The following is a 133,664-nucleotide window of genomic DNA, read 5'->3' as shown; positions in this document are numbered from 1 at the left end:
GGGTAGTGGTGATGGGAGATTTTAATTTTCCCAAAATTGACTGGGATACATTTAGCGTCAGAGGTTCGGATGGAGTAGAATTTGTAAGAAGTGTCCAGGAGAGTTTTCTAGATCAGTATGTCAATAGTTCTATGAGGGAAGGGGCCATATTGGACCTGGTACTGGGGAACAAGCTAGGACAAGTGGTAGAAGTTGCGGTGGGGGATTCCTTTGGGAACAGTGACCACAATTCTGTAAGTTTTAGAATACTCATCGATAAAGAAGAGAGTCGTCCTCAGGGAAGAGTATTAAACTGGGCCAAAGCCAATTATAACAAAATTAGGCAGGAGCTGGGAAATGTGGATTGGACACAGGTATTGGAAGAGAAGTCCACATTTGAGATGTGGGAGGCTTTCAAAGACAGGTTAACGGTAGTGCAGGATAGGCTTGTCCTGTTGAAAGCAAAGGACAGGAAGGGCAAGATTTGTGAACCGTGGATGACAGGAGAAATTGTACGACTAGACAAGAGGAAAAGGGAAGCGTACATAAGGTCTAGGCAGCTAACAACACAACGGTCCCTGGAGAAATATTGGAAGAGTAGGACAAGTCTTAAACAAGGAATCAAGTGGGCGAAAAGGGGTCATGAAATAGCTTTAGCAAGCAGAATTAAGGAAAATCCCAAAGCATTTTATTCTTATATAAGAGGCAAGCAGGTAACTAGAAATGATTGGTCCACTAAAAGATAATGAAGGAAAGCTGTGCACCGAACATGAGAGAATGGGTGAGATTCTGAATAATTATTTTGCATCAGTGTTCACTGAGGACAAGAACATGATGAATGTTGAGATTAGAGATAGAAGTTTGATTAGTCTGGATCATGTGGCATAAGTAGAGAAGAGGGTATTAAGGAGGGAAATCCCCAGGACCAGATGGGATCTATCCCAGGATGCTGAGGGAGGTGAGAGAGGAAATAGCTGGGGCCCTGACAGATATCTTTGTGGCATCCTTAAACACCGGTGAGGTGCTGGAGGACTGGAGGGTAGCTTATGTACAAGAAGGGTAGTAGGGATATTCCAGGTAACTACAGACCAGTGAGCCTGACATCGGTGGTGGAGAAGTTGCTGGAGAGGGTACTGAGGGATAGGATCTATTTATATTTAGAAAAGGATGAACTTCTTTTCATGATTTTGTAAACCGTAATAGGCAACATGGTTTTGTGCGGGGGAGATCATGCCTTACCAACTTAATAGAATTCTTCGAGGAAGTGACCAAGTGGATAGATGAAGGAAGGGCGGTTGCTGTCATACACATGGACTTTAGTAAAGTGCTTGATAAGGTTCCCCATGGTAGACTAATGGAGGAAGTGAAGTCACATGGTGTGCAGGGTGTTCTAGCTAGGTGGATATAGAACTAGTTGAGCAACAGGAAACAGAGAGTAGGAGTTGAAGGGAGTTTCTTGAAATGGAGAAAGGTGACCAGTTCTGTTCCACAGGGGTCAGTACTGGGCCACTGTTGTTTGTGATACACGTAAATGATCTAGAAGAGGCACTGTTGGTATGATCAGCAAGTTTGCAGATGACACAAAGATTGGTGGAGTAGCAGAAAGCATAAGGGACTGTCAGAGAATACAGGATAATATAGATAGACTGGAGAGTTGGATGGAAAGGATGGTTTTCAATCCAGACAAATGTGAGGTGATGCATTTAGGAAAGACTAATTCTACAGTGAATTATACAATGAATTGAAGAGCCTTGGGAAAAGTTGATGGGCAGAGAGATCTGGGAGTGCAGGTCCATTGTACCCTGAAGTTTGATGCAAGAAGGCATATAGTATGCTTGCCTTCATTGGATGGGGTATTGCGTATAAGAGGTGGCAAGTCATGTTAAAATTGTACAAGACATTGGTTCAGCCGCATTTAGAATAATGTGTACAGTTCTGGTCGCCACATTACCAAAAGGATGTGGACACTTTGGAGAGGGTGCAGAGAAGGTTTACGAGGATGTTGCTTGGTATGGAAGGTGCTAGCTATGAAGAGACGTTAAGTAGGTTAGGTTTATTTTCATTAGAAAAAAGGAGATTGAGGGAGGGACCTGATTACGGTTTACAAAATCATGAAGGATATAGACAGGGTGGATAGAGACAAGCTTTTTCCCAGGGTGAAGGATTCAATAACCAGAGGTCATGTTTTGAAGGTGAGAGGTGGAAAGTTTAAGGGGGATACATGCGGCAAGTACTTCACACAGAGGGTGGTGGGCGTTTGGAATGCGTTGCCAGCAGACGTGGTAGAGGCAAGCATGGTAGATTCATTTAAGATGTGTCTGGACAGATGCATGAGTAGGTGGGGAGCAGAGGGTTACAAATGCTTAGGAATTGATCGACAGATTTAGACAGTACATTAGGATCGGCTCAGGCTTGGAGGGCCGAAGGGCCTGTTCCTGGGCTGTAAATATTTTTTTGCAAAGGGTCAGTTAGACTCAAAACATCAGCTATTTTCACTCCTTACAGATGCTCCCAGACCTGCTGAGAATTTCCAGCATTTTCTCTTTTGGTTTCAGATTCCAGCATCCGCAGTAATTTGCTTTCATCCAGTGTAAATTTTCTTTGTTCTTTGTTCTATGACTTTTAGGGGAGGAAATTGCCATCTTTACCTGGTCTGGTCTCCATGTTTCTCCAGGCCCAAAGCAATGTGGTGGAATCTTAACTGCTCTTTGCACCATTAGGGATGGGCAATAAACACTGGCCTAGACAACAACACCCTCATCCCACAAATAAATAAAAAATGATAAAATTTAACAAATTGGAACAGGAAAGATGGGCCAAAATGCATTCTTCTGTACTGTAACATGACATTGATTACTCCTTGAGGTCCTGTGGAATGTAAATTGTGAAATTTATATGGAATAATTCTGTTCAGAAAGTGTGGAGCTGGAAAAACACAGCCAGTCAGGCAGCATCCGAGGAGGAGGAGAGTCGATGTTTCCATCATAAGCTCTTCCTCAACACCATCAGTCCTTTTCCAGCACCACACTTTTTCACACTGATCTCCAGCATCTGCAGTCCTCACTTTCGCCCAGAATAATTTTGTTTTGGAGCAAGAAAGTGGTTGTTTTTTCTGAGTCTCTGAACTTCCCAGTATTTCTGTAATTGTGGTGATTTCTTAAAAGGACACGTTGCAAAGCTGGGCTGTAGAATAGATGGGTTTTGTGCACTAATAAATGTTCATTAATGTTATGTCTCAAAGTCAAACAAAGTTAAACTTTTTGAAAGAGATTCACTTAACTTCCCACATTTCTAGCTGTTCTGTTTAAGCTGAATTTCTAAGGCAACAAAGGTGATCAACCTTATCCCAAACTGTAATCTCAGCATTTCAAGCAAACTATGTCAGTGATATTGCTCACATACAGGTGGAAACCTGTTCTCTTGTTTTGAAGATATTGTAAAAGGAGTTGAAGCATTTTATATGAAATGGGAAGATGAAGCTGATCAGCTAGGCCATCATTACCATGGAGCTGCAGCAAAAACAGTTAGCTGTCAATCTTAATTCTCAGACCAGGTAGGTAGACTCTGATTGGTCAGGGTGTCACCATGGGGATACAGCAGCGTTTGTTGTCTCCATGATGCCTTTCTCATCAAAGAAGTACAATGTCTGTAAATATTCCTTTTGCTGACATGAACCAGGGTCCTGTGTAATTATATTTGTTGCTTCTAACTCATGCAGAGACACATCCAGCTGTTGATCTTAAATTGGTTTCCAGTTTAACTCTTGGCATAGTTCAGATTATTGAATAAATGATTTCCAAAGCAGATTCACTTCTAATGAAGTTTACAAGCACGGGCTGGTTGAGCACGGGCAGCTTGCCGCCAGCAGAGAATAGTCAAATGGACATGTTTTTTGACACGGTCTGCCAGTTGTCAGGATGTAGGGCCGACATATCCGGCATCCCACCAGCACCAAAACCCATGCAATGTCATTCATTTGTGACTCACCTGTTGGCCTTGTGTGTAAAGGTGGTAACCTGCCTAATGATGGAGATGATAGAATTTGTTCTCATGGTTCGCTGCACCCACCAAGTATGGGTTACCCGAGAGACACAAAATTGCTATCCCTTTTCCGTCCTATCATATCTGTGACAGAGTTTGCACAACCTGAATTGGCTGAATGCTTTGTGAAACTATAATAATCATGTCTAAATGTGTTTTCCATATGCACAGTGAAGGATTCCTTAACATTCACGAAGACTATATCAGAGCTACATTCTGAAAGTGATAGCATGCCCATGTGCTCTTTCAACATCGCCACCTTATTTATCAGTATACAGATCAAATAAGCCATTGAAATCTAGACATATCACTTGTGCCTGATTCAGTGTTCAACAAACATCATCTCTTTTTCCCTTTCTGGTGGCACAGTAGCTTCGTGGTGAGCACTGCTGCCTCACAGGGCCAGAGACCTGGGTTTAATTCCAGCCTTGGGTAACTGGGTGTGGATATTCTCCCCGTGTCTGCATGAGTTTCCTTCCACAATCCAAAGATGTGCAGGTTCGGTGAATTGGTCAGGCTAAATTGCCCATAGTGCTATGGGATGTGTAGATTAGTCTGGGATAAATGTAGAGTAATTGGAGAATGGGTCTGGGTGGCTCAGTCTTTGGAGGGTTAGTGTGGACTTTTTTGGGCTGAAGGGCCTGTTTCCACATTGTAGGGATTCAATGAAATACATGAACTTAGTACCTTGTGTAGTTGACTTCCAATAGCAACGTGTTTGCATAAATAGATGGTGTTACCATGGGATATTCTCAAGGATAAACTCTTCCTAACATCTTTATTGGTAACCATGCAAAACACATCTTTAATGTCATGAAACCCAACCTCTATCTGCTTTCATATATTCAACATGTAGATGACATGTTTGCGAAATTTGAATCTGCATTAAAGAGTTTCTTTATATAATTCGATGATTGCCACCTGATGCTAAAATTTACCACTGAAATGGAGTATCCTTTCCTTGATTTCATTGAGAAATCAGCCAATTGGTTTTAAATTCCGATTACTGAAAGCCTACATTCACTGGTCAGCATACATGTTAGGATTCCTACGGTCCCCCAAGATCAACTTGTGGGGACCTTCATGAATATCACCATCCTCTCACTGTGTGGCCTTAATGCTGAGATAGGGCCTATCAAAACTAGTTCTTGTGATAACAGATTCCCAGATGAAATAATCACTCATTGTACATCATTAAAAACCCATGAAAGGGCCTGTAGCCACCACTTTGACACTGTGCAGTGCCTTATCTCATTCATTATCTGGGAAGGGAAATGTTATAGAATCATAGAGTCATTGAGTCCTGCAGCATAAAGACAGCACCTTCGGCCCATAATGGTCTAGGATGACCAGAAAATATCATCCACATTAACCTAATTTCCTTGCAATTGGCCCATATCCTTCTAAACCTTTGCTCTCCAGGTATTTGTCCAAATACCTTTCAAATGTTGTTAGTGTACCCACCTCAAACACTTCTACTGATCACTTATTCCATATCCGTACTACCCTCTGTGTAAAAGCGTTTCCCCTCAGGTCCCCTTTTATTCTTTCCTCTCAAACCTTAAACTGATGCCGTCTACTCCACGATTCCCCATCCCTGGGATAAAGACTGAGTTAATTTACTTTATCCATGCCTCTCATGATCTTACACACTTCTATAAGATCCCCTCAGTCTCCTGCACTCGAAAGAAAACAGCCCTCATTTGTCCGTCTCCCCATAACTCCATCCCCTGAGTCCTGGCAACATCTTTGTAATTTTCCTTTGCACTCTTTCCAGTTTAATACCATCATTCCTATAGCAAGGTGATCAAAATTGAACACAATATTCCAAGTATGGCCTCACTAACGTCCTGTACAAGTGCAAAATAACTTCCCAACTTCTCTACTCAATGCCCTGACTAATGAAGGCCAGTGTGCCAAAGGCCTTCTTCATTGCCATCTCGAACTGTGACTCCGCTTTCAAAGAATCATGCACCTGAACTTCATGATCCTTCTGTTCCACTACAATCCTTAAGGCCCTACTATTCACCATGAAACTCTGACCTTGATTTGTACTTTGTCAAAATGCAAGACCTCACACTTATCTGTGTTAAACTCCATTTGCCATTTCTTGGCCCACTTCCCCAGCTGATCGAGGTCCTGCTGCAGTTTTTGATAACCATCCTCAATGTCTACGATACTGACTATCTTAGCATCATCTGCAAACTTACTAATCATGCTTTATACATTCTCATCCAAGTCATTGATATAAATAGCAAATGGCAATGGGCGGAACACTGATTCCTGAGGCACTCCACAGGCCTCCAGCCTGACAAGCTTCCTTCCACTATTACCCTCTGCTTCCTATCATCAAGCCAATTGAGTATAAAATTTGACAGATCCCTCTGGATTCCTTGTGATCTAACCTCCAGAGCAGCCTACCATGTGGAACCTTACCAAAGATCTTAGTGAAATCCATACAGACAATGTTGACCACCCTGCTAGCATCAACCTTCCTGGTCACTTTATCAAAGATCTCTAACAGATTTCTAAGGCATATTCTCCTATACATGAAGCCATTCTGACTATTCCTAATCAAACCCTATCTTTCCAAAAGCCTCTCAGGATCTTCTCAAGTACCTTACCTACCACAGATGTTTGGCTTACAGGTCTATAGTTCCAAGGTTTCTCTTTGCAGGCGTTCATGAATAAGGGCAGAACATTCATTACCCCCAGTCTTCCAGGACCTCACCTGTGGCTAACGATAATGGAAACCTATCAGCCAGGGCTCCCGCAATTTCTTCTCTAGCCTCTTGTAGGAAAGTGTTTCAAACATTTGAGTAACAGGGTGAATGTCGCCATCTCACACCAACACCACCCAGTAAATCAATGAGTGGTTTTCTCATTAAAATAATGCTGCCTCCCCACTGCTGGCTACCACCAATGGGAGGTGTGAATAAGGTATTAGTTGAGCATTAATCTTCCAAGGATCCCAATTTCTGGTGGGCAGGAAGAGTGTCCACAGACCGCCCACATTGAAATTTATCTCATGGAGGTGGGAAGTTGTCAGGGACTTCACCTGCTAATCTCCTGCATCATGAATACTCACTGTCCCACAGACTATATACTTCTGTCCCCAAATCCAAACAAATCCAATGACAAATCAAAGGAATCGTCTTTATTCAGAGAGTGGTCAGGACTTTCCTTCATTGAGGGCACTGAAGTCACTGTAATAGGGGAGGTTAAGGACAATCAGTGGTTGCAGGAGAGTGGATGGAGATTGATACATATCTGATGTGATATGTCATTCTTACCTTTGTACATTGTTCACGTTGCTGTTTGAAACTGGTCATTGATACAACAGATTGTTTGCTGGGATGCACCTGCCCCTTCGCCTTCTTTGCTCGCTTCTCTATTATTTGGGGCGGCACGGTGGCACAGTGGTTAGCACTGCTGCCTCGCAGCGCCAGAGACCCGGGTTCAATTCCCGACTCAGGCGACTGACTGTGTGGAGTTTGCACGTTCTCCCCGTGTCTGCGTGGGTTTCCTCCGGGGGCTCCGGTTTCCTCCCACAGTCCAAAGATGTGCAAGTCAGGTGAATTGGCCATGCTAAATTGCCCGTAGTGTTAGGTAAAGGGGTAAATGTAGGGGTATGGGTGGGTTACGCTTCGGCGGGTTGGTGTGGACTTGTTGGGCCGAAGGGCCTGTTTCCACACTGTAAGTAATCTAATCTAATCTAATCTAATCCTTTAAGTAATATGGAAATTCAGGGTGAGAAAAACAAAGTTTTATGTTGAACAAAAGTTTCGCTACCTACAAGTCATAATGTTCTCAGTTATTTTACTGCAGTGTTATCAAAACCTAAAAGTACAGAGGAGAACATTTAACCTTTCATGCTTTGAAACAGCAGACATGCTGAGTCCCACATCTCCAGTTTAAAGCTGCAAGTTTCTTATCCTCAATGAACTCTCTGACTGTCTTCAATTTATTTCTGGAACCAGGTTCCATCACCTTTTCCAGTCAAATAATCATAGCTCCTGAGTACTCTCAGAATAAGAAACACTCCTCCTCATCTGTCATCTTAGTGACATACCAATGATGTTGAACTTCTGGTTATCCACTTCCGAGATTCCTCACATTGAGAATAACTTCCATTGTGTTGAGTGGTACTATCACTGTGTTAAGTAGAACAGACTTCAAACAGGACTAGCATCTAAAGACTGGGCATCCATAAGGCACTGTGGGCCATCAACAGCAGCAGAATTGTACTCCAGCACAATCTGTAACCCCATGGTCTGGCATATCCCCCACTCAATCATTTCATTCATGAAGTTGTCGATAAGAAAAATCTTGTGGGACTGTAGGAATCCTAACATGTACGCTGACCAGTGAATAGGAGTTGAGAAATAATTTGGCTGATTTCTCAAAGAATACATCAAGGAAAGGGTACTCCATTTCAGTGGTACATTTCAGCATAAGATGGAAATTATAAAGCATTATAAAGAAATTCTTTAATGCAGATTCAAATATCACAAACATTTCATCTACATGTTGGAAATATGCAAGGGATAGAAGCTAATTATCATGTCATTAAAGATGTATTATGCATGGTTACTGACAAACCATACTTGGATGCAATGAAGTGTGAGAACAAATTCTATCATATACATCATTCGGGAGGTTACCACCTTTACATAAGTCTAACAAATGATTCACAAATGAATAACATGACACGTGGTTTGCTGCTAGTGGGATGCCAGATATGTAGGCCCTACATCCTGATGACTGGTGGACCATGTCAGAAAAAATGTCCACTTGACCATTCTCTGCTGGCAGCAAGTTGCCTGTGCTCAACCAGCCTCTAATGTAAACCTCATTAGAAGTGATTCTGCTTTGGAAATCATTTATTAAATAATCTGAACTAAGCTAAGTATTAAACTGGAAACCAATTCAAGATCAACAGCTGGGATGACAGAGTGCATGAGCTAGAGGCAAAAAATATAATTATGCAGGACCCTGGTTCATGTTGGCAAAAGGAATGTTTACAGACATCGCACTTCTTTGATGAGCAAGGCATTACTGAGAGAACCAAACCCTGCCGCATCCCCTGACCAATCAGAGTCCACCTACCTGGTCTGAGAATTAAGATTGACAGCTAACTGTTTTTGTTGCATCTCCATGGTAATGATGAGCTAGCCAATCAGCATTATCTGTCCATTCTGTGTAAAAAGCTTCAACACCCTTTGCAATGTTTTCAAAAGTATGGAACAGATTTCTACCTGTGTGAGAGCAACATTGCTGACACAGTTTGTTTGAAATGCTGGGATTACAGTTTGGGATAAGGTTGATCACCTTTGTTGCATCAGAGTTTCATCATAAACAGAGGGGTTAGAAATTTGGTGAGTTGGGTGAATCTCTTTCTAATAATTTAAATTTGTTTGACTTTAAGACATAACAGTTCAGATTTAACAGACATTCACTAGTGCACAAAACCCATCCACTCTACAGCCCAGTTTTGAAAGCTGTCCTTTAAAGAAATCACCACAATTACAGAAATACTGACAAGGTAGTTGTTAAGTTCAAATACACAAAGAAAACAACCAGTTTCTTATTCAACAACAAAATTATTCCTAAATTCCACACTTTACACGACACAGGACCTCAAGTAATAATCACTGTAGTGTTACAGTGCAGAAGGAGGCATTTTGGCCCATTGTTTCTGTTACAACTTGTTAAATATTACCTTTTTTTATTCATTTGTGGGATGAATGCTAGGCCAGCATTTATTGTCCATCGCTAATGGCCCAAAGAGCAGTTAAGAGTCTGTCACGTTGCTGTGGGTTTGGAGAAACATGGAGGCCAGACCAGGTAAAGATGCCAGTTTGCTTTCGTGAAAGATATTAGTGAACACGTGGTTTTATCCAACAATCAGCAATGGATTCATGGCCATCTTTCCTCTCATACTTACAGATTTTGCTAGAATTCAAATTCCACCATCTGCCATGGTAGGATTTGAAACTGGGTCGAGAGTGTGGTGCTGGAAAAGTACAGCAGGTCAGGCAGAATCTGAGGAGCAGTAGAATCAATGTTTCAGGCAAAGGCCCTTCATCACGAACGAGGCTGTGAGCCAAGGGGGTGGTGAGATAAAATTGGGATAAAACTGAGATAAAATTTTAAATTCAGTCCTCAACACATTACCTGGGTCTCTGGATTAACAATCCAGCAATAACATCACTTGGCCATCACCTGGCTTGCATTATTAGATTGTAGTGAATAGCATTTACTGTCTATATTGGTGTGAACAGCAGTCCCTGTGTATGTCATAGCGAGCATTAATCACTATGTATGCTGTGCTACGCAGCAATTTCTGAGGATAGGAAACAAAACCGATGTCCACAAAGAATAGCAGTCCTTGCCAGTATTATAGAGAATAACAGTTCTTGAGCGAATTGTGAACAAATTAGTTTCTGTGTATTTCCAGAGAACAGGTGTTCCTCTGTATAATTACAGAGAAAGCTGTCACTGTGTTTATTACTGAGAACAGCAATAACTCCATAAAACAGCAAATATATTTTCAACTGAATATCTGACTGTGTATATGAAACAGAACGGCAGACCCTATATTCATTACAGAGAACAGTCATTTCTATGTTTCTTACAGAGAACAGCTGTCCTGGTGTAAATTGCAGAGGACAGCTGTCCTGGGAATGATGGAGAGAATAGCAATTTCTGGCAATAAAGTAGAGAACAGCAGTGCTTGTCTGCTTTGCTTAGATCTGCAGTCCCTATCTATACAATAGAGAAGAACAGTTTCTTTCTATATTGTAGTGATTAGCAGTACCCGTGTATACCAATCCCTGTGAATAGTACACCGAACAGCAGTCTCTGCATACCTGAACAGCAATCCCTGTGTAGATTACAAAGAATGGCAGTTCCAGTATATATTAAAAAGGATAGCAGTTCCAGTGCATATTGCAGACAACAGTAGTTCCTGTGTATATTACAGACATAAGCAGCCTCTGTGCATAATTAGGAGACCAGCAGTCCCTGTGAATGTTATTGAACACAGAAGTCTCCCTGTAAATGGGAGTGAACATCACGCTGAACCTATGAATTCTAGTTCTGGACTCCCCCACCCCAGGGAAAAGACCTTGTCTATTTATCCTATCCATAATTTGGAGGTGCCGGTGTTGGACTGGCATGGACAAAGTTAAAAATCACACAACACCAGGTTTATTTGAAAGCACTAACTTTCAAGGCACTGCCTCTTCATCAGGTGGTCAATTTTATAAACCTCTATAAGGTCACCCCTCAGCCTCTGACGCTCCAGAGAAAACAAACCCCAACCTATTCAGCCTCTTTCTCTTGCTCAAATCCTCCAACCCTGGCAACTTCCTTGTAAATCTTTTCTGAACCCTTTCAAGTTTCACAAAATCCTACCAATAGGAGGGAGATCAGTATTGCGTGCAATATTCCAAAACTGGCCTAACCAATGTCCTGTACAGCCGCAATATGACCTCCCAACTCTTATATTCAATGCTCTGACCAATAAAGGAAAATATGCCAAACACCACCTTCACTATCCTTGTCTATCTGTGATTCTACTTTCAAGGAGCTATGAACCTCCACTTCAAGGTCTCTTTGTTCAGCAACACTCCCCAGGACCTTACTATTAAGTGTATAAGTCCTGCTCTGATTTGCTTTCCCAAAATGCAGCACTTTGCATTTATCAAATGAAACTCTATCTGCCACTCCTCAGCCCATTGGCCCATCTCATCAAGATCTCATTGTACTCTGAGGTATATCCTTCGCTGTCCCACCTCCAATTTTGGTATCATCTGCAAACTTACTAACTCTTCCTTTTGTGTTCACATCCAAATCATTTATATAAATAACAAATTTTTGCAAAGATCAAGAGTTTGTCATTAGTTGGAACCCAAGGAGATGGCTAAGATACTAAATGAATACCAATCGTCAGTGTAGAGAACGTAATGGAATCCAGAGAATGTATGAAATAAACTTGCAAGTTTTAAAGGCACTTCACATTACAGAAGAAACCATTCAGGAGGTCTTAGAGAATATCCAGGTTGATAAAGCTCCAGGACCTGATCTAATGCTTCCTAGAACCTTGTGGGGAATAAGGGAGCAAATGTAGGCCCCTTCCAGAAAGATTTGCATCATCTGTAACTGTGGGAGATGTGCCTGATAACTGTTGTACATTTAGAGTCATAGTGATGTACAACATGGAAACAAACCCTTCGCTCCAACCCGTCCATGCCGACTCGATATCCCAACCCAATCTAGTCCCACCTGCCATATCCCTCCAAACCCTTCCTATTCATATACCCATCCAAATGCCTCTTAAATTTTGCAATTGTTCTACCCTTCACCACTTTCTCTGGCAGCTCATTCCATACATCTACCACCCTCTGTGTGAAAAGGTTGCCCCTTAGGTCCCTTTTATATCTTTCCCCTCTCACCTTAAACCTATGCCCTCTAGTTCTGGGCTTCCTCCACCCCAGGGAAAAGACTTTGTCTATTTATCCTATCCATGCTCCTCATAATTTTGTAAACCTCCATAAGGTTTACAGCCTCCGACGCTCCAGGGAAAACAGCCCCAGCCTATTCAACCTTTCCCTGTAGCTCAAATCCTCCAACTCAGGCAACATCCTTGTAAATCTTTTCTAAACCCTTTCAAGTTTCACAACATCTTTCCAATAGGAAGGAGACCAGATTTGCACGCAATATTTCAACAGTGGTCTAACCAATGTCCTGTACAGCTGCAACATGACCTCCCAACTCCTGTACTCAATACTTTTGACCAATAAAGGAAAGCATACCAAATGCCTTCTTCACTATCCTATCTACCTGCGACTCCACTTTCAAGGAGCGATGAACCAGCACTCCAAGGTCTCTTTGTTCAGCAACACTCCCGATGACCTTTCCATTAAGTGTATAAGTCCTGCTCAGGTTTGCTTTCCCAAAATGCAGCACCTCGCATTTATCTGAATTAAACTCCATCTGCCACCTCTCAGCCCATTGGTCCATCTGGTCAAGATCCCATTGTAATCTGAAGTAACCCTCTTCGCTGTCCATTACACTCCCAAATTTGGTGTCATATGCAAACTTATGCTCACATGCAAATCATTTATATAAATGATGAAAAGTAGAGGGCCCAGCACCGATCCTTGTGGCACTCCACTGCTCACAGGCCTCCAGTCTGAAAAACCTTTGAGCCAGTTCTGTATCTAAATGGCGAGTTCTCCCTAAATGGTGAGATCTAACCTTGCTAATCAGTCTCCCACGGGGAACCTTACTCAAATCCATACAGATCACATCTACCACTCTGCCCTCAGCAATCCTCTTGATGATTTGTATAAGAAAGATTGTGAGGAGAAATTGTGGGATGATGGATCTGAGAGTCTGACTTCGGTTGCGGGTATATTGTTGGATGTGATTATAAAAGATAAGATTTATGGACATTTAGAGAGACAACATTGAGGAGGGATAGTCAGCATGGTTTTGGATGAGGAAAATCATGTCTCACAAACTTGATGAAGTTTTTTGAGGAGGTTACCAAAAAGGCTGATGACGGCAGAGCAATGGACCCTGTTTATTCGGATTTTAGCAAAGCCTTTGATTTTTTTTTTTATATCTCTTGGTTCTATATTTTATTAAACAAATTACAAACAACAGTTTACAAAAAACATTTACAGCTGTACACAAGAGACAGCAATTTTACAAGGGAGAGGAGCAGCAAAGCTAGGCCCCAAACCCTACCGTTCAACCATTTTACAGGGAGAGGAGGACAAACCTCAAATCCCAGTTCAACATATGACAAGACAGTGACAATGACATTTGTACATTAGACAATACCGTTACATACAAAAGTGCAGACAATACAGACCCAGCAAGCCCCCGCCCCTCCCACCTTCCGACCACTCTAAGGCAGCCCGCCCCTACCCACCTTCCGGTTCTCGGTCCGCCCTGACACACCTTTCGACCACCTCTAGGACAGCCCGCCCAGGGTGACAGCAGTCAGGACGGCCTTCCCCTGGTTATATATATATATATATATTTTTTTAATCTTGTTTTTTTTCCCCCTGGTTATTTTTTTTTTTATATATTTTATTAAACAAAGTACAAAACAGTTTACAAAAAACATTGACAGCTGTACACAAAAGACAGCAGTTTTACAAGGGAGAGGAGCAGCAAAGCTAGGCCCCAAACCCTACCGTTCAACCATTTTTTTTTTTTTTCTTTTTTATTTTTTCTTTTTATTTAACCCCCACACTACCACCTAAGTGCGGTAGTGCTTATTTTATCCCCAGCACCCATGGTGTGTGTGTGCAGGTGTGAGACACAGTGAAAGACACAAAGTGCACCAATCTTTTATTCAATTTCCACCACCAGGAAGATAGGAAAACACCCGGGTGGCCAGTGACAAACACTGCCCTTCGCATCAAAGGGCAGTGCTGTGTGATCAAAACAGTGAAGGGGTGGGTAGGGACTAAATCAAAATAGAGTTGGAGGGAGAAATGATGCACTCCACTCCCTGCGGCGCCCACCTCTCCCTGAACAACTCCAGGGTGTTGGTGGACACCGCATGCTCCTTCTCCAAGGACACCCGGGCTCTAACATAACCGCGGAAGAGGGGCAGGCAGTCGGCCCTATCAACCATTTTATTTTTTTTTTTTTTTTTCTTTTTTTTTCTTATTTCCACCGCCAGGAAGATAGGAAAACACCCGGGTGGCCAGTGACAAGCACTGCCCTTCACATCAAAGGGCAGTGCTGTGTGATCAAAACAGTGAAGGGGAGGGTAGGGACTAAATCAAAATAGAGTTGGAGGGAGAAATGATGCACTCCACTCCCTGCGGCGCCCACCTCTCCCTGAACAACTCCAGGGTGTTGGTGGACACCGCGTGCTCCTTCTCCAAGGACACCCGGGCTCTAACATAACCGCGGAAGAGGGGCAGGCAGTCGGCCCTATCAACCATTTTACAGGGAGAGCAAAGCCTTTGATAATGGTAGAACAATCAGCAAATTTAGATCACATGGGATTCAGGTTGAGCTTGCCAATTGGATACATAATTGGATTACCAGCAGGAGACAGGGAGTAATGGTGGAGGGTTGATTTTTGGACTAAAGGCCTGTGACCAGCAGGGATTGGTGCTGAGTCCTCTTTTGTTTGTCTTTTATATAAATGATTTGGATGAGAATACACTTGGTAACTTTATGAGTGACACCGGGATTGGTGGCACAATAGGCAGTGAAGGAAACTTTCCAAGATTAGAACAGGATCATGATCAAATGGACCAATGGCAGATGGGGTTCAATCTGGATAAATGAGAGGTATTGCATTTCGGTACAACAACAAGGGTAGGGCTTGTACAATTAATGGTTAGGCTATGTGTAGTATTGTAGTGCAGAGGGACCCAGGATTGCATGGACACAATACTTTAAAGTTTGTGTCACCCAGACAGGCTAGTGAAAAAGGCATTTGACACGCTTGTCTTCACTGCTCAGTCTTTGAGTCTAGAAATTGGGGTGTTATGTGGAGATTGTACAGAACACGGATGAGGCATCTTCTGGAATACTGTGTCCATTTCTGGGTGTCCAGTTATCAGAAGGATATTATCAAGCTGGAGATAGTTCAGAAGAGAATTGATGAGAATGTTTGTGGGGATGGAAGTTTTGAGTTATAAACAAAAGACTGGATCGGTGGAGACCTTTTTCACTGGAGTTGAGGAGTTTGAGAGGTGATAAGGTAGCAGTTTATAAAATAAGGAGAGATGGGGATAGAGTTGATGGTAGTTGTCTTTTCCCCAAGATGGGGAACTTCAAGATGAAGGGGCACACTTTTCAGGTGAGAGGAGAGAGATTTTAAAAAAAGACAGAAGGAAATTTTTTGACACAGAAGGTGGTTCATGTCTGGAAGGAATTTCCTGAGGAAGTGGTCGATGTGGGTACAATACAACATTTCAAGGACATCTGGACAGATGCGTGAATAGGAAAGGTTTGCAGGGCGATGGGTCAGCAGCAGCCGAGTGAGAATAGTTTAGTTTGGGATTATGTTTGGCATGGACTGGTTGGACTGAAGTGTCTGTTTCTCTTCAGTTGGGTTCATCTGTTGGGTTTTCGGATAGCTCAAGTTATTCTATATTCTGTTGTTTTTTACTTGCTTCATTCAGTAGTCTTACAAATAAATTCTGTTTTGTTTAAAACTACGTGGTTTGACCAACTGCATCTCTCCTGGAATATTTGCATTATACCTGCTGAACAAAACGATCAAAGTTAGGTCCTGGGCTACTTTCCTGAAATGTTTTGAGGGTGTCTGGCCTGGTCCATACCACAGCGGGGGAAAAATAATTAATCTGGGTTCCATGCTTCCATGTTCCCAGCTTTCTCTCCCTCATTTCTCCTTCAATCCCAATCTCTCCCATTCCCAATATCTTCCTCAGAATTCCTAAAGTGTGGAATCAGACCCTTCAGCCCAACAAGTCCACACCAACGCTCCAAAGAGTAACTCACCTGGACCCATTCCCCATTACTCTACACTTACCTCTGACTAATACACCTAACCTGCACATCCCTGAACATTATCAGCAATTTAGTATGGCCAATTCATCTGACCTGGACATCTTTGGATTGTGGGAGGAAACACTGGCAAACACAGGGAGCATGTGCAAACTCCACACAGACAGTCGCTCAAGGCTGAAATCGAATCCAGGTCCCTGGTGCAAAGTGGCAACAGTGCTAACCACTGAGCCTCTGTCCTGTCCCTTCTGTCCAGCTTCCCATGTAGACTCCCTTCCTAGAACTGAATACAAATTTTAATCCCAAGAAACGTAATACTGCTCTTTTTGTCAATGGTTTGGGAAATTCCCCAATTACCTTTGTTTTTGCATCACATGGGGCCATTTCTCTGTGTTCAAGAGTATGGCTGTAATGGAAAATTATCCATTTACTGTGAAATTTGAAAGAAAATGCTTTTCTCAAATTTAATGCTGTGCAGAGCTTTGTAAACAATACTTTGATGAAGTTTGCAGCCTGCTTGTATCTGTTTGAATTTTGTAAACATTCAACTCACCTTTGCGATAGTCAAACTTAGCAAAAGCTGAAGCACTGTTATGTTCAAGGCCAGGGGATGAGAGAATAACAATTTGAGTTTTCCCAGTCTTTGCCCTTGAGAGCGTAATAAGGAACAGGATAAGGCAAGTATCTGATTAGTGCTCAGGTACCCGTTACATTGAGGCATCTAGCTGAATGTACAGAGGTCAATTCTGACGAATTTAAATAAATTTCCTTTCTTTGCTCTTGCTAACAGTTCAGTCAAGTCGATTTAATTTCCACGATAGGAGCTAGCATTGTTAGTGATTGGGGAGGATGGTGGACAGGGAGTTAGCATTGTTAGTGATTGGGGAGGATGGTGGACAGGGAGTTAGCATTGTTAGTGATTGGGGAGGATGGTGGACAGGGAGTTAGTATTGTTAGTGATTGGGGAGGATGGTGGACAGGGAGTTAGCATTGTTAGTGATTGGGGAGGATGGTGGACAGGGAGTTAGTATTGTTAGTGATTGGGGAGGATGGTGGACACGAAGTTGGTATTGTTAGTGATTGGGAAGGCTGGTGTACAGGGAGTTAGCATTGTTAGTGATCAAGGAGGCTGGAGTACAGGAAGTTGGTATTGTTAGTGATTGGGGAGGCTGGTGGATAGGGAGTTAGTATTGTTAGTAACTGGGGTGGCTGTAGTACTGTGAGTTAGCATTGTTTGTGATTGGGGAATCTGGTGTACAGGGAGTTAGCATTGTGGGAAATAAGAAATGTAGTTTTCTGCAGGCGATATAGAAATGTAGTTGTTGTAAGTGCTAGTGAAATGTAACTTCTGTAGATGGGGGCGACATTATACAAACGGTCACGGAATCCTTGTAGCATGTAGTATAGTTAAGGCTAAAGACTTTAATGAATATAGAGGGTCTTTTAAAGTAAATTTTAAAGAAATAGTTTTAAGCTGGGAAATAACTATGAAGTGTTGTAGCAAGAGTATTTCAATATGATAAGAATAACAAGTACAGGAATGTAGACATCCAGGCACGACTTGATACAAAGATAAGGAAATTGAAAAACGATTGAGGTAACCGACTTGTGAGAGGACCAATGAGAAAGAGGAGGCGTGATTCAGCAACTCCCAAACCAGACAAATAAAGGCTACATGCTCTTTTACAGCGCACTTTTTCCGGACCATCAAAGTGTCCAAACTTGCAAGTTTGTAATAAATTTCCCTTGTTTCCAAGGCTTTGTCTCCAGCTGATTTTGATGTGAGTTCTGTTAGTGATTGGGGAGGCTGGTGTACAGGGAGTTAGCATTGTTAGTGTCTGAGGAGTGTTGGGGCAAAGTTAACATTATTTGTCTGGAAGCCATTTTCCTGATTTGGCTGAGAGTTCCATTTTGTGTCTCCAGCCAGAACTTTGCTGGTTATGCATTCCTTACGATGAGGTAATGTGGAAGGTTGTCCTTATCAACCTTCTCAAGGTAGTACCTCCTCCGTTTGCTGAATGATCAGCGCAGGCTGTAGAACTAGTCAAGCTGACATAGCCTTTCCAATTAGTCCTCCTTCCGGCTCTAGTTATTACCTCTTCACGGTCATTCAGCCAATTAGGGATATCTCTGCTCAGTGTTAGCAATCTGTGTAACCACAGCAGGTGGTGATACCGTTCGATCTGTCCACTTGTAGAATGCCGAATAGTGCTTTAGTTTTGAACTTTGTGACTAACCTCTAATTTTGTACCAACTTGTATGCATGCCAAACCGTGAAATTAATGATCAGCTCCTAGCTGTTTTCTCTATATAATCCTGTAGTATCCTGATGTACTTCGGGTAACACCAAGCCACAGTTAGGATATATCGTGTCATAAACTAATCAGTTCGCAAGGTCCGAGTCTGAGAGTTTTCTTCAACAGACCACTATAACATAGAACATGACAGTGCAGTACAGGCCCTTTATGGAACCACTCGTTAGACTCAGAACATAGAACATTATAGCGCATGAAAGGCCGTCTTTGGAACCCTCGGCTATTAAAGGAAGCTGTACTACTAAATATATAACATTACAGTGCAATACATGTCCTTTATAGAACCACTTGTCTAAATAAAGAAAGTCAGACTCACAGGACCTAGTAAATCACAGCACAGTGCAATCCCTTTGTGGAACCACTCAGCTAATAATGGACGTTAGATATATAGAATAAAGAAAATTACAGTGCAGTACAGGCCCTATAAAGAACCACTTGGATAATAATAGACGCTAGGCTCATAGAAAATAACCGGGTGCTCCAGTTTCCTCCAACAGTCCAAAGATGTGCAGGTTAGGTGAATCGGCCATGCCAAATTGCCTATCGTGTTAGGTGCATTAGTCAGAGGGAAATGGGTCTGGGTGGGTTACTCTTCGGAGGGTCGGTATGGACTGGTTGGGTCGAAGGGCCTGTAGGGAATCTAATCTAATCTAATCTAATCTAATTACATCGTAATGGAACCGCTCATGGAACCGCTCGGCTAATAACGGAAGTTAAACTAATACAACATTAGTTTATTAGTTACGATGTAGTACAAGCCCTTTATGGAAATGCTTGGTTAATAAAGGATGTTAGATTAATACAACAAGTAACACTCATACAGCATAGAACATTGCAGCGCAGTTCAGGCCCTTTATAGAACCACTCGGCTAACAAAGAATGTTAGACACATAGGATATATTACATTACAGTGCAATACAGTGCCTTTATAGAACCGCTCGGCTAATGAAGAAAGTTTGACTCATAGGATATAGTATATCACATCACAGTACAGCCCTTTGTGGAACCACTCGGCTGATAAAGGAAGTTAGTCTTATAGAACATAGAACATTACAGCGCAGTACAGGAGCTTTATGGCACCGCTCGGCTAATACTGGACATTAGACTTATAGAACAGAGAGGAGAAAGTGAGGTCTGCAGATGCTGGAGATCAGAGCTGAAAATGTGTTGCTGGAAAAGCGCAGCAGGTCAGGCAGCTTCTTCAGGAATAAGGAAAGTTTGTCCAGCAGGCTAAGATAAAAGGTAGGGAGGAGGGACTTGGGGGAGGGGTGTCGGAAATGCGATAGGTGGAAAGAGGTCAAGGTGAGGGTGATAGGTCAGACTGGGGTGGGGGCGGAGAAGTCAGGAAGAAGATTGCAGGTTCGGAAGGCGGTGCTGAGTTCGATGGATTTGACTGAGACAAGGTAGGGGGAGGGGAAATGAGCAAACTGGTGAAATCCGAGTTCATCCCTTGTGGTTGGAGGGTTCCTAGGCGGAAGATGAGGCGCTCTTCCTCCAACCGTCGTGTTATTGTGGTCTGGCGATGGAGGAGTCCAAAGACCTGCATATCCTTGGTGGAGTGGGAGGGGGAGTTGAAGTGTTGAGCCACAGGGTGGTTGGGTTGGTTGGTCCGGGTGTCCCAGAGGTGTTCTCTGAAATGCTCCGCAAGTAGGCGGCCTGTCTCCCCAATATAGAGGAGGCCACATCGGGTGCAGAGGATGCAATAGATGATGTGTGTGGAGGTGCAGGTGAATCTGTGGCGGATATGGAAGTTTCCTTTGGGGCCTTGGAGGGAGGTGAGGGGGGAGGTGTGGGCGCAAGTCTTGCACCTCCTGCGGTTGCAGGGGAAGGTGCCGGGAGTGGAGTTTGGGTTGGTGGGGGGTGTGGATCTGAGAAGGGAGTTACGGAGGGAGTGGTCTATATGGAATGCCGATAGGGGAGGGGAGGGAAATATATCCTTGGTGGTGGGGTCCATTTGGAGGTGGCAGAAATAACAGCGGATGATGCGCTGTACATGGAGATTGGTGGGGTGGTAGGTGAGGACCAGTGGGGTTCTGTCCTGGTGGCGGTTGGAGGGGCGGGGCTCAAGGGCGGAGGAGTGGGAAGTGGAAGAGATGCGGTGGAGGGCATCGTCGACCACGTCGGGAGGGAAATTGCGGTCCTTGAAGAAGGAGGCCATCTGGGTTGTACGTTTTTGGAACTGGTCCTCCTGGGAGCAGATGCGGCAGAGATGAAGGAATTGGGAGAATGGGATGGCGTTTTTACATGGGGCAGGGTGGGAGGAGGTGTAGTCCAGGTAGCTGTGGGAGTCGGTCGGTTTGTAGTAGATGTCCGTGTTGATTCGGTCGCCTGAGATAGAAATAGAAAGGTCGAGGAAGGGTAGGGAGGAGTCCGAGACTGTCCAGGTGAATTTGAGGTCGGGGTGGAAGGTGTTGGTGAAGTGGATGAACTGTTCAACCTCTTCGTGGGAGCACGAGGTAGCGCCGATACAGTCATCGATGTAGCATTAGAACCAGAGAGCATTACAGCACAATAAATGCCCTATATGGAACCATATGGCTAATAATTGACATTAGACCCATAGAACATTTACTCAGCGAGTCGTGATCTTTACTCAGCGAGTCGTGAGTTCATGGAATGCCCTGCCAGTAGCAGTGGTGGACTCTCCCTCATTATGGGCATTTAAGCGGGCATTGGATAGGCATATGGAGGATAGTGGGCTAGTGTAGGTTAGGTGGGCTTGGATCGGCGCAACATCGAGGGCCGAAGGGCCTGTACTGCACTGTATTCTTCTATGTTCTATGTTAACATAGAAAATTACAGTGCAGTACAAGCCATTTATGGAACCACTTCGCTAATAATGGACATTAGACTCACAGAACATAGAGAATTACAGCGCAGTGCAGGCCCTTCGTGAAACCAGTAGACTCATAGAACGTAGAGCATTACAGCTCAGTCCATGCTCTTTCTGGAACCACTCAGCTAATAAAGGAAGTAATACTAATACAACATCGAACATTACAGCTCAGTACAGGTCCTTTATGGAACCGCTCGGCTAATAAAGAATGTTAGACTCATAGGACATTTGACATTACAGTGCAATACAGTCTATTTATGGAACCGCCCGGCTATTAAAGCAAATTAGACAACTTGGACATGATAGCGCAGTACAGCCCCTTTATAGGACCGCTCAGCTAACAAATGCAGTTAGAACTAATACAACGTAGAGCATGACAGCGCAGCACAGACCCTTAATGAATTGCTCGGCGAATACAGAAATTCACACTCAGAGAACATTAAGAACATTACAGCGCAGTACAGGCCCTTTATGGAACCGCTCGGCTATTAATGAAAGTTAGACAAATACAACATTGAACATGATAGCGCAGTGCATATATTCCATGGAACCGCTCGACTAATAAAATAAGTTAGACTCATAGAACATTAAGAACATTACAGCGCTGTACAAGCCCTTTATGGAAACGCTCGGCTAATAATGAAGTTAGATTAATACAACATAGAACATTACAGCGCAGTACAGGCCCTTTATGGTAACGCTCGGTGTATAAAGGATGTTAGACTCATAGAACACAGAGCATTGCAACGCAGTACAGGCCCTTTATGGAAACGCTCAGCTAATAACTTACGTTAGACTCATGCAACATAGAACATTGCAGCACAATACAGGTCCTTTATGGAACCGTTCGGCTAATAAAGAATGTTAGAGTCATAGGACATATTACATTATTGTGCAGTCACAGCCCTTCAAGGAACCGCTTGGCTAATAAAGAAAGTTAGACAAATACAACATAGAACATGACAGCGCAGTACAGGCCCTTCATGGAACGGCTCGGCTGATAAAGGAGATGAAATGAATACAACATTGAACAAACACAGTGCAGTACAGGTCCTTTGTGGAACCATTCGGCTAATACCGGACGTTAGTCTAATACAACATAGAACATTACAGCGCAGTACTTGGCTCCTTATGTAATCGCTGGACTAATAAAGAAAGTTAGACTCAGAACATAGAACATTACTGAGCAGTACAGGCCCTTTATGTGAACCGCTTGCTTGATACAACAGAAAACATTGGAGGGCAGCAAAGGGCCTTTATGGAGCGTTCGGCTAATAAAGGAAGTTAGGAAAACAGAGTATGACAGTGCAGTACAGGACGTTTATGGAACCGCTCAAATTACAAATAAAGTTACATTCACAGAACATGAAATATCACAGCGCAGTAGAGGGCCTTTATGGAACCACTTGGCTAATAAAGAAAGTTACGCTCACAGAACAGAGAACTTTAAAGCACAGTACAGGGCCTTTATGGGTAATACAGGAACTTAGACTCATAGAAAATTACAGCGCAGCGCAGACCCTTTGAGGAACCACTCGGCGAATGAAAGATAGTTAGACTAACACAACAAAGATTACAGCACAGTACAGGCCTTTCTGGAACCGCTCGGCGAATAAAGAAAGCTAGCGTAATACAACATTGAACATTACAGTGCAGTGCAGGCCGTTTACGGAACTGCTCAGATAATAAGGGAAGTTAGACTAATATAACCAAGAACATGACACTGCAGTACAGGCCCTTTATAGAACCACTCAGGTAATAAAAAAAGTTGGACTAATAAAACATAGAACCGCTTGGCTGATAAAGAATGTTAGACCTATACAACAAAGAACAGTACAGGCCCTTTATGTAACCGCTCGGCTAATAAAGGAAGTTTGACTAATACAACATAGAACATGACAGCGCAGTGCAGGTCCTTTATCGAACTGTTCGGACAATAAATGAAGTTAGACCAATACAACATAAAAGATTATAGCGCAGTGCTGGCCCTTTATGAAACCGCTCAGCCAATAAAGGAAGTTAGACTCAAACAACATGGAACATTACAGCGCAATACAGGCCCTTTATGGAACCGCTCGGCTAATAAAGGAATTATGACTAATACAACATAGAACATTACAGTTCAGTACAGGCCCATTATGGAATCGCTCGGCTGTTAATGTATGTTAGACGAATTCAAAATTGAACATTAAGCACAGTATAGACCCTTTATGGAATCACTCGGCTAATAAACAACGTTAGACTAATACAAAATAGAACATTACAGCACAATACAGGCCCTTTGTGGAACCGCTCGGCTAATATAAGGTGGTAGTCTCAGAGAACATAGATAATTACAATGTACTACAGGCCCTCTGTGGAACCGCTTGGCTTATACAGGAAGTTAGACTAATACAACATGGAGCATTAAAGCATATTCCAGGACCTTTATGGAAATGATTGGCTAATAAAGGAAGTAAGACTCATAACAACATACATTACAGCGCAGTACAGGACTTTATGGAAATGCTTGGCTAATAAAGGAAGTTAGACTAATGCAACACAGGACATCACAACGCAGTACAGGCTGCGTTTATGGAACCGCTTGGCTAATAAAGGAAGTTAGACTAATACAACATCGAAAATTACAGTGCAGTAATGGAACTGCTCAACTAATACAGGAAGTTAGGCTCAGAGAACATCACAGCTCAGCACAGGTGTTTTATGGAACAGCTCGGCTAATAAAAGACGTTAGACTAAATCAACATAGAACATTACAGCTAAGTACACGCCCTTTATGGAACTGCTCGGCTAATAGAGGATGTTAGACTCAGACAACATTACACTACATTACAGTGCAGTACAAGCCCTTTAAGGAACCGCTTGGCTAATAAAAGAAGTTAGTCTCATAGAACATGGAACATTACAGCGCACTACAGGCCCTTTATGGAACCGCTTGGCTAAAAAAGGTTACACACAAAGAACATAGCACATTACAGTGCAGTACCGACCCTTAATGGAACTGCTCGGCTAATAGAGGAAATTAGAAAAATACAACATAGAACATCACAGTGCAGCAGAGGCTGTTTATGGAACCGCTCGGCGAATCAAAAAATAATTGTGTGTCTAAGTTCCTTTATTAGCGGGCGGTTCCATAAAGGGCCTGTTCTGCGCTGTAGTCTTCTATGTTGTATTGGTCTAATGTCTAGTATTAGCCAAATGGTTCCATAAAGGTCCCGCACTGTGCTGTATTGCTGTGCGTTCTATGCCGCTAACTTCTTTTATTAGCCGAGTGGTTCCGTAGAGGTCATTTATGGCACTGTAACGTGCTGTGTTCTACGAGTCAAAGTTCATTTATTAGCCGAGTGATTCCATGAAGTAATGTAACGTTATACATCACTTTATCTAACGTTAGATAACTTCCTTTATAATCCAAGCGGCCCCATAAACAGCCTGTACTGTGCTGTCATGTTCTGTGTTGTATGAGCCTAACTTCTTTTATCAGCCGAGCGGTTCCATAAAGGGCCTATACTGCGCTGTCATCTTCTATGTTCTATGACTCTAACTCCCTTTATTAGCCGAGCGGTTCCATAAGGCGCCGATACTGCGCTGTAATGCAACATATAACGTTACATAACTTTATGGAATCGCTCAGCTAACAAATGAACTTTGACTCGCAAAACAAAGCACATTACCGCACTGTAAATGACTTTTACGGAACCGCTGGGCTCATAAAGGAAGTTAGACTAATCATACAAAGTTCATTTATTAGCTGAGCGATTCCATAAAGTTATGTAACGTTCTATGTTGTATTAGTCTAACTTCTTTTATCAGCTGAGCGGTTCCATAAAGGGCCTGTACTGCGCTGTAGAGCCCCATCTTCAATGAGTCTAACTTCCTTTATTAGGCGAGCGGTTCCATAGACGGCCTGTACAGCGCTGTAATATTCTATGTTATATTTGTCGAACTTCCGATATTAGCCAAGGGGTTCCATAAAGGGCCTGTATTGTGCTGTAATGTTCCTTGTTCTATGAGTCTTACTTCCTTTATTACCAATCATTTCCATAAAGGTCCTGTACTGAGCTGTAATGTTCTATGACATATTAGTTAAACTTCCTTTATTAGCCAAGCCGTTCCATGATGGGCCTTTACTGCACGCTGTAATGTTCCATGTTCTATCAGTCTAACTTGCTTTATTTGCCAAGCATTTCCATAAAGGTTCTGTACTACGCTGTAATGTTCTATGTTGTATTGGTCTCGTGTTCATTATTAGCCGAGCGGTTCCATAATGTGCCTGTACTGTGCTGTAATGCCCCATGTTGAATGAGTCTAACTTCCACTATCGCCGTAATGTTCTATGTTGTATGAGTTTAACGTCCAAAATTAGACGAGCAGTTGCGTATAGGGCCTGTACTGAACTGTAATGCTCTATGCTCTATCAGTCTAGCTTCCTTTATTAGCCAAGCATTTCCATAAAGGTCCTGTACTGCGCTGTAATGTATGTTGTTATGAGTCTTACTTCCTTTATTAGCCAATCATTTCCATAAAGGTGCTCAATGTTGTATTACTCTAACTTCCTGTATAAGCCAAGCAGTTCCACAGAGGGCCTGTACTACACTGTAATAATCTATGTTCTCTGAGACTACCATTCTTTATTAGCCGAGTAGTTCCACAAAGGGCCTGTACTGCGTTGTAATGTTCTATTTTGTATTAGTCTAACGTTTTTTATTAGTCAAGCGGTTCCATAAAGGGCCTGTACCGCGCTTAATGTTCTATTTTGAATTCATCTAACTTACATTAACAGCCGAGCGGTTCCATAATGGGCCTGTACCGAACTGTAATGTTGTATTAGTCATAATTCCTTTATTAGCCAAGCAGTTCCATAAAGGGCCTGTGCTGCGCTGTAATGTTCCTTGTTGTATTCGTCAAACTTCCTTTATTAGCCGAGGAGTTCCTCAAAGTGCCTGTACTGCATTGTGATGTCCTGTGTTGTATTAGTCTAACTTCATTTATTAGCCAAGCAGTTGCATAAAGAGCCTGTCCTGCACAGTAATGTCCCATGTTGTATTAGTCTAGAGTCATAGAGATGTACAGCACGGAAACAGACCCTTCGGTCCAACCCATCCATGCCGACCAGATATCCAAATCCAATCTAGTCCCACCTGCCAGCACCCGGCCCATATCCCTCCAAACCCTTCCTATTCATATACCCATCCAAATGCCTCTTAAATTAGCACTGTAATGTTCTAAGTTCTATGAGTCTAACTTCCTTTATTAGTCGAGCTTTTCCATAATGGTCCTGAACTGCGCTGTAATGTTCACTTTTGTTTTTGTCCAATGTCCGGTATTAGACATGCGGTTCCATATAGGGCCGATACTGCGCTGTAATGTTCTATGTTGGTTTAGTCTTGTGTTTATTATTAGCTGAGCAGTTCCATATTGGGCCTGTCCTGCACTGTCATGTTCTGTATTGTGTTAAGCTAGTGTCCATTATTAGCCGAGCGGTTCCATAAAGGGCCTGTAATGCCCTTCTTATGCCCGAAACGTCGATTCTCCTGTTCCTTGGATGCTGCCTGACCTGCTGCGTTTTTCCAGCAACACATTTTCATCCCTTCCTATTCATATACCCATCCAAATGCCTCTTAAGTGTTGCAATTGTACCAGCCTCCACCACTTCCTCTGGCAGCTCATTCCATACATGTACCACCCTCTGCGTGAATACGTTACCCCTCAGGTCTCTTTTATATCTTTCCCCTCTCACCCTAAACCTATACTTTCTAGTTCTGGACTCCCCGACACTAGGGAAAAGGCTTTGCCTATTTACCATATCCATGCCCCTCATAATTTTGTAAACCTCTAAAAGGTCACCCTTCAGCCTCCGACGCTCCAGGGAAAACAGCCCCAGTCTGTTTAGCCTCTCCCAAAGCTCAAATCCTCGTAAATCTTTTCTGAACCCTTTCAAATTTCACAACAGCTTTGCGATAGGAAGGAGACCAGAATTGCACGCAATATTCCAACAGTGGCCTAACCAATGTCCTGTACAGCCGCAACATGACCTCCCAATTCCTGTACTCAATACTCTGACTAATAAAGGAAAGCATACCTTCACTACCCAATCTACCAGTGACTCCACTTTCAAGGAGCTATGAACCTGCACTCAAGGTCTCTTTGTTCAGCAACACTCCCTAGGATTTTTTTAGATTAGATTACATTACAGTGTGGAAACAGGCCCTTCGGCCCAACAAGTCCACACCGACCCGCTGAAGCGCAACCCACCCATACCCCTACATTTACCCCTTACCTAACACTACGGGCAATTTAGTATGACCAATTCACCTGACCTGCACATCTTTGGACTGTGGGAGGAAACCGGAGCACCCGGAGGAAACCCACGCAGACACGAGGAGAACGTGTAAACTCCACACAGTCAGTCGCCTGAGGTGGGAATTGAACCCGGATCTCTGGCACTGTGAGGCAGCAGTGCTAGCCACTGTGCCACCGTACCGCCGTGCTTACCATTAAGTGTATAAGTCCTGCTAAAGTTTGCTTTCCCAAAATGCAGCACGATGCATTTATCTGAATTAAACTCCATCTGCCATTTCTCAGCCCATTTGGCCCATCTGGTCAAGATCCTGTTGTAGTCTGAGGTAACCTTCTCCGCTGTCCACTACACCTCCAATTTTGGTGTGAGCTGCAAACTTCCTAACTGTACAGCTTATGCTCACATCTAAATCATTTATGTAAATGACAAAAAGTAGTGGACCCAGCATCGATCCTTGTGGCACTCCACTGGTCACAGGACTTCAGTCTGAAAAACAACCCTCCACCACCACCCTCTGTCTTCTACCTTTGAGTCAGTTCTGTATCCAAATGGCTAGTTCTCCCTGTATTCCATGAGATCTAACCTTGCTAATCAGTCTCCCATGAGGAACCTTGTCGAACGCCTTACTGAAGTCCATATAGATCACATCTACTGCTCTGCCCTCATCTATCCTCTTTGTTACTTCTTCAGAAAACTCAGTCGAGTTTGTTGGACATGATTTCCCATGCAGAAAGCCATGTTGACTATCCCTAATCAGTCCTTGCCTTTCCAAATACATGTACATCCTGTCCCACAGAATTCCCTCCAACAACTTGCCCACCACTGAGGTCAGACTCAACGGTTTATAGTTCACTGGTTTGTCTTTACCGCCCTTCTTAAACAGAGGCACCGCGTTTCCAACGCCCAGTCTTCTGGCACCTCACCTGTGACTATCGATGATACAAGTGTCTCAGCAAGAGGCCCAGCAATCACTTCTCGAGCTTCCCACAGAGCTCTCGGGTACACCTGATCATGTCCTGGGAATTTATCCACTTTTCCTCTTTTCAAGACATCCAGCACTTCCTCCTCTGTAATCTGGAAATTTTGCAAGATGTCACCATCTATTTTCCTATAGTCTCTATCTTCCATACCTTTTTCCACAGTAAATACTGATGCAAAATATTCATTTAGTATCTACCCCATTTTCTGCGGCTCCACACAAAGGCCACCTTGCTGATCTTTTGAGGGGTTCTACTCTTTCCCTCGTTACCCTTTTGTCCTTAATATATTTGTAAAAGCCCTTTGGATTCTCCTTAATTCTATTTACCAAAGCTATCTCATGTCCTCTTTTTGCCCTCCTGATTTCCCTCTTAAGTATACTCCTTCCTTTACACTCTTCTAAGGATTCACTCGATCCATCCTGTCTATACCTGATATATGCTTCCTGCTCTTTCTTAACCAAACCCTCAATTTCTTTCATCATCCAGCATTTCCTATACCTACCAGCCTTCCCTTTCACCCTGACAGGATCATACTGTCTCTGGATTCTTGTTATCTCATTTCTGAAGGCCTCCCATTTTCCAGCCATCCCTTTACCTGCGAACATCTGCCTCCAATCAGCTTTCGAAAGTTCTTGCCTAATACCATCAAAATTGGCCTTTCTCCAAGTTAGAACTTCAACTTTTAGATCTGGTCTATCCTTCTCCATCGCTATTTTAAAATGAATAGAATTATGGTTGCTGGTCCCAAAGTGCTTCCCCACTAACACCTCAGCCACCTGCCCTGCCTTATTTCCCAAGAGTAGGTCAAGTTTTGCACCTTCTCTAGTAGGTACATCCACATACTGTATCAGTATGTGATTGTACGCACTTAAGAAATTCCTCTCCATCTAAACCTTTAACACTATGGCAGTCCCAGTCAATGTTTGGAAAGTTAAAATCCCCTACCATAACCACCCTATTATTCTTACAGATAGCTGAGATGTCCTTACAAGTTTGTTTCTCAATTTCCCTCTGACTATTGGGGGGGTCTATAATACAATCCCAATAAGGTGATCATCCTTTCTTATTTCTCAGTTCCACCCAAATAACTTCCCTGGATGTATTTCCAGGAATATCCTCCCTCAGCACAGCTGTAATGCTATCCCTTATCAAAAATGCCGCTCCCCCTCCTCTCTTGCCTCCTTTTCTATCCTTCCTGTGGTATTTGTATCCTGGAACATTAAGCTGCCAGTCCTGCCCATCCCTGAGCCATGTTTCTGTATTGCTATGATATCCAAGTCCCATGTTCCTAACCATGTCCCGAGTTCAGCTGCCTTCCCTGTTAGACCCCTTGCATTTAAATAAATGCAGTTTAATTTATTAGTCCTACCTTGTCCCTGCCTACCCTGACTGTTTGACTCACTTCTGTTTTCAGCTGTACCGGTCTCAGATTGATCTCTTTCCTCACTATCTTCCTAGGTCCCACCACCCCCCCCCCCCCCCCCCCCCCCCCCCCTCCATCTTACTACTTTAAATCCTCCCAAGCAGTTCTAGCAAGTTTCCCTTCCAATTTTGGTGCAATCCGTCCTTCTTGTACAGGTCACTTCTACCCCAAAAGAGATTCCAATGATCCAAAAATGTGAATCCTTCTCCCATACACCAGCTCCTCAGCCATGCATTCATCTGCTCTATCCTCCTATTCCTGCCATCACTAGCTCGTAGCACTGGGAGTAATCCAGATATTACTACCCTTGAGGACCTCATTTTTAAATTTCTGCTTAATTCTCTGTAATCTCCCTTCAGAATCTCAACCTTTCCCCTTCCTATATCGTTGGTACCAATGTGGACAATGACCTCCTGCTGGCCCCTCTCCCCCGTGAGAACATTCTGCACCCTCTCTGAGACATCCTTGATCCTGGCACCAGGGAAACAACACACCATTCAGCTTTTTCTCTGCTGGCCACAGAAACATCTGTCTGTACCTCGGACTAGAGAGTCCCCTAACACAATTGATCTCTTGGAAGCTGACGTACCCTTGGTTGCATTACAGGCAGTCTCAATACCAGAAACTTGGCTGTTCATGCTCCATTCCCCTAAGAATCCATCATCCCCTACATTTTCCAAAACAGCATACCTGTTTGAAATGGGTATATCCACAAAAGACTCCTGCCCTAGGTGCCTACCTCTCTTACCTTTCCTGGAGTTAACCCATCTATGTAACTATATCTGAAACTTCCCTCCCTTTCCAGAACTGCCATCCATCACATACTGTTGCTGTTGCAAATTCCTCATCGCTTCTAACTGTCTCTCCAACCGATCCATTCAATCTGATAGGATTCACATCCAACAGCATTTATGGCAGATATAATCCGCAGTAACCCTTAAACTCTCTTTAAACTCCCACATCTCACAAGAAGTACATATCATTGCAAAGGCCATTTTTGCTCCTTTACAATCTACAGACCCAGAAAATAACATTGTCTTATTCCTCTACAAAACACTGCACCAGGTTAAATTAATAGTTATGACTTATATTTTAAGTTCAATCAAGAGACTTATCTCCAAAAATATATAATCAAGAAAAAACCCACTGTACTCACTACCACAGCCTTTCTATTGGACAGACTTAAAACAACATTAACTTATCTGATTCTGTGTTGTGAACTTCACCAAACAGGTTCCTCCTCTAAGTTTAGTTGTGAAATTCACTGTTTGTTAATTTTCCCAGGAGCACTCCGATGTCCAGTGACACATGAATTCAAAAACAGTAAAGGCAGTAACTGTGCAGGTTCTCTCTCTCTCTCTTGCCTGCACTGTCCTCACCATGTGCTTCCTTTGTCTGCTCTTCTCCCTTTTAAAACTGCTGTTGTTTTGACTTTTTTTTTCCCAAATTTCCAAGCCAATGCAACAGTATATAAAACATTAATTGCTGCTCCTGGAATTCGAGGAAATCGCCTCCAGCACCTAAAGTACCTCAAAAAAAGGAGCAGCTGTTACAGTCAGAATTTTTCCCATCCTCCATCTTGGACTACCCAGAACCCTCCAATCATTTCCATTAAGGTCCCGTACTGTGCTTTAATATTGTATTAGTCTAACGTCCGGCATTAGCCAAGCAAATGCATAAAGGGGCTGTCCTGTGCTGTAATGTTCTATGTTGTGTCAGTCTAGTGTCCATTCTTAGCTGAACAGTTCCATATTGCGCTGTAATGGCCCATGTTCTATGAGTCTAACTTCCATTATCAAGCAAGCAGTACCATATAGGGCCTATACTGTGCTGTAATGTTCTATGTTCTATGAGTCTAACTTCCTGTATTAGCTGAGCGGATCCATAAAGGGCCTGTACTACACTGTAATGTTCTATGTTGTATGAGTCTTACTTCCTTTATTAGCCAATTATTTACATAAAGGGCCTGTACTGCGCTGTAATGTTCTATGTTGTGCGAGTCTTACTTCCTTTATTAGCCAATCATTTACATAAAGGGCCTGTACTGCGCTGTAATGTTCTATTTTGTATTAGTCTAACTTCCTTTAACAGCCAAGCAGTTGAATAAAGGACCTGTCCTGCACTGTAATGATCTATTTTGTATTAGTCTAGTGTCCATTATTAGCCGAGCGCTTCCATAAAGGGCCTGTACTGCGCAGTAATGCTCCATGTTCTATGAGTCTAACTTCCTGTATTAGCTGAGCGAATCCATAAAGTACCTGTCCTGCGCTGTAATGCTCCATTTTCTATCAGTCTAACTTCCATTATCAAACAAGCGTTTCCATATAGGGTGTGTCCTTCATTGTAATGTTCTATTGTGTATTAGTCTAACTTCTGGTATTAGCTAAGTGGTTCCATAAAGGGCCTGCACTGCACTGTAATGCCCCATTCTATGAGTCTAACTTCCATTATCAAGCAAGCGGTTCCATAAAATGCCTGTACTGCGCTGTCATGCTCCATGTTCTATGAGTCTAACTTCCAATATCAAGTAAGCGATTCCATATTGGGCCTGTACTGCGCTGTAATGTTCTATGTTGTTTTAGTCTTGCGTCCATTATTAGCCGAGCGGTTCCATAAAGGGCATGTACTGCGCTGTAATGTTCTATGTTGTATTAGTCTAACTTCCTTTAACAGCCAAGCAGTTGAATAAAGGGCCTGTACTGCGCTGTAATGCTCTATGTTCTATGAGTCTAACTTCCAATATCAAGTTAGCGATTCCATATTGGGCCTGTACTGCGCTGTAATGTTCTATGTTGTTTTAGTCTTGTGTCCATTCTTAGCCGAGCAGTTCCATAAAGGGTCTGTGTTGCTCTGTAATGCCCCATGTTCAATGAGTATAACTTCCATTACCAAGCAAGCGGTTCCATATAGGGCCTGTATTGTACTGTAACGTTCTATGTTGTATTCATCTAGTGTCCATTATTAGACAAGCAGTTCCAAAACGGCCTGTATTGCGCTGTAATGTTTTATGTTCTATGTGCCTTACTTCCTTTATTAGCCACACATTTTCATAAAGGTCCTGTACTGAGCTGTAATGTTCTATGTTGTATTAATCGAACGTCCGGTATTAGCCAAGCAGTGGCATAAAGGCCCTATACTGCGTTGTAATGCTCCATGTTAAATTTGTCAAACTTCCTTTATTAGATTACTTACAGTGTGGAAACAGGCCCTTCGGCCCAACAAGTCTACACCGACCCTCCAAAGAGCAACCTACCCATACTCCTACATTTATCCCTTCACCTAACACTATGGGACACTACGGGCAATTTAGCATGGCCAATTACCTAACCTGCACATTTTTGGATTGTGGGAGGAATATAGCCAAGCGGTTCCATAAAGGGCCTGTACTGAGCTGTAATGCTCCATGTTTTATCAGTCTAACCTCCATTATCAAGCAAGCGATTCCATATAGGGCGTGTCCTGTGTTGTAATGTTTTGTGTTGTATTAGTCTAGTGTCCATTACATCTGGGAGATTCCATAAAGGGCCTGTGCTGCACAGTAATGCCCCATGTTCTATGAGTCTAACTTCCTGTATTAGCTGAGCGGTTCTATAAAGGGCTTGTACTGCGCTTTATTGCCCATGTTTAATGAGTCTTGCTTCCTTTATTACATCAGTACCAGGCAAGAGCTAGGGAGTGTTACTTGGAAGGAGCTGCTATCAGGCAAATCCACATTTCAATCTATTTTGCTGGAACAGATATTTCAATGCCGCTGTATACCAGAGACCAGGAAGAGATAATGGATGATTATGTACTGTGCACTTCACTGGACCAGCTTGCCTCTCCAAGTACCTAAAGTATTTCTTGTGGGTCAGAGAACCTCAGAATTAACAGAGCACAGACTGAAGCCATTCATGCCACCGTGTGTTCATGGGCTCTCCAACTGCACAATGTGAAAGCAGAGTTATTGTAGATAGACTGAGAGAGAGAGAGAGAGAGAGAGAGAGAGTGAGTTAGGCAGAGGAAGAAAGTGAAGGGAGATAAACAGAGCAGAGAGAAAACAGAGCAACAGACTGAATGAAAAAAGGTGTGTTAGACGAAAGTGAAATTAGATAGATCAGGAGACAGCATGAGGAGAAATAGACATAATATGGAAATTTTATTTCGAAATTTCCCCTGGATTGCAAGCCCTTTGCCTGGGTGCCATACTCTGTGAGCATTGTGCTGATAATGGCTGTCATCCCAGATCATTTATCTCCAATAATATCACAGAGCTGGGTTGCTGACAGTTAAATAGAACCCAATAGACCAATAGATTGGTTCTAGGCAGAAGAGACTGTGCCAACAGCAACAGGAACTGATTACCCCCCAGTGAGAGACTCGGCCAGAGAATCTCAGTGAGGGGGTTCACTGACAGAAGGGAAATCAGCATCTCAGCTGGGGGTCAAATAATGATTGATAAAGTTTCCACACGACTTCCATGGTTTTGTAATTTGCATTTCAATTTATATAGCTCAATATCATGAGTGCATTTGAACAATCTTGTCTCTTCATACTTTTCATATTTTGGTATTACAGGAAAAAAAACATGTTGTCCCTGTATTTTGTGTTGAATAAACACAGCTCATTACTTGGGAAGAAAGGATCTGTTCCGATGAGACAGTCTTCATCTGAACCTGCTGGGACCATAGTCCAAGCGAATCACAGAATCACAGGCTGTAGACAGGGCTTGAATAGGAGTTTGGGATGGTGGGGAGAGGCAGGGGCGAAGGGAATCAGTTATAGAGGTAATCAGAAAATCTGAATTCAGTGCAGAATTCAGGAAGGTTATTAAAATCTTAAGCACAGACACAAACAGAAGAGAGTATCTGGAAATGGTTAATAATCAAACTTCAAGCACACCGGACAAACAAATAACAACGAGAAAAGGGATGGTTAATACAGGGCTGACAGTATTATATCTGAAAGCATGCAGCATAAGGAATAAGGTAATGAGCTTGTGGCGCAGATCAAAATTGGCACGTATGACGTGGTGGGCATCAAGGTGACGTGGCTGCAAGGGGATCACTATTGGGAGCCATATATTCAAGGATATACATCCTATTGAAAAGATAGACAGGTGGGTAGAGAGAGTGGGCTTGCCTTATTCGAAAAAAAAAGTGAAACTAAATCAATTGTAGGAAATGAATTAGGGTCAGAGTCTGCAGGGGTAAAATTGAAGTTAAAGCAATCATAGTTTGAGTTTTGTACAGGCCTCCAAACAGTAGTCAGGAGCTGGGCCAAAAACTACACCAGGAGATAGGAAAGATGTATAGGAAAGGCAAAGTTACAGGCAGGAGCTAGGGAGTGTTACTTGGAAGGAGCTGCTATCAGGCAAATCCATGGGGGATTTCAATATGCAGGTGGACTGGGCAAATCAGGTTGGTGGTGAATTGTAAGAAAATCATGGAATGGCTTTTTGGAGCAGCTTGTGTTGCAGCCCACTCGCGAACAGGCAATACTGGATTAGTGTTGTGTAATGAGGCAAAATAGATAAAGGAGCTTAATGTGTAGGAACGCACCAGAATCAGTGATCATAACATGGTTAACTTTATTCTGCAATTTGACAGGGAGATGATAGAATCAGAGGAAAAAATATGTCAGCTGTATAAAGGCAACTGCAGAGGCATGAGGGAGAAGCTGGGTAGATTTGACTGGGAGAGGGGCCGAGCAGGAAAGACATTGGAACAGCAATGGCAGGACGTTCAAGGAGTAATTCAGCAAAATCAGCAGAGGTTCATTCCGAGGGAAAAGAGGCATAGTACAGGAGGGTTCAGCAACTATGGCTAACTAGGGAAGTCAGGGATAGCATAGAAGAAAAAAGAAAGCATATAATGTGGCAAAGGGCAGTAGTAATCCAGAGAATTGGGAAGTTTACAAATACCAACAGAGGGCAACAAATATATATATATAAGGAAAGAGAATATTAAACCGGATAAGTTATCCAGTAGTATAGATGAAGACTGTAAGAGATTCTTAAGATATATAAAGTGCAAAAGAGAAGTAAACTAAATCACTGGAAAAATATGCTAGATAGGCAGTAGTGGGGAACAAAGAAATGACAGAGGAACTTTGCATCAGTCTTCACGGTGGAAGACACACATAATTTCCCCAAAATTGAAGAGAGTGAGGGGGCAGAGCCAAGTATGTGGTCATCACGATTAGAACATGTTTGAAAATTGAATGGCCTGAACATTGATAAATCACCTGGAGCAGATGGACTACTCCCCAGAGTTCTAAGGGAAATAGATAAAGAGCCACTGCAAGTGTTAGTAGTGATCTTTCAAGAATAACTGGAATTAGGAACGGGCCAAGAGGACTGGAAAATCACTAAAGTGACACCCCGTTTAACAAGGCAGAAGATGGAAAATTACAGACATTTTAATCTAACCTTGGCCGTGGGTAAAATCCTGGAATCCATCATGAAGGATGCGATTTCTAAATACTTGGAAATGTTTGAAAAAAAAATGGCAGATCAGCATGGTTTCATCAAGAGGAGGTCATGCCTGATAAGTCTACTAGAATTCTTTGAGGAAGTACCAAGCAGATTGGAGCAAGGAGAACCAATGGATGTTATCTACCTGCACCCGAAGAAGTCCTTTGACAAGGTGCCACGCAGGTGGCTATTGAGAAAGATAAGGGCCCATGGTGTTGGAGGCAAGGTGCTAGCATGGATGGAAGCTTGGCTGTCTGACAGAAAGCAAAGACCTGGGATAAAAGGGACCTTCTCAGGATGGCAGCTGGTGACAAGTATTGTTGCACTAGACTCAGATTTTCATTTTATACAGTTACAGTTGGGATCGCAGATTTTCATTTTATACAGTTACCGATCTAGATGAAGGAACTCAGGGCACTCTGGCTAAGTTTTTAGAATTAGAATCCTATAATGTGGAAACAGGTCCTTCAGTCCAACAAGTTCACCCCAACGCTCTGAAGAGTAACCCAGCGAAACGCATTCCCCTACCCTATATTTACCCTGATTAATAACCTACTCCATGGGCAACTTCACCTGACCTGTACACCTTTGGACTATGGGAGGAAACTGGAGCAGCTGGAGCAAACCCAAGCAGACACGGGGAGAATATGAAAACTCCACACAGATAGTATCCCAAGGCTGGAATCGAGCCTGGGTCCCTGGTGCTATGAGGCAGCAGTGCTGATCACTAAGTCACTGTGCCACCCACAACCTGATTTTCAGACATTACAAAGATAGGTAAAGGGACAGATAGCATTAAAGAGGTGGAGAGCCTGCTGAAGGGTGCTCCAGTGCATCTTCTCAATTTCCTGCACCTCCATACTTGAACCGCACACTTCCAACCACAACAAGGATAGATTCCACCTTCCACACCACGAACCTCCATTTCCCACTCATCATCCTCCACCATTTCCACCACCTCCACCACCTGCAGTCAGATCCCACCACCAGAGATATATTTCTCTCCCCACCCCTATTAGCATTCTGCAGAGACCATTCCCTCCATGACTCCCTCGTTAGGCCCACGCGCCCCACCAAGTCACCCTTGCCACCGCATGAGGCGTAAAACCTGCACTCACACCCCCCTCACCTCCATCCAAGGCCCCAAAGGTCCCTTCTACATCCAGCAGAGTTTTTTTCTGCACATGAAAACACCTCATCTACTGTGTCCATTGCTCCCAGTCTCCTACACATTGGGGAGACAGGACGTCAACTTGCGGAACATTTTAGTGAAAATCTCTGGGACGCACACACTCAACAATCCCAGCAACCTGTGGCCGACCACTTCAACTCCCCCTCCTACTCCACCACGGATATGCCAGTCCTGGGCCTCCTCCACCACCAAACTCTTGCCACCTGATGCCTTGACGAATAACGCTTCTTCTTCTGCCTTGGGACCCTCCAACCACACGGTATCAATGTCACTTTCACCAGATTCCTCATCTCTACTCACCTCCACCATATCTCGGATCGAACCCTCCAATTTGGCATTGCCCTCTTGAAATGTCCTACCTCTCCATCTTGCGCTCTGATCTATCACTGTCACCACCCACTTTCATCGAACTATCTCCTTCCAAGCTACCGTCCCTTCCATGCAAATTCAAATCTTATGGCACTGGGGATAATATATGGGCATAGTATGAGAATGAGGGAAAACTGACAAGGAAACAGTGAGTTGGAATAAAACAATATTTTTTCGAGGAGAAGGCTCGGGCGATGTAGCAGGAATCGGAGCTTTCACCACAACTATTTCCAATACACATCAAACATTTGGTTGAGAGAATCAAATGCAACATTTCCCAGTCTGCTGATGGCACTGAACGATGTCAGATTGTGTGTGGTTGAGCAGGATGTAAAAATGCTCCTAGGTGATTGAGACAAGTGGAATTAATGGGCTATTATGTGGCAGATGAAGAGCAACATGCAGATGTGACAAAGTTTGTGCGAAGATTTGTAGCTCTGGTGCTTGTTGTTGTGGTTCTGTTCGCCGAGCTGGGAATTTGTGTTGCAGACGTTTCGTCCCCTGTCTAGGTGACATCCTCAGTGCTTGGTAGCCTTCTGTGAAGCGCTTCTGTGATCTTTCCTTCAGCATTTGTAGTGGTTTGTCTCTGCCGCTTCTGGCTGTTATTTCCAGCTGTCTGCTGCAGTGACCGATGTATTGGGTCCAGGCCGATGTGCTTGTTGATTGAATCAGTGGATGCGTGCCATGCCTCTAGGCCATGTAGATGTGACATTGTGCACTTTGGTGTGAAAAACAGAACAGCAGCATATGATTTGAAAAGGAATTTGCTGAATTGTATTAATCAATCTACAGGAACTTATGCTGTATTTTTGTTTCTTTCTGTGCCAACGTCTGAGCTCCATGCCGGGCAGTGAGTTATAAATCCAGACGTCAATACTGGGAATGGAATTAGCATGCTAACCAGCATTCACAGATCCACCAAGTGGAGAGTTGTAACATTGAAAAGGACCTGGATCTCCCTGTACTCCAATCACTGAAAGCAATATTGCCAGAACAGAACACAGTTAGGAAAATAAATGGTGTGTTGAACTTCATTAAAATGGGATTTGAGTCCAGAAGTAAGTGTGTCTTACTACAGGTGTACAGGGCCTTGGTGTGACACCATCTTGAACATTGTGCAGTACTGTGTGTAGTTTTGGTCTCCTTATCTAATAAAGGGCAAACCTCACATTGAGGGAGTGCAGCAAAGGATGAGTAGATTGTTCTCTGGGATGACAGGCTTGTTGTTGGAGCAGAATTTGTATTCCATGGGGTTTAGGAAAATGAATGGAGATCTCTTTGAAATATATAAATCTCTGACAGGGCGAGACAGTTTGGAAGCAGGGATGATAATTCCTCTGACCGGGATGTCTAAAACAAGGGACCTCAGTATTAGGTACAGACAGGCCACTCCACATTGAAATAAGAATAAATGTCTGCTCTCAGAGACTGGTGAACCTGGGGAATTCTCTCTTAGATCAGGCTGTGGAAGTCAAGGCACTGAATATAAATAAGGATTTCTAGACACGAAAGTAATGGTGGGAGAGCAGGCGAATGCTGTTGGAATAGAGGATCAGCCATCATAACAGATAATGTGGTAGCTGTGATCCCGTGGAACGCTGTGTTATTGAAAATCGTACAATATTAATAATGGGGCCTGTAGGAAACAAACAGTGTAAGTAAGAAACTGCCAAAAACAACTAAAAATCAAAACAAAAATAACAGTTGCCGAACAAAAATGCTAGTTCAGTTTAAGTAACTCTTTAAATCATATATTGTAATGAAATAGTGTAGTAAATGTAACACTTTCACACTACAGTCACTGACTACAGCACTGTACCTTTCACCAAGCTCTTCACCAGAAAGCGCCTAAACTGACTGAACACGTGATGCCGATGCGGAATTCCAGTTCTCCCCAAGATATCCACCACCCCCTCCCCATTTGAAATAAAGTTCTTTCTAAATGTAGACTACGATTCCCAGTTTCAGGCTGAGTTTCAAGGCTTGCAGAGCGGATTGCATTCCTGTTTTACCTGAACACACTGAGGGTGCATTTTGCAGACAGAAGATCCTGAGGCTGGGATTTGCTGATCAGCTGCTACCGGGGATTGAATCACCTCCCAGTGAATGGGAGCTCACTCTTTCGCACAAAGGTTCACAATTCACTAATCATGTTACAGCAACATCACAATAATATATACGCATTATAGGAGAACGTTAATGGGCGAGCAAAGTCAAAGGACCCAAGGGACTAATGCAGTTTATATTTCCTGATGGCAATCCCATTAAGGGAGATGTACGTTGTGTGGGAAAAGTACGTTGAGGAGAGGTTCAGCCATGATCTAGAATGGGGGAGGGCTCAAAGTATTGAATGATCTACTCCTTTCCCAATGTTTATGTTCAATCTGTGGGAAAGCTCTGTAAATGTTGTTACAAACTCTCAGATGTTAGGAAGGAGGTCTCTGCAGGGTCGACAAGACTGTGTTTCCCGTTCCCTTTTCTGATACTGAGGCTGGGGTCAGGTGTTCTTATTGGCTTTATCCTTTAAGTCCTCAGAGCAGTTTGATACAATTGAGTGTCTTGCTTGGCCGTTTCAGAGACCTTTGAAGAGTTTATCACATGTCTGTGTGTCTGGAGTCACTTTCAGGCCAGACCAGGAAAGGACGGGTGATTCACTTCCAGAAAGCACATTAGTGAAATAAATTGGAGTTTACAATCAGCATTGCCTTCAAGGTCATGATTACTGACACCAGATTTTACATCTCGCTATTTTATTAATTATATTTTCCACCAGCTGCCAGAGTATTAGCCTGGTCTGGATTAGTAATCCAGTGATATTTCCACAACAGCACCGTCTCCACATGGGGACCTGGCGGAAACCACACTGAGCAGGTTATTTCTGTGCTGTATGACAGCTCTGTCAAAAAGACCTCCCACCAATTTGACTGTTGTGATGGGACTGAGGGGGTGGTGATTGTTCACATTGTAATTATTCCCCTCTTAGAGGACTGGACAGAGTTGAGTAATTTTCCACCTCGCCAGGGAGATTTCAGAGTTGGAGCTGGAATGAAACAGCTTCCCCAGGGACACGACTTGTTGTGCAGCACAAGACTTCAGTGCTATTGCAGGAATGGTGTCGGGGCCCATTGCCATTGTTGTATTTACCTTGTTTAGCTGTTCCTTCATGTCATGTGCAATAAATCAAATGGTTTGAAGTCTGGCATCTGTGATTTTGTGGGCATCATGAGGAGGGTGTGGTGGATCATCCACTCAACACTTCTGGCTGAGGATGGTGCAGATGGTATATCCTTGTCTCTTACACTGATATGCAGGCTGTTCCAGTATATAGGAGGGGAATATTTGTGGAGTAGTCTCCTCCAGTGAGCTGTTCAGTGGTCCAGCACCATTTCTGACTGAACTACACAGAACAGCATAGCTTCGATCTGATCTTTTGGTCTTGGATTCATTGCGCCCTCTCTATCAGATGTTAGTTCTGCTGTTTGGAATGTAAACAATCAAGTGTGGTAGGTTTAACAGATTACCATCAGAAGTTTCATGAAGCTTCAGAAGCAATGAATTTGTACACCTTGTGTTACTGTTCACTTCCTGGTGTATGGCAATCCATGTCGGACACGTGCCAAAACTTATTCAAGAACACTAAACAAGTCTGGCAGTATCTGTGGAGTGAAAGCAGATTTAATTTTTCAGGTCCTGTAACTGTTCGTCAAAGCTCCTGGTGTCTCCAACATTTTTTGTTTTTGTTCCAGATTTCCAGTATCCACTGGTCTTTGCTATATTGAAAATATGTTGTGTAACTTTTCATTTTTGAAGGATCTCAGTGGGTCTGGCAAATCTGCAGAGACAAAGAAATAATGTTAATGTTTCAAGTCCAGTGTAAAACTTCTTCAGAAGTGTAAAGTGCTAATACCGGAATAAAGGCCTGTACTGCGCTGTAATGTTCTATTTCATATTAGTCTAACTTCGTTTGTTGGCCGAGCGGTTCCATAAAGACCTGTACTGCGCTGTAATATTCTGTTTTGAATTTGCCTAACTTCTTTTAACAGCCGAGTGGTTCCATGAAGGGCCTGTACTGTGCTGTAATGCTCTATCTTGTATTTGAGGAGAAAGTGAGGTCTGCAGATGCTGGAGATCAAAGTTGAAACTTTATTGCTGGAACAGCACAGCAGGTCAGGCAGCATCCAGGGAACAGGAGATTCGACGTTTCGGGCACAGGCCCTTCTTCAGGAATCTATCTTGTATTTGTCAAACTTCCGGTATTAGCCGAGAGGTTCCATCAATGGCCTGTACTGCGCTATAATGTTCTATTTTGTATTAGTCTAACTTTCTTTAACAGCCGAGCGGTTCCACAAAGGGCCTGTATTGCACTGTAATGCCCCATGTTCTATGAGTCTAACTTTTATTTGCTGAGCGGTTCGATAGACGGTCTGTATTGCGCTGTAATGTTTTATGCTGCATTTGTCAAACTTCCAGTATTAGCCGAGCGGTTCCATAAAGGGCCTGTATTGCGCTGTAATGTTCCATGTTCTATGAGTCTTATTTCCTTTATTAGCCAGGCATTTTCATAAAGGTGCTGTTCTGCGCTGTAATGTTTCATGTTGTATTAGACTAGTGTCCATTATTAGCCAAGTGGTTCCATAACGGACCTGTATTGCGCTGTAATGTTCTGTAATGTATTAGTTAATTTCCTGTATCAGCTGAGTGGTTCCATAAAGTGCCTGTATAGCGCTGTAATGCTCCATGTTCTATGAGTCTAACTTGCATTATCAAGCAAGCGGTTCCATGCAGGGCCTGTACTGCGCTTTAATGTTCTATGTTGTATTAGTCTAATGTCCATTATCAGCCGAGCGGTTCCATAAAGTGCCTGTTCTGCACAGTAATGTTCCTTGTTCTATGCGTCTCACTTCATTTATTAGCCAAGCATTTCCATAAAGGCCCTGTACTGTGCTGTAATGTTCTATGTTGTATTAGTCATAATTCCTTTATTAGCCGAGTGGTTCCATAAAAGGCCTGTACAGCATTGTAATGTTCTATTTTGTATTAGTCTAACTTCATTCATTCGGCGATGGGTTCCATAGACGGCTTGTACTGCGCTGTAATGTTCTATGTTGATTTGTCAAACTTCCTGTATAAGCCAAGCGGTTACATAAAGGGCATGTATTGCTCTGTAATGCCCCATGTTCTATGAGTCTAACTTCCTGTATTAGGCAAGCGGGTCCATCAAGTGCCTGTACTGCGCTGCAATGCTTCATGTTCTGTGAGTCTAACGTCCATTATCAAGCAAGCGGTTCCATAAAGGTCCTGTACTGCGCTGTAATGTTCTATCTTGTATTTGTCATACTTCCGGTTTTAGCAGAGCAGTTCCGTAAACAGCCTGTACAGCGCTGTAATGCTCCATGTTAAATTTGTCAAACTTCCTTTATAAGCCGAACGGTTCCGCAAGGGTCTGTACTGCGCTGTAATGTTCTATGTTCTATGGGTCTAACTTCCTGTATTAGCTGAACAGATCCATAAAGCGCCTGTGCAGTACTGTAATGCTCCATGTTCTATGAGTTTAACTTCCATTATCAAGCAAGTAGTTCCATATACGTCGTGTCCTGTGTTATAATGTTCTATGTTGTATTAGTCTAGTGTCCATTATTAGCTGAGCGGTTCCATAAAGGGCCTGTACTGCGCTGTAGTGCCCCATGTTCTATGAGTCTAACTTCCTTGATTAGGCGAGCAGTTCCATAGACGGCCTGTACAGCACTGTAATGTTCTATGTTATATTTGTCAAACTTCTGGTATTAGCCGAGCGGTTCCATAAAGGGCCTGTATTGCGTGTAATGTTACTTGTTTATTGAGTCTTACACCAGACATGTGGACACTATTTAAGAAGCAGTTGTTGTGAGTGATGCACAAATTTGTTCCTCTCAGACAGGTAAGAAGGGGTAAGATTAAGGAACCTTGGATGACGAGAACAGAGGAACTCCTCATCAAAAGGAAGAAAGCAGCTTATGTAAGGTGGAGGAAGCAAGGACATAGCACAGGTTTAAAGGATTACAGGCTTGCTAGGAAGGAGCTCAGAAATTGACTTAGGAGAGCCAGGAGGGGGCACGAAAAAGGCTTGGCAAGAAGGTTTAGTGAGAACCCAAAAGCGTTTTACTCAAACGTGAGGAATAAGAAAATGATCAGGGAGAAGGAAGGGCCGATCAGGGATAGAGGGAACTTGTGCGTGGAGTCTGAGCAGTTAGGAGAAGCCCTAAATGAGTTTTTTGCTTCAGTTTTCACCAAGGAAAGAGAACTTGTTATAAATGAAAACTTAGAGGAGCTGGGATACAGTCTTGACCAGATCGAAATTGATGATGTTGATGTGCTAGAAACTTTGGAAAACATTAAGATTGATAAGTCCCCAGAGCCAGACCAGATTTATCCTAGGCTGTTCCGAGAAGCGAGAAAGGAGGTTGCTAAGCCACTGGCGAGGATATTTGCCTCCTCACTCTCCACGGGAGTCATACTGGAGGATTGGAAGGAGGCGAATGTTGTTCCTCTTTTCAATAAGGGTAATAGGGAAATCCCTGGCAATTACAGATCAGTCAGTCTTACGTCTGTGGTCAGCAAAGTTTTGGAAAAAATTCTGAGGGATAGGATTTATGACTACTTGGCAAAGCATAGTGTGATTAAGGGCAGTCAGCATGGCTTTGTGAGGGGCAGGTCATGCCTCAGAAATCTTATTGAGTTCTTTGAGGAGGTGTCAAGACAGGTCGATGATGGTCGAGCAGTGGATGTGGATTTCAGCAAGGCATTTGATAGGGTTCTCCATGGTAGGCTCATCCATTAAGTCAGGAAGTATGGGATACAGGGAGATTTGGCTATCTGAATTCAGAATTGGCTGGCTGACAGAAGGCAGAGAGTGGTTGTAGATGGAAAGTATTCTGCCTGGAGGACAGTGTTGAGTGGGGTCCCGCAGGGCTCTGTTCTTTGGCCTCTGCTCGTTGTAGTTTTTATAAATGACTTGGATGAGGAGGTTGAGGGGTGGGTTAGTAAATTTGCAGATGACACAAAGGTTAGAGGTGTCGTAAATAGTATAGAGGGCTACTGCAGGCTGCAGCGTGACATAGGCAGGATGCAGAGCTGGGCTGAGAAACGGTAGGTGGAGTTCAACCTGGATAAATGCGAAGTGATGCATTTTGGAAAGTCGAACTTGAATGCTAAATATAGGATTAAAGACAGGATTCTTGATAGTGTGGAAGAACAGAGGGATCTGCGTGTGCAAATACGTAGGTCCATCAAAGTTGCCACCTAAGTGGACAGGGTTGTTAAGAAAGCACATGGTGTTTTGGCTTTCATTAACTGGGGGATAGAGTTTAAGAGCCATGAGGATTTGCTGCAGCTCTACAAGTCACTGGTGAGGCCACATTTGGAATATTGTGTCCAGTTCTGGTCGCCCTGTTATAAGAAAGATACAGAGGCTTTGGAGAGAGTGCAAAGAAGGTTTACCAGGATGCTGCCTGGACTGGAGGGCTTGCCTTATGAAGAAAGGCTCTGACTTTTCTTTCTGGAGAGAAGGAGGAAGAGAGGAGACCTGATAGAGTTGTATGAGAGAGTGTGAGAGCAGAAAAGACAGACAGACAGGGAGAGGGAGAGACAGCATCAGCAGATGGAAAAAGAAGGGGAGAATGGGAGAGGAAGGGAGAGATGGAGATAGGAAGAGAGGTGGGAGACAGTGGGATGTGAGAGAAAGAGAGAGGGGGAGGGGAAGACATAGCTGTAGGAAGCGGGGGAGAGAGATAGACCACGATGGAGAGATGGGGCATAGGAAAGAGGGTGAAAATGTGAGAGAGAGAGGGAAAGACAGTGGAGGATAAGGTGAGGTGGAGAGGAAGAGAGTGTGTGAGAGGGAGACATAGAGGGTGTGTGTTAGAAAGAGAGAAGGCGAGTGTGTGAGTGAGAATTGGAGAGAGACAGTATGTGTGAGAGAGGGTGAGATTGTGAGAAAGAGAGAGGATGAAAGTGTGTGTGTGAGAGAGAGGGTGAAATTGCGTGAGAGTGAGAGAGCAAGATTGTGTGTATGTGAGAGAGAGAGAGCAAGAATGTCTGAGAGAGATAAGAGTGTGTCAGAAAGACGGAGAGGATGACAGTCTGAGAGAGATCAAGGACAAGAGTGTGAGTGTGTGTGTGTGAGAGAGAGGGTAAATCCAGGAGAATAAATCACAATCTTCTCAGGAGAAGAGCCGGATTCCCTTCGTTGAGACCGATGGATGAACAAAGACTGTCCCTACCAAAGTAGACCATCAAAGGCTGGAAGAGATCAGGATTGAACACTCCACTGCAGCCAAAATAGCTGTAGAACCAGGAAAACACTCTCAGCTGGTCCTGCTTGGAAATTGTCTTTCTTTATCCAATTAAATCTTGTATTGAATCTGAAACGTCTTAACGAAGTGAATAAACTCTGCCAGCGAGCTGTGACCACAAACTTCCCAAACCCACCAGACACAGGCTGGTGAAGGATGGAGGTTTTAGTGAGATGCGAGGGAGAATTTGTCCTGATGTCCCAGCAATTATCTCTCCTGTAACCAACAGCGCCTGGGAAAAATAAACTTGATGTGGTCATGATGGCATTGTTGTTGTGGCATCAGTTCGGAGCTGAGTGCTCTTCTGTGTTTTCAAACAGTTGGAGGCGCTGGATGGTAAAAGGATGTCTCTGGATAAGGGCAGGATGACGTGGTCATTAATAGACAGCAGGCATTCATCATCAGCGACCGATCGAACTTGTTTCCCCAGAGACTGGTTGGTGGGAGTGACCACAGAGTAATGCTGACCAATGAGGGCACGCCCAGATACTGTTGCCCCTTCCATCCCTATGCACCATCTTTTGTCATGATCTGGACATTGGTAATGGCTGTTCTGGTGCTCATCAGGCTGGGGTGCCCCAGTTAATGCCACCTTGAGCAGTCAAGCCGTGGATCTGGGTGCTGGCAGTGCCAAGCTGGGGTTAGAAGGTGGGGAGATTGTGCCTGACGTTGGGAGTAGTGCCCGAGATGTGGTTTGGTAGTGATGGTGGGGTCAGGCTGTGTCTGCGACCCTCCAGGCTATGAAACGGAGTGATGTGAAAGTGGATCTCCAGCTGGTGGCATGGTTGCTGAAGGTGAGCATGGTTTCAATGAGCAGGAAAGCGAGAAAGACCAGGTTCACATCGTACTCCAGGTGCAGCACCATGAGCTGCTGGTTACAGCAATCGAACAGTGTCATGGGGATCTGCAGCAGCAAGCTCAGCAACCAGAAACCAGCCATCTCAGGCACCTGTGGGCACAGGCCGAGAGAGACGGGGACAGGATACAGGGAGGGGCGAGAAAACAAGGCAAACTCAGGCACAGCGATCACAGTATGGCCAGCCCGAACTGCCCACTGCAGGGTCCAGTTACTCAACCCTCATCCCGAAATCCAATTCCCTCTCCCATTTTACCCCATTCCATTCCCCCAAACCCATCCCTTCCTGTCCCCTCCTTCCACCCCTCTCCATCCTCTCCCCATCCCTATTCTCTCCCTGTACCCTCCCCCATACCCATTCCCCCATCCCCTCCCCTCCATCCCCACTCCATGTCCTGCTGCCCTTTTCCTGGGGGGTGCCGATGTAGTCCAGGTAAAGGTGGATCACTTCAATCAGGGAGATGAGGGTGAGCAGGAGCACAATGTGGTAGGATGTGCTCAGCACTTGGTGCTGGGTTAAGGGCTGGGGGGTGGGGAGAGAGAGAGAGACAGAGACAGAGACTCACAGAGCAGAAGACAGAGAGAGGGAAAGAGAGAGGGCATAGATAGAGAGGGTGACAGAGAGACAAACAGAGCAGAAGACAAAGAGAGAGAGAGAGAGAAAACAAGAGAGAGGGAGAGACAGACCAAGGGAGATACGATGGAAAACACAGGGAAACAGACAGAGAGGTTAGGGGTAGCGGGAGAGAGAGGTGGGAAAAGAGGGAAACAGAGACAGGCTGATGGAGAGAGACAGAGCAGAAACAGAGAGAGAGAGAGGGAGAGAGAGAGACAGAGAGGGGGAAGGGACAGAGAGGGGAGAGGGACAGAGAGAGAAAAAGAAAGACAGACCGAGATAGACAGATGGAGTGGGTGGTGGGGGCAGGGAGCAGAGAGGAAGCAGTGCAGAGATGGAGGAGGGAATAGGACACAAGGAAGGGGGGATAAGAGGGAGAGTTGCAAAGGGGGAGAGGTGAGGAGAGGAAGGGTGGGACATGAGGAGAGATTGTGAGCCGAGAGAGAAGGAGAGACAGAGGGGGAGGAGAGGTGCGGGGAGATGAAGGTTACGGAGTTGGAGAAAGACAGAGGGCACAATTCAGAGGCAGACACAAAATCAGAGACAGAGTTTGAAATAGAACAAGAGATAGCAACCATCAGATGCAATGCCAAAACTCACTGAACTCTCACAAGCACTCCGTTTTAATACCCCATTACTGAATACCAGCCCTTACTCTGCTCCTCCACTGGCCCTTGCTGTGGGACAATCAGGCTCCTTCCCTCCCATCATTCCTAATTATCCCCAATCCGACCTTCAGCTCCAACATGACAACTTCATACACCCACCAGAATGGGAAGAAATAGAGGTTAAAGTCGAGGCAAATTTGTAGAGGCAGACTGGTCACATTCTCTTGTCTCAGAGAGAAAAAGAGAGAGAGAGAGAGAATGGAATGAGAGAATGAGTGAGTCTGGGTTCGTCATTATGAGCTGAAAATGTATTGCTGGAAAAGCACAGCAGGTCAGACAGCATCCAAGGAACAGGAGAATCAACGTTTCGGACATAAGCCCTTCTTCAGGTTATGCCCGAAACGTCGATTCTCCTGTTCCTTGGATGCTGCCTGACCTGCTGTGCTTTTCCAGCAACACATTTTCAGCTCTGATCTCCAGCATCTGCAGACCTCACTTTCTCCTTTGTCATTATGATCAGTGGTTCGGGATGTTAATCGGGATGGTGATTACTGTCATGGTTAGGGATGTTAACCCAGTTAGTGATTTCAGTCACTGGTTAGTGATGTTAACCAGGTTAGTAATTACTGTTGGTGGTTAGGGACATGAACAGGATTGTGAGTATTGTCGGTGGTTAGGGATGTTAACCGGGTTAGTGATTACTGTCGGTGATTAGGGACATTAACTGGGTTAATGACTACTGTCAGTGGTTAGGTACATTCACCGGGTTAGGGATTACTGTTGGTGGTTAGGGATGTTAACCGGGATAGTGATTACTGTCAGTGATTAGTGATGTTAACCAGGTTAGTTATTACTGTCAGTGGTTAGGGACATAAACTGGGTTACTGATTAATGTCAGTGGTTAGGGAGGCTCTGAATGAAGGGACTGAGCTCCCGGTGGAGTGGCAAAGGGAGGGGGCTGCCCTCAATCTGCGGGATGGATGCATGGACAGAGGGAGAGGGGGCTTTAATAGAAAGACGAGACCATTGGACAGAGGGAGAGGGGGCTTTTATAGAAAGATGGGAGCATGGATAGAGGGAGAGGGTCATTTACAGAAAGATGCGGGGCATGGACAGAGGAAGATGGGGCTTATAAAGAAAAATGGGGGCATGGATAGAGGGAGAGGGGGCTTTTAAAGAAAGATGAGGCATATGAACAGAGGGTGAGGGGGCTTTTAAAGAAAGGGGACATGGATAGATGGAAAGGGGGCTTTTCGTGAAAGATAGGGCATGGATAGATGGATGGAAGGGGCTTTTATAGATAGATGGGGCCTGGATAGAGGGAGAGGGGGCTTTTTTAGAAAGATAGGGCTTGGATAGAGGGAGAGGGGGCTTTTATAGAAAGATGGGGGCATGGATAGAGGGAGGGGGGCTTTTATAGAAAGATGGGGGCATGGATAGAGGGTGAGGGAGATTTTATAGAAAGATGGGGGCATGGATAGAGGGGGATGGGGCGTTTATACAATGATGAGGCACATGGATAGAGGGTGAGGGGCCTTTTAAAGAAAGATGGGTGCAAGGATAGAGGGAGAGGGGACTTTTATGGAAAGATTGGACATCGATAGAGGGAGGGGGGCTTTTATAGAAAGATGAGAGCATGGATAGATGGAGGGGGGCTTTTATACAAAGATGGGGCATGGTTAGATGGAGAGGGGGCTTGTATAGAAGAATGGGAGCATGGATAGAGGGAGAGGGGGCTTTTATATAAAGATGGGGGCCTGGATAGAGGGAGAGGGGGATTATATAGAAAGATGATGCACATGGACAGAGGGTGAGGGGGCCTTTGAAGAAAGTTTGGTGCATGGAGAGAGGGAGAGGGGGCTTTGACAGAAAGATGCGGCATGGATGGTGGGAGAGGGGTAATTTATAGGAAGATGAGGGCATGGATAGAGGGAGAGGGATCTTTTATACAAAAATGGGGGCATGGATAGAGGGAGAGGGTGCTTTTATAGAAAGATGCGGCACATGGACAGAGGTTGAGGGAGCTTTTATAGAAGGATGGGAGAATGGATAGAGGGAGAGGGGGATTTTATAAAAAGATCGGGGCATGGATAGAGGGATAGGGGCTTTCATAGAAAGATGAGGCACATGGACATCGGGTGAGGGGGCCTTTATAGAAAGATGAGGCACATGGACAGAGGGGGAGGGGGCTTTTATAGAAAGATGGGCCATGGATAGAGGGTGAGGGGGCTTTGATAGAAAGATGGGGCATAGATAGAGGGAGAGAGGGCACTTATAGAAAGGTGGGGGCATGGATAGAGGGAGAGGGGGCTTTTATAGAAAGATGGGGGCGTGGATAGAGGGAGAGGGAGCTTTTATCGGAAGTTGAGGCACATAGACAGAGGGTGAGGGGGCTTTTAAAGAAAGATGGGTGCATCGATAGAGTGACAGGGGGCTTTTATAGAAAAATGGGAGCATGGATAGAGGGAGAGAGGGCTTTTATGGAAAGATGGATGCATGGATAGAGGAAGCAGGGTGTGAATAGACAGATGAGACACATGGACAGAGGGAGAGGGAGCTTTTATAGAAAGATGTTAGCACGGACAGAGGGAGAGGGGGCTTTTTAAGAAAGATGAGGCACATGGATAGAGGGAGAGGGGGCTTTTATAGAAAGATGATGCACATGGATGGGGGAGGGGGCTTTTATAGAAGGATGGAAGCATGGACAGAGGGAGAGGGGGCTTTTATAGAAAGATGAGACACATGGACAGATGGAGAGGGGACTTTAATAGAAAGATGGGTGCCTGGATAGAGGGAGAGGGGGCTTTTATAGAAAGATGGGGGCATAAACAGAGGGAGAGGGTGCTTTTATATAAAGATGGCTGCATGGATAGAGGGAGAGGGGGCATTTATAGAAAGATGGGAGCATGAACAGAGGGAGAGGGGGCTTTTATAGATACATGTGGCAAATGAACAGAGGCTTTTATAGATCGATGGGAGCATGGATACAGGGCGAGGGGGCTGTTATAGAATGATGAGATTCAAGGACATAGGTAGCGGGGGCTTTTATAGAAAGATGGGAGCATGGATAGAGGGAGAGGGGGCTTTTATAGAAAGATGAGACAAGTGGACTGAGGGTGGGGGCTTTTATAGAAAGATAAGGCACATGGACTGAGGGGTGGGGTCTTTTAGAGAAAGATGGGAGCATGAATAGAGGGAGAGGGGGCTTTTATAGATAGATAAGTCACATGGACAGAGGGTGAGGGGGCCACTATACAAAGATGAGGCATACGGACAGATGGAGAGGGGGCTTTTATAGAATGATGAAATACAATGTCAGAGGTAGAGGGGGCTTTTATAGAAAGATGGGAGCATGTATAGAGGGAGAGGAGGCCTTTATAGAAAGATGGGGCATGGATAGAGGGAGAGGGGGCTTTTATAGATAGATGAGGCACATGGACAGAGGGTGAGGGGGCATTTAAAGAAAGATGGGTGCATGGATAGAGGGAGAGGGGGCTTTTATAGAAAGATGAGACCCATGGACAGAGGGAGAGGGGACCTTTATAGAAAGATGATAGCACAGGATAGATGGAGAGGTGGCTTTTATAGAAAGATGGGAGCACGAACAGAGGGAGAGGGAGCTTTTATAGACACATGTGGCACATGGACAGAGAAAGTGGGGGCTTTTATAGATAGATGGGAGCATGGATACAGGGAGAGGGGGCTTTTATAGAAAGGTGGGTGCATGGATAGAGGGAGTGGGAGCTTTAATGGAAAGATGGGAGCATACATAGAGGGCGAGGGGGCTTTATAGAATGATGGGGCAGTGGATAGAGGGAGAGGGGGCTTCTATAAATAGATTGGGGCATGGATAGAGGGAGTGGGGTCTTTTATACAAAGCTGGGAGCATGGATAGAGGGAGAGCGGGCTTTTATAGAAAGATGGGGGCATGGATTTGGGAACGGGACTTTTATAGAAAGATGGGAGCATGGATAGAGGGAGAGCAGGCTTTTATAGAAAGATGGGGGCAAAAATAGACGGAGAGGGGGCTTTTATATAAAGATGGGGGCACGTATAGAGGGAGGGGGTTTTTATAGAAAGATGAGGCACATGGACAGAGGGTGAGGGGGCATTTATAGAAAGATGAGGTGCATGGATAGAGGGAGAGCAGGCTTTTATAGAAAGATGGTGACATGGATAGGGGGAGAGGGAGCTTTTATATTAAAATGGGAGCATGGATAGAGAGAGAGGGGTCTTTTAAAGAAAGATGTGAGCATGAACAGAGGGAGAGGGGGCTTTTATAGAAAGATGAGATTCAAGGACATAGGTAGAGGGGGCTTTTATAGAAAGATGGGTCATGGATAGTGGGAGAGATGGCATTTATAGAAAAATGGGAATAAATAGAGGGTAAGAGGGCTTTTATATAAAGATGGGGGCATGGATAGAGGGAGAGGGGACTTTTAAAGATAGATGAGGCACATGGACAGAGTGTGAAGGGGCTTTTATGGAAGGATGAGGCACACAGACAGAGGGAGAGGGGGCTTTTAAAGAAAGATGAGGCACATGTATAGAGTGTGAGGAGGCTTTTAAAGAGAGATAGAAGTATGGATATTGGGAGAGGGGGCTTTTATAGAAAGATGAGACACATGGATCGAGGCAGAGGGAGCTTTGACAGAAAGATGAGGCACATGGATAGAGGGAAAGATGGCTTTCATAGAAATATGGGTGCATGGATAGAGGGAGAGTGCGTTTTTATACAAAGATAATGCACATGGATAGAGGGAGGGGGGTCCTTTATAGAAAGATGGGTGCATGGATAGAGGGAGAGGGGGCTTTTAAAGAAAGATGGGAGCATGGATAGAGGGAGAGGGGGCTTGTATAGAAAGGCGGGGCATGGATAGAGGGAGGAGTGCTTTTCTAGAAAGATGGGGCATGGATAGTGAGAGAGTGGGCTTTTATAGATAGATGGGTGCATTGATAGAGGGAGAGGGGGCTTTTTTATAAAGATGGGGGCATGGATGGAGAGAGAGGGGTCTTTTATAGAAAGATGGGGCACATGGACAGAGGGTGAGGGGGCTTTTATAGAAAGATGGGGGCATGGATGGAGGGAGAGAGGGCTTTTATAGAAAGATGGGGGCTTGGATAGAGGGAGAGTGTGCTTTTATAGAAAGAGAGTAGCATGGATAGAGGGAGGGGGGCTTTGATAGAAGGATGGGGCATAGATAGAGGGAGGGGGGCACTTATAGAAAGGTGGGGGCATGGATAGAGGGAGAGGGGGATTTTATAGAAAGATGGAGGCGTGGATAGAGGGAAAGGGAGCTTTTATAGGAAGATGAGGAACATAGAGGGTGAGGGGGTCTTTTAAAGAAAGATGTGTGCATCGATAGAGGGAGAGGGGTCTTTTATGGAAAGATGGATGCATGGATAGAGGGTGCAGGGTGTTTATAGACAGATGAGACACATGGACAGAGGGAGAGGGAGCTTTTATAGAAAGATGTTAGCATGGACAGAGGGAGAGTGGGCTTTTTAAGAAAGATGAGGCACATGGATAGAGGGGGTGGGGGCTTTTAGAGAAAGATGATGCACATGGATGGGGTGAGGGGGCTTTTATGGAAAGATGGGAGCGGGGACAGAGGGAGAGGGGGCTTTTATAGGAAGATGAGACACATGGACAGAGGGAGAGGGGGCTTTTATAGAAAGATGGGACCATGGATAGAGGGAGAGGGGGCTTTTATAGAAAGATGGGAGCATGAATAGAGGGAGAGGGGGCTTTTATAGATACATGTGGCACATGAACAGAGGGAGAGGGGGCTTTTATAGATAGATGAATCACATGGACAGAGGGTGAGCGGGCCATTATACACAGATTAGGCGTACGGACAGAGGGAGAGGGAGTTTTTATAGAAAGATGAGGCACATGGACAGAGGGAGAGGGGGCTTTTATAGAAAGATGAGGCACATGGATAGAGGGAGAGGGGGCTTTTATAGAAAGATGAGGCACATGGATAGAGGGAGAGGGGGCTTTTATAGAATGATGAGATGTAAGGACATGGGTAGAGGGGGCTTTTATAGAAAGATGGGAGCATGGATAGAGGTAGAGGGGGCTTTTATAGATACATGTGACACATGAACAGAGGGAGAGGGGGCTTTTATAGATAGATGGGAGCATGGATACAGGGACAGGGGGCTTTTATAGATAGATGGTAGCATGGATACAGGGAGAGGGGGCTTTTATAAAATGATGAGATACAATGTCAGAGGTAGAGGGGCTTTTATAGAAAGATGGGATCATGTGTAGAGGGAGAGGAGGCCTTTATAGAAAGATGGGTCATGGATGGTGGGAGAGATGGCATTTATAGAAAGATGGGGGCATAAATAGAGGCAGAGGGGGCTTTAATATAAAGATGGGGGCATGGATAGAGGGAGGGGGGCTTTTATAGATAGATGAGGCACATGGACAGAGGGTGAGCGGGCTTTTAAAGAAAGATGGGTGCATGGATAGAGGGAGAGGGAGCTTTTTTTGAAAGATGATAGCACAGGATAGATGGAGAGGTGGCTTTTATAGAAAGATGGGAGCATGAACAGAGGGAGAGGGGGCTTTTATAGACACATGTGGCACATGGACAGAGAAAGTGAAGACTTTTATAGTTAGATTGGAGCATGGATACAGGGAGAGGGGGCTTTTATAGAATGATGAGATACAAGGACATAGGTAGAGGGGGTTTTTATAGAAAGGTAGGAGCATGGATAGAGGGAGAGCAGGCTTTTATAGAAAGATGGGGGCAAAAATAGAGGGAGAGGGGGCTTTTATATAAAGATGGGGGCACGTATAGAGGGAGAACAGACTTTTATAGAAAGATGGGGGCATAAATGGAGGGAGGGGGGCTTTTATATAAAGATGAGGCACATGGACAGAGGGTGAGGGGGCTTGAATAGAAAGATGAGGCGCATGGATAGAGGGAGAGAAGGCTTTTATAGAAAGATGGGGGCATAAACAGAGGGAGAGGGTGCTTTTATATAAAGATGGCTGCATGGATAGAGGGAGAGGGGGCTTTTATTGAAAGATGGGAGCATGAACAGAGGAAGAGGGGGCTTTTATAGATAGATGTGAGTATGGATACGGGGGAGGGGGCTTTTATAGAATGATGAGATTCAAGGACATCGGTAGAGGGGGTTTTATAGAAATATGGGAGCATGGATAGAGGGAGAGAGGGCTTTTATCGAAAGATAAGGTATGTGGACTGAGGGTGAGGGGGCTTTTATAGAAAGATGAAGTAAATGGACTGAGGGAGTGGGGGCTTTTATAGAAAGATGGGGGCATGTATAGAGGGAGAGGGGGCCTTTATAAAAAGATGGGTCATGGATTGTGGGAGAGATTTATAGAAAGATGGGGGTATAAATAGAAGGAGAGGGGGCTTTTATATAAAGATGGGGGCATGGATAGAGGGAGAGGGGGCATTTATAGATAGATGAGACACATGGACAAACGGAGGGGGGGGTTTTATAGAAAGATGAGGCACATGGACATAGAGTGAGGGGGATTTTATACGAAGGTGGGAGCATGGGTAGAGGGACAGGGAGGAGCATTGATAGAAAGATGGGATCATGGATAGAGGGACAGGGAGGAGATTTTATAGAAAGATGGGTTCATTGTCAGAGGCAGAGGGGGCTTTTATAGAAAGATGCGAGCATAGACAGAGGGAAAGGGGGCTTTTATGGAAAGATGAGGCACGTGGACAGAGGGTGAGAGGGCTTTCAAAGAAAGATGGGTGCATGGATAGATGGAGAGGGAGCTTTTGTAGCAAAATGGGAGCATGGATCGAGGGAGAGGGTGCTTTCAGAAAGATGAGTCCCATGGACAGAGGGAGAGGGGACTTTTATGGCAAGATGATAGCACACGATAGATGGAGAGGTGGCTTTTATAGAAAGCGGGGAGCATGAACAGAGGGAGAGGGGGCTTTTATAGAAAGATGGGGGCATGGATAGAGGGAGGTGGGGCTTTTATACAAATATGCGAGCATAGATTGAGTGAGAGGGGGCTTTTATAGAAAGATGAGGCACATGGACAGAGGGTGAGGGAGCTTTTATCGAAGGATGGGAGCATGAATAGAGGGAGAGGAGGCTTTTATAAAAAGATCAGGGCATGGATAGAGGGATAGGGGCTTTCATAGAAATATGAGGCACATGGACATAGGGTGAGGGGGCTTTTATAGAAAGATGAGGCACATGGACAGAGGGAGAGGGGGCTTTTATATAAAGATGAGACACATGGATAGAGGGAGAGGGTGCTTTTATAGAAAGATGGGCCATGGATAGAGGGTGAGGGGGCTTTGATAGAAAGATGGGGCATAGATAGAGGGAGAGGGGGCACTAATAGAAAGGTGGGGGCATGGATAGAGGGAGAGGGGACGTTTATAGAAAGATGGGGGCGTGGATAGAGGGAGAGGGGGCTTTTATAGAAAGGTGGGGCATGGATAGAGGGAGAGGGGGCTTTTATAGAAAGGTGGGGGAATGGATAGAGGGAGAGGGAGCTTTTATAGGAAGATGAGGCACATAGACAGAGGGTGAGGGGGCTTTTAAAGAAAGATGGGTGCATCGATAGAGTGAGAGGGGGCATTTATAGAAAAATGGGAGCATGGATAGAGGGAGAGAGGGCTTTTATGGAAAGATGGATGCATGGATAGAGGGAGCAGGGTGTTTATAGACAGATGAGACACATGGACAGAGGGAGAGGCAGCTTTTATAGAAAGATGTTAGCATGGACAGAGGGAGAGGGGGCTTTTTAAGAAAGATGAGGCACATGGATGGGGGGAGGGGGCTTTTATAGAAGGATGGAAGCATGGACAGAGGGTGAGTGGGCTTTTATAGAAAGATGAGACACATGGACAGAGGGAGGGGGACTTTAATAGAAAGATGGGTGCCTGGATAGAGGGAGTGGGGGCTTTTATAGAAAGCTGGGGGCATGGATAGAGGGAGTGTGGGCTTTTATAGAAATATTGTAGCATGAACATTGTAGCATAGAAATATTGTAGCATGAGGGGGCTTTTATAGATAGATGAATCACATGGACAGAGTGTGAGGGGGCCATTATACACAGATGAGGCATACGGACAGAGGGAGAGGGGGCTTTTATAGATACATGTGGCAAATGAACAGAGGGTGAGTGGAGTTTTATAGATCGATGGGAGCATGGATACAGGGCGAGGGGGCTGTTATAGAAAGATGAAACAAGTGGACTGAGGGTGGGGGCTTTTATAGAAAGATGAGGCACATGGACTGAGGGGGTGGGGTCTTTTAGAGAAAGATGGGTGCATGGAGAGAGGGAGAGGGGGCTTTTATAGATAGATGAGTCACATGGACAGAGGGTGAGGGGGCCACTATACAAAGATGAGGCATACGGACAGAGGGATAGGGGGCTTTTATAGAAAGATGAGGCACATGGGCAGAGGGAGAGGGGGCTTTTATAGAATGATGAAATACAATGTCAGAGGTAGAGGGGGCTTTTATAGAAAGATGGGAGCATGTGTAGAGGGAGAGGGGGCCTTTATAGAAAGATGGGTCATGGATAGTGGGATAGGTGGCATTTATAGAATGATGGGGCATAAATAGAGGGGGTTTTTATATAAAGATGGGGGCATGGATAGAGGGAGAGTGGGCTTTTATAGAAAGATGAGATGTAAGGACATAGGTAGAGGGTGCTTTTATAGAAAGATGGGAGCATGGATAGATGGAGAGGAGGCTTTTATAGAATGATGAGATGTAAGGACATAGGTAGAGGGGGCTTTTATAGAATGATGGGAGCATGGATAGAGGGAGAGGGGGCTTTTATAGATACATGTGACACATGAACAGAGGGAGAGGGGGCTTTTATAGATAGATGAATCACATGGACAGAGTGTGAGGGGGCCATTATACACAGATGAGGCATACGGACAGAGGGAGAGGGGGCTTTTATAGAAAGATGAGGCACATGGACAGAGGGAGAGGGGGCATTTATAGAAATATGAGGCACATGGACAGAGGGAGAGGGGGCTTTTATAGAATGATGAGATGTAAGGACATAGGTAGAGCGGGCTTTTATAGAAAGATGGGAGCATGGATAGAGGGAGAGAAGGCCTTTATAGAAAGATTGGTCATGGATAGTGGGAGAGATGGCAGTCATAGAAAGATGGGGGCATAAATAGAGGCAGAGGGGGCTTTAATATAAAGATGGGGGCATGGATAGAGGGAGGAGGGCTTTTATAGATAGATGAGGCACATGGACAGAGGGTGAGGGGGCTTTTAAAGAAAGGTGGGTGCATGGATAGAGGGAGGGGGAGTTTTTGTCGCAAAATGGGAGCATGGATAGAGGGAGAGGGGGCTTTTATAGAAAGATGAGGCCCATGGACAGAGGGAGAGGGGACTTTTATAGAAAGATGATAGCACAGGATAGATGGAGAGGTGGCTTTTATAGAAAGATGGGAGCATGAACAGAGGGAGAGGGGGCTTTTATAGACACATGTGGCACATGGACAGAGAAAGTGGGGGCTTTTATAGATAGATGGGAGCATGGATACAGGGAGAGGGGGCTTTTATAGAAAGGTGGGAGCATGGATAGAGGGAGAGGGGGTTTTTATAGAAAGGTGGGAGCATGGATAGAGGGAGTGGGAGCTTTAATGGAAAGACGGGAGCATACATAGAGGGCGAGGGGGCTTTATAAAATGATGGGGCCGTGGATAGAGGGAGAGGGGGCTTCTATAAATAGATTGGGGCATGGATAGAGGGAGTGGGGTCTTTTATATAAAGCTGGGAGCATTGATAGCGGGAGAGCGAGCTTTAATAGAAAGATGGGAGCATGGATAGAGGGAGAGCAGGCTTTTATAGAAAGATGGGGGCAAAAATAGAGGGAGAGGGGGCTTTTATATAAAGATGGGGGCACGTATAGAGGGAGGGGTTTTTTTATAGAAAGATGAGGCACATGGACAGAGGGTGAGGGGGCATTTATAGAAAGATGAGGTGCATGGATAGAGGGAGAGCAGGCTTTTATAGAAAGATGGGGGCATGGATAGGGGGAGAGGGGGCTCTTATATCAAAATGGGAGCATGGATAGAGAGAGAGGGGGCCTTTAAAGAAAGATGGGAGCATGAACAGAGGAAGAGGGGGCTTTTATAGATACATGTGGCACATGAACAGAGGGAGAGGGGGCTTTTATAGAAAGATGGGAGTATGGACACGGGGGAGGGGGCTTTTATAGAAAGATGAGATTCAAGGACATAGGTAGAGGGGGCTTTTATAGAAATATGGGAGCATGTATAGAGGGAGAGGGGGCTTTTATAGAAAGATGGGTCATGGATAGTGGGAGAGATGGCATTTATGGGAATAAATAGAGGGTGAGGGGGCTTTTATATAAAGATGGGGGCATGGATAGAGGGAGAGGGGACTTTTAAAGATAGATGAGGCACATTGACGTAGGGTGAAGGGGCTTTTATAGAAAGATGAGGCACACAGACAGAGGGAGAGGGGGCTTTTAGAGAAAGATGAGGCAAATGGATAGAGTGTGAGGGGGCTCTTAAAGAGAGATAGAAGTATGGATATTGGGAGAGGGGGCTTTTATAGAAAGATGAGACACATGGATCGAGGCAGAGGGAGGTTTGACAGAAAGATGAGGCACATGGATAGAGGGAAAGATGGCTTTCATAGAAATATGGGTGCATGGATAGAGGGAGAGTGCGCTTTTATACAATGATAATGCACATGGATAGAGGGAGGGGGGACCTTTATAGATAGATGGGTGCATTGTTAGAGGGAGAGGGGCTTTTATATAAAGATGGGGGCATGAATGTAGAGAGAGAGGGCTTTTATAGAAAGATGGGGGCATGGATAGAGGGAGAAGGGGCTTGTATAGAAAGGCGTGGCATGGATAGAGGGAGGGGTGCTTTTCTAGAAAGATGGGGGCATGGATAGTGAGAGAGTGGGCTTTTATAGATAGATGGGTGCATTGTTAGAGGGAGAGGGACTTTTATATAAAGATGGGGGCATGAATGGAGAGAGAGAGGGCTTTTATAGAAAGATGGGGGCATGGATAGAGGGAGAGTGTGCTTTTATAGAAAGATGTTAGCATGGGCAGAGGGAGAGGGGGCTTTTTAAGAAAGATGAGGCACATGCATAGAGGGAGAGGGGGCTTTTATAGAAAGATGATGCACATGGATGGGGAGGGGGCTTTTATAGAAAGATGGGAGCATGGACAGAGGGAGAGGGGGCTTTTATAGGAAGATGGGGGCATGGATAGTGAGAGAGGGGTCTTTTATAGAAAGATGGGGCACATGGACAGAGGGTGAGGAGGCTTTTATAGAAAGATGGGGGCATGGATGGAGGGAGAGAGGGCTTTTTATAGAAAGATGGGGGCATGGATAGAGGGAGAGTGTGCTTTTATAGAAAGAGGGTAGCATGGATAGAGGGAGAGGGGGCTTTGATAGAAGGATGGGGCATAGATAGCGGGAGAGGGGCACTTATAGAAAGGTGGGGGCATGGATAGAGGGAGAGGGGGCTTTTATAGAAAGATGGAGTCGTGGATAGAGGGAAAGGGAGCTTTTATAGGAAGATGAGGAACATAGAGGGTGAGGGGGTCTTTTAAAGAAAGATGGGTGCATCGATAGATGGAGAGTGGGCTTTTATAGAGAATGGGAGCATAGATAGAGGGAGAGAGGGCTTTTATGGAAAGATGGATGCATGGATAGAGGGAGCAGGGTGTTTATAGACAGATGAGACACATGGACAGAGGGAGAGGGAGCTTTTATAGAAAGATGTTAGCATGGACAGAGGGAGAGGGGGCTTTTTAAGAAAGATGAGGCACATGGATAGAGGGAGAGGGGGCTTTTATAGAAAGATGATGCACATGGATGGGGGAGGGGGCTTTTATAGAAGGATGGCAGCATGGACAGAGGGAGAGGGGGCTTTTATAGAAAGAAGAGACACATGAACAGAGGGAGAGAGGACTTTAATAGAAAGATGGGTGCCTGGATAGAGGGAGGGGGGCTTTTATAGAAAGATGGGGGCATAAACAGAGGGAGAGGGTGCTTTTATATAAAGATGGCTGCATGGATAGAGGGAGAGGGGGCTTTTATTGAAAGATGGGAGCATGAACAGAGGAAGAGGGTGCTTTTATAGATACATGTGGCACATGAACAGAGGGAGAGGGGGCTTTTATAGATAGATGTGAGTATGGATAAGGGGGAGGGGGCTTTTATAGAATGATGAGATTCAAGGACATAGGTAGAGGGGGCTTTTATAGAAATATGGGAGCATGGATAGAGGGAGAGAGGGCTTTTATCGAAAGATAAGGTATGTGGACTGAGGGTGAGGGGGCTTTTATAGAAAGATGAGGTAAATGGACTGAGGGAGTGGGGGCTTTTATAGAAAGATGGGGGCATGTATAGAGGGAGAGGGGGCCTTTATAAAAAGATGGGTCATGGATAGTGGGAGAGATGCTATTTAAAGAAAGATGGGGGTATAAATAGAGGGAGGGGGGCTTTTATATAAGGATGGGGGCATGGATAGAGGGAGAGAGGGCATTTATAGATAGATGAGGCACATGGACAAAGGGTGAAGGGGCTTTTTTAGAAAGATGAGGCATACAGACTGAGTGAGAGGGGGGTTTTATAGAAAGATGTTGCACATGGACAGAGAGTGAGGGGGATTTTATACAAATCTGGGAACATGGGTAGAGGGACAGGGAGGAGCATTTATAGAAAGATGGGATCATGGATAGAGGGACATGGGGGGAGCTTTTATAGAAAGATGGGTGCATGGACAGAGGGAGAGGGGGCTTTTATAGAAAGATGGGGGCATGGATAGAGGGAGATGGGGCTTTTATACAAATATGCGAGCATAGCTATCTATGTGAGAGGGGGCTTTTATAGAGAGATGTGAGCATAGATAGAGGGAGAGGGCGCTTTTACAGAAAGATGGAAATTTAGGGGCATGGATAGAGTGTGAGGGGGCTTTTAAAGAAAGATAGGAGCATGGATTGAGGGAGAGGGGGTTTTAACAGAAAGATGAGACACATGGATGGAGGCAGAGAGGGCTTTTATAGAAATATGATCCACATGGATAGAGGGAAAGTGGGCTTTTATAGAAAAATGGGGTGCATGGAGAGAGGGCGAGGGGCATTTTATAGAAGGATGGGGGCATAGATAGAGGGTGAGGGTGCTTTTGCAGAAAGATTGGAACATGGATAGAGGGAGAGGGGTCTTTTAAAGAAAGATGGGTGCATGGATAGAGGGAGAAGGGGCTTTTATAGAAAGATGGGGCATGGATAGTTGGAGGGGGGGCTTTTATAGAAAGATGGGCGCATGGATGGAGGGAGAGGGGTCTGTTATAGAGAGATGGGGCATGGATAGAGGGTGGGGTCTTTTATAGAAAGATGAGTCACATGGACAGAGGGTGAGGGGGCTTTTAAAGAGAGATAGAAGTATGGATATTGGGAGAGGGGGCTTTTATAGAAAGATGAGACACATGGATCGAGGCAGAGGGGGCTTTGACAGAAAGATGATGCAAATGGGTAGAGGGAAAGAGGGCTTTCATAGAAATATGGGTGCATGGATAGAGGGAGAGTGCGCTTTTATACAATGATAATGCACATGGATAGAGGGAGAGGGGACATTTATAGAAAAATGGGGGCATGGATAGAGGGAGAGGGGGCTTTTATAGAAAGGTGGGAGCATGGATAGAGGAAGAGGGGGCTTGTATAGAAAGGCGGGGCATGGATAGAGGGAGGGTGCTTTTCTAGAAAGATGGGGGCATGGATAGTGGGAGAGTGGGCTTTTAATGAAAGATGGGTGCATTGATAGAGGGAGAGGGGTGTTTTATATAAAGATGGGGGCATGGATGGAGGGAGAGGGGACTTTTATTGAAAGATGGGGCACATGGACAGAGGGTGAGGGGGCTTTTATAGAAAGATGGGAGCATGGATAGAGGGAGAGGGGGCTTGTATAGAAAGGTGGGGCATGGATAGAGGGAGGGGTGCTTTTTTAGAAAGATGGGGGCATGGATAGTGGGAGAGTGAGCTTTTATAGAAAGATGGGTGCATTGATAGAGGGAGAGGGGGCTTTTATAGAAAGATGGGGGCATGGATAGAGGGAGAGTGTGCTTTTATAGAAAGAGGGGAGCATGGATAGAGGGAGAGGGGGCATTTATAGAAAGATGAGGTGCATGGATAGAGGGAGAACAGGCTTTTATAGAAAGATGGGGGCATGGATAGGGGGAGAGGGAGCTCTTATATCAAAATGGGAGCATGGATAGAGAGAGAGGGGGCCTTTAAAGAAAGATGGGAGCATGAACAGAGGAAGAGGGGGCTTTTATAGATACATGTGGCACATGAACAGAGGGAGAGGGGGCTTTTATAGAAAGATGGGAGTATGGACACGGGGGAGGGGGCTTTTATAGAATGATGAGATTCAAGGACATAGGTAGAGGGGGCTTTTATAGAAATATGGGAGCATGTATAGAGGGAGAGGGGGCTTTTATAAAAAGATGAGGCATGTGGACGGAGGGAGTGGGGGCTTTTATAGAAAGATGGGAGCATGTATAGATGGAGAGGGGGCCTTTATAAAAAGATGGGTCATGGATAGTGGGAGAGATGGCATTTATAGAAAAATGGGAATAAATAGAGGGTGAGAGGGCTTTTATATAAAGATGGGGGCATGGATAGAGGGAGAGGGGACTTTTAAAGATAGATGAGGCACGTGGACAGAGGGTGAAGGGGCTTTTATAGAAAGATGAGGCACACAGACAGAGGGAGAGGGGGCTTTTAGAGAAAGATGAGGCAAATGGATAGAGTGTGAGGGGGCTTTTAAAGAGAGATAGAAGTATGGATATTGGAAGACGGGGCTTTTATAGAAAGATGAGACACATGGATCGAGGCAGAGGGAGGTTTGACAGAAAGATGAGGCACATGGATAGAGGGAAAGATGGCTTTCATAGAAATATGGGTGCATGGATAGAGGGAGAGTGCGCTTTTATACAAAGATAATGCACATGGATAGAGGGAGAAGGGACTTTTATATAAAGATCGGAGCATGGATAGAGGGAGAGGGGGCTTTTAAAGAAAGATGGGAGCATGGATAGAGGGAGAGGGGGCTTTTAAAGAAAGATGGGAGCATGGATAGAGGGAGGGGTGCTTTTCTAGAAAGATGGGGGCATGGATAGTGAGAGAGTGGGCTTTTATAGATAGATGGGTGCATTGATAGAGGGAGAGGGGGCTTTTATATAAAGATGGGGGCATGAATGGAGAGAGAGAGGGCTTTTATAGAAAGATGGGGCACATGGACAGAGGGTGAGGGGGCTTTTATAGAAAGATGAGGCACATGCATAGTGGGAGAGGGGGCTTTTATAGAAAGATGATGCACATGGTTGGGGGAGGGGGCTTTTATAGAAAGATGGGAGCATGGACAGAGGGAGAGGGGGCTTTTATAGGAAGATGGGGGAATGGATAGTGAGAGAGGGGTCTTTTATAGAAAGATGGGGCACATGGACAGAGGGTGAGGGGGCTTTTATAGAAAGATGGGGGCATGGATGGAGGGAGAGAGGGCTTTTATAGAAAGATGGGGGCATGGATAGAGGGAGAGTGTGCTTTTATAGAAAGAGGGTAGCATGGATAGAGGGAGAGGGGGCTTTGATAGAAGGATGGGGCATAGATAGAGGGAGAGGGGCACTTATAGAAAGGTGGGAGCATGGATAGAGGGGGAGGGGGGTTTTATAGAAAGATGGAGGCGTGGATAGAGGGAAATGGAGCTTTTATAGGAAGATGAGGAACAGAGAGGGTGAGGGGGGCTTTTAAAGAAAGATGGGTGCATCGATAGATGGAGAGGGGGCTTTTATAGAAAATGGGAGCATGGATAGAGGGAGAGAGGGCTTTTATGGAAAGATGGATGCATGGATAGAGGGAGCAGGGTGTTTATAGACAGATGAGACACATGGACAGAGGGAGAGGCAGCTTTTATAGAAAGATAAGGCACATGGATAGAGGGAGAGGGGGCTTTTATAGAAAGATGATGCACATGGATGGGGGAGGGGGTTTTTATAGAAAGATGGGAGCATGGACAGAGGGAGAGGGGGCTTTTATAGGAAGATGGGAGCATGTATAGAGGGAGAGGGGGCCTTTATAGAAAGATGGGTCATGGATTGTGGGATAGGTGGCATTTATAGAAAGATGGGGCATAAATAGAGGGTCTTTTATATAAAGATGGGGGCATGGATAGAGGGTGAGGGGGCTTTTATAGATAGATGAGTCACATGGACAGAGGGTGAGGGTGCCATTATACAAAGATGAGGCATACGGACAGAGGGAGAGGGGGCTTTTATAGTTAGATGGGAGCATGGACAGAAGGAGAGGAGGCTTTTATAGGAAGATGAGACACATGGACAGAGGGAGAGGGGGCTTTTATAGAAAGATCGTAGCATGGATAGAGGGAGAGGGTACTTTTATAGATACATGTGGCACATGAACAGAGGGAGAGGGGGCTTTTATAGATAGATGAATCACATGGACAGCGGGTGAGGGGGACATTATACACAGATTAGGCGTATGGACAGAGGGAGAGGGGGCTTTTTTAGAAAGATGAGGCACATGGACAGAGGGAGAGGGGGCTTTTATAGAACGATGGGAGCATGGATAGAGGGAGAGGGGGCTTTTATAGATACATGTGACACATGAACAGAGGGAGACGGGGCTTTTATAGATAGATGGGAGCATGGATACAGGGACAGGGGGCTTTTATAGATAGATGGTAGCATGGATACAGGGAGAGGGGGCTTTTATAAAATGATGAGATACAATGTCAGAGGTAGAGGGGGCTTTTATAGAAAGATGGGATCATGTGTAGAGGGAGAGGAGGCCTTTATAGAAAGATGGGTCATGGATAGTGGGAGAGATGGCATTTATAGAAAGATGGGGGCATAAATAGAGGCAGAGGGGGCTTTAATATAAAGATGGGGGCATGGATAGAGGGAGGGGGCTTTATAGATAGATGAGGCACATGGACAGAGGGTGAGCGGGCTTTTAAAGAAAGATGGGTGCATGGATAGAGGGAGAGGGAGCTTTTGTAGAAAGATGAGACCCATGGACAGAGGGAGGGGGGACTTTTATAGAAAGATGATAGCACAAGATAGATGGAGAGGTAGCTTTTATAGAAAGATGAGACCCATGGACAGAGGGAGAGGGGACTTTTATAGAAAGATGATAGCACAGGATAGATGGAGAGGTGGCTTTTATAGAAAGATGGGAGCACGAACAGAGGGAGAGGGGGCTTTTATAGACACATGTCGCACATGGACAGAGAAAGTGAAGGCTTTTATAGTTAGATTGGAGCATGGAGACAGGGAGAGGGGGCTTTTATAGAATGATGAGATACAAGGACATAGGTAGAGGCGGTTTTTATAGAAAGGTAGGAGCATGGTTAGAGGGAGTGGGGGCTTTAATGGAAATACGGGAGCATAAATAGAGGGAGAGGGGGCTGTATAGAATGATGGGGCCGTGGGTAGAGGGAGCGGGGGCTTTTATAAATAGTTTGGGGGATGGATAGAGGGAGTGGGGTCTTTTATAGAAAGGTGGGAACATGGATAGAGGGAGAGCAGGCTTTTATAGAAAGATGGGGCATAAATGGAGGGAGGGGGGCTTTTATATAAAGATGAGGGCACGTATAGAGGGACGGGGGCTTTTATAGAAAGAGGAGGCACATGGACAGAGGGTGAGGGGGCTTTAATAGAAAGATGAGGCGCATGGATAGAGGGAGAGAAGGCTTTTATAGAAAGATGGGGGCATAAACAGAGGGAGAGGGTGCTTTTATATAAAGATGGCTGCATGGATAGAGGGAGAGGGGGCTTTTATTGAAAGATGGGAGCATGAACAGAGGAAGAGGGGGCTTTTATAGATACATGTGGCACATGAACAGAGGGTGAGGGTGCTTTTATAGATAGATGTGAGTATGGATACGGGGAGGGGGCTTTTATAGAAATATGGGAGCATGGATAGAGGGAGAGAGGGCTTTTATCGAAAGATAAGGTATGTGGACTGAGGGTGAGGGGGCTTTTATAGAAAGATGAGGTAAATGGACTGAGGGAGTGGGGGCTTTTATAGAAAGATGGGGGCATGTATAGAGGGAGAGGGGGCCTTTATAAAAAGATGGGTCATGGATAGTGGGAGAGATGCTATTTAAACAAAGATGGGGGTATAAATAGAGGGAGAGGGGGCTTTTATATAAAGATGGGGGCACGTATAGAGGGAGGGGGTTTTTATAGAAAGATGAGGCACATGGACAGAGGGTGAGGGGGCATTTATAGAAAGATGAGGTGCATGGATAGAGGGAGAACAGGCTTTTATAGAAAGATGGGGGCATGGATAGGGGGAGAGGGAGCTCTTATATCAAAATGGGAGCATGGATAGAGAGAGAGGGGGCCTTTAAAGAAAGATGGGAGCATGAACAGAGGAAGAGGGGGCTTTTATAGATACATGTGGCACATGAACAGAGGGAGAGGGGGCTTTTATAGAAAGATGGGAGTATGGACACGGGGGAGGGGGCTTTTATAGAATGATGAGATTCAAGGACATAGGTAGAGGGGGCTTTTATAGAAATATGGGAGCATGTATAGAGGGAGAGGGGGCTTTTATAAAAAGATGAGGCATGTGGACGGAGGGAGTGGGGGCTTTTATAGAAAGATGGGAGCATGTATAGATGGAGAGGGGGCCTTTATAAAAAGATGGGTCATGGATAGTGGGAGAGATGGCATTTATAGAAAAATGGGAATAAATAGAGGGTGAGAGGGCTTTTATATAAAGATGGGGGCATGGATAGAGGGAGAGGGGACTTTTAAAGATAGATGAGGCACGTGGACAGAGGGTGAAGGGGCTTTTATAGAAAGATGAGGCACACAGACAGAGGGAGAGGGGGCTTTTAGAGAAAGATGAGGCAAATGGATAGAGTGTGAGGGGGCTTTTAAAGAGAGATAGAAGTATGGATATTGGAAGACGGGGCTTTTATAGAAAGATCGAGGCAGAGGGAGGTTTGACAGAAAGATGAGGCACATGGATAGAGGGAAAGATGGCTTTCATAGAAATATGGGTGCATGGATAGAGGGAGAGTGCGCTTTTATACAAAGATAATGCACATGGATAGAGGGAGAAGGGACTTTTATATAAAGATCGGAGCATGGATAGAGGGAGAGGGGGCTTTTAAAGAAAGATGGGAGCATGGATAGAGGGAGAGGGGGCTTTTAAAGAAAGATGGGAGCATGGATAGAGGGAGGGGTGCTTTTCTAGAAAGATGGGGGCATGGATAGTGAGAGAGTGGGCTTTTATAGATAGATGGGTGCATTGATAGAGGGAGAGGGGGCTTTTATATAAAGATGGGGGCATGAATGGAGAGAGAGAGGGCTTTTATAGAAAGATGGGGCACATGGACAGAGGGTGAGGGGGCTTTTATAGAAAGATGAGGCACATGCATAGTGGGAGAGGGGGCTTTTATAGAAAGATGATGCACATGGTTGGGGGAGGGGGCTTTTATAGAAAGATGGGAGCATGGACAGAGGGAGAGGGGGCTTTTATAGGAAGATGGGGGAATGGATAGTGAGAGAGGGGTCTTTTATAGAAAGATGGGGCACATGGACAGAGGGTGAGGGGGCTTTTATAGAAAGATGGGGGCATGGATGGAGGGAGAGAGGGCTTTTATAGAAAGATGGGGGCATGGATAGAGGGAGAGTGTGCTTTTATAGAAAGAGGGTAGCATGGATAGAGGGAGAGGGGGCTTTGATAGAAGGATGGGGCATAGATAGAGGGAGAGGGGCACTTATAGAAAGGTGGGAGCATGGATAGAGGGGGAGGGGGGTTTTATAGAAAGATGGAGGCGTGGATAAAGGGAAATGGAGCTTTTATAGGAAGATGAGGAACAGAGAGGGTGAGGGGGGCTTTTAAAGAAAGATGGGTGCATCGATAGATGGAGAGGGGGCTTTTATAGAAAATGGGAGCATGGATAGAGGGAGAGAGGGCTTTTATGGAAAGATGGATGCATGGATAGAGGGAGCAGGGTGTTTATAGACAGATGAGACACATGGACAGAGGGAGAGGCAGCTTTTATAGAAAGATAAGGCACATGGATAGAGGGAGAGGGGGCTTTTATAGAAAGATGATGCACATGGATGGGGGAGGGGGTTTTTATAGAAAGATGGGAGCATGGACAGAGGGAGAGGGGGCTTTTATAGGAAGATGGGAGCATGTATAGAGGGAGAGGGGGCCTTTATAGAAAGATGGGTCATGGATTGTGGGATAGGTGGCATTTATAGAAAGATGGGGCATAAATAGAGGGTCTTTTATATAAAGATGGGGGCATGGATAGAGGGTGAGGGGGCTTTTATAGATAGATGAGTCACATGGACAGAGGGTGAGGGTGCCATTATACAAAGATGAGGCATACGGACAGAGGGAGAGGGGGCTTTTATAGTTAGATGGGAGCATGGACAGAAGGAGAGGAGGCTTTTATAGGAAGATGAGACACATGGACAGAGGGAGAGGGGGCTTTTATAGAAAGATCGTAGCATGGATAGAGGGAGAGGGTACTTTTATAGATACATGTGGCACATGAACAGAGGGAGAGGGGGCTTTTATAGATAGATGAATCACATGGACAGCGGGTGAGGGGGACATTATACACAGATTAGGCGTATGGACAGAGGGAGAGGGGGCTTTTATAGAAAGATGAGGCACATGGACAGAGGGAGAGGGGGCTTTTATAGAACGATGGGAGCATGGATAGAGGGAGAGGGGGCTTTTATAGATACATGTGACACATGAACAGAGGGAGACGGGGCTTTTATAGATAGATGGGAGCATGGATACAGGGACAGGGGGCTTTTATAGATAGATGGTAGCATGGATACAGGGAGAGGGGGCTTTTATAAAATGATGAGATACAATGTCAGAGGTAGAGGGGGCTTTTATAGAAAGATGGGATCATGTGTAGAGGGAGAGGAGGCCTTTATAGAAAGATGGGTCATGGATAGTGGGAGAGATGGCATTTATAGAAAGATGGGGGCATAAATAGAGGCAGAGGGGGCTTTAATATAAAGATGGGGGCATGGATAGAGGGAGGGGGCTTTATAGATAGATGAGGCACATGGACAGAGGGTGAGCGGGCTTTTAAAGAAAGATGGGTGCATGGATAGAGGGAGAGGGAGCTTTTGTAGAAAGATGAGACCCATGGACAGAGGGAGGGGGGACTTTTATAGAAAGATGATAGCACAAGATAGATGGAGAGGTAGCTTTTATAGAAAGATGAGACCCATGGACAGAGGGAGAGGGGACTTTTATAGAAAGATGATAGCACAGGATAGATGGAGAGGTGGCTTTTATAGAAAGATGGGAGCACGAACAGAGGGAGAGGGGGCTTTTATAGACACATGTCGCACATGGACAGAGAAAGTGAAGGCTTTTATAGTTAGATTGGAGCATGGAGACAGGGAGAGGGGGCTTTTATAGAATGATGAGATACAAGGACATAGGTAGAGGCGGTTTTTATAGAAAGGTAGGAGCATGGTTAGAGGGAGTGGGGGCTTTAATGGAAATACGGGAGCATAAATAGAGGGAGAGGGGGCTGTATAGAATGATGGGGCCGTGGGTAGAGGGAGCGGGGGCTTTTATAAATAGTTTGGGGGATGGATAGAGGGAGTGGGGTCTTTTATAGAAAGGTGGGGCATAAATGGAGGGAGGGGGGCTTTTATATAAAGATGAGGGCACGTATAGAGGGACGGGGGCTTTTATAGAAAGAGGAGGCACATGGACAGAGGGTGAGGGGGCTTTAATAGAAAGATGAGGCGCATGGATAGAGGGAGAGAAGGCTTTTATAGAAAGATGGGGGCATAAACAGAGGGAGAGGGTGCTTTTATATAAAGATGGCTGCATGGATAGAGGGAGAGGGGGCTTTTATTGAAAGATGGGAGCATGAACAGAGGAAGAGGGGGCTTTTATAGATACATGTGGCACATGAACAGAGGGTGAGGGTGCTTTTATAGATAGATGTGAGTATGGATACGGGGGAGGGGGCTTTTATAGAAATATGGGAGCATGGATAGAGGGAGAGAGGGCTTTTATCGAAAGATAAGGTATGTGGACTGAGGGTGAGGGGGCTTTTATAGAAAGATGAGGTAAATGGACTGAGGGAGTGGGGGCTTTTATAGAAAGATGGGGGCATGTATAGAGGGAGAGGGGGCCTTTATAAAAAGATGGGTCATGGATAGTGGGAGAGATGCTATTTAAACAAAGATGGGGGTATAAATAGAGGGAGGGGGGCTTTTATATAAAGATGGGGGCATGGATAGAGGGAGAGGGGGCATTTATAGATAGATGAGGCACATGGACAAAGGGTGAAGGGGCTTTTATAGAAAGATGAGGCACACAGACTGAGGGAGAGGGGGTTTTTATAGAAAGATGAGGCACATGGACAGAGATTGTATACAAAGGTGGGAGCATGGGTAGAGGGACAGGGAGGAGCATTTATAGAAAGATGGGATCATGGATAGAGGGACATGGGGGGAGCTTTTATAGAAAGATGGCTGCATGGACAGAGGGAGAGCGGTCTTTTATAGAAAGATGGGGGCATGGATAGAGGGAGATGGGGCTTTTATACAAATATGCGAGCATAGATAGAGGGAGAGGGCGCTTTTATAGAAAGATGGAGCATCGATGGTGGGAGAGGGTGCTTTTATAGAAATTTAGGGGCATGAATAGAGTGTGAGGGGGCTTTTAAAGAAAGATAGGAGCATGGATTGAAGGAGAGGGGGTTTTAACAGAAAGATGATCCACATGGATGGAGGCAGAGGGGGCTTTTATAGAAATATGATCCACATGGATAGAGGGAAAGTGGGCTTTTATAGAAAAACGGGGTTCATGGATAGAGGGCGAGGGGCCTTTTATAGAAAGATGGGGGCATAGATAGAGGGTGAGAGGGCTTTTACAGAAAGATTGGAACATGGATAGAGGGAGAGGGGTCTTTTAAAGAAAGATGGGTGCATGGATAGAGGGAGAAGGGGCTTTTATAGAAAGATGGGGCATGGATAGTTGGAGAGGGGGCTTTTATAGAAAGATGGGCGCATGGATTGAGGGAGAGGGGTCTGTTATAGAGAGATGGGGCATGGATAGAGGGTGGGGTCTTTTATAGAAAGATGAGTCACATGGACAGAGGGTGAGGGGGCTTTTAAAGAAAGATGGGTGCATGGAATGATGGAGAAGAGGCTTTTATAAAATGATGGGGGCATGGATAAAGGGAGAGGGGCTTTTAGAGAAAGGTGAGGCATATGGATAGAGTGTGAGGGGGCTTTTAAAGAGAGATAGAAGTATGGATATTGGGAGAGGGGGCTTTTATAGAAAGATGAGACATATGGATCGAGGCAAAGGGGGCTTTGACAGAAAGATGAGGCACATGGGTAGAGGGAAAGAGGGCTTTCATAGAAATATGGGTGCATGGATAGAGGGAGAGGGGACTTTTATACAAAGATAATGCACATGGAGAGAGGGAGAGGGGACTTTTATAGAACAATGGGGGCATGGATAGAGGGAGAGGGGGCTTTTATAGAAAGGTGGGAGCATGGATAGAGGGAGAGGGGGCTTGTATAGAAAGGCGGGGCATGGATAGAGGGAGGGTGCTTTTCTAGAAAGATGGGGGCATGGATAGTGGGAGAGTGGGCTTTTATAGAAAGATGGGTGCATTGATAGAGGGAGAGGGGTGTTTTATATAAAGGTGGGGGCATGGATGGAGGGAGAGGGGACTTCTATTGAAAGATGGGGCACATGGACAGAGGGTGAGGGGGCTTTTATAGAAAGATGGGAGCATGGATAGAGGGAGAGGGGGCCTGTATAGAAAGGTGGGGCATGGATAGAGGGAGGGGTGCTTTTCTAGAAAGATGGGGGCATGGATAGTGGGAGAGTGAGCTTTTATAGAAAGATGGGGGCATGGTTAGAGGGAGAGGAGTCTATTATAGAGACATGGGGGCATGGATTGAGGGTGAGGGGGCTTTTAAATAAAGATAGAAGCATAGAGGGAGAGTGAGTTTTTATAGAAAGATGAGACACAGGGACAGAGGGTGAGGGGGCCTTTATAGAAAGTTGGGTGCATGGATAGAGGGAGAGGGAGCTTTTACAGAATGATGGGTGCATGGATAGGGGGAGAGGGGGCTTTTATAGAAAGATGGGATCATGGACAGAGGGAGAGGGTGCTTTTATAGAAAAATGGGCCACATGGACAGAGGGTCAGGGTTCTTTTATAGAAAGATGAGGGAATGGATAGTGAAAGAGGGTGCTTATATGGAAAGGTGGGTGCATGGATAGAGGGAGAGGGGGCTTTTATAGAAAGATGAGACACATGGATAGAGGGAGGGGGGCTGTTATAGAAAGAAGGGGGCATGGATAAAGCATGAGGGGGCTTTTAAAGAAAGATAGGAGCATGGATAGAGGCAGAGGGGGACTTTACAGAAAGATAATGCACATTGATAGAGGGAAAGGTGGCTTTTATAGAAATACTGGTGCATGGATAGAGGGAAATGGGGGCTTATAAACAAAGATGAGGCACATGGATAGAGGGAGAGGCGACTTTTAAAGAAAGATGGGAGCATGGATAGAGGGAGAGGGCGCTTTTATAGAAAGATGAAGCATGGATAGAGGGACAGGGTGCTTTTACAGAAAGATGGGGGCATGGATAGTGGGAGAGTGGGCTTTTATAGAGATATGGGTACATGGATAGAGGGAGATGGGTCTTTTATAAGAAGATGGGAGCATGGACAGAGGGAGAGGGCACTTTTATTGAAAAATGGGCCTCGTGGACAGAGGGACTGGGTTCTTGTATAGAAAGATGAGGGAATGGATAGTGGGAGAGTGTGCTTATATAGAAAGGCGGGGGCATGGATAGTGGGAGAGGGGTCTTTTATAGAAAGATGAGGCACATGGACAGAGGGTTAGGAGGCTTTTAAAGAAAGATGAGTGAATGGATGGAGGGAGAGGGGGCTTCTATAGAAAGAAGGGGGCATGGAAAGAGGGATGGGGGCTTTTATAGAAAGATTGGGCATAGACAGAGGGAGGGGTGCTTTTATACAAGGACAGGGTCATGGATAGAGGGATAGGGGGCCTTAATAGAAAGATGGTGCATGGACAGAGGGAGGGGTTCTTTTATAGTAGGATGGGGGCATGGAGAGAGGGCGAGGGGACTTTTATAGAAAGATGGGGCATGGATAGAGGGCGGAGTACTTTTATAGAAAGATGGGGTCATGGATAGTGGGAGAGTATGCTTTTATAGAAAGATGGGGGCATGGATAGAGGGAGAGGGGACCTTTATACAAAGATGGGGGCATGGATAGATGGAGAGCGGTTTTTTATAGAAAGATGAGGCACATGGACAGAGGGTGAGGGGCTTTAAAGAAAGATGGATGCATGGATGGAAGGAGAGGGGGCTTTTATAGAAAGATGATGCATAGATGGTGGTGGAGGGGTGCTTTTATAGAAGGATGGGGTCATGGCTAGAGGGATAGGGTGCTTTTATAGAAAGATGGGTGCATGGATAGAGGGAGAGGGGGCTATTATAGAGAGATGGGGGCATGGATAGAGTGAGAAGCGGCTTTTAGAGAAAGATGAGTCACATGGAGAGAGGGTGAGGGGACTTTTATAGGAAGATGGGACCATAGACAGAGGGAGAGGGGGCTTTTATACAAAGATGGGGCACATAGACAGAGGGAGCAGGGGCTTTTATAGAAAGATGGGAACATGGATAGCGAGAGGGGGCTTTTAAAGGAAGGTGGGAGCATGGACAGAGGGAGAGTGCGCTTTTTTAGAAATATGAGACACATTGGTAGAGGGAGAGGGTTTTTTTTATAGAAAGATGAGGCATGTAGACAGAGGGAGAGGTGGCTTTCATAGAAAGATGAGGCATATGGACAGAGGGAGAGGGGGCTTTTATTGAAAGATCGGAGCATGGATTGCAGGAGAGGGGTTTTTTATAGAATGATGAGATACAAGGTCAGTGGTAGAGGGGGCTTTTATAGAAAAATGGGTCATAGATAAAGGGAGAGGGGGCATTTTAGAAAAATGGGGGCATAAATAGAAGGAGAGGGGCATTTATATAAAGATGGGTGCATGGATAGAGGTAGGGGGCTTTTGTTGAAAGATGAGGCACATGGACAGAGGTGAAGGAGCTTTTAAAGAAAGATGGGTGCATGGATAGAGGACGAGGGTGCTTTCATAGAAAGATGGGAGCATGGATGAGGGAGAGGAGGCTTTTATAGATAGATGAGGCACATGGATAGAGGGAGAGGGGGCTTTTATAGAAAGATGTGGGCATGGATAGGAGGAGAGGGGACGTTTATAGGAAGCCCCATCCCATCCCTAACCCAGGTCCCACCCACACACCCAGACCCCATCCCTAACACAGTCCCACCCACACACACAGATCCCATCCCTAACCCAGGTCCCACCCACACACCCAGACCCCATCCCTAACCCAGGTCCCACCCACACACCCAGACCCCGTCCCTAACACAGGTCCCACCCACACACCCAGACCCCATCCCTAACACAGTCCCACCCACACACCCAAACCCCGCCCCTAACCCAGGTCCCACCCACTAACCCAGGCCCCATTCCTAACACATTCCCACCCACACACCTAGACCCCATCCCTAACACAGTCCCACCCACACACCCAGATCCCGCCCCTAACCCAGGTCCCACCCACACACCCAGATCCCATCCCTAACCCAGGTCCCACCCACACACCCAGACCCCGCCCCTAACACAGGTCCCACCCACACATCTAGACCCCTCCCCTAACCCAGGTCCCACCCACACACCCAGACCCCATCCCTAACCCTAGTCCCACCCACACACCCAGACCCCGCCCCTAACCCAGGTCCCACCCACACACCCAGACCCCGCCCCTAACCCAGGTCCCACCCACACACCCAGATCCCATCCCTAACCCAGGTCCCACCCACATACCCGGACCCCGCCCCTAACCCAGGTCCCACCCACACACCCGGACCCCGTCCCTAACCCGGCACAGTGGCACAGTGGTTAGCACTGCTGCCTCACAGCGCCAGAGACCCGGGTTCAATTCCCGCCTCAGGCGACTCTGTGTGGAGTTTGCACGTTCTCCCCGTGTCTGCGTGGGTTTCCACCGGGTGCTCCGGTTTCCTCCCACAGTCCAAAGATGTGCAGGTCAGGTGAATTGGCCATGCTAAATTGCCTGTAGTGTTAGGTAAGGAGTAAATGTAGGGGTAAGGGTGGGTTGCACTTCGGCGGGTCGGTGGGAATTGTTGGGCCGAAGGGCCTGTTTCCACACTGCAATGTAGTGTAATCTAATCTAATCTAATCTAATCTAACCCAAGTCCCACTCACACACCCAGACCCTGCCCCTAATAATATAAGTCAAAATTATTGCATCCGATATATCATTTAATCGCTTAGAATTGGTGGCGATGCCGTTTTAGAAAAGCAAACTCCTGTTTATTATCTTTGGGGGAAAAGGAGAACACGTGATCATCTTCAATGTATTTTTTAAGAAGAACACGTTTCTTCCTACTGCAGGAACGTACTGCTTTCCTGCAATCCTCTGTTCGAACCAATTCGATTTGATAGCATTTCATTTCCTTGCCCTGAAGATTTGAAGGAGTTACCTCGCTGCATCTTATCATTTATTGGCAGTTGCCAAAGGACCATCTGAGAGTTTGCTGGGAAAACCATGAGATTCACACAAAGCTAAATATCTCAGCTGACCACCTCTTTCTGCAAGCTGACAATTCTGTAATTCTGTGATGGGACAGTTACATCAATCTGCCTGATTTAGCAGCAACAAGACGGAGATTTCACCCGAAATATCAATGCTCAGAAATCTGGCTGGAGAAAGAGTGCTTTTGATACCAACGTCAGGGAAAACAGATTCCATTTCCTGGGTTACTCTCAACAACATAACCAGAAAGCATGCGGGAAGGTAACACTGTGACTAGAGGAGGTGAACGTTAGTATTAGACCTGAATATCAAACACTGAATCTATTGAATCTTTCGTAATAGGGATAAAAGTGGCAGCAGTCACAAGGTCAGGGGAGTGGCTGGTAATTTTATATTGTGTATAAAATGACCAAGAATCTTGTCAACAAGTGCACAGTGAAATCTGCTCTTCAAGTTTGCAGCCATTTTTACACTTTAATGGTTTACTTAAAATATGGCAATGATATATGATCGGTTAATAATCATTCATTTCTGTTCTTATGTACATTCTTGTTCCAAGCCTACTGCATATTTCACCTCTACAGTTAGGGAAATAATCTATAGTTGTCCAAAATAACTTTCCTTGATTCTCATTCATCTCTCTACATTCACCAAATCGAAAAGCAAATAGAAAGAACAAAATCTGCAATATTCATAATCGTAGATTTTGAGATAATTTGTCCCTTGACTAGATTTGTTACAGCCTCAGAGCCAGAGATTTGCGAAATACATGTTCTACTGGAGATGTACATTTATCAAGCACCCAAAGTAAATCAAACAACCCAAACTAAAAAAGTGAAAGGAAGTGACTTGTAAAACATAGAAACTAGGGGCTGGAGTAGGCCACTCGGCCCTTCGAGCCAGCCTCACCATTCGGCATGGTCGTTGTTGATCCTGTATCTCAACAGCATATTCCTGCTTTCTCTGTGTACAAGGTACCAGAATACCTGAGATGTGGGAGTAATTTGAGGAGGACCAAGGAAAGGAGAGGAGAATATGAATGCAAACTAGTTAGGGACTTCAAGGGAATTGTTAGGGAATTGTGAAGAACTTCTGTGGAAAGGGAAAGATTAGCCAGGGAAACTGTGGCCCTAGTATCGGAGGGACAGGGGACTGGAAATGGAGATAAAAGGAACAATACACTTTCAAATGGCTTTGTGGAAGGGGAAACAGATAATTATCCAGAAATACTAGGGATTTGTGAAACAGATGAAGCAAAAGAAATGAAGTGAGTAGAGAAGAAGATGTTGGAAGGCGAACTGAATGAAGGGATGAGAAATCCCACGGACAAGATGAGATTCAACTCCGAGTATTGCAGGGGGGTGGGGGCGGGGGGTGCGGGTAGAGATACAGGGGAGGCAGTGCGAATTATCTTTCAAAATCTGGATAGAGTCTGGTAAGTTTCATGTTGACTGACTATTTCGTAAGGGAGGAAGAAGGAGAATGGAGAAATGCGGCCTTGTTAGTTTGAAGTCAGTCGGAGGTTAAATGTGGGAATCTTCATAAAGGGTGTAAGAACTGAGGAAGTGTGATAACGTTAGACAGGGTCAACATGGAATTGGAAACGGGAAATCACGTTTATCAGACAAGTGGAGAGTTTTAAGGATGTTACTTGTAGCGATTGATAAAAGGAAACTGACGTATGGGGAGTGTTTTTCCAAGGTCCCCCACACGTTAATAAAGACCATAAGACCATAAGACATAGGAGTGGAAGTAAGGCCATTCGGCCCATCGAGTCCACTCCGTCATTCAATCATGGCTGATGGGCATTTCAACTCCACTTACCTGCATTCTCCCCGTAGCCCTTAATTCCTTCTGATATCAAAAATTTAAAAATGTAAATGTACCACAAAGGTCAGTGCGAGGTCCCCAACTCTTCCCAATCCATATCAATGATTCAAAAGTGGGGCCCAATTGTAACATTTCCAGATATAGGAACATAAGATATGAGGAAGATCAAAAGGAACTTCAAGACACCATGAGACCATAAAATATACGGGCAGACTTCGGCTTATCAGCCCAACAAGACGATGTAGACTGCCCAAGGAACATGGTGGATGTGGTATGATGTGAGGAAGTGTGAGGCTATTCACTCTGGGAGAAGACAGACAAAGACAGAAATTCTGAAATGTTGTGGAGAGAAGGGGCTGGGAAAGGGATGGACAGGAGTGTTCAAGGTAAGCTGGAGCCTTGAGGTTCATATTTTACATCACCTTTCAGCGATGGGCAGGGAGAGAGCCAGACTTTAGACCGAGCTGGGAACGAGGGTGGGAGTGGGGTGAGGGAACGGAGAGAGTGAATTGAGTGAAACTTTACATTATGATACAAGCTGCTGCTATCAGAATCCACAATCCGCCCAGGGCTGAGTTTACTGTCCCCTCATTGGGCACCACCACCAGCTTCCCATTATCCCCTATCTCCAGTTTCACCCGGATCCCCTGTTTATCCACCCCCGTTAGAGGAACATAGTTGCCATACTTCCGGGAAGTGATCCTTCCCACTTGGAACACCTCATAGGGTGGGATCAGGACCTCCTTCTCCTCAGAGAAACATGAGTACTTTTCGATTCGGACCCCATATCGGGAGCTGATGGAGAACATGGTGTTCCACTTTGTGTTGTCGTCAATGAAGTCCAGGGCAACACCTTCATCCAGTGAAGAAGAGGCGTAGGAGCCAAATCGCATCCTTGACCCCTCAGTGCCCTTCGCCAACTTTCTGATCCCTCGATAAACCCACTCAAACTCTGCAGGAGAATGTGTTGTCAGTTTCTCCAGGGCAGTGGCCAGCAGGTAGTGATAACTTTTATACACAAACCTCTTGTCATAGATGGTTTCGTTGGTTCCATACTGCCTGACTGCTTCATTGAATTGTCTGTAGAAGGGATTATGCTTGGGATAATCTTCTGTATAGGCATAAAGTGCGACCATGTGCTCCTTTGTGAGCCCACTGGGAACAATGCAGTTCATTCTCTTCACTGCATTGGTCCAAACATCCTCAAAGCCATGTTCCCGTGCTTCCTTCGGGATACGGCTGATGGCCAGCTGATCGGATTCATTGCTCCAGCTGAAGATGTAAGCTGCAGAACTGTTTACCATGTCCAACTGGATAACATTCTCAAGGCCCTGAGCTGTGGAATGAAATAGGAATGGGAGCTGGAATTAATTTCCATAGGGAGTAGAAAGACCATAAGGGACAGGACCGCGCTCTGCCATTCAATAGGATCACGGCTGATCTGACATTCCTGAGGTCCACTTTCCTGTCCTTTCCCGAAATTCATTGATTGACGGGTTCAATACGGTCATTTAGAAGGCACATTACACACTTGCTTTTCAGAGTCGTGGTACAGGCGATAAGAGCAGGGAGGGGATATTGGTTCTGGTCCCCATACTGTAGGAAGGATGGGATTGCACTGGAGGATGTGCAGAGGAGATTCCCTGGGGTGCTCCCATGGGATGGAGGATCGCAGTGGTGGAGAGAGACTGGATAAGCTTAGGTTATTTTTTTGTGGAGCAGAGAAGACTGTAAGAAATAGGAACAGTCCCAGGCTGTTCGGCCCCTCATGCCTACTGCACAGGTACAACGTCTGTGAGAAGATATTCCTCCTCATCTCAGCCTTAAATCCTCTCCCGTTAATTCGGAGTCTCTGTCCTCAGGTCCTAGATTCTGCCATGATAGAAAATATCCTCTCAGTTTTGACCACAATGAGCCCCTTACAAATCCTGGGTATTTCAATTTGATAGTGAAGGCTGGGTCTTCCAACATAATTACAACGGAGCAGGATTACGTTACGGGGGGAATGGGGATGGAGGGAATGGGGGAGGGTTTCAGGAGGTGGAGAGACAGCAGGGAGTGAAGTGAAGGACACACTCAGATCACCAACACCTTTGGTCACAGGTAAATTTTCTCTCACGGATTCAATGATTAATTCTTGCTCCAATTGTTCAGGAATGTCCCATCTGAAGGAACACACTGGCTGTCCCTTTCCCAGCTCAGCCCCCACAATCCATCCCAGACTGCCGGGTCAGCCAAGATATCACTAGAAAGCCTGGAGCATGGAGCTCAAGCCCCCAGGGACCAGACTATGACCCAGCTCATGTTGTTCAAGAACTTAACGCGGAGTGGAAAGCAACAGACAACGAGGTACACAGGGAGTGTTCCTCACCCCGGAGACCAACGGTTCAAGTCTCAGCCAGCCTGGAGATGGGTCCAAACACTCTTTGAACTGCTTAGAGTCATAGAGATGTACAGCACTCGCTTCCAAATACATTCCAAGTACATTAAGACTTTAGGCACTGGTGAGGTTAACTGTGATGAGAATCAAGGGCTAAACTAGATAGTGCTGAAGAATCTCAGCAGGTTTGGCAGCATCTATGGAGGAAAAGCAGAGTTAACATCTTGGGGTCCAGAGACCCTTTTCCAGAACAAACAGGAAGCTGATATTCAGGCAGAGTCAAGAGTGTATGCTGGAAAAGCACACCAGGTCAGGCAGCATCCGAGGAGCAGGAGAATTGACATTTCGAGCCTAAGCCCTTCGTTCCCGATGAAGGAACCCGTCTGAAAGATCGACTCTCCTGCTCCTCGGATGCAGCCTGGCCTGCTGTGCATTTCCAACATACGTTCTTGACTCTGATCTCCAGCATCTGCAGTCCTCCCTTTCTCCTGGTTGATATTCAGGCAGAGAGTATTGTGCCGGAATTTGGGCAACTCAGGGCTTGTTCCAAAATCCCATTGACGAGGTGATCCCTGTCTGTTGTGGAGGTGCTTAAAGCACTTTCATCGTGAAAGAGTGTGAGTTACAATGAGAGACAGGCAGGGATCGGCTGTAGTGGGTTTGAACAGCAAGCAGATATGAGAAAAAATAAACTCAGAGCATTAAAGGCGGAGAGGAATCTCCTGATCGCCTGAGCGATCAAATACTTACAATGAAACCAGAGGGTGGTCAGCAGAGAAAGAAATAGATAGCTCATTGCTCGTCTCTTCCCTTCTTTATCCATCAAGGTGAACTGACTCCTGTCTCTGAGCTGTGTTACTTCAGGACGTGTTCTTATTTTCACAGAGTTGTACTGAGTGTGACTGTACTGTCAATGTGTGGACTGAGTGATTTCGAAACTGAAACCACTGACACTGAGAGCATTTTGTTCTCAGGAAACAGGTTCCTGTATTTTGAATAGATGTTTTTTTCTTATGTTGTAAAGAAATGTGTGAAACCAGGAAGTAATGTCTTCATTTGGAATGTTCTTTCTCTCCCTTTCACATACCATTTCTTACTGATGCTTTGTCTTCATACCTGTCTTTCTAATCTCATTCTCATTCTCAGTATCAATTACTCTCACTGACAATTGGTGATGGAGTCATAGAGTCATAGAGATGTACAGCACGGAAACAAACCCTTTGGTCCAACTCATCCATGCTGACCAGATATCATAACCTAATCGCATCTCAATTGCCAGCACTTGGCCCATATCCCTCTGAACCCTTCCTATTCATATACCCATCCAGATGCCTTTTAAATGTTGTAAGTATACCCGCCTTCACCACTTCCTCTGGCAGCTCATTCCATACACATACCACCCTCTGCATGAAAAAGTTGCCCCTTAGGTGTCTTTTATATCTTTTCCCTCTCACCCTAAACCTATGCCCTCTAGTTCGGAACTCCCCCACCCCAGGGAAAAGACCTTGTCTACTTACCCTATCCATGCCGCTCATGATTTTATAAACCTCTATAAGGTCACTCCTCAGCCTCCGACGCTCCACGGAAAACAGCCCCAGCCTATTCAACATCTACCAAATAGGAGCTTATATCCTCTAACCCAGGCAACATCCTTGTAAATCTTTTCTGAACCCTTTCAAATTTCACAACATCTTTCCAATAGGAAGATCAGAACTGCACACAATATTCCAACAGTGGCCTAACCAATGTCCTGTACAACTGCAACATGACCTCCCAACGCCTGACCAATAAAGGAAAGCATACCAAACGCCATCTTCACTATCCTTTCTACCTGCAACTCCACTTTCAAGGAGCTATGAACCTGCATTCCAAGGTCTCTTTGTTTGTCTTTGATTTTTTTCTCTCTCTTTATTTCTCCTTTTGTCTTTTTCTGTTTCCCCCCTTCAATCTCCCAAAATTTCAGAAACAAATTTTCTTTTACTCTGAAACCTTGTAATATCAAGTTCATGTCTCTGTCTGCTGCTGGCTCAGGTTTGTTTGAACACATCACTATTACTACCAACAGAAATGACTTGGATGATGCGACTGATTGTGCAGTTTACTCCTTTGCACAAAAGAAGCTGGGGACCTAGATGCCGAGGAGGAGATGAGGCGGCTGTAAAGAGATATGGATTGATTAGATCTGTGCGCTAAAAATTTGCCAGATTGTGTATAAAATAGTTCCTCAGTACCTACAGTGTCATAGGGTCAAACAGCCTTCCATGCTGACCATATTCCCAAACGAAACTGGTCTCATGTGTTTGCCCTTGGCCCATATCCCTCTAAACATTTCCTATTCATGTACCTGTCCAACTGTACCCATATCCACCACTTCCTCTGGCAGTTCAATCCACACAATAACCACTCTCTGTGTAAGAAAGTTGCCCCTCATGTCCTTTTTAAATCTTTCTCCTCTAAACTTAAAAAAGCCCCTCATTTTGAACTCACCCACCCTCGTGAAAAGGCCTTTGCTATTCCCCTTATCGATACGCCTCATCATTTTACAAACCTCAATAAGGTCACCCATCAACCTCCTATGCTAATCTATTTTTATATATCAAACCCTCCATTCCCGTCCACATCCTGGTAAATCTCTTCTGAACCCTCTCCAGTTTAATAATCTCCTTCCTATAACAGGGCGACCAGGACTGGACACAGTATTCCAGAAGAGGTCTCATTGATGTCCTGTATAACCTCAACATGACGTCCCAACTTCTGTACTCAAAGGTCTGAGCAATGAAGGCAAGCATGCTAAATGCCTTCTTAACCATCCTGTCTACATGTGACACAAACTTTAAAGAATTATGCCGAATCTACTTGTTTATAATTAAAAGTTGCAATTGTTCACAGGAAATAAATTAATTTGTGCATAAACCAATCTAACCCTTCATTCGATGAAAGCCCACGATGTATTTCCAGGTATTCGCCCCCTCTCAGTGTCCCCTCCCCTGTTAGGTCTCAGTCTGCTATTTGCTGCTGCCTCATTCATTTTGATTCCACCCCTTCTTGTCATTTGAGTACAGTTGGTGCCCATCTCCACTTGCAGTGAACTGAGTGGCAGGGAAGGCCATTAGTGAGGCCCATTGAAAATCAGGAACATTGCAGCTGGTATGGAGTCACCTATAAGCCAGTTGTGGTCAGTGTAACAGGTTACCATCACTGCAGTGAACCAAAAAATCTTCTGTGAAGATCAATGATCATTTCCTGGTGACAGTTAACCAGTTGTCAGAAACCAACCTGGTCTCTGTTTAGATCGCAACCAGCAATTCACTGCAGTCTGTCTTGGCTATCTGGCTCTGTATTTTTGTTGTCCTTGTCATAAAAATGACAAAAAGGGGGAAAATATAATGGAAAATTAACAAAATTAACATTTACTGTGAAATCTGAAAGAGACTGCTTTGCTAAATTTAATACTTTGCTGAACTTTGCTGAATTCTGCAGTCAAGGAGACAGCTTGTCTTTGCTGAGCTTTGTAAACATTCAACCTGGCCTTGCGAGCAGTCAAATTCAGCAAAGTAGTTAAGGAAAACATAAAGACATTTATGTTCACAGCAAGGGAATGAGAAAGTAAGAACTCGAGCCTTCCCAGCCCTTGTCCTTGAGAGCGTGATAAGAATGGTAGAAGAAGAACATGTGAATTATGCTCACTGCTCTTACATGCGGCGTTTTGCCAAGTGTATTGGCCCCTCTGCATGCAGAGGTTAAAAAATAATAAAGCTCTTTTTCTTTGCTCTTGCCAGCAGTTGAATCGAGTCGATTTAGTTTCCACGGCATGGCTGAATCGGCTAGGACAGTTTTCCCTGGAGCATAAGAGGCTGAGGGGTGACCTTATAGAGGTTTATAAAATCACGAGGGGCATGGATAGGGTAAATAGTCAAGGTCTTTTCCCTAGTGTGGGGGAATCCAGAACTGGAGGGCATAGTTTTAGGGTGAGAGGGGAAAGACATAAAAGAGACCTAAGGGGCAATCTTTTCACACAGAGGGTGATGCATGTGTGGAATGAGCTGCCAGAGGAAGTGGTGGAGGTGGTACAATTACAACTTTTAAAATGCATCTGGATGAGTATATGAATAGGAAGGGTTTAGAGGGATATGGGCCAGGTGCTGGCAAATGGGACTAGATTAATTTAGGATAGCTGGTTGCCATGGACGAGTTGGACCGAAGGGTCTGTTTCCGTGCTGTATATCTCTGACTCTAAATGGGACTAGATTTGATTGGGATATCTGGTCGGCATGGACGAGTTGGACTGAAGGGTCTGCTTTCATGCTGTACTTCTCTATGACTCTGTAATTCTTGGCACATGCTTTCGAAAGGTAAGTCACTCTATGCACATACTTCCCATGAGTACCAGCCCCTGGGTTCGGACTGACACCTTCATGACATATGTCAGCAAGGAGCAATGATAGGGGGGTGGGGAGTGGGGAATCGTACACAATGGGACACAGAGCGGCTTTTCTAGAAAGATGGACCGTTTGGATAGAGGCAGAGCGGTCTTTTGTTGAAAGATGCAGTGCATGGATAGAGGGAGAGGGGGCTTTTCTAGAAAGATGGGGTGCATGGATAGAGGGAGACGGGACTTTTAGAGAAAGATTGGATGCATGGATAGAGGGAGAGGGGGCTTTTATAGAAAGATGGAGTACATGGATAGAGGCAGAGGGGGATTTTATAGAAAGATGGGATGCATGGATAAAGGGAGAAGGGGCTTTTATAGAAAGATGGGAGCATGGACAGAGGGAGAGGGGGCTTTTATTGAAAGATGGGAGCATGGATAGAGGCAGGGGCTTTTATAGAAAGATGGGAGCATGGATCGAGAAAACGGGGGCTTTCGTAGAAGCATGGGAGCAGGTATAGAGGGAGAAGGGGCTTTTAAATAAAAGTGGGGGAGAGATAGAGGGGGCATTTTGATGGGGGTTGAGGGGAATGAAGCTGCATGGGGTGGGAGTGCACTTAGACTAGGGGTGGGAGGAAGGAGGGGAAAGTGGGTATCAGCTGAAAAACTACAGGGGTGGGCCAGAATTGTGGGTGGGGTAACAAATTATCGAGAGGTCAGGTTACAGAATTATTGGGCAGCAAATGTAGGGGGTGCAGAAAATTGTGGGACTATGTCATTGGGGAGTGGCCCAATATTTGCGGGTTTAGGCAGGAAACCTCTGGGTGGGGGAGAAAAGACTGTACATGGGGAGGGTGGGAATTGTGGGCAGGGTCATAGTTGGGGGGGAGCCACAATATTTGGGAGGGGGGCACTTAGTAAAAGCCCTTGTTTCAGAGAGTGAGTTTGGCAGGGAGGGGTGCCTGGTAACTGGGATGTTGCTGTGTAGTGACTCAAAAGGTCAGTGAGACCCCACTGTGTGGGGCCATGGTGGGATTTCAGAGAGGAGTGGTCTCTGCCCAAAGGGTCAAATCCTGAGAGAACCCTCAGGCATTTAATGTGGATATAACCTCCTCCTAGTCTGAGACATGGGGTCCAGTAGGGGTTTATACAGGACATGGAGTGTGATAAAGAGGGCTTTTATGCCCTGGTGGGAGTAATGGAGGTGGAAGGTTCAGGGGCTTAAATAAGACTGCACGGGGTGAGGGGCAATTACCAGTATTCAGTGCCTGGGGGAGAGAGTCTGAGGGGCAAAAAGTCAGAAGAATGACCACGCCCCACTCCACCTGACACACCCCTTTCCATACAGACCCCACTCCTAACCCAGGTCCCACCTACACACCCAGACCCCGCCCCTAACTCATGTCCCACCCACACACCCAAGCCCCGCCCCTAACCCAGGTCCCGCCCATACACACAGATCCCGCCCAACCCAGGTCTTACCCACACACTCCCTCCTCATGCTCCTGGTCACAATTGACCATTCCTTAAGTGCACCTTCTGTGACTCCCTCCTGGGACAGAATATTTAAGGGATTCTGTCACTGCCTGATGGCTCAAAGTGTGCGTCTGCTCTTCAACTCATCAGCTTGATGAATCGAGCCCTCGATGACAGTGTGGTTTGCAAATCTGACAGCAAATTTGCAGCAACGTGTCATTCTGTCTGAGTGCATTTAATGACTGATTGTGGGAAATAAGAAATGCAGTTTTCTGCAGGCGATATAGAAATGTAGTTGTTGTGAGTGCTAGTGGAATGTAACTTCTGTAGATGGGGGAGGGGTGAGACATTATACAAACGGTCACGGAATCCTTGTAGCATGTAGTATACTTAAGGTTCAAGACTTTACTGAATTATAGAGGGTCTTTTAAAGTAATAGTTTTAAAGAAATAGTTTTAAGCTAGGGAAATAACTATGAAGTGTTGTAGCAAGAGTATTTCAATATGATAAGAATAACAAGTACAGGAATGTAGACATCCAGGAACGACTTGATACAAAGATAAGGAAATTGAAAAACGAGTGAGGTAACCGACTTGTGATAGGACCAATGAGAAAGAGGAGGCGTGATTCAGCAACTCCCAAACCAGACAAAGAAAGGCGACATGCTCTTTTACAGCGCACTTTTTCCGGACCATCGAAGTGTCCAAACTTGCAAGCTTGTAATAAATTGTCCTTGTTTTCATGGCTTTGTCTCCGGCTGATTTATAAGTGAGTTCTGTTTCTCACATGATAATTTTATTAATAATACAAGTTAAAATTATTGCATCTGATATATTATTTAATCGTTTAGAATTTGTGAGAAACAAAAGCTCACTCACTTTAATAATTTTAGTTCGAGACCAAATTTCTTAACAACAGCGTCGTTTTATTTGTACACCTATGGGTGGGTGCTTTGTCTAATTACCAGGCAAGGCAATGACAAAATGCACAGTATATCCCAAACAACCCTTGCAATTTATACTGTTTTTTCCCATATGTTTTCCTTATTCCATTGTCTGTTCCCTGCTTCGCTTACGTCACTCATTTCCTTAAGACTTATCTCACAACTTCTGTTTATCCTGTCTTGTCCGTGACAAACTCTTATCTCTGACTCCCATAAGGGTGTTTGACGTCAGTCTATTGTAGATTATTGATTAGGCATACCTTTTCTTCTATCAGCATCTATTTCCATCCAGAGGCCACTTTGACCTCTTTGATTAGGGTTTGTTCCTGTGTCTCCGAGTAGGGGAAACAGATGCTTTCCTGTTTGCCCATATATCCACCATTGTTCTGTATTCACGTCTCATGCTAACATATCCTTTCTTTTTGCTGAATATGTATTTTCTCATTCCTGTTCTGTATCAGAATTTATACTTGCAGAAATAACATAAATTCATTTATATCCCACAAATTGATGGCGTTGCCATTTTAGAAAAGCAAGCTCCTCTTTATTATCTTTGTGGGATATAGGTAAAGTAGTGTTACTTCTGCAATCATATTTACTTATGTAAGGTAAATGAACTCACAGCAGTGTATAATTGTTTCAGCCAAGAGCTTAGTCAACAAGAATGGAAACTGCGTGAAGGAAATACACAATTGTTTTTGTATTAGCTAAAATGTGCATGCAAGAATGAAATGTGCCTGCAAACATTGGTAGACAAATAGGTAAGGTGCTGTGAGGGGAGGTTAAACTAGCCATTTGGATACAGAACTGGCTCAAAGGTAGGAGACAGAGGGTTGTGGTAGAAGGTTGTTTTTCAGACTGGAGGCCACAAGGATCGGTGCTGGGTCCTCTACTTTTTGTCATTTACATAGATGATTGAATGCGAGAAGACGAGGTACAGTTAGTACGTTTGCAGATGACACCAAAATTGGAGGTGTAGTGGACAGCGAAGAGGGTTACCTCAGATTACAACAGGTTCTGGACCAGATGGGCCAATGGGCTGAGAAGTGGCAGATGGAGTTTAATTCAGAATAATGCGAGGTGCTGCATTTTGGGAAAGCAAATTGGGAAAGCAGGACTTATACACTTAATGGTAAGGTCCTAGGGAGTGTTGTTGAAGAAAGAGACCTTGGAGTGCAGGTTCATAGCTCCTTGAAAGTGGATTGGAATACAGACTCAAACCTCACACCTTTAATACAATGTCTGAGCTGAGATGTCGTTTTTTTATAAAACGTTAGGTAATCTCGGGAATGTGACTTGAAATAAGTTCTGGGATTTACATATTAATGAATTGAAACCTGCAAACCATTCTAAAAGATGGAAGATTTCACAGCAATCTAGATTTGTTCAATATACCGTATCAGTTGCATGACACTATGATTTTTAGCTATAAATTCTGTGTCTTACGATCCTGCCCCAGTAGCGTCCTGATGAAGGAGCAGTGCTCCAAAAGCTAGTGTTTCCAACTAAATCGGTTAGAGTATAGCCTGGTATTGTGTGGATGCAATTGCTGGGCTTCCTCAGTCTGCAAACGACCAAAACTAGAGATATATGACCTTATGGTGGGCGTGCGAAAAGTACCCGTCAGTTATGCAATGATGACATAATGCAATGTGTATCACACTTTCCACTTTAACGTTGTTTTTACTCAGAATATACAAGGGTCTGGGGAGAATTAACTATCTTTTCTCCACTGCAATAAGAGGTTCAAAAGAGTATCCGATGCCTTGCAATGTTGGTTGTTGTAAGTTAAGCCTCCACTGTCGAGCAGATTTTTCAGGATTCTCTTGTAGTGCTTCTCAGGGACACATGGGAGATCACAACCTGCAAGGAATCCACCGCAGGAAACTAGAAGTCTTTTCTAGCAAGTATGCGTGCAAGGGGGAGGTAGGTTGCAGGCATGTATCAGACACGTTAGAGATTTGATTTGAGTTGCTCCTGATCACCGGCAATTCTCGTGTGACACACCGGGTTTGTCAATACAGGGTCGGGGAGGCATACAGACTGTGAATACAGGAATCTGTGTCGTACCCCTGGACAGAATCCCTTGCACAGGTGCCTGGAATCTTGTGTTCAACCTTTAGAGAAGTCTTAGGTGGCAGAAAGTGTGGCTCAGAAAAATGGGTTCCCCTGTTATGGGAGTAAAGCGACTGAGACTATCAATATACATAATACCTTTTTGTATCTGGCCTATCAAAACAACTGTTGGCTATTACCCATTCACAGGGTGTATCCCTTTGTGGCCCATATCCTTTAGCTGACCAGAAGTTGCTGAAAGGCTTATACACCGAACTCTTCAGGCTAAACTGATAACTCTGAGGACATGCTGGAGTGGAAGTCAGCAAGGTATAATCTGCCCTGATTCCAAGATAGGTACGAACCCGACTACAACAGATCCCATATGCCTCCTTTCCTTGTAGGACTTAACAACATTGTTAGCGACACCATTTGCTTCACGCAACACAGAAACGTCTCTACTGGCACTTATATGGGATCTAGTCAATGTTCTTTTATTATCCCCTAGATTGAATATAAGCAAACTTTGACAAGCCAGGGTCACTCTTTATTTAATTGGTCGCATGACATTAATAAGACGTCACGCTCCCTGTGGAAAGACTCAGGTCCCAAGTTGTGGAGGGGCAGAGATTCCAACTGAACCTCTTACAATGGCACCTATTTTACTTGTGGTCTTAATGACTTATCCTTGACTTGCCTCACATTCGACAGGGTGTGTTATAGGTGATACGTAGTCTCACATCAGAGTTTTGGATGAGTTACCTTCCCCTGAAGCCCAAGAGATCCCTCACCAGATTCCTCACCTGGGTTGGGAGTTTTCTCCTTCTTTTTGAATCTATCTGCATTCCCAAGAATTGAGCAAATTGAAAATAGTATTGGAAACCATTGCCAATAATACCGCCTGAGGCCCTGACTGAGATCGCAGCTAGAGCAGCGGCCCTTCAGAAACGCTTGGTCTTGGATTGTCTATTATCTAAAATAGACACTTGTGCTGTTATCGGGTGTTACAACTCTGAAAGTGTCTATAATTTGGTGACTCCCATTTGCAGGGAAGTCAAGAGATTAAGCTGCCCTTTTGATTCTGGATGTCTTTTTATCTCTCCTGGCAGGGTAAGTGGGGATCTTCCTTAGTCATTGGAGTAATCACCTTTACTATCATACTTCTCATACTTTGCCTCATATGTAGAACTACAGATTGTTGTTGTACAGTTTGTTCCTACCACATTTCCACTCCAAAACTGGTGATTATCCATCAGACTGAACCCAATGACAACCACTACAATGAACAGACGTGTATGAGTATGCGATAAAAACAATGACTGCAGATGCTGGAAACCAGATTCTGGATTAGTGGTGCTGGAAGAGCACAGCAGTTCAGGCAGCATCCAAGGAGCTTCAAAATCGACATTTCGGGCAAAAGCCTGATGAAGGGCTTTTGGCCGAAATGTCGATTTTGAAGCTCCTTGGATGCTGCCTGAGCTGCTGTGCTCTTCCAGCACCACTAATCCAGTGTATGAGTATGTGACCTTTTCCAGAAGGATACTTGCCCCCTTTTTTGGATGAGCTGATATCCTAAACTTTGGTGTTGATCTGGAAAACCAACAAGGAGGGAATGGTAGAAGTAGTAAGAACTTGGCATACTGCTGCATGATGGGACAATTGACCAAGGTTAAAGGTCATCTGGCTCTCGAGCTCGCAGCTGTAGTGGAAAAATATTGCTGGAAAAATAGACTGAGGTTGTGTAGTTATAGTTTGATGAAATACAGAGGGTGTATCTTAAGCTGGTTAGTCTCTCTGTCTTGAGCAATGTTGGGATCAAAGGGAGTAGCTGCATTGTGCTTTTGTCTATCTTGAATTATTGTAGTCAACATTACTTGAGTGCTGAATGTAATCTAACTAAAATAAGCAAAGTTTTGTATCATTGTAAAAAATATAGGCTGTCTGTTCAGCTCGGGAGAGTGCCGTGAGACAGTGAAGACTGTGGTAGCTTCCCCGTGAATTCACAAAAAATAAAGCTTCTTCAAACAAGACTCCAAGTCTCAGACTAAGTAATTTCCTTATCACTCCCAGTCAGTTTTTTTTCTAGTTTAATTTTAACTGGTAACCTAGAGAAGAAGCTCCTGTGAAAAGTGGTTCCATGCATCAGCAAATGATCCCTGGCTGACTACTCTGAAATTTCTCTTGCCTCTAAGATCATGTGCTTGAATTGACCTTTCGCCAAAGGGTGTGTTTATGGGGTGTTGTAAGGATTAGAACAGCTTTGTTAAATTATGATAGAATTGGTTAAGTTTTCAAATAAGGTGCAACTTGAAATTCTGTTTTCTTTTGTTTGTGTTTCATCGATAGTGTTTAGATAAATTTGTTTTGCTTCAAGCCAAGTAGTTTGACCAGCTGTGTCACATCTGGAATATCCACCTTTCATCTGCCTAAAACAACAAAAACTGTTAGCATCTGGGCTACCTTCTTAAAACGTTTTGAAGGTGTCTGGCATGGTCCATAACACTATCCTTTCCTGTAATCATTTTCAAACTATTAAACTTATGATCCCTGGCCTCAAAGTGCTCCCAGACTAACACCTCAGTCACTTGCCCGGCCTTATTTGTTAAGGGAAGGTCACGTTCTCATTCTCATCAACATATTAGATAAGAAAATTTTCTTGTACATACTTAAATTCCTCTCCATCTCAGCCCTTATCATTATTGCAGTCCCAGTCAAAGTTTGCAAATTTAAAAATCCCCTACAATTACCACCCTATTATTCTTACAGAAAACTGAGATCTTCTTACAAATTTACTTTGTTAACTGCTGGGGGATCTACAGTACCAGCTCAATAAGGTGATCATGCCTTGTTTTTTGTGTCTCAGTTCCACCCAAATAACTTCACTGGATGCACTCCCCGGAATACCCTCCAAAAGTGCAGCTGTAATGTTATCCCTAATGGAAAATGCCACTCTCCCTCCTCCTTTGTTCTCCTTTCTGTGACTATGTATGTACAGAAATATATTTTATGTATGAAGTATATTTCTGAAATAGAGAAGTGTTAGGTTGAGAAGTTGGACCCTTTAAGACAACCTCAAGTGCTGCAGGAATTGAGCAAATGCAGCTGCACAGCCAATTGATCTATATTAGGAGGGCTGATGTGACACAGTGGTAGTGCTCCTAACTCTGAGCTAGAAGGTGTGGTTTCAAGACCAGCTATGTCAAGGTGGAAGAGGTGCTGGATGTATTAAAACGTATGAAGGTGGACAAATCTCCTGGTCCTGACCAGACATGTCCAAGAATGCTTCAAGAGCCTGGAGAAGAAATTGCTGGGTTCCTGGCTGAAATTTTTGCATCATTGTCAGCCACGGGTGAGGACCAGGAAGACTGAAGGGTAGTGAATGTTGTGCCATTCTTCAAGAAGGGCTGCAAAGAAAAACCTGGGAACCATAGACCAGTATGGCTGAGAAGTGGCAGATGGAGTTTAATTCAGATAAATGCGAGGTGCTACAATTTGGGAAAGCAAATCTTAGCAGAACTTATACACTTAATGGTAAGGTCCTAGGGCGTGTTGCTGAACAAAGAGACCTTGAAGTGCAAGTTCAGAGCTTCTTGAAAGTGGAGTCGCAGGTAGATAGGATAGTGAAGGCGGCATTTGGTATGCTTTCCTTTATTGGTCAGAGTATTGAGTACAGGAGTTGGGAGATCATGTTGCGGCTGTACAGGTCATTGATTAGGCCACGGTTGGAATACTGCGTGTAATTCTGGTCTCCTGCCTATTGGAAAAATGTTGTGAAGCTTGAAAGGGTTCAGGAAAGGTTTATAAGGATGTTGCCAGGGTTGCAGCATTTGAGCTATAAGGAGAGGCTGAACAGGCTGGAGCAGTTTTCCCTGGAGCATCAGAGGCGGAGGGGTGACCTTATGGAGGTTTACAAAATTATGAGGGGCATAGATAGAACAAATAGACAAAGTCTTTTCCCGGGGAGTCCAGAACTAGAAGGTACAGGTTTAGGGTGGGAGGGGAAAGATATAAAAGAGATCCAAGGGGTAACGTTTTCACACAGAGTGGTTTGTGTATGGAATGAGCTGCCAGAGGAAGTGGTGGAGGCTCGTACAATTGCAACATTTAAAAGCATTTGGATGGGTATATGAATAGGAAGGGTTTGGAGAGACATGGGTCAGCATGAACGGTTTGGACCGAAGGGTGTTTCCATGTTGTATATCTGTATTGCTCTGTGTGCTGGGTAAGTTACTTAAGATTCTGAGAAATAAAACATATTTGGAAAGACATTTGGTTTGATTAGGAGCAGTCAGCATGGTTTTGTGCGTGGGAGGTCATGCCTCAGAAAATTTGTTAGGAGTTCTTTGAAGAGGGCAGGGTGGATAGTCTATATGTAGTTCAGTTAGACCTTTGATAAGGTTTCACATGATAGGCTGCTCTGGAAGGTTAGATCACATGGAACAGAGGGTAATCTGGCAATTTAGATACAAAATTGGCTTAATGGTAGGAAGCAGAAGGTAATAGTGGAAGAATGCTCGTCGGACTGGAGGCCTATGACTAGTTGAATGCCTCAGAGGTCAGTGCTGGGCCCATTACTGTTTGTTATCTATCTTAATGATTTGGATGAGAACGTGTAAGACATGATCAGTAAGTTTGCGGATATTAAAATTGGCAGTATTGTGGACAGTGAGGAACATTAATGAGGGTGGCACGGTGGCTCAGAGGTTAGCACTGCTGCCTCACAGCGCCAGGGACCTAGGTTCGATTCCTGCCTCGGGAGACTGCGTGTGGAGTTTGCACATTCTGTCTGTGTGGGTTTCCTCCGGGTGCTGTGGTTTCCTCCCTCAATCCAAAGATGTGCAGGTTAGGTGAATTGGCTATGCTAAATTGCCCATAGTGTGAGATAGGTTAGGTGAGGGGAAATGGATCAGGGTGGGTTACTCTTCAGTGGACTTGTTGGGCCGAAGAGCCTGTTTCCACACTGTAAAGAATCTAATCTAATTATCTGAAGTTGCAGCAAGGGAAGTGGGCCAAGAAATGGCAAATGGTGTTTAATATTGATAAGTGTGAGGTCTTGCATTTTGGAAAATCAAATCAGAGTAGGAGTTTCATGGTGAATGATAGTATCTTCAGGAGTTCAGGTGCACGGCTGTCTGAAAATGGAGTCGCATGCAGACTGGGCAGTGAAGCAGGCTTTTGGGACACTGGCCTTCTTCAGTTCGAGCATTGAGTATAGAAGTTGGGAAGTTATGTTGCAGTTACATAGGCCGTTGGGGAGGCTGCACTTTGAATATTGTGTTCAGCTTTGGTCACCTTGTAATCGGAAGGATGTTATTAAACTGGAAGGAGAGGAGAAAATTTACAAGGATGTTGCCTGGATTCAATTGTCTGAGTTATAGGGACAGGTTGGACAAGCTCAAACTGTTTTCTTTAGAGTGTAGGAGACTGAGAAGGGGCAGGGACCTTCTAGAAGTGTACAATTTTATGAGAGGCATGGATATGGCACATTCACTCAGTGTTTTTCCCAAGGTTGGGGAATCAGGGACGAAAGGGCATCAGTTTAAGGTTAAAGGTAAGCTGAGGGGCAACTTGTTTTTACACAGAGGGTGATGCACATATGGAAAGACTTGCCAGCGGAAGTGGTTGAGGCAGGTACATTAACATTTAAATGTATTTGGAGAAATACATGGATAGGGTTAGAAGGCTATGGGCCAAGTGCAGGGAAATGGGATTAGGGTTGACAGACATTTTGATCAGCATGGAACAGTTTGCACCAAAAGGCCAGTCTCTGTGCTGTGGGACTCTTATGATGCCATGACCCAATCATTTCAGTGAAGCATCATAACAGTTATGGTCAGGAGATTAGGAATTCTCTTTCAAGACAAGGGTCCAATTGTGGTTAGGATTTCCTTGAGGAGAAAGTGAGGTCTGCAGATGCTGGAGATCAGAGCTGAAAATGTGTTGCTGGAAAAGCGCAGCAGGTCAGGCAGCATCCAGGGAACAGGAGAATCGACGTTTCGGGCATAAGCCCTTCTTCAGGAACCCATTCCTGAAGAAGTGCTTATGCCCGAAACGTCGATTCTCCTGTTCCCTGGATGCTGCCTGACCTGCTGCGCTTTTCCAGCAACACATTTTCAGTTAGGATTTCCTTGGCAGGGTTGATATGCAGTGACTCTCAGACTTAGTGTCTTTGTCTTGATTAAACCTCTGCCAGGCGAGACTGCAAGCTTTGAATTTCCCCAAGATCCCCACTCCCCTAATGTTTATATCGAAGTCTTCATTTGTGCACTTTACCAATGCAGCATCCCCAACCATCAGGCAGACAAAGACACATGCCACACCTAGCTGTGCACTGTTTCCCCTTTGAAGCAAAGGTGTTATTTAAGTCAATAACCTCCTCCCACTTTCCCCTCACCTTGTTTGATCCCTTTCCATTCACTATCATCTCCTGATATTATGTATTGAATTCTCCCCTTTCAGCATTGTAATTCCCTACGCATCCCTGCCTTGTAGGACTCCAATCCTACAATTAAATTCCCACGTTCCCTCCTGCAGCAGCAGTCCCTGATTCACCCTTGACTTTTAGTGGATGGAGCCCCAGAATAAATTTGGCTCCATTCTCTTGAGACTTAGCTGGACAAAGAGTGCCCCGACTGCTTTCCCATGACAGGTTGCACCTGGACTCAGACAGCAATCCATGGCCAAGTCTTGGCACTGAAGAGATGAGATTCCATCATCCTGACTATTGATGACCATCCAGTGGTCCGATCACATCCAAACTGCTAGGCAGCTATCATATACAGCTGCTGACCTATTGTACAACTTGACTGAAGGGTGTTGTCCCAGACTTGGCTGATGTTTACTCTCATTATGCCTCTCTCTAATCAATTGCCTGTAAAACATGAGTGCTTGGCATTCTGAAGAATCATGAAACTCGAAACATTAAAACTTTTTTTACCTCTGCAGCTTAGGTTTGTTTTCACTAAACAGCACAGCAAGACAACATTGAGCCACTGTGCTGCCCTTTCATGAGCACTGCTGCCTCAACTACAGAGAGTCCAGTTCAAATTCAACCTTAGATGGTTGCCTGTATGGAATCTGCGCATTCTCCTCGTGTGTGTAGGTTTCCTCCAAGTGTTCTGTTTTCTCTCACTGTGCAGACTGGGTGGGTTGGTCACAAATTGCCCGTTGTATCCAGGGATGTTCAGGTGGATGAGCCATAAGAAATGTAGGGCTGAAGAGATAGAGTGGGACTGGTTGGGATTATCTTCAGAGGGTCAGTGTGGACTTGGACTGAATGGTGCGCTTCTACATTTTTGGGATTCTATTCTTTTTAAAATCAGTGATCCTTTAAAAAAAGGTCTGGCTGAGAGGCCAAAAAGTGCAAACAGGTAAAGCAAGACACCAGGGAGGTACAATAGCTCGAGTACTAAGATATCAACTGCGATGTCTGAAATGCAGCGGAGTCCAGTCAGAGTGTTGTATTTTGTGAAAATTGTCCTCGGAGCATGGCAATGCAGACAAGTGTTGTAACAAGGCAACTGCTGTGATTTAACAAAGCATAATGTTGGCATGTGTCAGATGTTACATTTTGAATGCCAGTGTCTACAGACATGGAGTGCACATGGCTGTCTCCCATGGGGCATACCCTGAGATGTTAATGCCATGTATGCAAGATAGATGTTTGGAAGAGCAAGCAGCAAGCTCCTGTCACAGATACTCACTTATGTGAGTTACGTTCTCAGCACCTCTGCTTTTTAGCAGTTGGGAAAATAGGAATCTACATATTAGTGAGGCAAGTAATAATGAGCATGAATAGGCACCTTGTCATTTACTAGTAATAATCTCATCTCAGGCTCCAGGATTTGCTTGGTAAATTTGACCTGTAGATCTCAACAGCAAGGAAGGACTCACATCACATTTAACAATTCTTCCAAAGTATTCACTACCATTGACCTTTTTTGGGGTTCATGATCAGTTACCAAATTAAGGGCAGTCGACTGACTCCGAGCTGGCTGGCAACAGCCAGTGGCCTGTTTGAGGAGGAAGAGTTCCCTTGGCAAGGAAGCTGTTAAAGAAAAACAAAAGCAGGCAACACCACAAGTCATTTTCTCATTGTTTATTGAGTTTGCAAAGAAACATCAGTTTAGGTATGTCACATTAGTAAATTAGATAAAATATACAACAGTGACAATTGGTGTCAATGACTGAGACCAGAGAACAAAGACAGACGGCACAAAATGTTTTAATCTCATTAGAAGTGTTAGAGTTGCATTCTGATCTCAGAGCCGAAAGCAAACTCTTCCCTTGACCTTCCTCCTCCTCTTCTGGTCCATCTCTCATCTGCCTGTTGAGGACTGCTCAATGAAAACTGCTCTCTGGGGACAGACTAATGAGATCTGCTATCTACAAGATCTGCTTGTTGAGAACTACCCTCAACTTCTTTCTACCCCAACACATTATTAATTCATATTTCCAGGGGCATGTAGTTTACACTATATTAATCAATTGTCTGAACTCTTTTGGCCAGTGGCTGTGGGGCAATTGCTTTGGAAGTATTGGAAATAGCAGCTTAAAATCCTTTGGATGCAGCTGCTTGTGGGATGGAAAGTGAGGAACAAAAGGGATCATGTCAGTGTTGTGGGAGGGAAGAAGGGGGTGGGGAGGCCAGAAGTGTGGGAAGTGGGTGGGACATGGCTGAGATCCTAGTCAATCCCAGTGAGTGCTTTTTCTCACTAGTCTTCACGTTCTACCCACCAGCATCTTTGACTTGATTGTCACACGTACCTAGATACAGTGAAAAGTTCTGTTTGCCTGCAGTACAGGCAGATTGGACTAGACAAAGTGCATTAGATAATACAACAAAGCAAAGGATACAATGTTACAGCTGCCCAGAGTGAGATCTAAGTTTAAATTAAAAGTCAATGGTCCTTTTAAGTCTAATAAAATTCCAGGAATTCCACCCCCCTCACTGACCCTGATATAGACCGAAATTCCCTCTCTGCCAACTATGACATTTTTTGAAACCCTCCTACAGGCCCCAATAACCCCAGCTCCCCCTCCCCAACTTTGACATCTCATAAGCAGGCCACCACCTTTAGTGCAGTCTAACTCCTGAACAAACTGCCATCTAACCCTATACTTACTGTTAGGGTCTGGCTGTACTTCTCGTTACTTATCACACTCGGCACACTCCTGCACAAAATGGGGTGGCTTGACTTCCCCCAATACGCCTGAATTAGAGGAGACTGTGTTCGTGTCAACTACACTCGGCATTTTTGCTGGGGCTGACACTGGGAATGACAGGACTGTTCCATCAGGAGAGGTTGGTTCACCTGAGCCTGTGTTCAGAGGAATGAGAGGGGCATTCTGATCAAACCGTGTCCAATTTGAATGTCTGGACAGACCTGATGCAGGGAGGAGGTTTCCCCTTGGTAGAGGAGTCTCAAACCAAATATCACAGTCTCAGGATGTGGGCTTGGCCATTTTAAATGGAGATGAAGCGAACTTTCTGAACTCAGAGGTGGTTAATCTTTGGAATTCGGTCCCACAGTAGACTGTGGAGGACAAGTCATGGAATATATCAAGGAAAGAAATTGATGGTGTGTTTCGAGGTTAAAGACATCACGAGGATGGAGACAAAGTGGGAATGTGGCACCGAGTAGAGTAGAGTAGCTTTTCTTGGTCATTTCTCCCAAATACAACTGATAAAATAAAACGAGACAGTGTTCTCCAGGAAAAGGGTGCGACATGGGCAGCACAAGCTACGCAACCATACATAGCCATAAAATGCATAAGAAATGCAAAACACACAAGCTACACAGTAATGAAGAATGATGGATAATGGACATTTTTCCAGCAGAATGTAAGACATCCAGTTTGGAAAGACTCCAATTATACTGTGTTAAGGAGCCTGATGGCTTGGGGGGAGAAACTGTTGCACAGTCTGGCTGCGAGAGACTGAATGCTCCAATATCATCTGTCAGATGGAAGGAGGGAGAAGTGCTTGAGTGAGGGGTGTGTGGGATATTCCACAATGCTGCTAGCCGTTCAGATGCAGTGTGTGGTGTAAATGTTTGTAATGGAGGGAAGAGAGACCCCGATGATCCTCTCAGCTGTCCTCACTATCCGTTGTAGGGCTTTACAATCCGAGACGGTGCAATTCCCGAACCAGGCAGTGATTGATTAAGAGTCAGTGCCCTGAGATAATGAAGTGTCAGCATTGTCTGTCTAACTTTCCAAAATACAAGCAGGAAAATATGAGAGGAATACAGTAAAGGTAACATGACAGGCCTGCCTTTGAATTAGAGGTTAAGGCCTTGTTCAGAATCTGTCACAGAGTTTTAACCTGGAGTCAGGCATATTTCAGTCAGAAAACAGGAAGTGATCGAATGCAGCACTGATGGACGTTGGCTTCAAATTTTGTGCTATCTAAAAATAAAACAAAAATGGACTTGCAATGAGAAAAACCTCCTGGATCGTTAGATACATGTGTGTTGTTTGTGTATAATTGTGAGGGAGTGAGTGTGCCTGAGTGGGAGTGAGAGTTTGTGGTTAGGTTTTTTTTGACGAAGAGATTGTACTGGAATGTGTGTGAGTGCCATGTGTAAGACTGAGTTATTCTGTGAGTTGGGGAGTTTGTGATGCTCGACATATGTGTGTCTCATTGATCGATTTGGACAGCTCCTTACTCTGCATCTAATCCCATTATCTCCTGACCCTGGGAGTTTCAGGTGGATAAAGTGTAAAGGGATACATATTCTATATCTAACCCAGTGATGTAACTGCTCTGATTGTGTTTGATGAGGACAGTATGGGGAACGGGGTAATTTATTCAATGTCTAACCCACGCTGAACATGGCCTGGGAGTTTGAAAAGCTGCAGTGTAGCTTTAATCTGCATCTAACCTCATTTTCAACCTGCTGTACACATTGATGCTCTCGATTAGATTGCAGTCTGTAAATCACTCCCAATTGTGTTGTCCGATGTATAAATTCACTGAAACAGTCAATGAGATTCCAGTCTCCAGCAAGGGAGGAGATTGCAGAGCCATTGGCCTTGATTTTTATGTCCTCTTTGTCTACATGAGTAGTGCCAGAAGACTGGAGGATAGCAAATGTGGTTCCCTTGTTCAAAAAGGGGAGTAGGGATAACCCTAGTAACTATAGGCCGGTGAGTCTCACTTCTGTTGTGGGCAAAGTCTTAGAGAGAATTGTAAGGGATAGGATTTATGCACATCTGGATAGGAATAATGTGATCAAGGATAGTCAGCATGGTTTTGTGAAGGGCAGGTCGTGCCTCACAAACCTTATTGAATTCTTTGAAAAGGTGACGAAGGAGGTTGATGAGGGGAAAGCGGTAGATGTGGTATATATGGATTTTAGTAAGGCGTTTGATAAGGTTCCCCATGGTAGGCTACTGCAGAAAATACGGAGATATGGCATTGAGGGTGAGTTGGAGGTTTGGATTAGGAATTGGCTGGATGGAAGAAGACAGAGGGTAGTAGTTGATGGCAAAGTTTCTTCATGGAGTGCCGTCACTAGCGGTGTTCCACAAGGATCTGTTTTGGGACCATTGCTGTTTGTCATTTTTATAAATGACCTGGAAGAGGGGTTAGAAGGTTGGGTGAGCAAGTTTGCGGATGATACGAAAGTCGGAGGAGTTGTTGACAGTGAGGAAGGATGTGGCAGGTTACAGCAGGATATAGAGAAGCTGCAGAGCTGGGCAGAAAGGTGGCAAATGGAATTCAATGTAGCTAAGTGTGAGGTGATTCACTTTGTGAAGAATAACAAAAAGATGGGGTACTGGGCTAATGGTCGGATACTTGGTCGTGTGGATGAGCAGAGGGATCTTGGTGTCCATGTACACAGATTTCTGAAAGTTGCCACCCAGGTAAATAGTGCGGTGAGGAAGGCATATGGCGTACTGGCTTTTATTGGTAGAGGAATTGAGTTCCGGAGTCCTGAGGTCATGATGCAGTTGTATAAGACTCTGGTGCGGCCGCATCTGGAATATTGTGTGCAGTTTTGGTCGCCATACTATAGGAAGGATGTGGAGGCACTGGAACGGGTGCAGAGGAGGTTTACCAGGATGTTGCCTGGTATGGAAGGAAGATCGTATGAGGAAAGACTGAGACACTTGGGGCTGTTTTCATTAGAGAAAAGAAGGTTTAGGGGTGACTTGATTGAGGTGTACAAGATGATTAGGGGGTTAGATAGGGTTGACAGTGTGAACCTTTTCCCGCGTATGGAGTCGGGTATTACAAGGGGGCATAGCTTTAAATTAAGGGGGGGTAGATATAGGACTGAAGTTAGGGGTAGGTTCTTCACTCAGCGAGTCGTAAGTTCATGGAATGCCCTGCCAGTAGCAGTGGTGGACTCTCCCTCTTTATGGGTATTTAAGCGGGCATTGGATAGGTATATGGAGGATAGTGGGTTAGTATAGGTTAGGTGGGCTTGGATCGGCGCAACATCGAGGGCCAAAGGGCCTGTACTGCGCTGTATTCTTCTATGTTCTATGTTCTCTACCTTACTCGAAACTAAGTGGTGGAATGTAAAATTGGGAGTGGGAAAAGAGAAAGCTGCAGTTTAATTTCTGCTACATTCAGTTTCTCCAAATGGAATAGCATATGGAGTGCAGTGGTTCAATAAGTGGCTCGCTGCCACCTTCTCAAGGGCTGATGAGAATGGGAGACAACTACTGGGGTCAGCCAGTGATGCTCACATCCCGTGAACCAATGAAAAAGAACAATCTTTCTAATCACTTGCTGCCCCTGCAGACTAACACATTGTGATTGATATCCAGGACACCCAGATACCTTTGTCCCTCGGAATCATGCAGCATCTCTCCATTTAACTCAATGTCTCCTTATTGATTCTTCCTGACAAACATCATGCTCTCCACTTTGCACTGCATTGGAGGATGTTTTACCCACACAGTTTCCATCTCTACATCACTCACTGTGAGTGTTGCTTACTTCCACTTCACAATCTACCTTCCAAACCACTTCACTGAGAAAATGTTCAGTTTTTAAATCAAAAGCTAACTTGAACTGATGCCCGTTGGAAATGCATATACCCTGCTGTTACTGTCTGTCCCTTGTTCTGTGTGTGCCTGTTTCTCTCTCCTCTCCCACAATATCTGTAAATTGCCACATTCAGCGCTAGCCTTTTTGAGCTAATTTATGCTGTCGATATCCCCTGTACAATCAAACTAAGACTGCCTCATTTCCCTCGCTTGGTGCCCCTGTAGAAACTGCCAAAGCTTCCAAATATTTGGTGACATCATCACATTAGCTTTCTCTGATTTGTGTACAAGTTTGCAGTCAGTAATTTTTAATAACTTAATAAGTACTGAGATAGAGGAGTACCTGACCCAAAACATACACAGAGTTATTAAGGGACATGGAATTAGAAAATAATAGTGGGATTTTCAAACAGTAAAACTGCATTAAATAATCCCTGGAGATCAGATAAATATAGGACATTCACACACTTGGGTCAGACTCAAGGCAGAGGCTCCTGGATCACATTCTTGTTGGAGTCAGATGCTGTATTTGGGAAGCAGGACGTGGAATAAGGGATTAGGATGGGACTTTTCGTGTGGATGTTAAGAGCCAGAAGCCTAATCGGGAATGAGAATAGAGAGAATTAAACAAAGAAAGTTGTATTTGTGGTGGAGAAAATGTTCAACAAGTGATATTTTGACCCTGTTGTATCACTGTCGAGAGTTAAGGTTTGTGTGTGAGTGTGAGTGTGTGAGTGTGAGTGTGTGTGTGTGGTCTCAGATGTTGATAGTTGAGAGTGTATTTAAATTTGCATCATCCTCAGATGATACCTGCCCTTCAAATGTTCGACATAATCGAGGGAGAACAAAGAACAAAGAATATTCCAGCATAGGAACAGGCCCTTCAGCCTTCAAAGCCTGTGACGATCCAGATCCTCTGTCTGAACCTATCATCTATTTTCCGAGTATCTGTATCCCTCGTTCATGTATCTGTCTTGATACATTTTAAATGACGCTATCGTGCTCATCTCTACATTCTCCACTGGTAACGCTTTCCAGGCACCCACCACCCTCTGCCTAAAGAACGTTCCATACATATTTCCTTTGTATCGAGTCATGGCGTCACAGAAATGCACAGCACGGAAACAGACACTTCAGTCTAACTAGTCCATGCTGACCAGATAACATAACCTGCTCTCATCCCATTTGCCAGCACTTGACCAGCATACCCCTCCACACTCTTCCTATTCATATGAACATCCAGATGCCTTCTGAATGCTGTAATTATACCAGCCTCTACCACTTCTTCTGGAAAATATTCCATACACATACCACCCTCTGCATGAAAATGTTGCCCCTTAGGTCCCTTTTATATCTTTCCCCTCTCACCCTAAAAGTATGCCATCTAGTTCTGGACTCTCCCATTCCATGGAAAAGAACTTGTCTGTTTATCTTATCCAAGCCACTCATGATTTTATAAATTTTTATCAGATCACCACTCAACCTCCAACGCTCCAGGGAAAACAGCCCCAGCCTGTTCAGCCTGTCTCCATACCTCAAATCCTCCAACCCTGTTTACATCTTTGTAAATCTTTTCTGAACCCTTTGTAGTTTCACAACATCTCTCCAATAAGATGGAGATCAGAATTGCACACAATTTTCCAAAAGAGCCTAACCAATGTCATGTACAGAAGCAACATGACCTGCCAACTCGCATACTCAATGCTCTGACCAATACCTCAGTGCTTTATCTGTCCTTGGAGTGTTTGGTGGGGGCATGTAGAAAGAGCTTTCCTCAGTGTCTTAGCCTGTACTGTACTTGTCCTGAGAATATTTGATGGGGAAAGTTCACATTCCTTCCTTTGGCCCATTTTCCTCAATACATTTGCTGAACAAAAAAAATTCTCTCTGTCAGACATACACGAGAAACTGATCCAGCATCCACTGCTATTTGTGGTAGAGAGTTCCAAACCTCTCCAACATTTTGTATCAAAATGTGCTTCCTAACATCTCTCCGAAATGCTCTGGCTCTAATTCTCAGACTCTGCTCCCTCTCGTACTCGACTCTCCAACCAGTGGATTGGGAGATACGGCGGTTAGAATTAGAATTAGAATTAGAATTCATACAGTGTGGACACAGACCCTTCAGACCAACAAGTCCACACCAACCCTCTGAAGTATAACCCAACCAGACCCATTCACCGACCCTATCACTCTACATTTACCACGGACTAATGCACCTAACCTGCACATCCCTGAACACTATGGGCAATTTAGCATGATCCATTCACCTAACCTGTATATCAGTGGATTGTGGGAGGAAATCAGAGCAACTGGAGAAAACCCATGCAGTCACGGGGATAATGTGCAAACCCCACACATACAGCTTGCCCAAAGCTGGAGTCAAACCGGGTCCCTGGTGCTGTGAGGCAGTAGTTTTGGGGGGGAGCTCATATATACAGTGGCGGTGGAGAAGAACTGGAAGGAAGGGATAAAGCTATGCATTGGAGGCAAGTTAGATTAGGAGGAATGAGGGGCAAAGCTGAGAGGCTGAAAAATCTTGGAGGAGGGTTAAAATATTTGAGGGTTGAACTTTGTGAAGGGAGACTATTGTGAGCATGAAAAATGCGGGGATATAAAGTATGGGGTGTGCAAAATTGAAATGGAAAGTAAACTTTGCGGTATCTATATTTGGGGAATCTAAAATAGGGGGAATGCACGAACAGAGAGGGCACATATTTGGAGGAGAGGAAAGTATTTTTGCAGGGGAGCAGTGATGCATGTTTGGCATGAACAATATTTGGGGGAGCAAAATTGTATGGGGAGGGGATGCAATAGTGAGGGGGCACACACAACTCTAGGTGTGGAGCAAAATTGGGTGGGGTCATGTCTCTGGTGTAACAAGATGGGGCATAACTGGGAGGCTGTGATACTTGGGAAGGGGCAGCATCTGGTAAGGCAGGGAATTGAGAGTGGACGTGAAATAAGGGGTGGAAAATTGGGGCATGCAAACAATTCTGTGGGTGCGGCAAGGTGAGGGGGCATGATTTTGGGCAAACATGTGTGAGGAGGGTGTGATTCAAATTGGCAAGGGCTTGGAAACTGGGGGTGGTGTGACTAAAGATTTGCAGCAGAACGAATTTGGGGTTGGGGTGCCGAAATTGGGAAGAAGACAACATTTTAGGTTGGGGATGGTGGGTGGAATTGTGGAGGGGCGTGAAATTTAGGAAGTGCAAAATTTCGAAAAGGTACAAATTGTGAGGGAGAACATTGAAGGGCACAAATTGGGTTTTGTAAATTTTTGGCGCACAGCTTTTGGGCCTTAATAGTCGAGGGGTACAAATCATGTAGAATACTTATTTGGTAGGGCGATGTATGAGAGCCACAAATTGGTTTGAGGAAAATTTAGTGTATAACGTTTTTGGAGTGTGACATAAATTTGAGGGGGAGGCAAAATTTTGATTTGGGGGAAGCAGGGCGATTCCAGGCTGGGACGGTGGGGGAGCGGGAGGTGAAAGAGAGTGCGGTGAGAGCAAAAAAGGGCTGGGAGAGAGAGAAGGGGAGTCTGCCACTGAGTGAGAGAACGAAAAAATAGAGAAGAGGAGAGACTAACAGAAAGGGATAGAGATACTCACAGAGAAGGAGGGAGACAAAGGAGGGACTGTCAGTGAAAGAGAGAGATAGAGGGAGAGAAATGACACATGATAATAGTTCAGAAGTTTGTGAATATGAGCTAATTCGACGGCTGCATTCCTGGCTGATTTCGAAGCTAATTTGATATTTCTGTTCCAATTACACAATACAGGTTTAAATTTTGTAATTCATCATTGAGTTTAATATTAATTTATCTCTATTTGATTTTGAGAAAAGGAAATGCAGACAGACAAAGTTGGGGCTGTCAACTACATTAACTTGAATTCATTATGAACAATTATGAAAGCATCCAGGTTGCCTCTGTTTTGAGATAGGTTCGTGTATTTGCTTGGTGGGAAGTTTGACAGAACTATGGATGAGCAGAGTGAATTGTTTTCCCATGCAAAGGAAGGCATTCACTAGAAGAATTGAGATGCAAAGGTATATAGGTAAATTCCACCCCCCCCCCCCCCCCCCCGACCTATCACCTTCATCCCCTTCCCCACACACCTATTGTACTCTATGCTACTTTCTCCCCACCCCGACCCTCCTCTCACTTATCTCTCCACCCTTCAGGCTCTCTGCCTGTATTCCTGATGAAGAGCTTTACGTCGATTTTACTGCTCCTTGGATGCTGCCTGAAGGGCATCTTCCAGCACCACTAATCCAGAATCTGCAAAGGTATATGTGCATGTGTGCGTGCATGTGTTTGTGTGCATATGTGCACATAAGATCATGTGTTTGTATAAAGTACCTAAGATATTCTTTAGCATTATATTTTTTATGAAGAACTCAATTTACAAAATAATCTTAAAGGACTTTAGAATGTATTAATCTGAAAAAATTGAATTCAGAAACGAGGGATCAGGAAATACATTTTGCCCCACCTCTGTCAGGATAGGAAGGAAAAGTTCACTAAAGCTAAAAAAAACTTTGCTCTCAGTCTCTTAAGCAAATTAATGTATGATGCCAGCAGAAATTGTAGTTTTAGGTATCTTAAAAGTGGTCAAATCCTGAAGTCCAGAGGAATTGTAACCACGGAGACAAGAGATGAAAGTGCAAGCACTCTGACCCAAAACTTTCACTCCTCTTGGGCCACAGAGGAGATGCCAGACAACTGGAGGGGAGCTTCACAAGAAGGATGATAGTGATAGACAAGATAGAAATCATAGAGATAGAGATAGACAAATACAATAGATCATAGAGATATGTCATATATATAGACCAATGAGTGTCACATCATTGATAGGGAAAGTATTCGAGAAAATTCCAAAGGAGAGAAATAATCTCCATTTGGAGAGCCAAGGTTTGATCATGTACAGTCCTGAAGAAGGGCTCATGCCCGAAACATCGATTCTCCTGCTCCTTGGATGCTGCTTAACCTGCTGCGCTTTTCCAGCAACACATTTTCAGCTCATGTACAGTCAATCACGGCTTTGTCAGAGGGAGTAATGCCTCCCAAATCTGGTGGACTTTTATGAGGAGGTCACCAGGTCTGTAGATGAGGATAGGGCAATTGATGTTTATTTGGATTTCAGCAGCACTCTCCATGGAGATTTGAATTAGCTGAATTTATTTTACTCTCCTTCTCTTTTTCCTCAACCGTGCATTTTCCTGGATGGCTTTCCAGATTGTGTTGGAAACCTGCATGGAAAAGATGGAAAGCAAGCAACTGGATTATAATCACTTCCACGGTACTTAATTAGAGACATACAAAGGCAGTTTTTAATCCCACTGAAAGGACCACAAAGGGAAAGGTTTCTGGTGGCCAAAGGTCTATCATATCAGCAGTACAACCTTTCTATTGGAGTCCCTCAGAATAGTCTCCAACACCTCACCATGGCCAATGCTTGGTTTGGTTAATCAAATTCTATCTACCATGAGGTCAGAAGTGTGGGTGTTTCTAACACGCAACAGAATTGTCAGCTACTCAGACACTGAAGCGATCCGTGACAATATTCAAAGAATTTCAGACTTGGGATGAAAAGTGGCAAGTGGTATAAATGACATAACCCAGAGCCTGGCAGAGAGCATCCCAGTAAAAAAGAATCCACTTGCTGTTCAGATAGATTTACGTAAATCTGGGGCTATCAATATCATGGAAGCAAGACATGAGCATAAACTAAATTGGACTAGTTTCATTAATACTTTGAGGAGTAGAGCTGGTGAGGAAATTATTTGATTTATTTTGCATTTTAGACTTTGCTTTCTGATTGCAAAAATAAATATTAAACTACTTATTTTAATAATGTGCTGTCTGCACCTTAATAACAATATAGTTCTGGTTAGTTTGATGTCAGTGGTGGTTAAGTTACTGGAGAGGATTTTGAGGGACAGGATTTACATGCACTTGGAAAGGCAAGGACTGATTAGGGATAGTTAACATGGCTTTTCGTGTGGGAAATCCAAGTGTCACTACGTACTGAGGTTCTACCTGTTCCCTATGCAGAGGAAGTCTGGAGAGGAATGCAGTGCTGTTTGTCGAGGTTCGTCCCGAGCAGCGCCGTGACGCGGGACTCCGTGCTCTACGGCCTGTTCCCCGGGACGCACACCGAGACGAACATCAACTGTGCCTGGAGGATCATCAACTCCGTGAAGGACGCTCTCTGGGTGGTCCGAAACCTGCTGATCTTCCAGCTGAAGGAGTTGACCCCGACTGAGTGTTGCAGACTGGCACATTCCAAGGTCTAGGACTACGTGTTGAGGGATGCGCTGAAGCTTGGGGCAGCTGCCGCCAAGGCGCAGTGGGGAAAGATCACTGTGTAAAGTCTGCCTGCCTAACGAAGAACAGGGGGCCCATGCAGTCATTTGGGCTCTGCTGACGCCTCAGCTAATTATATGGGCATATGATGGAAAAATGTACAGACCTGTGCAAAAAATGATAAATTCTGATCTCTGTATGTGCATGTTTACATATGTATGGCATGACCAACTGTACAGGCCATCAAATTATTTTATGAATAAAGTATATTTTTGAAATAAAAAAAAAACGTGTACTGCCTGCAGGATTTACCTGCGGCAGGCTATTTCGATGTGACCTTCAGGAGTGTGAAGAATTGCGAGCAGCTCCTGAAGGTCTTCAAGGAGAAGGAAGGGGAACCTCTGTTCTCCATCTTGTCGGCGGTCCCGTTGTGTGTGCTTCCTGCGCAGAGGAGTCGGGTTGTAACAATCCAGATGTACAACCCTCACGTCCCAGCAGCAGATGTCCTGACCTTCTTGAGAAGATACGTCCAGGTCGAGGGAGAGAGTACCGATGTGGTCGATCCTTTCGGGATCTGGACCAGCAAACGACAGGTCAGGGTAACCCTGAGGGTCGATGCCAGTGGGAACATCCTCCACCCACCCTCCAGCTTTGCCATCGGAGGAAGCAGAGGTTACTTGACATACGCAGGGCAGCCAAAAGTGTGCCGAACCTGCGGGAGGTCAGGCCACATGTCGGCGGATTGTAAGGTGACCGTCTGCCGAAACTGCAAGCAGGAAGGCCACCCGACCAAGGAATGTAAGGAGGCCAAGAACTGTAATCTGTGCGGAGAGGCGGGCCACATGTACAAGGCCTGCCGAAGACGAGGGGCCGCCATCTACGCACAGATGGCCGGAGGTGGCAACACGAGCCGTGGACCGCCCAAGACCAGCAAGGTACAACAAAACCGCACGGGAATGGTGTCTGGAGGCAGCCTGAAGGAAGGGCGGGCTGTAGCGGAGCAGACGGCAGACAGCGGGGAGATGCAGCAGCTGATCCAAGCTCCTTCAGGACAGACGGAGGAAATGGAAGAGAAGGGACCAAAGGAAGCAGAGGATTGGATTACCGTGAAAAGCAGGAAGAGGAAACCTCCCAAAGCCACCCAGCGAGGGGGGAAGCGACACCTACGCGACGAGGACACATGCAGCTTTTCCGATGGTGAGGACGGGCGCAAGGAGGGTCGTCACCAGAGGAAGAGACAGAGCGCTGTGGAGAAAAAGGAGGGCAGCTCCACCCAAGCAGGAAAAGACGATCCCTCAGAGGGGACGGGTAAAGGCCTCCCCCCACCCGGTGAGAACCAAGAGGTACCCACCGGCCCACAGCTCCAGGTAACTGGGAGCAGCGGTCCTGTGACAGCCCCGCTGTCAGATGGAGAACTGGACTATGCGGACCCTGGGCCCGACCCGAAGACACCAGAGCGGGGAAATGGCTCCAGCGTGGAGCCGGACAGCTCCCTCAGCCCTAGTTTGGTCCAGCAGTTTGCCGTCACCACGGGAATGCACACAGCTACCCCAGAGGGGCAAGACCAGCAGCAAATGGACACTGTTAACCATGTAAACTGTTAAAATGGGGATAAGAGTTGCCAGCATCAATGTGCTTAGCATCAAATCGGCTACGCGATGTGTTTCTACGATGGCCTTCCTGGCCAACGTTAAAGCCGACGTCCTGTTCCTGCAGGAGTGTGGGATACCGCACCTCAGCAGCTACAGGAGATGGTCGAGCTTATGGGCCCATGGGCCGTCAGTTTGGTCGAGGGGCAACGATAGCTGTGCCTCTGGCCTGGATATCCTGTTGAGAGGAGGCAACTTCACCATCTCCGAGGTTAAGGAGGTGGTGGGCGGGCGCCTCCTCGTCGCCGACGTCATGTACAGGAATGCTCCCCTGAGACTGATTAATGTGTACGCCCCAGTGGGTAAGAGGGAACGGTTGGCCGTCCTGCAGCAGCTTCCACTGTTACTGGCTACGTCCAGGCCGGTCATTCTGGCCGGAGACTTCAACTGTATCATTGATGCAGATGGATGATCCGGCGGGGGGACAGTAAGCTGGACACCACATCCAGAGCCCTGATGGATACGGTAAAAGATGCCAAGCTTCACGACGTCTTCAGCACCCCTGCAGACCGAGCGCAGCGTAGATACATCTGGTCACGGGCAGACGGGTCTATCCGCTCAAGGATAGATTACCTGTTTGTGTCCCGAACGCTCTCGGTCAGATCCACCGACGTCAAGCCGGTGTTCTTCTCTGACCACTGCCTCTCGCTGGCCGACTGTCACCTACAGGATGAGCAGCGGGCTGGGAAGGGAACTTGGAAGCTGAACACAAAGCTATTGATCCCGGGAAACATTGAGGAGCTCGAGAGGGACTATGCAGGTTGGAGAACCGTGAAGCCCTTGTTTGTGTCGCCAGCGCACTGGTGGGAAACAGTAAAATGGAACATCAAGAGGTTCTTCATCCTCAAAGGTGTTCAGAAGGCGAGAGAGAGGCGGGGAAAACTGTCCCAGCTCCAGGAAAGTATGCAGAAGCTGCTCCTGCTGCAGACGATGAGGGTCGATGTCACGGAGGACCTCAGGGAGGTGAAGGGCCAGCAAGCCTCGCTCTTTGTCTCGGGGGTATCCAAGATAATCTTCCGGTCCAGGGTCCGCTCGGTGGAACAGGACGAGACGTGCTCACGTTTCTTCTTCCAGAAGGTGCACAAAGAGAGCTCTGTGCTCAGCAGCCTGAAGGAAGAAGATGGCTCGCTAACGTCATCTCAGGCTGACGTCATGAGGATCAGTAAATCCTTCTATGCCAGTCTGTATGACGCAAAACTGACCGACAGCGTGGCCTCCCAGTCGTTCCTGTCCTCTATCACGGAGGTCTTAGACGACAGAACACGGGAGAGGCTGGACCAGCCGCTATCTCTGGACGAGCTGACCAAGCCCCTCGAGTCCTTCGAAAAGAGTAAAACTCCCGGAAGCGACGGCTTACCGGTCGAGCTCTATTCTGCTCTGTGGGACTTGATTGGCCAGGACCTGCTGGAGGTGTATGTCAGTATGCTTCGGGCAGGTACCATGAGGGAATCCATGAGGAAAGGCATCATCACCCTCATCTACAAGCGGAAGGGGGAGAGGGAGGAACTCAAAAATTGGAGACCAATCTCACTGTTGAATACGGATTACAAAATTCTGTCAAAGGTAATCGCCAACCGGGTCAGGTCTGCTCTGGGGTCGGTGATTCACCCTGACCAAACCTGTGCTGTGCCGGGCAGGAAAATCGCTGAGAGTCTCGCACTCCTCAGGGATACGATCGCCTACGGGCAGGACAGAGGGTTGGACACCTGCCTGATCAGCCTGGACCAGGAGAAACTTTTTGACAGGATATCACACAGGTATATGAGAGATGTTCTATCCAAAATGAGCTTTGGGGAAGGAATCTGCAATTGGATCAGACTGCTCTACACCAACCTTGTCAGTGCAGTCTCAATCAACGGGTGGGAATCAGATAGCTTCCCAGTCAGATCTGGAGTCAGGCAGGACTGCTCTCTCTCTCCTGCCTTGTTTGTGTGCTGCATAGGAGAAAGTGAGGACTGCAGATGCTGGAGATCAGAGCTAAAAATGTGTTGCTGGAAAAGTGCAGCAGGTCAGGCAGCATCCAAGGAATAGGAGAATCGACGTTTCGGACATAAGCCCTTCTTCAGGAACGTCGATTTTCCTGTTCCTTGGATGCTGCCTGACCTGCTGCACTTTTCCAGCAACACATTTTCAGCTGTGTGCTGCATAGAGCCATTTGCCGTGTCCATCAGGAAGGATGCGAGCCTGAGAGGGGTGACTATTCCTGGCAGCGGGGGCCTGCAGGTTAACGCCTTAACATGGATGACGTCGCCGTTTTCTGCTCGGATCCGCTGTCCGTGCACATACTCATGTGCATATGTGACCAGTTCGAACGGGCCTCAGGGCCAAGGTAAACCGCGGCAAGAGCGAGGCCATGCTCTTCGGGAACTGGGCTGACCAATCCTCGATCCCCTTCATCGTCAGGACCGACCACCTGAAGGTGCTGGGTATTTGGTTCGGGGGGGCTGGGGCGTGCGCCAAGTCTTAGGAGGAGCGTATCAGCAAAGTGAGGCAGAAACTGGGCAGAAGGAAGCTACGATCGCTCTCCATCGCGGGAAAAAAACCTGGTCATTAGGTGTGAGGCACTGTCATTGCTATGAAACGTGGAACAGTTCTGGCCTATTCCCAGAACCTGTGCCACTGCAGTCACCCGGGCCATCTTCCAGTTTATATGGAGGTCAAAGATGGACCGGGTCCGAAGGGACTAGCTGTACAAAGATCTGGGCCACGGGAGAAAAATACACCGAATGCCACCCTCACCCTGATGCCCACCTTTGTGTGTAGCTGCATCAAGCTGTGCATGGATCCCCGGTACGCAAACACCAAGTGTCACTACGTACTGAGGTTCTACCTGTCCCCGGTGTTGCGAAGAATGGGCCTGGCCTCGCTGCCGCGGAACGCTCCGAGTAGTTGGACCGTTCCGTGTCACCTGTCCTTCGTGGAGAAATTCATGAAGAAAAACACCTTTGACCACAAGTCCATCAGGAAGTGGTCAGCACGTAGTGTCGTGGAGACCCTTTGGGAAAGGGAGAGGGCAGATCCTATCGAGCAGTTCCCTGAGCAGACTGTCAAAGCCATTTGGCAGAATGCCTCATCGCCAGAACTTTCCAACAAGCACCAAGACATGGCTTGGCTGGTGGTGAGAAGGGCTCTGCCTGTGAGATCCTTTATAACCGTTCGGACTCTCAGCCGCACCCCACGCTGCCCTCGAAGCGGCTGCGGTGGGGGGGGGGGGGAACGAGACTGTCACACACCTCCTTCTGGAATGTGCCTACGCAGAAGAAGTCTGAAGAGGAATGCAGTGGTGTTTGTCGAGGTTCGTCCCAAGCAGCGCCGTGATGCGGGACTCCGTGCTCTATGGTCTGTTCCCCGGGACGCACACCGAGATGAACATCAACTGTGCCTGGAGGATCATCAACTCGGTGAAGGACGCTCTCTGGGCGGTCTGAAACCTGTTGATCTTGACTGAGTTGAAGGAGTTGACCCTGACTGAGTGTTGCAGATTGGCACATTCCAAGGTCCAGGACTATGTGTTGAGGGACGCGCTGAAGCTTGGGGCAGCTGCTGCCAAGTCGCGGTGGGGAAAGGCCACTGTGTAACATCTGCCTGTCTAAAGACGAACAGGGACCCACGCAGTCATTTGGGCTCTGCTGATGCATCAGCTAAAAATGTAATCTGTAAATAGAAATGATTACTTTGTTTCGGTGTGCAAAGAAATGGAATGTTTACATATGTATGGCATGTCCAGTTGTATAGATTTGAAATAAAAAGAAACAGGATCAAGAGTGGAGCTTGGAGATATCAGAGCTGGTGGAGATCATTGCTGGATCGTGCTTGGATGTTGGAGAATCATTTGGTGGTGCCGACCAGCTCTTGGTGGATCTCCAAGCTGGCTTCGGCCTGGCGCCAATCCAGGGACCAGCAAACCTTGGACAAGTCTGTTCTGGGGTCTGTGATTCACCCTGACCAAACCTGTGCTGTACCGGGTAGGAAGATCGCTGAGTGTCTCGCACTCCTCAGGGATACGATCGCTTATACGTGCAGCACAGGGGGGTGGACACCTGCCTCATCAGCTTGGACCAGGACAAAGCCTTTGACAGGATATCATATACATATATGAGAAATGTTCACTTCAAAATGGGCTTTGTGGAGGGAATCTGCAATTGGATCAGACAGCTCTACACCAACCTTGTCAGTGCAGTCTCAATCAATGGGTGGGAAACAGATAACTTTCCAGTCAGATCTGGAGTCGGTCAGGGCTGCCGTATCTCTCCTGCCTTATTTGAGTTGCTGCATAGAGCCATTTGCTGAGTCCATCAGGAAGGATGTGAGCCTGAAAGGGGTGACTATTCCTGGCAGCGGGGGCTTGCAGATTAAGGCCTCCCTGTACATGGATGATGTCACTGTTTTCTGCTCGGATCTGCTGTCCATGAACAGATTCATGTGCATATGTGACCAGTTCGAACGGGCCAAGGTAAACCGAGGCAAGAGCGAGACCATGCTCTTCGGGAACTGGGCCGACCAATCCTCCATCCCCTTCACATCAGGACTGACCACCGGAAGCTGCTGCGTATTTGGTGTGGGGGTGCTGGGGTATGCGCCAAGTCTTGGGTGGAGCGTATCAAGAAGGTGAGGCAGAAACTTGGCAAATGGAAGCTACGGTCGCTCTCCATCATGGGTAAAAACCTGGTCATCAGGTGTGAGGCACTGCAAGCGTTGTTATATGTGGCACAGGTCTGACCTATTCCCAGAACCTGTGCCACATATAACAACGCTTGCAGTGCCTCACAGGCCATCTTCCATTTTATATGGAGATCAAGGATGGGCCTGGCCTCACTGCCGTGGAATGCTCCAAGTAGTTGAACCATTCCGTATCACCTGTCCTTCGTGGAGAAATTTATGAAGAAAAAAATCTTTGACCACAAGTCTATCAGGAAGTGGTCAGCATGTAGTGTCCTTGAGACCCTTCGGGAAAAGGGCAGTGCGGATTCTGTCATACGGTTCCCTGAGCAGACTGTCAAAGTCATTTGACAGAATGCCTCATCGCCAGAACTTTCCAACAAGAATCAAGACATGGCTCAGCTGTTGGTGAGAAGGGCTTTTGTCGAGCTTCATCCTGAGCAGCTCCGTGACGCGGGACTCCGTGCTCTACGGCCTGTTCCTCGGGACGCACACCGAGAATAACATCAACTGTGCCTGGAGGATTATCAACTCGGTGAAGGTCGCTCTCTGGGCGTTCCAAGACCTATTGATCTCCCAGCTAAAGGAGCTGACACCGACTGAGTCTTGCAGACTGGCACATTCCAAGGTCCAGGAATATGTGCTGAGTACGCGCTGAAGCTTCGGGCAGCTACCGCCAAGGTGCGGTGGGGAAAGGCTACCGTGTAACGTCTGTCTGCCAAAGAACAGGGGGCCCATGCAGTAAGCGGGCTTCACTGACGCCGCAGCTAAATATCTGAATAGTAAACATGCAGACCTGTATATACGAATGATTACTCGATCTCTCTATGCAAAGAAATGGAAACTTTACGCATGTATGATATGACCAATTGTGCAGATCATCAAAATATTTTATGAATAAAGTATATATGTGAAATGAGAAAAAAAATGGATTTCAGTAATGCTTTTGGTAGGCTCGTGCAGAAAATACAGAGGTATGAGATTGGGGGCGATTTCGTGGTTTGGATCAGAAACTGGCGAGCTGAAAGACGATTGGGGGTGGTGCTTGATGGGAAATGTTTGTCCTCGAGTTCAATTGCTCACACTGTACCACAAGGATCTGTTTTGGGGCCAATGCTTTTTGTCATTTTTATAAATGACCTGGATGAGGGGCGTAAAAGGATGAGTAGAATTGTGGATAGTGCTGAAGATGTTTCAGGTTACAGAGGACATAGATAACCTGCAGAGCTGGACTGAGAGGTGGAAAATGGAGTTCAATGCAGAAAAGTGTAAGGTGATTGACTTTGGAAGAAGTTACAGTAAAACAGAGTACTGGGCTAATGGTAAGATTCTTGGTAGTGTAGATGAGCAGAGAGATCTCAGTGTCGATAGATCTCTGAACGTGGCCACCGAGATTGATAGGGTAGTTAAGAAGGCATACTTTGTATTAGTTTTGATTGGTAGAGGGATTGAGTATCAGAGCCACGAGGTCATGTCGCAGGGGTACAAACCTCTGATACGGCTGCATTTTGAGTATTGCATACAGTTAGGGTTGGCGCATTGTAGGAAGGATGTGGAAGCATTGGAAAGGGTGCAGAGGAGATGTAACAGGATGTTGCCTAGTATCGAGGGAAGGGTCATAAGAGGAAAGTCTGAGGGACTTGAGGCTGTTTTCGTGAGCGAGAAGAAGGTTGAGATGTGACTTAATCCAGACGAATAAGATGATCAGAGGGTTCGATAAAATGGACAGTGAGAGAGATTTTCCTTGGATGGTGATGGCTTGCACAAGGGGAAATAGCTTTTAAATTGAGGGGTGAAACATATAGGACAGAGGGCAGTAATAGTTTCTTTACTCAGAGAGCAGTAAGGGCGTGGAACGCTATGCCTGCAGCAGTAGTAGACTCACCAACTGTGAGGCTATTTAAATGATCATCGGACAAACGTACGGATGATAATGGAATAGTATACATGAGAAGGGTTTTGGATTGGTTTTCCATATTGGCAAACGATCGAGGGCCGAAGGGCCTGTACTGCCCTGTCATGTTCGAAGTTGTATTAGTCAAACTTCCTTTATTAGCCGAGCGGTTCCATAAAGATATTGTAAGATGCTATGATGCTCCACACTCTATGAGTCTAACATCCTTCATCGGACAAACGGTTCCATAAAGGGCCTGTACCGCGCTGTAATGGTCTATGTTGTATTAGTCTAACTTCCTTTTTTGACCAAGTGGTTCCATAAAAAGTGTGTACTGCGCTGTAGTGCTCTATGTTGTATCAGTTCCATTATTAGCTAAGCGGTTCCATAAAGGGCCTGTACTGCGCTATAATGTTCTAAGTTGTATTAGTCTAACTTCCTTTATTAGCCGCACGGTTGCATAAGGGAGCTGTACTGCGCTGTGATGTGCTATGTTGTATGACACAAACGTCTTTTATTGACGGGGCGTTTCCATAAAGAGCCTGTACTGCACTGTAATGTTGTATGTCCTTTATCAGCCGAGTGGTTCAATGAAAAGCTTATACTGCCCTGTAAAGTTCTGTTTCTGAGAGTCCGACCTCTGTATTAGCCGAGCAATTCAAAAAGGGCCAGTACTGCACTGGAATGTTCTATGTTGTATTAGTCTCACTTTCTTTATTAGCCAAATAGTTCCATCAGCGGCCTGTACTGCGTTGTAATGTTCGATGTTGTATTAGTCTGACTTGCTTTATTATCTGAGTGGTTACGTAAAGGGCCTGTACTACACCATCATGTTCTCTGTTGCATTAGTCTATATTACTTTATTAGGAGAGAGGGTCCATACAGGGCCTGCACTGCGCTGTAATTTTCTGTGTTGTATTAGTCTAACTCCCATTATGAGCCGAGCAGTTGCTTAAAGGTCCGGTACTACGCAGTAATTTTCGATGTTCTCTGAGTCCAGCTTCCTTTCTTAGCCGTGCAGTTCCATCAGGGATCTGTACAGTACTGTCATATTCTATGTTGTGTTAGACTAACTTCCTCTATTAGCCGAGAGGTTTCATAAAGGGCCTGTTCTGCGTGGTGGTATTCTTTGTTGTATTCGTCTAACTTCCTTTATTATCTGAGTAGTTCCATAAAAGGCCTGTACTTGTCTGTTATCGTCTATCTTCTATGAGTGTAACTTTATTTAATAGCAGAGCAGTTCCATAAACGGCCTGTGCTGCGCTGTAATTATATCTGAGCGTAACTTCCTTTATTAGCCGAGTGGTTCCATAAAGGGCCTGTCCTGTGCTGTAATGTTCTATGTTGTATTAGTCTAACTTCCTTTATTAGCTGAGCGGTTCTGTGAAGGACCTGCACTGTGCTATCATGTTCTATGTTGTATTAGTCTAACTTCCTTTATTGGCCGAGCGGTTCCACAGTGGGCCTGTACTGCGCTGTAATATTCTGTGTTGAATTCGTCTAACTTCCTTTATTAGGTAAAAACAAGGACTGCAGATGCTGGAAACTGGGTTCTAGATGAGAGTGGTGCTGAAAAAGCACAGCAGTTCAGGCAGCACCCAAGGAGCAGGAAAATCGACGTTTCGGCCAAAAGCCCTACTGGGCTGTAATGTTCTTTGTTGGATTAGTCTAACTCCCCTGATCAGCTGGCCGCTACCACAAAGGGCCTGTACTGCGCTGTAATGTTCTATGTTCTATGAGTCTAAGTTCCTTTATGAACCGAGCAGTTCCATAAAGGGCCTGTACTGCGCCGTCATGATCTGTGTTGTATTAGTCTAACTTCCTTTATTATCTGAGTGGTTCCATAAAGGGCCTGTACTGCACTGTAATGTTCTATGTTGGATCAGTCTAACGTCTGTTATGAACCGAGCTGTTCAATGAAGTGCCTGTACTGCGCTGTTGTGTTAGTCTAACTTCCTTTATTAGCTGAGAGGTTCCATAAAGGGCCTGTACTGCACTGTCATGACCTATGTTGTATGTACAGGACTTTGGTTAGGCCACAGTTGGAGGACTGTGTGCAGTTCTGGTTGCCTCACTTTAGGAACGATGTGGAAGCTTTGGAGAGAGTGCAGAGAAGATTTACCAGGATGTTGCCTGGAATGGAGAATAGGTCGTACGAGGATAGGTTGAGAATGCTAGGACTTTTCTCATTGGAACGGCGAAGGATGAGGGGTGACTTGATAGAGGTTTATTAGATGATCAGAGGAGTAGATAGAGTAGACAGTCAGAAACGTTTTCCCCGGGTGCAACAGAGTGTTACAAGGGGACATAAATTTAAGGTGAAGGGGAGATGTCAGGGGTGGGTTCTTTACCCAGAGAGTGGTGGGGGCATGGAATGCGCTGCCTGTGGGAGTGGCAGAGTCAGAGTCTTTGGTGACCTTTAAGCGGCAATTGGATAGGTACATGGATGGGTGCTTAAGCTAGGACAAATGTTAGGCACAACATCGTGGGCCGAAGGGCCTGTTCTGTGCTGTATTGTTCTATGTTCTATGTTCTATGTATTTATCTGACTTCCTTTATCAGCCAAGTGGTTCCATAAAGGGTCTGTACTGCGCTGTAATGTTCAATGTTCGATGAGTCAAACGTCCTTTATTAGCCACGCGGTTCATAAAGAACATAGAACATAGAACAATACAGCACAGAACAGGCCCTTGGGCCTACGATGTTGTGCCGAACTTCTAACCTAGATTAAGTACCCATCCATGTACCTATCCAAATGCCGCTTAAAGGTCGCCAATGATTCGACTCTACCACTCCCACGGGCAGCGCATTCCATGCCCCCACCACTCTCTGGGTAAAGAACCCACCCCTGACATCTCCCCTATACCTTCCACCCTTCACCTTAAATTTATGTCCCCTTGTAACACTCTGTTGTACCCGGGGAAAAAGTTTCTGACTGTCTACTCTATCTATTCCTCTGATCATCTTATAAACCTCTATCAAGTCACCCCTCATCCTTCGTCGTTCCAATGAGAAAAGGCCGAGAACTCTCAACCTATCCTCGTACGACTTCCTCTCCATTCCAGGCAACATCCTGGTAAATCTTCTCTGTACCCTCTCCAAAGCTTCCACATCTTTCCTAAAGTGAGGCGACCAGAACTGCACACAGTACTCCAACTGTGGCCTAACCAAAGTCCTGTACAGCTGCAACATCACTTCACGACTCTTGAATTCAATCCCTCTGCTAATGAACGATAATACTCCATAGGCCTTCTTACAAACTCTATCCACCTGAGTGGCAACCTTCAAAGATCTATGTACATAGACCCCAAGATCCCTCTGTTCCTCCACCTGACTAAGAACCCTACCATTAACCCTGTATTCCGCATTCTTATTTGTTCTTCCAAGATGGACAACCTCACACTTAGCAGGGTTGAACTCCATCTGCCACTCCTCAGCCCAGCTCTGCATCATATCTAAGTCCCTCTGCAGCCGACAACAGCCCTCCTCACTGTCCACAACTCCACCTATCTTCGTATCATCTGCAAATTTACTGACCCACCCTTCGACTCCCTCATCTAAGTCATTAATAAAAATTACAAACAGCAGAGAACCCAGAACTGATCCCTGCGGAACTCCACTTGTAACTGGGCTCCAGGCTGAATATTTACCATCTACCACCACTCTCTGCCTTCGACCGGTTAGCCAGTTTTCTATCCAATTGGCCAAATTTCCCTCTATCCCATGGCTCCTGACTTTCCGCATAAGCCTACCATGGGGAACCTTATCAAATGCCTTACTAAAATCCATGTACACTACATCCACTGCTCTACCCTCATCCACATGCTTGGTCACCTCCTCGAAGAATTCAATAAGACTTGTAAGGCAAGACCTACCCTTCACAAATCCGTGCTGGCTGTCCCTAATCAAGCAGTGCCTTTCCAGATACTCATAAATCCTATCCCTCAGTACCCTTTCCATTACTTTGCCTACCACAGAAGTAAGACTAACAGGCCTGTAATTCCCGGAGTTATCCCTATTCCCTTTTTTGAACAGGGGCACAACATTCGCTCCTCTCCAGTCCCCTGGTACCACCCCCGTTGCCAGTGAAGACGAGAAGATCATTGCCTGTACTGCTCTATAATGTTCTATGCTGTATTAGTCTAAACTCTTTTATTAACCCCCAAGCGGCTCCATAAATGGTCTGTGTAGAGCTGTGATGTTCTGAGTCTAACTTCCTTTATTAGCCCCGCGGCTCATAAAGGGCCTGTACTGCACTATCATGTTCTCTGTTGTATTAGTCTAACTTCCTTTGTTGGCTGAAAGGTACCACGAGGGGCCTGTACAGCACTGTTATGCTCTATGATGTATTAGTCTAACTTCTTTTATTAGCCGAGAAGTTCCATAAAGGACCTGTCCTGCGCGGTTTAATTCTTTGTTGTATTCGTCAAACTTCCTTTATTAGCTGAGCGGTTCTATAAATGGCCTGTATTAGTCTAACATCTTTTATTATCTGAGTGGTTCCATAAAGGGCCTGTACTGTGCTGTAATGTTCTATGTTCTTGAGTGTAACTTTATTTATTAGCCGAGCAGTTCCATAAACGACCTGTGCTGCACTGTGATGTTCTATGTTGTATTAGTCTAAATTCCTAAATTAGCCAAGCGGTTCCAAAAAGGGTCTGTACTGGGCTGTAATGTTGTACCTTGTATGAGTCTAAGTTCCATTATTAGCCGACCGGTTCCATAAAGGTCCTGTACTGCACTGTAATGTTCTATGTTGTATTAGTCTAACGTCTGGTATTAGCCGAGTGGTACAATAAATGACCAGTACTGCGCCGTCATGATCTATGATGTATTTGTCTAACTTCCTTTATTAGCCGAGCAGTTCCATCAGGGGTCAGTACTGCACTATCATGCTCTATGTTGTGTTAGTCTAATTTCCTCTATTCGCCGAGAGCTTCCATGAACGGCCTGTCCTGTGTGATCTTATTTTTTTGTTGTATTCGTCTCAGTTGCTTTATTTGCCAAGCGATTCAAGAAATGACCTGTATTAGTCTAACTTCCTTTTTTAATCTGAGTACTTCCGTAAAGGGCCTGTACTGTGCTGTAATATTCCATGTTATATGAGTGCAACTTTATTTATTAGCCGAGCGGTTCCATAAACGGCCTGTACTGCACTGTAATTTTGTCTGAGCTTAGATTCATTTCTTAGACAAGCGGTTCCATAAAGTGCCTGTACTGCCTGTCATATTCTATGCTGTATTCGTCCTACTTCCTTTATTATGTTCTATGTTGTATTCGTCTAAATTCCTTCATTGGCCGAGCGATTCTATAAAGGGCCTGTATTGGGCTGTCATGTTCAATGTTGTATTAGTCTAAATTCCTTTATTATCCGAGTGGTTCCATAAAGGCTCTGTCCTGCGCTGTAATGTTCCATCTTGGATTAGTCAAATTCCTTTATTAGCTGAGCGGTTCCAAACAGAACCTGCACTGTGCTGTCATGTTTAATGTTGTATTAGTCTAACGTCCTTTATTGGCCGACAATTCCATAAAGAGCCTGAACTGCGCTGTCATGTTCGATGTTGTATACATCTAACTTCCTTTATTACCCGAGCGGTTCCATAAAGGGTCTGTCATGCTCTGTAATGTTCTACGTTGTGTTCGTTGAACTTTCTTTATTAGCCGAGCAGATCCATAAAGGGCCTGCACTGCGCCATCATGTTCTATGTTGTATTAGTCTAACTCCCTTTATTACTCCCTTTCCTGATGAAAGGCTTTTGCCCGAAACGTCGATTTCGCTGCTCGTTGGATGCTGCCTGAATTGCTGTGCTCTTCCAGCACCACTAATCCAGAATCCATAACTCCCTTTATTAGCCGAACGGTTCCATAAATAGCCTGTACTGCGTTGTAATGTTTCGTGTTGTATTAGTTTAACTTCATTAATTGCCCGAGCAGTTCCATAAAGGTGCCTCTACTGTGATCTCATGTTTTATGTTGTATTAGTCTAACTTCCTTTGTCAGCCGAGCGGTTCAATGACGAGCGTATACTGCACTGTAAAGTTCAGTATTCTGTGAGTCCGACCTCCTGTATTAGCTGAGCAGTTCAAAAAGAGCCAGTACTTCGCTGGAATTTTCGATGTTGTATTTGTCTAACTTGCTTTATTATCTGAGTGGTTTCATAAAGGGCCTGTACTATGCCATCATGTTCCCTGTTGCATTAATCTAAATTCCTTTATTAGGAGAGTGGGTCCATAAAGGGCCTGTACTGCGCTGTAATGTTCTCTGATGTATTAGTCTAACTTCCATTATGAGCTGAGCAGTTGCTTAAAGGTCCTGTACTGCGGTGTTCGATGTTGTCTGAGTCTAACATCCTGTATTAGACGAGCGGTTCCATAAAGGGGCCTGTCCTGCGCTTTAATGTTCTCTGTTATATTAGTCTAACTTCGTTTATTAGCCTTGGGGTTCCATAAAGGGCCTGTACTGCGCTGTAATGTTCTCTGTTGTCTGAGTCAAGCATCCTCTATTAGCTGAGAAATTCTGAGTGGTTCCATAAAGGGGATGTGCTGAGCTGTAATGTTCTATGTTGTGTTGGTCCAACATCTATTATTAGCAGAGCGGTTCCATAAACGACCTGTGCTGAGCTGTCATGGTCTACGTCGTATTCGTCTGACTGCCTTTATTAGCCAAGCGGTTCCATAAAGGGCCTGTACTGCGCCATCATGTTCTCTGTTGCATTAGTCTAAATTCGTTTAATATCTGAGCGGTTCCATAAATTTCCTGTACTACGTTGTAATGTTCTATGTTGTATTAGTCTAACTTCCTTTATTAGCCGAGCGGTTCCATAAACAGCCTGCACTGCACTGTAATGTTCTATGTTGTATTATTCCAACTTCCTTTATCAGCTGAGCGTTTCCATAAAGGGCCTGTACTGCACTGTGAAGCTCCATGTTGTATGAGTTTAACTTCGATCCTTCGCCAAGCGGTTCCTTAAAGGGTCTGTACTTTGCTGTTATGTTCTATGTTGTATTAGTCTAAGTTTCATTATCAGCTGAGCGGTTCCTTAAAGGGCTTATACTGCACTGTAATGTTCTGTGTTGTCTGAGTGTAACATCCCCTCTTAACCGAACCGTTCCATAAAGGTCCAGTACTGCGATGTCGTGTTCTTTGCTGTATGAGTCTCATTTCCTTTATTAGCCGAGAGGTTCCATTACTGTGCTGTAATATTCAATGTTGTATTGATTTATCCTCCTTTATTAGATAAGTAATTCCTTAAAGGGCCAGGACTGCGCTGTAATGTTTTATGTTGTCTGAGTCTAACATCCTCTCTAAGCCGAATGGTTCCATAAAGGGCCTGTACTGCACTGTAATGTTCTCTGTTGTATTAGTCTAACTTCCTTTATTATCTGAGCGTTTCCATAAATGTTGTAATGTTCTATGTTCTATGAATCTAACGTCCTTTATTAGCCGAGCTCTTTCATAAAGGGAGAAACATAATGGCAAAAAGCCGTTCAGTTTCTTTTAGAGTTCGTTCGGTATAAGGTGAATGTCGCTCAAATCTGGATGAGTACGTGTGGTAAAAGTGGAACCACATCCGCGAGATAGCAACTCCCCGTGCAGAAGAGTGGGCGCCAGGGCTAGGCCTTGTGGCTGCAAGTGAAAGAGATGCCATTATCCGTTCGTACATAATTCGACTGAATTCCTGTCCAATGGGTTTTAGATGTTGCGCTTGTAGTCGGCTCAGAATACGTCCAGAGGAAAGTGATCGATGTCCAGGTGGGGTGAGGAGCAGGGAAGGGGTACTTTTACTGGTTCCAACATTCCACCCTGACTTGGGCTTGCATATAAAGCAGATGGTCCCCATGCGTGTACCTTCACCTGTGGGATTAGTGTGAAAGGTCGAAGTGCCGTTATCATAACCTGCGGCCTTCCATGGTGTATCTGTGAATGTAAACTTTGAAACGTTTTGGTTAACTTATGCGGATATTTTCACACCTTTTAAATCACGGTTGCAGCAGGATTATTCATCTTTGGGATGATTTCAATCAATCTCCTAAATACATCTCCACACACGAGACAATTTTTGTAACAATATACTCGAGATACTTCTATAAACCAAGTTGTAGATACGTAGAAGGGCCCACCAGGGAAGGGGGTGGTTCTGGACCGCAGGAACCACCCCCTTTTACACATTCGACTTTTTTTAAAAACAAATGAAACTTGCTTTGTGGAAATTCGGGTGCCACCAGGTTTGTAATAAAGTATTAACCATTCCCTCTTTGTCCAAGCGTGTCAATTATGCACAGAATCAATGAGGGTAGGAGCAGAGAAGGAACCCAAACTTGTCCCACAGGGGTCATCCACAGCTTGGTTTGAATCTCGAGGGAGCACACCATTTGAGTCCATTATTTGTGCTGTTTAGCAGGGGATCACCCTGTGATTTCTGTATCTTCCCCAGGTCTGGCATACCCAGCTTTATATTGTCCATTGTCTGTGCTGCTCGGCAGGGTCGCTCCCCGCTGTGATTTCCCTATCTTACCCAGATCTGGCATACACGGCCTTATATTGAGTCTCACCAGGTTTTACTGGGAAACCAATCGTGCCAGAAGTTTGTACTGACACACTCATTTCCTTTGGAGACTGTATCACTTGTCTCAGCTTGATCTGAATACTGGATAACTGCCAGATTGGTTGGATATACCCAGCATTCCTAATAAGCTGTCCTGTGGAAGTTATTTGTGGAAGTTCAATCCTCTGTGTTCTTACAAGGCTCCGAAACCGTGCGCCATGCCAAAAGCACAACAAGAGTTGGTATATATTTGCAGATTCTCCTTTTGTTAGGATGCAAGCCTGTCGATCCCTGAGTTAGCTCAAAGCTCCAATGATAAGGGCATTTTGCTCCCCATTGCCCATAAATCCCTCAGTTAAAGCAAGGGGCTGCCATTCGTCCCTGGAGGAGTTGGCTGACTTGTTCCCAGTCCCAAAGGTGTTGGCCTGGGGCCTGCCTGACCCCGTTTCCAGGGTCCCCTTAGGAAAGGGTTGCTCAGCAGTGGTCGCTGGGAGGGCATCTGAGGTAGATGCTACCCCGAGTGGGTATGGTGGTCTCAGTCACTCCCGTCGGGATTGACACACTGGGTATAGGGCTCGTGAGGTCATGGACATATTCGTGTATTTTTGTTCTTGTAACTTGGATCGTGGTTCGGTATTGTTCTGGACATGGCAGCAGAAGACCACCACTCACCTCATGAACGACTGTGAATTCTTAGACCAGTTCAAATTGTTTTTCTGGGTCATGTCAGCGACACCAGAAGAAATGCATTGCAAAAGCACAACGTTAAACAAAGGTGACTCAGCTTCAAGATTAAAGGCTCGATCATCTGCAAATGTTCTGTAACAGGCCATAAACCATTCCCAGTTATCACCTCCTGACTCCCAGAGTTTGGGATTGCATTCCAGTCCATCACCAATGTTTGCAGGTTGTTGTAAGGCTCGTTCTCACGGCTGGATTGAGAGCTCTTCCTGGCATCACTGTTAAGGAATCTCTCCTTCAAGACCCGTAACTGCAGACAGGCCCTACACCACCCTGGCCCATCTGTCCTTGCTACTTGGTAACTTCTGCTGGGGACAGGATCAAACAGCAAGGAGCAAACAAGTTCTGAGGAGTGGCATTGTCCATCTGTGTTGTCCTCTGAACATATTGAGCAAATGGGGCCAGTTTCTCCTTGTGGTCAGGAGTTTGGTTCATTAACATTACTCTGTTTACCAGGATGGGCGTTGTTTGAGGATGGTCGAGGCCGCTTATACCCATGATGTTGGTTATGAAGCCAATGATCATTACTTTAGAGGAAGGGGAAGGTTTAGAATTGGGAGTTGTGCTGGGACTATCAGGAGATGTTAGAGGCTCAGTGAGTAGACTGGAATAAAATCCCCATTCCTCATCCCTATCGGTGTGATCCCTGTCTTTAAATAGTGTCAGTATGACAGGCATTGGTTCAACATCCCCTGTATAACATAGTTCTTTTGCCTCAACTCCCTTTTTTTTAATGCTCTGCTTCGCACACTTTCCATCAGATTGCCTCCTTCCATTGCCAATTGGATGGACAATGCTCAATTCCTTTTATGGGATGGTCCAGGTGAACATTAATCAATGCAGCCATGCTTCAAATTAACTATGAGGCACTGACACAGATCATCGACAATGTGTAAAGATATAAAAACCATTAATTCAAATTCTGTAATTCAGGACAATTGGAAAGGGTTTAAAAGTATTGACTAATATAATTATGTTTTCGAATTGAGAGATGGGACCTGAACAAGTGGCTGAGACATTTCACTGTTAATTAATAAGAACGAATAGATTTTCATACCATAGAAATGATTCAAATCTGCTTAGGTTTGTATACATTAAATTGGATCAGGAGTGTTTTGTTATGCGCATTTTCCATTCTGCTATTAAATTACAATTTTCTTCATATTGAGTATGAGTTTTGATAAGAAATTTCAAGAAAACCTGGAAATTCATTTATTCAAAATCTAATTTTATAATATAACACGTGCACAGTTTCCAACTCTGAAGTCCATTATAATTACCTGGTTCAAGTCTCTCAATTTAAATCCTAAGTTTGGTCCTTTAGGCGGTTCTGATCAATCATTGCTCATTCCTATTGTTATCGGCTGCGAAATGACTGCAGCTGCTTATCTACTCACAATATTTTTTAAGAATGTGCTCAGGCTCATGGTAATAAATGCTTCTTATGCACAAATAATGATTAATCTAAAGACACAGATATTAACAATAGCAAATTTGCTACAAATTAATGTTGCGCTGAAACTTCAGTTCTCAGTGAGAAAGGGATATTGAACTGGAATAACGCTACGACTGGCACTCCGTACTCACAGATGGAAGGTTTTCTGAGAGAAAGGGTTCTCAGCCAGTAGGTGGTGCGGGTCTGGAAGTTTTGCCTGGTAGGATAGCGAGCGTAGGGTGCGGATACACCCTTCCTTGAAAGTGGTGTCACAGGTAGACAGGGTGGTGAAGGCAGTGTTTGGCACACTTGCTTTCATTGATCAGAGCATTGAGCATAGGAGTTGGGATGCTTTGTTGGTAAGGCCATTTTTAAAACACTGCACACAGTTCGAGACAACCTGCTTTAGCAATGATATTATTAAAGTAGAAGGGATTCTGAAAAGATTTACTAGGAGGTTATCAGATCTGGACGGCTTGAGTTACAAGGAAGGCTGGATACGCTGGGCCTTTTTCCCTGGGTGATGTGGTGCCAACCAAGTGAGTTGCTTTGTCTTGGATTGTGTCAAGCTTCTTGAGTATTGTTGGAGCTGCATCCATCCAAGCAAGTGGGAAAAATTCCATTATACTCCTGGCTTGTGCCTTGGAGATGGTGGATAGACTTTGGGGTGTCAGTAGATAAGTTACTCGCCACAGTGTCCATAGTCTCTGACCTGCTCTTGTAGCCACTGTGTTTATGTGGTGAGTCCAGTTGCGTTCCAGTCAATGGTAACCCCAAGGATGTTGACAGCGGGGGATCCCGTGATAATAATAAAGTTGAATGTCAAGGGCAGTGGTGAGAGTGCCTCTTATTGGTGATGTTCATTGCCTGGCATTTGTGTAGTGTGAAGGTTACTTGCCACTTGTCGACACCAGCCTGGATATTGTCCAGGTCTTGTTGCATTTGAGCACAGACTGCTTCAGTATCTGAGGAGTCACGAATGGTGCTGAACTCAATGTAATCATCAGTGAACATTCCCACTTCTGAACTTATGATGGAGGGAAGGTTATTGATGATGCAGCTGAAGATTGTTGGGCCTCATGTGGGATTCCTCGGGGTGTCCTGAGGGACTCCTGCAGAGATGTCATGGAGATGAGATGATTGACCCTCCCCAACCACAACCATCTTCGTTCGTGCCAGGTATGGCTCAAACCAGTGGAAAATTTGCCCCCTGATACCCATTGATTTCAGTTTTGCCAGGGCTCCTTGATGCCATACTCGGTCAAATGCGGTCTTGATGTCAAAGGCTGTCACTCTCCCCTCTGGAAGTCAGTTCTTTTGTCCATATTTGAACGAAGGCTGTAATGAGATCAGGAGCTGAGTGACCCTGGCGAAACCTAAACTGAGCGTCACTGAGCAGGTTATTGCTGAGCAGGTGGTTCTTGATAGCACTGTTGATGATCACTTCCATCACTTTACTGATGAAGCTGTCATCAACAGCGGGAAACCTGATGGAAGTCAGAATACAAGTAAGTTAAATATATACTTTGAGAAAAAATAAGTTATTACAAGACAGTCAACATGGCTTTGCCAATGAAAATTCGTGTCTCGCAATTTTAATTGATTTCATTGTCGAGGTGGGACACGGGCAGTGGATAAGGGTTGAGCTGTAGATGTTGTATTTTCGACAATAAAGACTGATGTAAAATAACTGCATAACTGTCATTTTCCATTACTGTCTCTGCAGATTGGGAAAGGGTTTGACGAGGTAGAGAGGAGGGTTTACTTAGTGGGGCAATCTGGAACAACAGGACATACTTTAGGATAAGGGGGTGGCAGATTTAAAACAGAGATGAGGAGGAATAACTTCCAAAAGGAACATGAATCTGTGAAATTCACTCACCTAGAGTGCAGTGGATGTCTGGATACTGAGTACATTTAAGGAGGAGATGGATAGATTTTTAAAGGTTAATGAGATGGAGGGTGACAGAGAGCGGGAAGGATAGTAGAGCCGAGACCAAAATGAGATCAGCCAGGATCGTATTGATTAGCAGACCAGGCTCGAGGGGATGAATGGCCTCCTCCTGCCCCGAATGTTTATGTTCTCATGGTGACTTCACAGAAACATCAGATATCACTGCTTCCTCTCTCCACAGATGCTGCCAGACCTGCTGAGTTTATCCAGAATTATCTGTTGCTGTTTATGTGTTTATTTGAGGTGCTATATTTGATCATGATATTGAAGTGAGATGTGAGTTTAATTACGTTTGGAAATGTGTGTCCAATTAACCAACATTTCACCCATATCCCTCTAAATCCTTCCTATTCATGTACACATCCAGATGTATTTTCAATGATGTAATTGGACCAGCCTCCAGACCTTCCTCTGGCAGCTCATTCCATACACACACCACACTCTGCATGCATGGAAATACCACCCTTTTGATCACATCTTAACCTTTCCCCTCTCACCTGAAAGCTATGCCATCTAGTTTTGGACTTGTGTACCTTGAGAAATAGATATTGTCTATTTACCCCACCTGTGACCCTCATGATATTATTAACCTTCATTAGACCACCCCTCAGACTCTGACACTCCAGGGAAAATAGCCCCGGCCTATTCAGCCTCTTCCTCTACCTCAAGCCCTCCAAACCTGGCAACAGCTTTGTTAATCTTTTCTGATACCCAAGTATCACAACATCTTTCCGATGGCAGGGAGACCAGAATTGAATGCAGCATTTAAAAATGGCCTAGCCAGTGTTCTTTAAAACCACAACATGACATCTCAAGCCCTGTGCTCAATGCACTGACTAATAAAAACAAGTGTTTCAAATGCCTTCTTCATGGTCCTGTCGACCTGCAACTCCACTTCCATGGAACATTGAACCTGCACTCCAAGGTGCCTTTGTTCAGCAATCACATCTTACCATTAAATGTGTAAGTCCTGCCCTGATTTGTCTCATCAAAATTCAGCACCTCACATTTATCTAAATTAAACTCCACCTGCACTCCTCGGCACATTGGCCCATCTGAGCAAGATCCCATTGTTTTCTAAGGTAACCATTTTCACTGTCCAGATAATCAACAGTTGTAGTGTCATCTGAAAACTTACTAAACATACCTCCTATGATCACATCTAAGTCCTTTATATAAATGTTGGACATCAGTGGACTCAGCACCAATCCTTGCAGCTCACCTGTGGTCAAAGGCCTTCAGTCTGAACAGCAATCAGCAACCACTACCTTCTGTCTCCTAATTTGAAGCCAATTTTGCATCTAAATGGCCAGCTTTCGCTGAACACCATCTGACCAAAACTTCGTAACTGTGTTAATTTGACTTCTGAAAGGTTCAATGGATGCATAATTTAAATTTAATAAATCAAACATTATGTGTTGAAATGTGATTTATGATTGTAGCATGTTTAGATAAAATCTGAATGCTCCTGTTTAAAATGGTGAGAAATTATGAATCATTGCCATCCTTTGGAAATGAGAGGGTCCTGTACACAACGGCCAGTAAGGTAACGTGATGGTGCAGCCACCTCGGAGGACAAATGATACGTTCCCAATTATTGCCAGGTGATTGGAGTAGGACTGTGAGGAAGACTTATCCAGGGTTTGAGTGTGATAATGGATACCAGGAAACAGGTTTACACACACACACACCCAAAGGCCAGAGATGTTGGTAAATGTGGGGATGCTTGGTATTCTCGATGTTCATTGTTTCCTAGTATGCAGGCACAATGCCAAAATATGTCGATGTGAAAAGGGAAGCTGAGAGCTTTTAGCCGGATAGTGTTGAATGTCAGAAAGATATTGGAATTTTGGTTATGTAGATGGATGGATGTAGATGAAGTCCAATATGGAGAAACGTGAGGTGATAGATTTCGGCAGAAGAGTCAATAGACAATTGTCTCCAAATTAAAAAGGGGTTAACAGGAATAGAGTGCACATGGACTTATGGAATCCACGTTGGTGGGACATGCTGAGAGAACATCTCATAAAGAACACTGTCTCCTGCTCCTTATACACAGTGACAGAAACTGCGAGAGCAACGAGGTGTTGCTGTGCTATTATACTGTGCCAATTCAGGTTCAGCTTGAGCATTGGTTCCTGTTCTGGAAACCACACGGTCAGAAGGATTGTGGACGCAATTGAGACAAGGTCAAACGGATTAACAAAAAAGCTCCTGGAGATGAGCATACTCGGTTCGCATCATCGCTTGGAGGAGTTGGAGCTGGTTTCCTGAGGAAGAGTCGGCTGAGGAATTGCAAAACCTGTGCCCACACCTCCCCACTCACCTCCATCCAAGACCCCAAAGGAGCCTTCCACATCCATCAAAGTTTCACCGGCACTTCCACAAATGCCATTTATTATATCCATTGCTCCCGATGTGGTCTCGTCTACATTGGAGAGACTGGATGCCTCTTCGCAGAGTGCTTTAGGGAACATCTCCGGGACAATCAACCCCACCGACACGTGGCTGAGCACTTCAACTCGCCCACCCACTCTGCCAAGGACATGCAGGTCCTGGGCCTCCTCCATCACCATTCCCTCACCACCCAACACTTGAAGGAAAACACCTCATCTTCCACCTTGGGACCCTTCAGACCCTTCATTTCTCCTACCCGCCACTTTACCCCAGTTCCAACCTCCCAGCTCAACACCATCATGACCTGTCCCACCTGACAATCTTCCTTCCCACCTATCCGCTCCGTCCTAACAGCTCTACCCGCTCATTGGCCCACTTATTGCACTCTCAACTACCTTCAACCTAGCTCCACGTTTCCTTTGTCTCTCCACGACCGAAGCTCCAAGCCTCACTCCTGATGAAGAGCTTTTGCCCGAAATGTCAATCTTCCT

General features: G+C 45.1%; 2 protein-coding genes across 2 annotated transcripts; both read right to left on the bottom strand.

The window, feature by feature from the left end:
- Window positions 1-47,448: 47,448 nt before the first annotated feature.
- Window positions 47,449-78,447, bottom strand: LOC148141098 (transmembrane protein 17-like). Its single transcript, XM_087979083.1, has 5 exons — window positions 78,438-78,447; window positions 49,728-49,820; window positions 48,942-49,039; window positions 47,998-48,103; window positions 47,449-47,687 (listed from the first exon to the last, which is right to left on the bottom strand). Exons 1-5 carry the CDS (start codon window positions 78,445-78,447, stop codon window positions 47,449-47,451), a joined length of 546 nt encoding a protein of 181 aa, XP_087835209.1.
- LOC148141097 (ecto-ADP-ribosyltransferase 5-like) lies at window positions 77,948-82,740 on the bottom strand. The gene is made up of 2 exons (XM_087978936.1): window positions 82,489-82,740; window positions 77,948-80,694 (listed from the first exon to the last, which is right to left on the bottom strand). Exons 1-2 carry the CDS (start codon window positions 82,559-82,561, stop codon window positions 79,880-79,882), a joined length of 888 nt encoding a protein of 295 aa, XP_087835062.1. The 5' UTR covers window positions 82,562-82,740; the 3' UTR covers window positions 77,948-79,879.
- Window positions 82,741-133,664: the final 50,924 nt, after the last annotated feature.

The sequence above is a fragment of the Chiloscyllium plagiosum genome, unplaced genomic scaffold (assembly GCF_037043375.1).
Source record: "Chiloscyllium plagiosum isolate Xiang-an unplaced genomic scaffold, Cpla_swu_hap1 HiC_scaffold_35, whole genome shotgun sequence".
NCBI lineage: Eukaryota > Metazoa > Chordata > Chondrichthyes > Orectolobiformes > Hemiscylliidae > Chiloscyllium > Chiloscyllium plagiosum.
This window is presented reverse-complemented; position numbering and strand designations above follow the sequence as displayed.

What these genes read in the sequence shown, in the direction of transcription:
- LOC148141097 (XM_087978936.1), bottom strand. Translation starts at nt 82,561, where the DNA reads ATGGATAAAGAAGGGAAGAGACGAGCAATGAGCTATCTATTTCTTTCT. An exon ending in GACCACCCTCTGGTTTCATT is followed by an intron (nt 80,695 to 82,488) that starts GTAAGTATTTGA and finishes TTCATTCCACAG; the next exon opens with CTCAGGGCCTTGAGAATGTT.
- LOC148141098 (XM_087979083.1), bottom strand. An exon ending in GCTCAGTCCCTTCATTCAGA is followed by an intron (nt 49,040 to 49,727) that starts GCCTCCCTAACC and finishes CTCTGAGACAAG; the next exon opens with AGAATGTGACCAGTCTGCCT. An exon ending in CATCGGCACCCCCCAGGAAA is followed by an intron (nt 47,688 to 47,997) that starts AGGGCAGCAGGA and finishes GCCTGTGCCCAC; the next exon opens with AGGTGCCTGAGATGGCTGGT.